Here is a 144,179-nt window from a genome sequence, read left to right as displayed (position 1 = left end):
AGCAAACATGGAACTCCTTGTTCATGTTTTAGATCTGTAATGATTTGCAGAATCCTTTCTATAAAATTCAGATTGGTTTGTTCTACTCAAATATTATGTGTTCAGGTCATTGTTGATCTGGTAAATAAAAAAGTGAAATTGATTACTCCTGTGAGAGTCTCTTCAAGCATTCAGCACTCTGGGGTGAGTGACTCCTCATCATTTTAGGGCTTAACTGAGGTCATGTTTTTAGTCGCTCAAGGATGTTGCCACAGAACTTGGCAAAACAAATCTGCAGCTCTTGGGCTTAGCTGCAAATTAAGGAATGTAGGCTAACCTGTCAAGTGTTTACTAATGCGATGCTGAACTGCTAAAACACAAAGACCCAATTATAATTGTGCACAATTAAAATACAATGGCTTGATGAGGTAATAAATATGGATTACTCACTGCAGTACAGCATGCAGATATTTCAACATTGAAGTATGCATTCTGTAGAGTTTGCAACATTTTTAACTTCATTTGAACCAGAAATTAGTCTTTCAATGATTTTTTTTCTTTAAAATATAAGTATATAACTATAAATATAACTACAGTTAGCAATATCTGCTCCATTTGAACTTTTCATATTGTTCACATTGGAGTTTACGGTAATAACGCAGTGAATGAACTCACACTACGTGTCTTTACAGCACATCCTCAGCAAACGCACCTGAAACTATGTGGCCAGCGAGATTAGACTCCCTGGAGAAAAACAAGACGAAAAGTTCTTTTAATAGTTTTGGGCGAACCGATCCTTTAACTTTGTGTGCAGAGCTCATTTTTACAGGTGGGGCCTTCCTCCCTGCACACATCTGCTCCTGCTAATGCCGTCTTCAAGCAGCATTCCTGATGCTCAGGTGAGTGCTGTTGTGCTGGTGTGAATTGCAGACCTTGTGCTGAACATTGATGCACTGCCTCCATTATCGCCCTGCCTCCTTCCATGGAGCCAAAGCTATTGTTTATGACACTGACACATGCAGTAATGGGTATTTCACTTCTGCGCCTATACTGAGCGTGCGTTGAAACTGGAAACATAGATAAATATGGTGCGCATCCACAACATCAGTAAATTTCTATTTCATCAACCGAGGCATTAGAGTGATCACCGGTGTGGTTGCGGGGCCGCTCATTGCGCACGCCCGCCGGTGGAAACCGAAATGATAATGTTGGTTTAAAAGAGCTGAAGAGATCCCATGGGTAAAACTGCAACAATCACAAATTCACTATCTCCTTGTGCTTGCTTTTGTTGTTTCTTGGACTTAAACGTTCGGGGAATTCGTGGTGAAAAACTTCTAAAAGAGACTCAGCCGAAACCTCTCTACAGGAATATCATCAAACATGTACAAATGCGTCTCGAGGGTGGAGGGGGAGCGAGGGGGAGATTCGGAGAAGTTCCGACCTACAGTAGAAGTCAGACGAATCCTTCAGTGGAGTGCGTCCCCGCAGACATCCGAACATGGCAGCTGTCACTAACAAGGAAAGTCACATGCCACTCTCCTCCTTTATGTTCAAATACAAACACAGACTCGGGAGTATTAGTGCCAGATATTTTCAATTATCTCGTGTCAACCTTTATCTCCTCACATTTACGGCGCTGCAGCTGGATTGATGCCTTCCTTCTTTCATATTCCGCGCACAGTTGTACTTCAGAAGGTGGGAAGACGGAGAAGAGGAAGATCACAACTGTTTCATCTAACTTTTATGTAAGTGTTTCAGATTGTGGTAGCCCCGGGGTACACGGTGCACGCAGTTAAATTCTTTAAGAATGCTTTTAACGGCACAATGAGTGTAAATAAAGACGAAGGCTCCCGGGAAATGTTTGTCTTGTTCGTTTCAAAAAAAGAAAAAGAGAGGGAGGATTATCAGTTCAGATAGGGGGATGATTGAGTTCAGGAGATATGGGGAAAATCTGCTGCCGTTGGATTGCTGAAGGTATGTGTTTGTATAATAGCGATTCACAGCGTGGTTCTACATCTCTTTGGTAGTTTTCTATTACAGTACAACAAAAAGCCTTTTTCTGTTTACATAGCGAGCTTGCATCAAGTGGAGGATTGTGCACATAAAATTACCATAATAGGCAGCCGTGGAGTTTGCTAATGTGCTTTTCTGGATGAGAGGGCATGCAGAGACTCGCTGAGGAACTGACAATGTAGTGTGAAAAAAAAAAGAAAACTAAGGAAAAAAAACAATAAACAAGCCCCAAAATGATCAGAATATATCCTCATTTTTTCAAGCCCTGTTTAGTACACGGACGTGCGTCCACCCCGGGAGCGCAGAGGTTACCCCACATCTGGAGAAATGAGTTTGACCCTCTCAAAGGGCACAGGGAGTTGCCCCCTTAAAGCTGCAAACAAAAGCAGCAGTGGCGAGCGGGAGCCCAGAGCGCCATTCATCGCGGCTAATGACTTGTTCATTAAGAGTGATGATGGATAAAGACTTCTCACGCTGAGATGAAATCAAGATTTATATGCGTTGTTTCCTCACCCAACTTGTGGGAAGATCATCATCATTTAATTCTATCTCTGCGGCCGGTGATGGGCATCCAGAGAGCGGGCTATCAAACGGTGCAGTCAGCTGGCAAAATCCAAAACGTGCCGTTGGCACATCTGGAGCTTGCCGTCGCAGCTGAGGGTGAGCAATGGCTGCTGGCGGGTGGCCAAATTACAGGCAGAGACGCTTCAGGACTCCGCAGCCTCCACCCTGGCTTCTCCTCGTTTAGATCATCATCATTATTTATTTGCTTATTTATTATTTTTTTTTCCAATATGTGCGCTGTGTTGCATTTCAATAGCACTTTTTCCCCCCTCAGCTTAAGCGTATTATCACACCGCGACCCACCTCTCTCTGTAGGCTCTTATCTCTAGCTGGAAATAGGCCTCAAGACACTTCATCAGTGTCCTTCACCCTGCTATCTGCTGCTCCCAACTTTTATTAAAACTTCAGCCTTTATCAGCTCCTGGGTAATTCAGGCATGACAAATTGGGCACCAGATGCCACCTCCATTTGAGGCCGCTGTACATCTCTTGCTCCCCTATCAAGACAATGGGAGGTGGCAGGCTGCAGCATTGTGGGAAACCCACCTTTAGCCCATCACATCAGGTTACCTCAACAAACTTCCTACATCCATCTGAATGCTAAATACTTTGACTCGGGGAAAGTTCCTCTCTATGTTTGCTTATAGATGTTTGCTTTATTTATTTATTTTATTTTTTTTTATCAGTGATATGAGAGAATTACTACACTTTATTGACTCTAAGCTGGAAAAAAAAGAACAATAAAGGAAAGAAAATGTCTCTTTCCAGATGCAGTTTGTGCTTCTGCATGCTGTTCTGCTTGCAGATGTGAGAAGAAAAGATCAACATTTATTTGTTTTTTATGATGCAGAACGAAAGTATTTGCCAAACTAAGAAAGTGCTGCTTTGAAAATAAGAATTTGTCTTGTGAGTGCAAATGTGGTATGGATAAAACTGCTGATGAACTGAACAATCAGCTTCCGATTTTCACTTTGCACACCAGTTGAGAATTAAAAAATCAAACCTCTTTTTAGATGCCCCACACTTTAAATGCTACCAGTTTGCACTACCCAAAACACTCTTCTGTGTGGAAGTTATTACTGACAAAGTAGTGGGAGCACAAATGTGAGCTCAGCAGATGCATCTGACCGTTTTATAATTTTTTTTCTCTTTTTTTGCCAGTTGTAAAATAAAAATATATTTTTCCTGAAAGGGCCACATGGATGGGAACGGCTGATCACATTTTTTTCCCCATATTTTTTAAATTATTCACAAATTTTTAATTTGTTGCACTTCCTTGTTTATGTGTCTTACACCTCCAATATGGACACACTCAGTATTATGATGTTACATGAAACCACCAAAGAATATGTTGTTATATCACAGCAAATTTAACTGTACTGATCGGTAACGCAACATCTTAAAGACAGTTCAAGATGTCAATTTGACATAATTGTTTGTTTTTGTCTTTTTCAAAAACTAAACATTAATGAAAGGATGGCCTAGCAGAAAGACACACCTCTGAAGAAGCTGAAAATGTCAGAGGTCCTACAACATCTGAAGTCTCCTTGGGGATAATAAAATATCTTCAAACTGAATTGAAATCAACATTTTGAAAGCTAGTTCTTGAAAATAATTAGCAGTCCAAATCGGTTAAGAAACATTATAGGACGGTCAAAGCTTTAGGGAGAAAGACCAGAAACCAGCAAAGCTGCATTTCAATGCAGTCATCTTGATGACACGGACAGCTCATACAGTATTTACCACCTCCTCTTCCCGTACATTTCGGTTTTGGGCATGTTTAAAGATAGGACATAATTTATGATGCATTTAAAAGGAGGGGGGGGGGTGGAATACGAAGCAGAGTTCCACGCTCAGTTTAATAAACCCACAGGAGGCCGATATAGAAAAGGAATTAGTCAATGTCATTAGTTCATTCATGACTGACTGGAACAGACAATACACATCTACTCACGTGTGAGATAACCTAATTCTGTGGTATAAAAGATTTTGAAGTTGACAGGCGTGCGCGCGGAGAAACCAGTTGGATCATTTACTCGAGCTCTTGGGATACAGACAGTATTCATGGGATATGGTCCCTGCCTTGACCTGCACATCATCTGCTCTTCAGGGGATTCAGTGAGGGTCCTGTCTGTAAATAAGAATCCATGATAGAGGGGCAGCAGGCGTGAAGCATGAGATTGGAAACCAAAGGCATCACACTGGGCTGTTGGATCTTAGTGATGTTTAGCAACACATAACTCTCATAACTCTGCACACAGACCCCGGCATTTGGCACGAGCCAGCACACAGCAGTGCTCACAGGATAAGACGGGCTTCTGAACACCCTCTCACACACTGCATTACATCGGCATCCGCATTTCACAAATGTGGCTTTCAAATGCGCTTATGATAATCAAAGCCTGCACTTGGAAAGACGTTCTGGATCCAGCAGAGGATGCAAAAAAACCAAACAAACAAACAAAAAAAAAACAGCATAATGTCAATCCACTCTGATTGTCAACAACTGTGCTGCATTTTATTTCTGACATCCCAACGTTTGGTCCAGCCATGCCCGGCGCTGCAGCGTTGGCCAAGATGCCAGCTGCGTTTCAAGGCTGAAATGTGTTTTAAGCGCTGCTGCAGGATGGTAATGTGTTGTGAAACCTGCCAGCCCATGAGCATCCCGAGGCAAATGGGAGAAGCAGTGGTTAAAAAGCAGGCTTTTTTTTATTGGGTCAGAGCCAAGGAGTAATCTACCACATAAAGGCATGGTGTAACCGGGGGCGATCATATGGGATACGCTTCCCAAAAGGCATCATTTTGTGAGGAAAGCCTCCATTATTTGGTGCCAGTGGAATTTGGCACTAAGGGTCTTTTGTGGTCAATTAACATTTGGAATTAAAAAGCGCTTTACAAAGCCATGTTAAATACATTAGCAAACAGATTAATTTGTCAGGAACATAGCATCATCAAAGTCACAGAGTTAAACAGAAAAAGCTGAGACTAATCTCTGAATGATAAAAGATGTTTTCTTTTTTTTTTTGTTCTTTTACCAACTGATTTCAACATTATACCGATTTACTCATTGGAAAGTTTTTTGTTTTTTTTTGCAGTTAAAATAGGTTTGCAGAGTGAACTGGACTTGGGTGCAGAAGTAAGTGATGAATTGAATCCATTAAGCAGGAATCTTAGAAACCGCAAAGTGAAAACATACCTAAAACAAGAGCATCATTAGGAAAATGAGCAAAGACCTGAACCTGGAGAGTTTCTGAACAGAGATGAATGATGGCATCACACCTCAGTCCATTATAGACTCTATTTATACACTGGGACACAAAGGAGCAACACTGGTTAGCGGCTTCTCTCCAATTAGGTTATTACTGGTCTGGGAGCCTTTTTACTGAAGAAAATTTCACAGTGAAAAATATGTCTTTAATCAAGCAGAAGAAAATCTATCCTGGAAAAGGTTATTCCTTGGTGTTTTAAGTTAAGTAGTTTAATGCTCTTTGCTTAGTTTAGGTGAATATCTCTTCTTTTTTTTTATTCGGCTGAGGAGGAAATATAAAAGGAATATTTACCGTAAATACAATAGTCATTAATGAATGCTTAGGTTCTTTGTTTTGGAATAGATAAAAAAAGTAAGAGGATAAGAAAGCAATGCTGGATGAAAAGGGATTATTTAGTCAAGATGAATTATTTGATAAGGGTTTATTTTTTTTGTTTGGTTTCAATAGGTGGAACAGTGTCTGATTTATTTAAGGAAATGCTGCTTCACTTGGTTTATGTCTGGTTCCAATAGCAGGAATGCAAGGGAAGGAGGTAAGTACTGTGCACTCGATGTGGGAGGCAGAAGATAGTGTCTTTTTGAAACTTTATGAAATAGACCAAATTCTTGTCACTAAATTACTCTTAACCTTTTTTCACTAATAACATCTAAGTCTACCATCTGAACCACTTCCCAAAAACATACCAAGCAGTAATGAAAAAAAAAATAAAGCTTTAAACATATGAGAAACCATTCATAATCTGTTACAGTACAGTTGTCATTATCATTTTTCAGATATTATTCAGATTTTCACCTGTTGAGCAGATAAACACAGTGGGTTGTCAATGTGTTCGGGCAGCATGCGACTATAAAGTTATAATAATTTTCAAATAAAACTGGCATAAAAGAGGCAGAGGCAGGAACATGTTCAGATATTCTTGCAGGGGAAAGTGAAATACCTTTTAACCAGAAAGCAGTGTTACTTCCAGGTACCACATAAGCAAAAGTTTTTGACACTTATCAAAACAATATTTTCATACACTTATAGTCTACCTTAATAACTTAATATTTTTAAATGTAAAGAAAAAAAAGAATTGATCCACTGTTTCCCCACTTACAAAGAATTGAGAAGTCTAGGCAAACCTCCACTATGAGGGACAAATCACATTGTATGATTTTTTAAATAATTATAAATAAAGCAACTGACAAGAACGCTGGCTCTGACAGACCTGAGTATTCATCTTTAAGTCCTCTTGTCCTTCATTCATTACCTCTGTTAATTACACCTGATTGAATACAATGTATAAAAAACACTATCTATCAGTGGTGGATGGTGAAAACAGCAATCAATCAATCAATCAATCAATCAATCAATCAATCAATCAATCAATCAATCAATCAATCAATCAATCAATCAATCAATCAAACTCATGCTCCCTGAACCACTCTTTCACGATGCGTGCCTGATGAAACTGAACAGACTGGGAGGAAACAGCCCTTATGTGATTACTTTGATGGAATAACTGTGATAGGATGGTCATGAAAGTAGAAGGTAAAAAAAAAAGATGGGGTCAGGACTGAGGGCAGCCCCTCAAGGCTCAGGATGTGAATTGTTAACGAGAAAGTTAAAGCTACAAAGATGAAAGCTAATCAAAAAACCCATTGACAACACTGTACTACTGTTTTATTAAACCTGTATTAATAAATCTTCCAGTATTCTCATTTCAACCCCCCTGAGTGCATCGCACCCCAGGGACAGTCCAACTCTTATCAACCCTGGTACACAGTATAGAACTACATCACCGAGATACCAAAATGTTACCAGTCTACCTTTCTACCACCTGCAGACTCTTGGTATTTAAACATAAAGCTAGAATGTATAATAACTTCTCCACTCTCTACAGCATTGCAATATTAAAACTGCTGCACATTTTTATAGAAACGCTATAAATGCTAATGCTAATACAGTTTTGCTTCCAATTCTATTGAGGCTATCCAGAACTACACCTGCTCCTTCCAAAACACTCACACCACTTTTATCGCAGAAAATGGGTCTCAACTCTTTCACGAAAACATTTGGTTCTATGTAGAGGGACACTGAGGGTTAAAAAGGCAATAAATGTTGTGCCACAATATGAGGTAATGTGTGTCTGCTCCCACGCAGCCTGAGTGACAGACAGGTCAGCGTACAGCCCTGGAATTCCCCCCGCGCTCCGCCTCGTCACTGGACATGGTGGCCTCACTTGAAGTCGAGCGAGGAATAAAGGATTGCCTTCTGTATTTTTTCATTAGACTTTTCTTTTGTTACGGAATACATAAATCCATTGTGGCAAGATGCAATATGTATCACGGCACTCCACCTGCGGACGTCTCATAATGGCTGCCATGTCCCTCCAGTCAGAGATGATAAGTGAACCCCCTGTGAATGTTAATGATAGTGATCATTCTGAACCAGCCCGCCTCTCCGTCTTCGCTCGCAGCCCGGGTGTCACACGCCGGGTGGCAAGGTTCAAGGGACCAAAATGAAAACAAACACTCATGGAGGTTTATAAATAAATAAAAGACATAAATGAATGAACGAGCCGCTGAATGAATGGGTGAAGCCGCGCCGCAGAAAAACACACCCAGATATATGGGAGATTTTTATTTTCTTTTTTTCTTTTTGCATTGTTCTTATGCAGAAACGTGCGATTCATAAGTGCTTTTGGGGTTTCACGGGCCTGACTAATTAGCGTGCCACTTTTAATGCAAAAGTCCACACTGCTGGAATATTTCTGAACAGAGAGACTTATTTCATTATTTACAAAGCCCAGTAAACACCGGGGAGCAGGTGGGTTCAAACAGATGTGGCTGTTTACATGACCACAATAGTCTGGGCTTCATATCTGGTCATTGCTCGTAAGTAGCTCTGACAACATGCACACTTGCTGGGCCAGAGGACGGCTTGATTCAGCTAATCGAAGCTGACAGTACTGAAATCACAATGAGCCTTTTTATATCAAGAGCTGCGAGTCAAATAGGAGGTGAGCCTTAAGGAGAGCAGTAATGCTGAACAGCAGCCCCACAACAAAACCGACCTGAGAAAGATCCTGCATGCACAGAAGTCAGTTTCATCTAAATCCGCCCCTCTATCCCCCCTCTCACACACAGCCTCATTAATGTAGCTTCCTCCGCAACATGTGTGTGTGTGTGTTTTTTTTTTTTTGTGCTTGGCGGATTATTTTGACCAACACAGAAACTCTCTAAGCAACACGCTGTGCTTGAGTATCAACCGAAAGGGAAGCAGGGGAAAAAAAAAGCCATTTCAGTTCATCCCCCTTTTCTCTGTGTCTCACTGCTTTCCTCCTTGTCTAACTTTGCCAGAGTCCTTGGAAGTTGCCAAATGCGGTCATGCCTGCTTAGCTTGCTGGACTGATTGTGCCAGAAAAGAAAATAAGACACAGATGTATACAAACTCTTGGTGGTGCCAGTGGAGAGACAGCTAATGGCTTCATCTTGACCCTCCCATTGTAGCCGGGCACAGGTGGGGATAATTAGAGCTCGCTCCCCTCCCCTCACAGGGGGATTCGACCCTGACAGCTCCAGCCCTGCCCGGTCTCCCTTACTGCTTTGTGACACCGGTGGGTTTGTGTTGGCAAAACTTGAGAAAACTGAGAGTTTTCCGAATAGACACCAAGAACTTTCCCACTAGGGGAAAAAAAGTCCCATAACAGAATGTCTCATTTCAGGACAGACAGCATCCCAGTCCTTTAGCGAGAGATGTTGGCAGTGTGTCATAGCAAGGTTAAATATCTCAGCACAAACAATGTGAGCTTAGTAGAGATTGAAATAAAGTAAGCAGATTATTTGTAAAGGTTTTATTTTCTGTTGGGATACGGTGAGTAAAATCAGCTTTTAGCTAGAATTAGCAGTCTGAACAAAAACAACCACTGAAACGCAACTCAAATCGCAAATCTGATCTTTTTACGACCAGTGAACACACCAGATCTTAGCTAACTTTCTATTAGCAAACTTTAATTCAATTTAATTTTTCAGGAAATATAGTAAACAGAGTAAGAAGAAGCAACACATGTAGAAAGAGGAAACTTTTATCCTCCATAAAAGTCAAGCATGTCTACAGTTCATTGAAGGATGCGAGGGAATACAACTACCACTTTGTTTTGAATAAATTACATGCAGTTGTGTGGAAAACTGTTTTCCTGCATTGTGCAACCGCTTTTTTTATTTGGAGTGAGATTTTGTGTGGGCAGAGTGAGACTGCGCTGCATTTGGCAACTGCTCTGACCCCTCTATCAGCTCCTTCTCAAGCATGCTGCTATTAACACATAGTGACTGTATCGGGTGATATTGGAAACTTTTGATGACTTTTTGGGAACAAGCAGCAGGTGGGCATTTGGGGCGATGCTATGTCATAAATGACGTAAGCCTGAAACTACTTCCGTCTACAGTAGGTTGGTTTTGTGAGTTACTGTAGTGAATCATAACGTTGAAAGCAAAACCTGATTTAAGAAACCTAACCCCTAAAATAACCCTTCAATTTCTTTTCTCTTTATGCTTTATATAAAATGCTTACTTTGTGCTCATTTCATTGTGTGGACAAAAAGTCAACGGAAGAAGAATCTGAAGCAACTGAGTCAGTGAAGTAGCTACATATGCTAGTGCGGGTTATTTGCGGCCATTTTTTCAAGTCGCCATCTCTCCCCGCATTAGCTGTAGGTAGCGGTAAAACAATATTGCCACATTTAAGCTGTGATAGTTGATGTTCCCACATATTTTATAGCCTAAATCCTCTGTGGAAAGCCAGTTAGCGAGTTGCTAACATGTAAACAAATGGCGGTTCCGGTTAGCAGCGGAAGTCACGCCCATAAAGCACGCAAAGCCTCATGGGGTCTAGGAATAAAGCGGACACCTGGAAAAATTGGGACTTTAGTAGAACCTCTTTCAGATGTTCATTAGGGATGAGTGAATATCAAGGTTTGTATAATTGTTATTGCATAAAGTAACAGGACAAGAACTAATTGAAGAATTATTCATGGCGATTCCAATATTAAAGTTTAATTTAAAAAAAAGAAAAAGAAAAAAATATGGCACAGAATGTAGATCAAAGAATCATTGAATGATCACATTTAAAACATAACTATTATGGAAAATGTAGATTTTTGTAAGACTTTGTAAGATAATTCAATTATCATTAAGACACTTTAGAGAAACTGTAAACAACACGTGTATAATAAAGACAATATCTGTAGATCAAAAACAGATCTTAAATTTTCGACAAAACTACATAGTAGAAGTCTAGTTTTCATCCTTTAAAAATGCTATGCTCTCTCTATAAACACAGTTAATATCTTAATCTAACTTAACCTAACCTCATTATGTTTCTTAAAAAAACTGCAGGTGTTTAAATAAGCTCCAGAGTGTGACCTTTGTCCTCTCTCCAGGAGTCTCATAATGAAATATTCCTCCCTACTGCAGAGGAGGAGTGCTATCATACAGTCCTGTGTGCTTCACAAAGCCTGAAAAGGACCCTTTTTCCACCGTTAGCCTGAGTGACAGCAGAGAGACATGTGTCTTCAGATGAGAGGAGGCGAGTCTCATTACGCCGTATTTGGCTGACACTGAGTGATTCAAGTGTTCCTGGACAATTCAGACACACTGATATAAAACACATTAAATGTCTTTCACAGCACTTTACCTGACACCGCTCATCTGCACTCATCTGTTATCCCCGAAGAGCCTGCTTTGGTCGCGGCTCAAAGTCTGGGCTCGGGATTGTGCTGAGCGGCGAATAAAGAGGAACTTGTAATGAAATACAGGAAGACAAAACATTAAAAGAAGCGAAATGTCAAATCTCATTTAGAAGCTGGTTGTTTTTCATCTTTCTCCAGGATTAAATATAGCGCTTGTTGTAAATATATTGTTAGTGTAGGACCGGATTGAGAATACACAGCAGGTAGCATCTACAGCGGGCTTTTTGTCAAAATTGATGGACCACCTGCAGATAAAAATCAAAAGCACCATAAACTTTGCTGACACATATGGGTGTCTGACAAAGTAAACTCTACTGTGGCATACAAATATTTGTTGCTGAACAGTAATCATACATGACACACCATAAAAATATGTTGTCTGACACTGAAACTGAATGTTGACGTTGAATATTTGGCTGCTGAAAGAAGAGACAGATAATACAATTTAAGATTTTTTTTATACAATATTGTGTATATATCAAGGAATTTCAAGTAGATGAAGGAAACACGGTGAAGAGAACTGAACAGAAAATAGAAACTTGAAGTAGGTCATGATAAAAATAAGATGCCACCTATTCCAAAAACTTCTCCAAAACAGCAGAAAGCCAAAAGGAAGTACATATAAATCACTGAGGCAGTTTTGCAAAATAGTTCCATGTAAATGAAGCATATGGCTTGAAGCTTTTTACATTTCTGTTGTGTAAAAAAAAAGATTATGAGTGTATTTTATTGGGATCAACACAATACAGTGCATAACTCTAAAATGGAAGGATAAGGATGTCATTTTTCAAAATGTTTTACAGTCCGAAAGGTATGCAGTGCATTTGTATACAGTCCCTTTGAGTTAATACTTTGTTGAGCCTTTGGCTGTAGGTCTTGTGGGTTAAGTCTCTTCCAGCTTTTTGCATCAAGAGACTGAAATTGTTGCCAGTTCTTCCCGAAATAGCTTAGTCTCCGTCTCTCTGATTGGATGGAGAACGTCTTAGAATGTGACGTCTTTACAGAGATTCTCAGCTGCGCTCATGTCTGGGTTCTGGTCCATTCTAACACATAAATGTGCTTTGAGCTAAACATGGGGTGTCCAAACGTTGTTCCATGCAGGCCGAAACTGCCAACGTGTAACTTTTAGAGAGTCATATAATTTAATTAAATCGCACAATAAAATGTACTAGTTTTTAAATATTTTTATTTTATCATATCAACTAGAAACTGAACATATTTAATGAAACAAAGGATGTGATGATTTTTGTAGAAAAGGAATCTGTCGCTGATTTTAAATTTTAAAAAATAGTCCCAGATGAAATAGTCCCAAATAAAATCATTTCAAGGGTCACAAGTGGCCACTTATGACCTAAATCATTTCTGTGTACCTTTGGCTTGTCCTGTGAAAGGTGAATCTTCACTCCACTTTCAAGGCTTTTTTTTTTCCTCTGACAGGTTGCCTTGTATTTAACTCCATCCATCTTCACATCAACTTAGCTTCTCGATGCCCGCTGAAGAAAAGCATCCCACACAGTATCATTTTTCTTGCACTTCACAATATATGTGATGCTATGTGTTGTTAAAATCCCAGTGATTCAACTAGGTGGGTTGTAAAATGACAACATGTGAAAATATTTGAGATGCATGGATGCTTGTCCAAGTAGTTGCAGACAATAATACCTCCTGTTAATATATGATGTGTGCAAGAAGGGACAGGGAAGAGGCAGAAATAGAAAACCAGCCAAAATCCCACCTTTCTTAAAGATTTGTAGTCAGGGATGCCTGATTGGACACACAGATATGAACTGAGGGTTCATCACCGTTGTCAGGCTGCAAAGAGTTTTCAAAAACCAACAAACCCAAGTCAGCAGCCAGAACCTTTCCTTGCAAGCATGCAGTCAGAAACCGTTAGCCTTCATTCCTCCTCTTTGACACAAAGGCCTTGATTCACGCTCCCGCTGCAAAGACGTTGAGGCGAGAATGAAGTGAGGATAGAGAGACGGTGATAGGGCAGGTGAGCGGAGAGGATGCCAAGCCCAGTGGTCAGCAGGTAACACAGAGAAGGCGGCTGTCACATCCTGCTGACTTAGCCAAGACAGATGAGACAATCAACAAGCCAAGGCCCGGACAGCGCTTCAACCCCGCCTGCATCCTGTGTTCCAGGGCAGGTTGTCCACACCATCTCCGAGCTGATCTCACCTTTCTCTCTGCTGCTGGCTGCTGCTTTGGATTGATAACAGACATGTGAAGTGTTTGCAGATATTTGATGCACTCCGCTAACCCTTAACGCTGCATATATATAGCAGGCAGTGCACTTTATTTTGACAAAATAAAAAAAAGGTAAGCAGTGAAAAACTACTGTCGACTACGGCAGTACAAAGATTTTTTTTGGGGGGTGAAAGTTTCAGTCTATAACTAACAAAGTACTCTGCCCAACATTTAAACCTTGGACCAGATGTGAGAAGGTTCTCATGGAGTATCTAGAGTCAACACTAACACTTATAAATGAGGCGTGAGGCGAGGGTAAACAATCACCTGGAGCTCATTTGTTGCTAATTGTTCTAAGCTCTGGTAATTGGTTAAAGAAGAATTTCATACTGGCACAAAAAAAAAAAAATGCAACCTGTGCAAAAGCTCCGAATGTGGATGTTTATCTCCAAACTTTTACTTTACTGAAACCATCATTTAGGAAAAGACAGGGAAGTTAAAAAAAAAAAAAACAGAAAGAAAGAAATGTGCTTGCGTGTGAATGTGTGTGTGTCAAAAATGTCCTAAAGACCAGGCAGCTTCCACCCTCTCTCCTAATTGCATTGATTTTTTAGCACAGTAAATCTAGCTGTGTCACAATCTGCACTCCCCAGGCATGATGTACTGCTCCAACACCAGCCTGCATGTCTGCTCCCAGAATTGCTGGCTTAAAGTTTGAACGGTGATGGCGTGATTAATGGTTGAATTAATTAATTGCTAAATATATGCTAATTGTTTAATCGGTCGCCTGATCTATATAAGATCATTTATAGAATAAATGAGTTGATTTAGAAAGTGTATTGATTAAATGTGACAATGAGTTATACGCCTGACTACCTGATTTGCTATTTTCCCAATTAAATTTGCAAAGCTCTTAAAAAGAGTGTGGTTTTGCAAAGTGTGGCCCATCCAAGTGATCTACACCACACCTGACACGGCTGTACTTATTTATGAAATCCGACAGCTGATAATGATGCATTAATATTAATGCAAACTGTAAATTTTCATATTGCTCTACAGAAACCAATCCAAACGCATTTGTCACCACAACTGCAGCCATATTTTACAATTTTTAATGGAAACTGAAGTGTAGGTTCTGAGTAAGGTCAAGTGAGAAGAACTAGATGTTTTTTTCTTGTTTCTTTTTTATTTATTTTGTCCTGTAAGTTACATGTAGATTATATTAAATAAAAAAAAAAACATTCAGGAAACATTACTGATATTCAATCTAAATTATGATAGATTTTTCAAACTAGACAAGATGTGGTGTAATTAAAAAAAAAACACTTAAGGGAGCTGAAATCATGACTCAGAAATTATAATGAGTTACAAATAAAGTTGTTGCAAGGTATATGAATCAGAAAGTTACTGATTTTTCTTCTATGCTGCTAGAAGAGATTCTACAAACTAAGAAAAACAAAATAAAACACAATTTCAACTGTTTGTTTGGTTGTTTGAAGCAGAGGATCTGTTAGCGGACCCCCAGTATTTGCAGGGTTAGGGGCCACCACAGGTACCCACGTATACTTGCGACCTGTTGTAAAAATGCTTAGAACTGGCTATTTTAATTAAACAAACACCAAATTAGCAGACACACTGAAAACTGCCCTAGCTTTACTGCAGAATCTAATGCCTACACTCTTCCTTATGTCCACTCCTGAGGGTACAGCAAGAAAACAAATTAAGCTCCTGGATTGGTCGCTTTACAAACGCCAGCCAACAGTGTGTCAAGTAGTATTGTGCCCAGTTGTTCCAGCTCCCCAAGGTGTATTTTCTTCTTAATGTTTTAGATATGCTCTAAATATAAAAAATAAATAAATTTTTAAAAATCTGTCCGTGGGTAGTTTTTCAGCGAATACTGAACCATGAATTGGAGGAGTCCAGGGTAGTCGGAAACAAGCTGTTAATTAGGTCAGTGATAAACAAATGTTATTCAATGTTCTCCAGATTCTTTGTTTAGAAATGTAAGTGTGTCTGTGAGTGTTTGTTATCATTGTTACAACATCTGCTGTCCCAAAGCTGTTGAGAATGGTCCTCCAGTCCAGCAGGGGGCCCCCAAGAGGACCTAACCTCTGACATGAGGTTAAAGTTACCATGAGTTCAACCTCTGAACTTCAGATTTGTAGTTCTGTTCATGAGGAGTTGTAAATATGCTTTAAGGGCTGCTGGATATCAGATTTGAAAGAATTTAAAAGTAGTTTTAAAGTTAAGATTATATTTAGTTGGTGATTGGTGTTATTTGAAGTGGTCACATAAATAACAATAAAAAATAAATTAAAAAAAACCTTTCCAGGCCCCAAAATACTTGAGAATGAATGGAGGCAATGCAAAGGGAAGATATACATGTAAAGCGTCCCACGATTCTTTTCCTCACTGAAGGTTGACATTCGAGCGACTAGTATTCCCAAATGACTAAGTTCAACTAAACAGTTATCAAAACGCCTTTACACAGCGACACCCGGTGAAAAACCACATGTGATAAACACACGCTTCGCGCATGTGCTGACACCCACAGAGAATAAAACTTGACTGAAGCTTTAAAAAAATATACATGTAAAATTCCTGAACTGGACATCTTATTCAAGCAAACACAGAGATTCCAACAATGAAATCCAGGTTTTCTCTGAAATCACAACTGCCAAGAAATCTACCTTTCAGACACATTCATCTTCCTCTCTGTCTTGTCTCCCACCTTCTGTTTATTCTGGCTCTCTTCAGCGCCATTACTGCCGTGCATGTCAGATCTCTTAGAGGGAAATGAAAAACAGCAGTCATTTTAAAGTGCAGGGTAGGTTATAAAGTCTGGCACATCACTCGCTGTATTTGTGTCTCCCTTGCTAGTATATTCTGTATTACATGCTGCATACCACTGCTAAATGTGAAACTTCATAAAATGTCTCCCAATTTAGTGTCTCTGTTTTAACCGAAGCTAAAATACAAACAGCGGCTCCAGTTTTGAGACTTCCAGCACGTTTACATCTGATCGCACAGAACTTATAAAAGCTTAATATGGTCTCCAGCTCATAGAAAGAAAGAAGAGTGACATTTTTTACAGCTATAAAACCCACATGCAATCAGCTCTCGGACAGAAATTCATCTCTGCAAAAATGTTCTTTGTGGAAAAATTCCTCTTTTGTAGCTCATATTTACATTTTGTCCATCCTTGTGAGTGAGTGAAAGCAATTAGCCTAGCGAAGCTCTCCACAATGTCATGACAGCACTGAAAAGGAATGATTACACAGGTGGGAAACATCGCAGTGTCTTCAGAAAAGAAATGCACATAAGCAAATGTTGGTGTTCTTGGTCCAGAGGTCACATGTGGCACTTGTAATGATTTTTTTTTTTTTTTAGATTTTTCGTAGTTCCTCTGAGGTGATGAATGAGAATGGGTAATGTGCCAGTAGCAATATCTCTACAAGTAGCTTATTTCATGTTGCCAAATATGATTTATGACAAAAAAAGCGGGGGAGGGAGGAATCTTGTGACTTCTCCATTTGCCCTCCTGCACTTTTATATTGCCCGAGAGGAGTTTAGGGGTACTGGATTGACACAGCAGCTGCACACATCTGGTTTGGCCATATACTCAAGCTTTTTTTTTTTAGTCCAGCGACTATCTGCAGAAAAAAAAGGTGAAATAAGGAAAAAATTCAAATATAATAAGGCAGAGGGGGGAATAGTATCCATGGAAAAGATAATTAAGTTACTCAGTTGTTTCTCAGACTTTGCTGTCCAACATTTTCTAAGTCCAAGTAGTAGTAATGTCCTCGCTGGCATTCTTTTAAATAAGTGCCATTAAAGTGACAAGAAATGTTTTTACGTGCAGGAATAACGTCTGCTGTGCAAAACGAGAATCCCTGATTGGAATAAAATTTACTGCTAAATGCTGTTTCTTTGTAAGGCTACCACATAAAAATTTTACTGCTAACAGAGAAAGAGAGAGACAGAGCAAGAGAGAGAGAGAGAGAGAGAGAGAAAGAGAGAGTTAGTTTTACGTAAGACGTAGCTAGATATTCGCCTTCCAAAAAGTGCCACTTTTGCCTCGTCTTTCTGCAGAATATTTTCACTTGAAGCCATTTTGGTAGGAAGGCTACACATGGGAAGATTCATCACTGTTCAATGGTTTCTATATTTGGAGATAATGGTGTTCATTGTGAGTCTCTAATTGTTAGAAATTGCTGTTCAATGAAAAGCAGAAGTCATTTTTGAAACCAGGTTATTTCAGCCCTTTTTTTTTTCTTTTTTTTTACACTGCTGTAGAGATTTGTTTATTTTAGAATAATCTGGACGGAATTACTGCAACACCAATTCAGAATGAATATTTCTACTGTGTCAACATATTATATATGTATGCAAATACATCAAAAATGTATATTTCTTAAAGATTAACATAAAATTAGAGGAAAAAATGTGCTCTGTGACATGGTAAGACACTTGTGGAGAAAGCAAGACTGTCTTTTTGTTATCTTTCATCAAATAATCTGTTTTCAGATTTGTAAAAAAGATAAAAAAAGGTCTCCATCCACTCTCATGCAAATGAATCTATTTGAAAACAGTAAGAGTAGTTTGTTTCTTTTAGAGTAAAACTCCGAATTTTACACAATGGAGTTCCTTACTAATCCATTTCCTGAAACTACTGAAAAATCCCCAAATTTTACTGTTCATAAGTGCCATTAGCATCTCTGTCATTCTAAATAATATTAATATAAAATCAATGTGGCTAAAATGTTCAAGACATTTAGAAAGTCTATTAATTCCAGCAGTGTGTGGCGTCATATTTAGATTTAATAGAACATTTTTAATGAAGCAGATTGGAAAAGGGATCTTTGCCTCCATTACTGGATGATAGATAACCGAGAAAGGTTAGCAGCCACTCATTAACACTCTCTTAAATTACGAAAGTACTTACTGCTTTTTTTCCCCTCCCCATCTTTCATTGCTTCCCTCTTAAATGAGATAAAATAATATTGAGAGGATAGAAGTTGAATCAAGCCAAACCATAATTAAACGCTCTGACGGGGTGAAAGTATCCTCTGGTGGTGGTGGTGTTTGTTAATGTAGCTGCATGTTCACACTTCAGTTTCAGTTCCCACCACTGTCTGTGGGAGTGTGATAGAAAAGTCTTAAAGTCTCTTGTTAGCATCAAACATGAATGTTAAGTACAATTATTTAAGCAATTAGCTGAGCTGCCTGAAATAGGAAGTGAGTTTTTACTATTTGTAGCTCTTTAGAGTAATGCTGGGTTACAGCAGACGTTAAGGAGAAAAATCTTTTGCATTTTTATGTCATCGCATCAAAAAAATAGGGTCTACTTTTTGGGTTCTGCTGAACGTAGAGACAGTGTAAAACAACCAGAAAGTACATTTAATGAGCAGTTTTTAAAGACTTTAAATTTCGTAGTGGATATGAAAAGCATCCCACGTGAAATATTACCAAAATTCTGTGCAGACAGGACTGCTTTGATGAGACCAACTGCAAGGCGTGAGTTGTTAGTATGTTGCATAAGTAAGAGTGAATTTTATGTGTGAATCACGCTAACAAAAAACAGTAATACTTGAAATTGAAAATATATCTCTATGTTCTGCAGCTACAGATCTTATGAAAAGAAACTTTTAGAAATGCTACACAGTATGTGGGGAAAAAAAACAAAATTCATATGAAGAAGGAAATATGGTGGAATCAATTTAAAACCCCATAGCTGACAACCCCAAAACTCTCATTGACATGCAAGTCATCGGTCCATGAAGGCACCAGAGTCATCATGACAGTTAAGGGGTTAAAAACACTTATCGAAGGACAAGAGACTGAGATATTTATAGATTTTATGATTAGCTGAAAAAGACTTAGATTTGTTCTGAAATGTTTAGCATTTTCCACCAAAAACCTAAAAGTCAAGTATTTTGGTTTAGCATATTTCAGCAACAATGCAGTTCAAAGAGCTTTACATAACAAAACACAGCCACAAACTATGAAACAAGCAACAAACATTGCATTATTCCATATTATGAGCATCATTTTTTACAGATCTGATTCAAATGCTACTCTGCTAATGTATCACAGACCCAATATTATTGTTTCTTAATCTCATATTGTGCCGTGCAGACACTCATTCTGTGCTGATGAAGACTCATTCACCTCTTAGAATATATATCCAAGTGACTTCATCTGACAGACCTTCTTCTTAAATCCTATTTTAAAGTTACATTCCACGCCCGTCTAAACATACACAAACTGCTTATATAATGTGTTTTATTGCTTCATAAAAAAACTAATTACTTAAACAAATTGCTAGTTATAGCAACATAGAGTAAGCTTCTTCATTGTGCTACAAAGTGAATTCGATACAAAGTTTATAAAATACTTTTTTGAGACCTGATGGTAGTAATGCGCGGAGTTTTAAGTTCACCTGCTAACCCCAATAAAAATTTATTTAATTCCAATTTATTTGCTACTCTCAGTTTCATCATCTGAGAACATTCTATTTTATATTTGATTAAATATAATGTCTGTTTCCATGAGGCTCATTTGTCAGGTGTATAATATATTTTGAAAATAACAACCGTTATGCAGGTATTGGACATATTTTCAATAAACCCACACCTCTATTTTTTTTTATTTATATATATTTTTTTGTTGGTTGGATGTAATATTTCAATTTTAGAGGTCAAATTGTCATTAGCTGTTGTTCAAAAATCATCATAATCAACAAAATAATGGCTTGAAATTTGACTCTTATTATGATCAAAGGTAAATTTCAAATGTATGTAATATGAGTGCACTCATTTTGACTTGTTTATGCACAATATTGAAATGTAAAAAAACGAGCAACATCAAATTACCAATGAGATTAGTAAGAAATAGCCAAAATTTTGAGATCTGCTACATACAACTAAGCTCAAACTGCTGAAAAAAAATGACTAAAAAGACGTAATGCAATTTAAATGTCTGATGCATAATATGCATTGATAGTTAATTTCCTCATAGAAAAGAACTACAGCAGAGACTGAACAGACAATCGGGAGGAAAAGTAGATTTTGATAAAAAAAAAATAGAGGTCATAAGGTATTCTCCATTTTGCTGAGTACCACAGAAGTGGAATCACTTGGGATGTCGCTATATAGGCCACGTGCTGCTAAAACACTGCCGCGCTGTTACATGATTATGGCTTGATCCATTCTCCGGCGAAAGCTCATGCTGGCGGAAATCAAGTACCCTGAGGCTTACAGCACGCAGCCCAAGGCCTAAAAGGTAATGGCATGAAATATAGATATAGAGGTGACAGATGTTTACAGTGCGTTGTGAGATGGCATTGAGACACAACGGTGTGGCTCCCTCCATTGGAGAGGAACCTGATGAGTGGTATAGGAAAGAGATGGAGTGATAAAGGAGGCGCTCTGGCAGTGTTTGCAGGCAGATCATTAGGACCCCTCTTTAACTCAACCCCCAGTGACAATCTATTGCTCTCCTCCCCTGTCAGCGAATCATTATGGTCTGATCATTAGTGACATCGCCACATGCCCATCACTCAGGCTGGTGCCATATTGGCAGATGAACAGCCTCTGCCCCGGGCCCACTAATCTGCAGAGTTCAGACAGGAAGGATGAAGAAAAGTCAGAAACGCTGGACTCTTTTCATTCGGCTAAAATGTGGAAATCTCGGCAGCAGTGGGAGTGAGAGGAACAAACTATATTTTTCAAAAGGAGTGTATAATTTTTGGCACAGATTAAAGGGGACATGTCATTAAGACAAGTAATCGCTCCCTTTCTGATTGCTGTTGTTTTTGGTTTTATGTCAAGCTTAAATGTTTCAAACAAATGCTTATATTTTACAAAGATAAGTTGGTTAATACAAAGCACAATTTTCAAGTTATGATTTCATTTATTAAGGGTAAGAAAATATCCAAATTAACCCAACCATGTGGAAAGGTATAATTGCCCCCCGTTTTAAATCACATAAACTGCTCTGATTAACCATATTTCGTTCGGTTCAGTTTCACCGGCCTCACACACGAGCAAGCCTGGTTACTGCCAGACTTATAGAGTTTGTACATTACTTATATAGTATCTGTTGTATAATATGAATTAAGCTAATCCTAAAAGCAACAAATCAACACTTCAGGACACTGCTGCTCAAAAACAAACAAATCTATTTCACATTTGTCAGAAATCAACTTCTTGGGAAATTATCACAGTGGCTTTATGATACAAAATATTCATGCTTTGTGTGACATGCATTCTCTTTCATGACATAAACCTAACACAACATTATTCTGACGTGATAATGACAATAGTGTGATGGTCCAGGGCTGACCCAGATGACTTACTGTGATCAATGGAGCCATGAATTCTGCTCTCTATCGGAAAGCTCTGATAGAAAGCCATCACTAGGTGACCTTAAGCTTAAGTGCCCTTGGGTTATGATCAGAACAATGATCCAAAGCAGATGAACAAGCCCATCCAAAACAAAGGTTTTAGAGTGGCCTAGTCAAAGTCCAGACTGATTGAAACTGTTTATCCTCAAACACCCTCCAAAGGACTGTTTCCATCATGGCAGAAGAAGTGGAGGTGGTCGATAAATATAAATACTTCAGTGTTCACCTGGACAACAGACTGCACTGGGGATGCAACAATAAAGCAGAATAGACTAAGCAACAGAGCAGAGTGTATTTCTTCAGGAATCTTAAGTCCTTCACTGTTTGCAGCAAGATGTTGCATGTCTTCTACAGAGTGGTGTCTTGTCTGCAAGCATCATCTTTATGACACTGTTAATCAACGACTCTTCAGTCAGAGCCTTCGTCAGATCACTGTAACACAGTCCGAGTTTTACATTTTTAACTTAAATTGTTGTTAACTTTTTGTTAACTTTGGATTAGTTTTTCGGTTAGCACTTTAAAAAAAACCCAAAACAAGAAAAAGACAGAAGTGGGAACTATTTCCCAGGGTGCTTAGCGGTGTGGTTTTATATCCTGTGTTGCATCGTGAGTAAGATGAAAGTATGTTACATTGATCTGACTCTTGTGTGATATTAAGGCAGAAGGTCATTTTAACGCAGGTGACAGTTTGCAAAGCTTGAGGATCATGTCCTGCTCACACCAAATGTTTTTGAGCAGAATTCATTATGATGTTTAAGAAAATTCATTATAAGACCAGAAATTGTGTTTATGCAATTTTAAACAAGAATTTAAATTATTCTAAAGTGAGATAAGTAGTTATTTTAACTTAATATTGTGAGTAAAAATAAGGGAGAGGGCAGGGTTGTTTTTTTTCCTCGCATATTGGGAAATAATTATTTGGTTTAAATTGCAGCATTAAGTTAAAACTCACACTCAAGATTAATAAACTTCAACTTGTCTCTTGTTAAATCAACTTCATGAACTTTAATTTCTGACTTTTCTTGTTGCATTTTCAAGGCAGAAGGTGGACTTTCATTTTCAAGTTAAACCACCTTCAGATGTTTTACAGTGTGTGGTAAAATTAAGCGTTGTATTTGTCAAAAATGTTCATGTGAAGTTGTGCCACTGATATAAAAGATTAATTTATTTCAAAGTCTTTTGCTGATCTCAATGAGTTGTGTCAATAAACGTGGTGCATTTAATCACCAGTTCAAACACACAAGTCATAATAACATGGAAAGAACCAAATTATCAATTTTTGTCTGGCATTTATATGTATATATAAATGCCAGACAATAAATATATATATATATATATAGCAGAACAAAGTATTCAATCTTAGCTATAATATGCACGAACTGAAAAAATTTCATTAATTTGAACTCTAGAGACTGTGTCAGCTCATTACTGTATGTTCTCAGATGATGATGCAATGAAAACCAGGAACGCATGGCCTCTGTTTTGTGACCTGTAAATAATTGATAAATCAATTTTCTTGACTGGAACGCCAAATAATTAAGCAATGCAATTCTTATCAGTTACATTTTTGTCTTAATTGTTGCCTTCGCAGAACAGCACAGCAGAACACCATGCCATTTTTCAATTAAAAGGTCCAGATGTTTTCGGAGGCTTCAGTAGACACAGGCAGTTGTGAGAAATGCTTTATCTGCATTGTAATAATCACTAGAACATCAGCTCCGGGCTGCATTTACATACTCATGTTTTATTCCAGGCCTCTTTCTAATGCACCGCTTAATTATACTGAGCCCAGACAATGTCAGACCCCCATAGCTCCAAATTTATTATTGCACCGTGTGAAGCAGAAACCATCAAACCTAGTGTACCTCATCACAGCTTATTGTACCAAACCCATCACAGCTCTCGCACGACGGCAAACACACCCTGATCTCTATAAAGAAGACATTACATTCTCATACCGTATTCATAGCAAACAAATAATAATAAAATTAATCAAGACAAGCCTCATCTCCTTTGCAAAAAGTACCATAACTTAATAAAGTCTTACAATTAACCTCCAATTACTGAAATCCCGGGACAGCTAAGAAATCCTACCAGCGTTGACGTGTGTTGTGAGCAGAACACGTCGGCGTTGGGGGTCAGTCTTCGCCGCGAGCGAAGGAGTTTATATATCCAGGTGTCTTGTTCATGAGTACGATGGAGTGAGAGATGAATAGACGGATTGGGGCTGCAGTAATGTGGGACCTCCTCCAGTCTTTTGAAGCAAGGAAAGAGCTGAACCACAAAGCAAAGATTCACCTGCCATTATCTGCTTCCTCTGTAAGGTGACTGGGCTCACACGCAGAGATAGGTGAGGAGATTTGTCATCTACCGGGGGGCCTCAGAGTATTCAGGCATTGCAAAGGGCCAGTTGAGATGGATCCCACCTGAATGCCTCCTTCTGGAAGTCTTCTGGGCACATCCCTCTGGGATGAGACCCCAGGACAGACTTAGACCTGGTGGGGGTGACATATCCCTTCTTGGGATCTCAAGGCCTCTCAGTTTCCCTCTTGGGCCTGTTATCCCCCCCATATGATATCAATAGATTGATGGATAGAATTATGTATTACTTAAAATTTACCTTAACGGGGGAGGTATTATGTATTTGCAGGCACAAGGTGCCATTTTATAGCACAAGTAACTCTGTTACCTTCAGTTGTTATAAAAATCTTGTACATATAGTGAAAGAAATTTGACTTTGCAATTTGACACCTTGAAATTGGCCTCTGTTTTCTGTCCGACACATATTTTTAAAAATGTGGCAGAAATTAATAGTTCATTCACTTGCTGCAAAGCTACTCCATGAAGTTAGCTTCTGATCATGAGATCTCTTTGGAGGACAGCACATGATGCAAATCCAGCTGACTGATGAGAGATCGGCAGGGAGAGAGAGAGAAAAACTGAATAAGATGTTTTGCTCGGCCAAGAACCAGGACTGATCACCCATCTTAAATTAGATTACAATAAATGATTTGTTTGCTTTGCACATTTTGTTGCATTTCTCTAATTTGACGTATAGATTTTAGTTTTATTTTTCCTTTGCACCTCAGATGTTTGTGATCTCCTATTGAGTCTTTGGATAGAAGTTTGAGAAATTAGGGACAAATTATTTATGTTTCTTAATATAACTTAATGCAACATTCAAGTGTTCATGTGCGTAATTCCATCTGATTGTCTATATAGCCTTTTATTGCGATAATTCCCACTTTGCGGGGGGGGAGGGCGGTAAAACAGACATCCAAACCACACAGTACATAAAAAAAAATCACTTCTTGAGGCAATTTAAACCGACATCTCCGGTTTGGTAAGGTCACATATTCCATTACAGTGAGCAGAGAGTCGAAGCTCAGTGTCCCCATCCTCCCCACCGCCCTGTTTCTCCCCCCTCCACCCCAGTCCAACATCTCAGCCCCGCTGCTCACCAATCCCTCTAAGAACAGCCAAGCATGGAAGAAATATTCTTATTTAGATGAGGGCTCGGCGAGGGGCACGGTATAGCATAACAGAAGACGAATACAATGTAGTGCGGCGAGCATTGTGAGCGACTCCAATACAACCTCCTGTACAGAAGGCAATCAAATCTGGCAGTCATGTGTAAAGATACTTATCTGCCTGGAGAGGATTTCAGCACCGTATTTCTGGGAGAAATGGAAATCAGGGTTGACAGCTGCTTGTCACTGGTATATATTCAGGACATTTGATCTTAATAGAGAAATTTCCCTGAGAAAAAAAAAAAGAAAACGGAAATAATAACAGAATACTTAGTAGAAAGATGCTGATCCTGATTTGAGGACATTGCTAAAACAACAGGAAGCTCCCTCCAGTAAGTAAGCATTGAGGACACATACATTTTCCCACTTTGCCCACAAAGCTAGTTTTGTAAGAAGTGTGGCGTATTATATTAATGCCCTATAACATCTGGACTATGTTATTGACAAATACCTCGCTTGTGATCCTTTTTATTCTGTTTTGTTTTTTGAGTCGTGGTGTCATAGTTTTCTCTTGACACACCTGTAAATTTGCACTCCTCCCGGCTCTTGTGAAATATGACAATGCGGCAGCAAAATAAGACTTTGACACGGACAAAAGCACTTTATGAACTGGCATCCCCGGCGAATGTGGAATTATCGCCCAACCACCGAAACGACTTCACAATTCCAGCAAGCGGCGTTAATCAGATTTTCCCCTCCAGAGCCGTAGTTCATTGTCATTGCTAATGGAGCCTCCTCTGCAGGTTGTTGCTCTTCACTAAATTAGTGTGAAGCCTTATCCCAAAAACATTGACTAATACTGCACTTAATCTTGGAAACTCTCAACTCCTGTGAAAAATCTCATCTGGAATGACACTGATGCATCGGAGCGTTGCCCCGCATCGCATTCATCATGTTCCTGACAAAATTAATCTTGATAGACTGAAACCAAATTACACCTGAGTTCACACCCATTGCTCACCACAAACACTGAATAAATATTTATTGATGATATGTGTAATTTTCTCCGGGACAGGAGTGGCTAGTGAGGAAAATAAAGACGAAATAGTAAAAGTTTTACAGTAAGATACCGAAGACCTTCCACAAGTGTTCGCTCCCATTGAAATGTTGTATTTTTATTCACATTGTTATATATATATATTTTTTCATTTGGATTGAAATGTGAAATGGAAGGAAAACAATACATATTTTTAAATAAATGAATGCAAATCTGAAAAGTGTGGCGTGCACATGTGCTCTGTCCTGTCAGAAGTGTGTCGAAGCACTTTTTGCTACAAGTCTTCATGGGTATGTCTCCACCAGCTTTGCACATCCCATTTTTCTTTGCAGAATAAGTAATGCTTCGCCGCAGCCTGATGCTGCCATCACAAAGCTTCACTGTGGAAATGGCAGAACATTTTACATGCTGAAAAAACAGCATGTAAAATATATATATATATGTGTGTGTTTTCAAAAAAACACACACACACACACACACATATGAGCACCGTATATATATATGCGTTTTTTTTTGCATACTTGTCTTGTTGGTGCCTAACCTTATTGTAGACTATCAAAGGTTGGAATAATGCGTTTGATTGTACGCTGATGTTCTCCAAGAAGTCGTTGAGGTCTTCATAGAACAGCTCAGGTTAAAATACCCACAGGTGAACTAATTTACTAATTAGATCAAATATGAAAATTGGTCTGGATTTAGAAAGTATCAAGAGTAAACAAGCTTTAATACAAAAGAATGCCACAGTTTTTAGCTTACAGTACAAGTTGGTCTTTGATTGTTATAAAAGCGTATTTTATGTCCTCACTTTTACTTTGACGATGGAAAAAAAAGAGTTTTGAATACATTTTTCAAAAGTCTCAAATCATTGACAGTCTTTTGTTCAGCTTTGTAAGCAGTAAACTGTATCATTTCTTTGTATAAACGAGGTAAAAAAAATAAAAAATCCCACCCTCAGCCTTGCTAACCAAACACATACACATCTCCCATCATTTGTCTTCCAAATGAACTCATTTTTCACTACTAATTAAAACAAGTTGAGATGAGGAAGAGCATGGGAGAAGGGACGCATTTGTCTGGGAACAGCACGGTGATTCATTTAGACATATATGTTTGGCTTCTGTTTTAAAGAAAGCAACGTGACGTACGAACACAGACTAATAGCGACGCCATTGACAGAGAGCTGCTGATACACCCAGCTGACTGACGGGGATGAAATGGACACTTTTTTTTTTTCTTGCCACCAGTTTAAAAAAAAAACTCATCTGTTGTCATACACAATAATCTGAAAGGCAACCAGCAGTTCAAAAGGAATATTTTAAACGATGTGGCTTTATGTTGGTGATTGATTGAATAGAAACGCTGCATTCCACAAATCATCCCTGTAATTAGCTGTAAGCAGCGCTATGACGATGCCACCTCTGTCTCAAAACACGAACAGTCAGGGTGGGGGCACCAGCTAGAGCTCCAGCAGAGTCTGGGGATTATGGGGGTGGGGGGGAGGATGTTACGGGGCTTTGAAAAGATGAGGGAGGGTTGGCAGTGAGTGGGGGGGTGGAAGCCCCAGGCAGCCTGTGCTGCACACCCAGGTGCTGCTGTCAGCTGGAGTCCTGCTCCAGCTGCTCGCCAAAGACTGATTTAATTATTTCACTTCCCTCTGTCCCTACATTTCTTTAATTCTTTGTCTTCTCCACCTTCAAAACCATGTGCCTTCTCTATGAAAGTAGTTCTAAAATGCATATTTAAGACCTGGCAATGCACCGACTGAACGGGGAGCGATGCTGAATGCCCGGTTCTACCTGGATTGTTACAAATTACATTTTCTGTTCATGTTTATTAAATGCATTAAAAACAAGAAACACACCCCATTTTGGAAATAAATAAAAATCATACAAAGCATATATGAATGTTTTGATGCATACATGGGGATATTGTTTTTCCTTTAAATTCTGCTAAATTCAAAACTGCTGATTTTGCCCTCATTTGACTTTATATTACTTCAAAAAAACAGGGTGAGCTAGATGATAGATGACATAAAAAGCTAATAATTGGTATCAGTCGACACCTTAATCGGGTGATCTTTATAAACTTTTTTAAGTTTTAAAATGACAAATTTAAGAAAAGTGTCAAAAAAATGGGCTTACATTTTCCAGAACCAAATTTTGACACAATTATAGCTTAATCCGTTTCCTTCCATTCGCTTCATTTTCATACATAGTGACAGAAATTCGTATTATAATTACAAATGTTCCGTATTGTTACACTCCGCGAGCGGTGAAGGAGATCCGGGCTCCAGTCGCACTGGGTTGGAGGTCGTAGGACTTGTGTTATCAATTCTCAATGATTTAAATTACTCGAGTTCTTTTTCTCTTATCTGATCTTTTAAAGGGCAATGAAAGGGCCCATCTTTACACTGAAACCTGTCCTCAATCACTGTTAATGCTAACTCCATGTACACGTAAGAGGGCTGATAAGGAATCATTAGTCTCGTTAATGGAATCACAGGTCCAATCCCTTCATCCTTTTCTATTGAAAAGTGCTCTTCATTTCAAAGTTGTTCTGCTTTATTAAAGCTCATTACCATTTCTCTTTTAATAAGCACTCTTTAAAGTCATTACCTGCAGTGGAGTTAAAGGCTCCGCTATTAAAAGGTTACTTTAATGTGAATAATGGCCTCCCGATATACTCAAGTTAATTACTATTGGATACTGGTTCCAGTTTAATCTAATGCCTAAACCTTAATGAAAGATATGTTGCAATACATTGAAAGGACAAAAATTGTTCCCAGTCAACACAAGCGTTCTTGTTCCGTCTCTGCTCACACACCATGTTCCTCCGTCTGCAGCCTGAATTTGAACGTGCGCTCCTTCGTCAGAGCGTCAGTGGACACACGGTCGGTGTGGTTAATTGCCACAGAACGAAGTCTTATTAAAGGTGGCGTCATCAATCAGTTTTTTTGTGAGACTGGGTTGAAGTCATCATCTACTCTGTTTTTTAGAGTCTCAGAAAAGAAACGCAGTGACTTTCTGACCTCACAAACATGCTTTCGCTTGTTTTGTTTTTTTGTTTTTTTTTTTAAACTCACTAAAAAGGGTGATGGTTTCTTTTTTTTCTTTTTACAAATTGTTTTAATTTCACCTTTACTTTAATCAAAGAAAATTTAATTAAAGTACATTTAATTTAATTACTTTAATTTGAATCTTGTTATTGAAGGAACGCATGTAAAGGGAAAACTACAAGATGTCGTATTTACTAGAATGACGACTTACATTTAATTAGCTTGTCACATCACATCACACCTTTAAGCTTAGCATGTAACTTGTCTTCTTGCTATAATATTTTCAGCTTTGTAAGAAATGTAATTATTTTGTAAACCTGACAACATGACAGTGCTTCCTTAGTTTTTAAAACACAGAGAGGGAAAAAAATCATCTCAAGATCCACTGGATATTTAAAGGGGAGTTGTATAATTTAGTAAAATAAAATAAAATTATATATATATATATATATATATATATATATATATATATATATATATAAAAATCTCGCAGCAAACACATTTGTTGCCTTTGCTTAACTCTCTTAATTTATCTTACGGAATTTATTTATTGTTTTTATTTTATGTTTTCATAAAAAATAAGAATTAACAGCAAGTACAAGTACACCACTTCGTCAAAGGTACCGGGTCACTCCTCTAAATCATCAAATTCCAAACTTCCTGCCAATCTCAAGGTCAAAGTTGCATAAAATCTTTTACTTAGGCAAAAAAAACTCCTTCCATAAACATTTTTGAAAGGATGCGTTGCTCTCAGGAGCTCAGGGAATACAATCCTGTGAAGAGATGCCAACTATGCGATAAGTTCAGCCATGAAATCTTCTCACAACTAAAAATAAATACCCTACAGTTAAATGTTAGTGGTGCTACATCAACATGGAGGCAATTGGGAACGAAAGCAACTCAGCCATTAAGTTATATGTGGTGTAAATTTGCAGAGTAGAGTCAGGAGGAGTGGAGTTACATAGATATTGGCAACTTTCTGCTGAGCCAGTAACGGCCAAACTTTAAACTTCTCGTGCCCTTCAGATTAGCTCCACATCAGTGCGTAGAGAACTTCATGGAATGAATGTCCATGGCTGAGAAGCTACACCGTACCAAGACAAGACCAAGACCGAGGAAAGTCAAGACCAAGACCAGAGCCCCACACTACATGACACGATAAAATGTGAAATATGATCACAATTGCTTCTCAAATAGATCTGAAAAATCCACATGCCCAAATAAACACCTAGATATTAAATACTTAGAGCTGAAATAAATGTAACCAATATTAACCAATACCATCTCTGTGCCACAATCTGCGGTGGTCTCATGCCATCCCTAAAAAGATAACCCTCTGGGCGTTTGCCCATATTGCTCATGTCAGAAACCACCACTCTCTGCACCATTAAACAGGTCAATTGAGGCAATGCCCTGACGGTAAATAATGCTCCACTATGAACACTGACGAAGGAGCAACAAGCAAGAAGTAACCAAGCACAAGGCACTCACCGTGACTGTTTTCAACCTCTCTCCCGCTACATGAAGCCAGGTAGTCTTGACACCGTGGCACACATTACAGCTGCCACTTTGAACGAAAACAATCAAAGAGGAATGTGCATGCTCTGCGTGCTCTTTCATTCTTGTGTTTTATTTATTGGTTATGTATTAAATATTTATGTAAATAATAAAATAAATAAAATAATGATAGCTACGGCAGTATATGCAGAGCATTAAAAGTACAAAAAATGGCACTCAGTGACACTCCAGTCCTATCTTGTTAGTAAAGAGCCGTTCAGAAGAATCGGATCATTCGTGAATGTCACGTCACTATTTTGCAGACTTTTGGACACAGTGTTGTCCCATATATGAGACAAGTCAGTCAACATCTCCGCACAATAATCCAGCACAGTGAGTGACAATTTTTTTTTTCATCACAAATGTTTATGTGTACAGCTAGCTTTGCTAACATCACGTCAACTGAGCTTACCTTTCTTTGAGCTTCTTTTCTAAGTGACAAAAAAAGTTAGACGTTGTCCCCACCTGTGATAGTGAAGCGCTGCTGAATTAGCTGTCGCCATCGGATTTCTTATGATTTATGCAGCACTATTCTATTACTGACATTAGACAGACATCTTCTATTGCTCAGAGGAAACCACTGCGCATGTCTCTGGAGAGTCGCGTGCGAGTAAAAAGTATGGAAGGGGAGGAGAGGAGGAAGTAACAGAAACACGTAATTGGTGAGTCACGTTGTTGCTTGGATTTTAATCGGTGCGTTTTGCATCCAGTGAAAACAAACATGCTAACAAATAAACTGGACAGTATGCTGTACGCTTAGTGATATTTCCACAGTTGCGGTCTTGACTGGTCTCGAAATAAAATACCGAGTCCTCAGCGCCCGAGACCGAGACCATCAAAAAAAAGACCGATCTCCAGTGACACTGGCAACAGAATCAGACACTTTTACGTATTTTCCTCATTCTGTTGATTCAGGCTTTTAACTTCTTATCTATCTGCCGTATTGGGTAAATAATTTAAACACAAAAACTAGAAAAAAAATGTATATAAGGGAGTATTGATTATTTGAGGTCTTGTAAATGATGTTTGTGTCAGATCTTTTGCTTTGAATTTATGGCCTTACGCCACCCTAAGCAGTGTTGAAATGTAGCTGCGTTTACGAAATAAAAATAGAACATCATCTAACTTGTTCTGGTTGCAATGAAAAGGCTGATTGAATCAACCAAGTACCAGATTCATGAGGTGAGCTTCAGCCAATAAGTGGTGTTTGAGGTAGACGCTGTTGCACACAAACCACACAACTCAAATCTTTCATTGTGCTTAAAGTAATATGCATAAATAATTTATTTGCGATTAGGTGCCACACTTCAGCAGCTGCAGAATAGAAACTAAATTGAACTGCCAAAAACTGTGCAGACCTTTTAAAGGGGAAAAAGAGCCAAAACTCAGAACACACACAGAATTAATCACAGCTCAGAGTTCACCGCTATCCCAGTCCTCCAACAAGACACATCTGACCTCGCTGCTATCTTTCTGTTTGAGGGCGTGGGGTCAAATAATGAAAGCTGACCCCCTCATTTCAAACTGTTTAAATTCACAAGTGAAAAGCCTAATTGCAGTGGTCTGCGCTGAAGGCCAGAGGGAAATTCTCCCGAGGAGCATTAACCTTGAGATTTCAGTGCGGCCCACTTTTCAGAAGAGTCACTGCTGCAGATGGGTAAAATAAATAAATAAATAAAAGTGCTGTAAATTGACCAAACTTTAGAAATTAGATGCTTTTATGCAGAGGTGAAAGTAAGGGGGTACGCCAGGGTACTACGTACCCCTAAAAGATTTAGCGGGGGTACGCAGCACCTGCAAGAGAGAGGAGTGGTTGTCAGCTGTAAAAAATAATTGGGTTCACTGTGCAGCCGCGACTGCGCCCACTAATCAGCTGTGACTGATTAGTTTTTCAAGAACAATCTAAAACACGACTTAATCAGTTAATAAATAACTTTTTTTTCCCATTTCATATCGTTTCTGAACTCTTCGTGCTTTAGAGCAGCGGTGCAATACGTCGATCGTGGAAGGTTTTGAGTCGATCTTGGCATTAGGTGACAAATTGAACAAAGCCAGTACGCTGAGACCAGCACGTCCTCCTCTGGCTCGCTTAAAACGTTCGTAACTTTATTAAATAACAACAACAAAAATCAACAAAACGTGTTCAAATTAATGACCCAATAATAATTACTGAGATAATAATCTCAGTAATTATTGTTTCAACAAGGTGTTGCGCAATTCTGTGCGTTTCAGTTCCATTACCAAAATAACTAGCAGAGCAGGAGTTTAAAATGAACTAATCAACCACCGCTGTGTTCAGGGAGGCTTATTAATAATCGCAAAATAAATATCAAGCCTGAAAACCTAATATTGTAACGGACTGAATGTTATGTTTTTAACGTAATCTCTGGTCGGCTTGTGGAGCGCAGGAGGTTGCCATGGCAACGGGTGTGCTTAAATGACAGAGAGAGACGGAGAGTAAAAATGTGCGACTGGTTTAGAGTTGATCACCTGTTCAGGTTGTTTTACCTTTTTTTACTTTGTCTTGGCGCATCACAGCTGCTGTAGTTTCTGAACATTTAATAAACAACAAACTTGGACTAATTACCTCGTTCTTTGTGAGTATACGTCATTTACAACAAACATCAAACACGGTTAATACCTTTGATTAAGTATTTATCAAACAAATGGCTTCTACCGCGATAATTGTGTGAAATTAAATTAATTGTTTAATATAAAAAATAGTTTGGTGCTGTCGGACTCAGAGTCTGAGAGGCTTTTCCTCTATCAAACATTTTTGTTTTTTGCCTCTTATTTAGTGGAAATATTGATGTTGATGATACTTTCTCCAATATGATAAGCTTTTTCAACCTTTATAGCTGCACTGTTGAAAATGAGAAGTTAACATTCACAAATGACATTGAAATAAATCCAGTCCAACATCTGGATTGAGGTGATTCCTCTGGAAAAACATCTCAACTTCAGAAGATGAGCTTTAACCTAACAAAGCTCTGTGGTTCCTCCTACCAGTATGAGAGTCGGGGTGAGGAGGCGCCATGTTAGGAAGAGAAGTGGAAGCTGCAGAATCTTCAAAACAAACAGGTCATGATGCTGGGCTACTGATTATCCCTCTGTCTGGACACAGGATCAATAGAACCAGTTTAAAAGCTAAAATGAATGGTTATATGCCAGACATGGAAAACTGGGATGCACTCCATGCCATGATGTTCAAGATTTAGGTCTCATGGCATCTCAAGTTGTCAACATTAAAGCCAGTGGGCTGAAGGAGGAAATACAGCTTTATTTTGTAGCAATTCAAGAGCTAACCAGCTTTTATATATATATATATATATATATATATATATATATATATATATATATATATATATATATATATATATATATATATATATATATATATATATATATATATATATATATATATATATATATATATATATATATATATATATATATATATATATGTATATATATATATATATATATATATATATATATATATATATATATATATATATATATTTTGTCATAGTACCCCCAAGAATTTAAAACTACTTTCACCCCTGCTTTTATGTCACACACACCTTCTTTAATTTACCACTACTGGCACACAAAATACTTACTTAGTCTCATTGCACTCTTCGCCTTTTCTGGAAACTTTCTAAATCAGCAGTTTTCTTCCATTCCAGTGTCTTCACAAGAAAAATAACTTGAACTCTGATGTTAACAATTAGGAAATTACTAATTGCTATGGAGCTTTTTTTTTCTTTTAAAGATTTATGAAAAAACTCATCACTCTAAAGCCACATTTTTATTTTTGCTGAAATGAAATATGCATCTGGTTCATGCACGGAATTAATGTGCACCAAGTGAACCACATTAGCATTTTCTAGTAATACGTTTTCTTCTCTCGTAAGGTCATGTGGCTTTAACTGGAGTCTGCTAAGACTCACATGTGTGTGTGCGTGTGTGTGTGTGTGTGTGACCCATTTCATAAATCCTGTTGCCTCCTCCGTGAGATGCTAAATGTCAAAAACTAGCGGGTCATCCAATCCTTATTTTCTCAACAAACCACACTAATACCACGTTAAGAAGTGAACAATGCTACATGAAATGCTAACAACACACGTGCTCCATCACATCCACAACAAACACTGCCTCCATGAAGAGGTTTTGTGGGCAGATGTAGTCGTAGCCGCTGGTTTCCGTGCTTCCATGACAGATTGTTTGCAGAACTTCAATGTTTCTTTGAAGCCAATGGGTCACTTCATGCCAGCCACTGTCAGGGAGAGGATGGACAGGCAACTTCCAGCAAAGAAAAGCATGATGAAAAGGTGCAGCGCTGCGTCTTGATCAAGAGCGGGCGGCTTCCATTCAGCACTGTCTGCTAAGATCAAATATTTCTGATGAAAATTGGCTGTAGCGCCTGCTATACGATGGTGCACTTCATAAACACTGCACCGTGCGCTTCACCTCCTCAACATGTTTGAAGAAATCTGACAATTTTAATCTCGCGACTTCATTGAAGCTAAAAATAAAGAAATTTTGCTTTTTGCATTTTGTTTTATAGTGCCTCCTAATTACTCAAACCAGGCTGACTGCTGTTTTCGTTTTTCTTTTAAATGTTCTCACCATACAGTACACTTAAGAGGGAAAAAAAGACAGTTAGTGGTCACAGTGATAACACTGCTTGTCACTTACCCTTCACAAATGAACTCGCTGTTGAGGATTATCTCCTGTCTGGCATGTTTTTATGAAGAATAAAGAACAAAAGCTCCAGAAAAAGATAAAAATAACTGCTTTAGATTGTGACATGTGTGTCAGTCTGGACAACAAGATAAACTAGAAGTTTAAAGTTTATTTTTAATGAAGTGTTGTCACAAAAATCTTTACTTGATTGTGATAATTGCTGTTCATTTGTCTGATGATGTAAAAAAAAAAACAATGAAGTACGTTTTTTAATTTTTAATTTTTCTTTTACATCATTTACTTTTATGAATGGACCATGCTATATAACTACATTTTGAAGAGTATTACATACCAGCCATTAAAGCCGATAAAATTATAATAAATTGTGTTGTAAATGTGAAGTTGGTTAAATTACAACATCAGCTACCTTAATTTAGGAACAAATCCTCCCTAAACCAAACTGATGTTGGTCAGTCGACTATTATTTTAATTTTTTGGAGCCAAGAGTGAACGGTAAGGCTGATAAGTTAACTCAGCAAAAGTGAAAACCATTGTAAGACTTTTAATTTCTATGTACTTGGAGCAAAAATAGAACTTTCTATGTAGCTTTAGCTTGTTATGTGAGCGTGCTAATGCTAAAGTCAAACTGGCTCGCTCCAAATGGTTTTGAGTTACTAATGACTAGCACACTTTAGCTGAGATGATCAGGAAATGTGTTAATATTCCTCCTTATTCAAACTGTTTACTACTATTTCATTTATATATACAGTATAATGTATATGTTTGTAGTCAATTCCAGATAATTAATTCTGCAAACGCATCCTTGCTATTGATTTTCTGAGGAGAAATATGTTTTCATGTTTAAAGTCAAGATATGTAACTCCCTCTTTTGTCAGCTCTGAAAAGTGTCAAACAACAAGTAAGGACATTTTGCATAGAAAACATTTTGATGCTGGTTTTCATGAGAGCCAAGCACAGCTCCATTGTCTCATAGTAAGAACGTATTATGTTTGGATTATGTTCCGGTCACTGTATGACCCACCTTGACCCACCAGATTTCAAATCAATAGATTTGAACAGATTTAACTTCAGACATTCAGAGAAACATTGGCTAATCTGTAACAAATGTTAAGATGTATTCACAGCAGAGTGACACAGGCTTTTGGCAGCGTGCATTAGGCATTTGACAAAGTTCTATGAATCAAAAAAGTTTGCTTACATTCTAGCATTTCCGAGCATTTTGGCTACATTGATGTGTATTTGTATCTTTAAAGTCAGCAGTTTAGAATATTGTAAATTTACTTTTAATTTCACGGTTCTCATTTCTGGCAAACATTGAATGAGTGAATTTTAATTCATCTTACAGAAAACACATAACGTGTGTACATTTCTATTATGGGACAAAGCCACGCTGACAGAGCGAGAAGCTCGGCCTGTAAGAACTACATCACTACTGCTACTGCACAGTCCTACAGAGGTGTAGCGTCTGTTGTTTTTAATAATGTTTAAGATGAAATAGAGCATATTATGTTATGTGTTGTGGGACGAATCAAAATATGTAACCCTTAATTTGATGATGGTGCTGTTTGTTTGCAGTAAAATGTTAAGGTGGGGTTCTATTGAGAGGTTATTAGAAATTAATAATTTACTTTCCCCAGATAACTTTTCTCTCATCCTCATTTTAGTATAAACCTGATTATTGTTTTCCGGGGACAAATGATACTGGGTATAGAGCAGTACCAGTATGAAAAATGACACATTGTTTAATGGGAACACAATTCTGCAAACCTTGTAACTGCCTTCACATTTCATTAGAGGGCTGTTAATGTAGAAGTATATATAGATCTTTGTGGTTATTTACTCAGAATGTCTGTTTCCATAAAATTCCAGTTGTTACTTGATATTACTTGACCCAAGATGTATATTTTATTCCAGTAACTTCTCAAATACAGTTTGCTTATTCATGTACTATGGAAAATATGAGCCATAGCTAAACTATGGCATTAATCTTTTTAAAGAATATTTACCAAAATTACAAAAGCAACCCATTAAAATAAAATAATTAAAAAAAAACAGATTTAGAGAGAGCATTTCTTCTCTTTTCAATTTATCACAGCATCAAAGATTTCATGTCAGCTTTTCCTCCAGTGATTTAATTAAAAATGTAACGATTTTTTTTTAAATAACATAAAATTTTTATCAAGATGAATCCCTTGTGAACATTACAGTCTACTCAAACCCCGTGACAACGAAGCAAAAGATAGATATGTCACACCTTTAGAAACACAGACACTGCTTCCTGCGACATGCATGTTGACAAAGCAACAAAGTCATCACCAGCAGCAGCTAGCGCTTGCATTATGCTGATGAATGGCAAGTCCTGCCAGATTACTTGATTTGATAAGCAGTACAACCCTTCGGTAACATAATACATCACAAATTGTTTTGTCAACAATTTATGATACCATTTATCAAATGACCATCGCAGTGGGTTGAGTTATGGTGTCATAGCTGGCATAATGTCAATACTCAAGCTGAGTTGAGGGCAGTCTGGCCGCAGTGATTTAGACACGCTCCGGTCTGACCTCTTCAGAGATTTTCTCGTCATTACCAGACAAACTGATATTCAAAGAAGAGAAATTGTGAAAGTGTATGCTTTAATCTGAGCAGCCGCACGCAGCAAGAGATGAATAGCACACGCGTTGAGAGAAATCTGCGGCCAGATGAAGAGTTTAGATTCAACAGAAGCGACAGTTTTACATATGGTTTCACAAAATGAAATTACTGCTGGGCCGGAGTGAAATTAAACAATTTCAATGAAACGACACGTACCAGATTATATTTACAAGAGAAGATCCACATCAGTGTCACGAGGGGAAGCCGCCCCTCCCTTCCCCCCCCACTGCCACCCTCACTTAACCTCCTTCAGCATTTCCGCAAATTAAAAGTTTAAGAAAGCCTTCAAACCGATTAGGATTTTTTGCAATAAATAGCGTGGCGATCGAGCTCCGATTGTATTCCGCTCTTGAGGATCAATGTTCAGCTGCAGCCTCAATGTCAATTAAACCGTGAGGCCTTAAAATGCCTCCCCTCGAGTCAATCTGTGGCTCTGGTATTGACCAGAATATATGGCCCATGTCCAAGCCACCGCCGGCCGTTGGCCACTCTTAAAGGTTACTGCAACCACTACATGTACCCACATTAGCAGGACACTCACCTCTCTGGGTTTATGGCCTGTGTAATAATTTTAAGCAAAGAGAGAAGCGCATTCACTGGAGACAGTAACAGCCAGAGAGTCGAGGGAGGACAAGTATAGTATGATTGATCGTGGCGAGCAGTATAGCTGTGTACCTCTCACCTTCCTCTCCTGATTACTGCCTGCCACTGATCCTCCACATCTGTCTTGACTTGCTAAAGACACAGAATCTTCACATAAGGCCCTCGGAATTAAAACCTTATTGAAACGTTGATATTGTAAGGAGACATCTTTATTTTCCGTCTTTTACTTCCTTGTGGTCGCAGAGAAAAATGAGCTGCCTCGTATAACCAGATAAAAAACGAGTGGCTACATACTGTAGAAGCACTCACACTTATTACAGTGCATATTTTCATTATTGTTGATTTTCATGGAATTGAAAACAGCTGCTTATTTATCTTCATCATTAAAAGCTTCAAATAAGCTGTAAAGCAAAGCTTTTTCCTTTCAAGAACAATTTTTTAAAATATCCGTTTCTTATTCATGGCGTTTTTAGAGCTTTTTTTTCACTCCCACATCTCCTGTGCCACGTTGGAACCATTTGAATAATTAATTACATATGAAATTTTAAGATTTCTCTTCAGAATTTTAAGATGGTACAAAATCTTCCAGGAATTTATACCCAGGCAGCTAACTTATGTGTAATAGTACAGTTTTATACTATTTGATAAAAGACACTATGACACCACTGACAACATAAATAACTCTTTGCACAGTTGCAGATTATATGTTCTATATTTATGTTAATACTCCCACATTATATTGTTGCTGTCAGGCAAAAAAAAAAAAGACAGCAAAGGAAAAAACTTGTATCTCCCCAAAGCACAACTTAAAAAAAATTGTTCCAGATGGAAATTCAAATTGAAGAGCAATCAATAGAGCTGATTTTCACAATAAAACAAAAATAAATATGGAGATATAAAGGGTTTCTGCCAGATGACAGCTATGTGTGTCAAAGGTGTATCACTGACATAATATACACCATCAGTTAAGTTTTAGCTAAATATGCATTGTTACACAAAACAGTGATTTTTTTGTTTTGTTTTTTGCTATTCCAGCTCAACTATAAAATCAAAAGAAGAAACAGCATTTTATTTTTAAGATTAATATTTCGTCCTGGTATTTCTATCAGTCTGACAACAAACAACAAGTTACAAATTCATTTAAAGATTAAGATTCAACATCTAAAATATGAAATTAGTTCAGAATATACAACATATTCTTTACTTATATAAAAACTTAGGGCCTACAGCTGGTGAAATAAACTTATTAATAACAAACTCCTGGGTTACTCATCGAGGTCATTAATACGACATGAACACATATGACGAGAGATCATGTTCATATTAAAAGTAACCTTTTTCTGGCAACACGGAAGTGTCCTTGTACTTATTCGTCTCACGTCACGTTAAATCAGCCTCGTATTTCCACTTCCTGCTGACCCGTGTAGTCCAGCTGTTGAAGCCGGTGCGTTTATAAAAAACAGTTCCCGCTAAACTTTGGGTCAAATTCAGCCACCACTCTTTCTACTTTGCTCTCTCCTCACACAGGTGCAGTTGTAATGGAGACAAAGTGCGTGCACAGCACCGACAAATATCAGGATATAAATAAAACGGAGTAACCAAAGCAGATGAAAGACCGCTGATAATTAGGTTAGCAATGTCTCCGGCACCGTCTGCTCGGTCATTTCCTTCAACTTCCCTGAGCAACGAGGAACGATGCAGGCGACGCTCAGACCGGGAGGGATCCGTGTGGCAGGCCGCCCCTCTACTGCTTCCCTCCCCTACCATCAGTGTGGCTCTGATACAGGGAGGCTGCGAGGAAACGCCAGCGCCGTCGTCAGATGTGATACATGCAGCTTTTCCCCCCCACAAACCTTTTTAATGATTTGTGACCCGTTTGTGGACAGAGAAATTGTGAACTCACGCACCCATAACTTCTCACTTAATCTGTATTACTCTCATCACAACAGAGCAAGCCACTCTATCAGTAAATGCTAATCTCCTAATTAACAAGCTAATTAGGCAATTACAGCTTTGCAGAAGGATGCCTAAATGAAATATGACAACACAGTCACTTTCTACAGCACCTGTGGGTCTTTTCAGATGTCACAATGAGAAGCATGATGACAAAGTGTTGTCTCTGCTACTTGTAGGTGCTTATTCCTTCGCCTCGCTGTGCTCGCTTTGCGAAAACAGTTTCTCCTAATTGAACCGAGAAGGAAACCAGAAAGTCAAATAAACTGTCTTTCAGGAAATGTTTTTTTTTTGAATATTTGTTTCCACCAATAAAGGAAAACCGCTTGTAGAAGTGTTATGTAAACACGTTTTTGAGAGAACCAGTGCCCCCTTCTCCTCCCTCCCTCGTCTCAACAATGTCTTACTGTTAGGAGCTGTCACATAAGGAAATGGATTATGTTGACATATGGCTGAAAACAACGGTGAATAGGCCTGCTATGCAATGCAATGAAGAATCATGCACTGCAAGAGAGGAGAGGAGCCGGAGCTGTACCTTTGAGCCTTTCCTGACAGGTATGCACTGTGACTTGACAGCTCAGTATTTCCATGATAAATGCAGTAGTCCTGGGACTCCCATTCACTAAACTTAAAGACTGCGTCGCTCCCCTCCTTCAAGGTCAAACGGATGAGTAGAGCAACGCAAAGCGGCAAGTCGCTCCGTAATGACTTTATTTACATATTAAAAATTTGACTGAGAATCAGGTTAGATTGAATCTGAAATACAGGACTTGTGAATAAAAGTACATTTTGGAATATGTTTTAATGCATCTTTCCAATGTTCTGACTTTTGCTTTAGTTCTATCTTTTATCATTCTGCCCATCAAGTTCTGCTTTTTTTTTTTTTTTTTTTTTTTAGCAAAATGAAATATTGAGATGCCTTCACTGAGATTTGAGTTTCTCTTTATGGTACATGGCTCCAGCCTGTACATCGCATCCCTATAACCGGATCTTCTGATTCATGTGAAGCACATCTGACTCATCCTCCTGTAGTTTGTGAAGTGCAGAATAGAGCAGTAATACGATGTCCTCCCCCTGCTGCTAAAGCAATCAAATGTCGAACTGTTGTTTTAAGTAATGAGTCACTGTACCATGGCTCCAAATTAAGTTTTTAAAGAAAGTCTTTCTGCCTTTACTGAAGATTTAGACTCATCACTCGGCTGTTATTCTTGACGATGAATCATTTGTGAATCGTTTTCTTTGTTTTTGACCAGCACGAACAAACCATACCTCAGGAACTCACTGATACATTTCTACACATTCAAATCGTTAATATAGAGAATTAAGTGTTTATCATAATGTCTAGCTGGTGGCTAAAGAATATAGTGGCTGTTTTATGACATGGGCGATATGAGTTTGTTGCACAGGACACAGGTGTGACAACAGGTTCTCAAAAAAAATGCAAACAAATAAAATTATCTGTAATCTGTTCCTTCAGAAGTTTTCTGTTGTTTATTGGGATGCGCAGTCAGTTAGGGAATCACCATCCCTCGTGTGCTAAAACATGGGTGTATACCATTGGATGCTAACGAAGCCAAAATAGTTTTTTTGATCTGAGAATATTAAATGCAGTGCTGAATTTAAGAGATTGGCATTTAATAAACTTTTCTTCAAAATATAAAAGAATAAAAACATCTTTTCTGGTCAAACCTGAAATGAAATATTCAAGAGCTTTGTAAAACACAGTTTGAGATTTACGAAATCTCTACCCGATTAATGAGAAAACAAACTGAACATTTTTCTGCACTCTTCTTGCATCAAGAAAATCACACACTGACACAAGCGTGAAAACTGTGACGTACAGAGAGGTCAAACCTGTACTGGTTAAAAATACTACTGCTAATCACAGATTCTTTAAAATTCAGTTTTGGTTTGTAGAACATATAGAGAAACTTAGTTTTTTTAACTTAAAAAAGAAAAGAAGCAAAATCCTTGTGGACAGTAGGAGGGACCCCACCCAGTGTGGCAATCATGTAAGAACTGCCACTGGCAGAAAGTGCTAAAAGATTTATTTTATAATCACGTTACTTGTTTCCTGCTGTCAAGTCTCAAGATTTAGCAAAAACACTAAGTGTGAGATCTCTGCACTAACTCGAGATGATCGTTATAAAGCAAATAAAATGAAATGCTGCCACAACCCATTCTTATTACTTTTTTTTGTCTTACTTTTACTGATGTTTATACAGATTGATTTGCATTTTTAATTTAATTAATTTTCTTTTTTTATAATTGAACTTACAGCTTTACAATATTGTGAGGTGATATAAAAAATTGCAATGCAATGAATATCCAGTAGTTCTAAATTTAACAACTACTTGAAACTATAGAAACGCATCATATTTTTGAAAACGCGTTCGCATCGTCTGTTTAAAATCTGCACATGCAAGACAAGAAAAATGACCAGGAATACTTAAGAGACACGTTAAAATATCCCATCCTGAAACTGCTAAAGCTTCACCACGTAGAGCCAGAGGCGGAATAATATGAGGCAAAAGAATCCTACACAACAAAATGAGTTTTAAATCTCCTGGATTCTTTGTTTTAAGATATAACTGGTTAAAGCTGTAGACAGATAGTGAGTCACAGAGCGTTCCATATGTCCACTTTTCTAATTTCTTAACCCCCAGACCCAAAAAAAAACAACAAAAAAAGAAAACTTAATGAGATAAAGATACAATGTGCTTTACAAACCAGTTTCATGTTCTGACACTTAGTTTTGGTGGAAATGAAACCTTTATTATATTTTGTATTTATTTTAGTGTCTTTGAACAAATAATGTAATGAAAACAATGCCATGGTTATTTTGCAATTATGTTATTTTTATACAATTCACTAGCCTGGTTCAGACTAATTAAACAAAATCTGGCAAAAAAACACAAAAACAAAACAAAAAAAAACAGTCTGTTAAAAGTTAGGCTGTGAAGGGCCGTGCATAACACCAAGCTTCTCTGTGGGGGTGGGAAAGCTCTTTCCACGAACTCTTGCTCGGTAAAACAAAAAGTAAAGACTTAAAACCGTCAGCCTTATTGCCCAATAACTTTCTGTACAGCCAGATAATGCGTGAAAACTGCCTCAAACCGAAAGCAGCCCTCTTGCTTTTCTCCTTCTTCCTTTCCCCCGGAATATAGATGCATGCTGTAGGAGCGCGCTGTATATTTGTTGCCTCGCATCCAGCAGCTTAACAACTTGTCTGCTGCCATAGCAACTGCGGAGGAGCACCGAGCAGCGCCGCCTGCTTGTGCAATGGATGTCACTCGTGGCAACGGCCAATCAGAAGTTCCCATCCTTCTGCACGAGCGGGCTCGAAGATGGAGGGATGGAGTGGGTGGGTTCTGGGCGTCATGCATCTGCCAGCAATAGGACGGACGGCTCGTCAGTCTTCGTCCTTCCGGGCCCGGATTGGCCCACGGAGCTTCACTTGCAATAATATAAACATGTCTGGCCGCTTCGCCTGGCTCGAACCGAGGCTCGCAAGCGGCTATGCAGTTCTTCATCAAACTGTGCAAAAACTCTCATTATGCATTTGCCCGCGGTGGTGCAGAGCTAAATCTCGATCATTGCTAGAGAATATGCACATAGCTGCGGCGTGCACGCGCGAGGAGAGAGGATACCCAGCCGCTGCAAGAAAGAGAGAGGGGACTCAGCCGTGCTTTCATCATTATAATCACCATCCTAAGTGCTCGCTCTTAACATTTTGTTTTTCGCTGTTCGGGCGAGAAGTGACAAGAGTATAGACCCCTCCTCTGCAGGGCGGAGCGTGCATTTTCATTTCGGTATTTTGTATTTATTTTTTTTATTTTTTTTATTTTTTCTCCTTCCTACCCCTGTACCCTGCTCTGACACGTCTGCACTGAGTGAGTGGCATTGGCACGCTGTCAATCGCTCACTAGCGCTGCCATCAAACAACATAAAACACACACAGGCAGAGGGCTGGAGCTCATAAATTTCAGCAGGGCAAGATATTTTTTGCGCATCGCCTTTTATACGGCGTTCTATCCTAATTAATTTCGTCTCGCCGTTGCTTTTTTTTCTCCCCTTTTGCAACCACAACAAAAATCGCAACTTTTTCTACATTTCATAATTTTTTTTATGTTAAGCTTTGGACACCTTGTGCTGCAGATTGTGATTTTTTTTATTTTTTTTTTAAATACAGGGAACATTACTCCACGTTTACCTGAGATTTAGCCTGAGATTTATTTTTATTTTTATTTTTATTTTTACCACTATTATTTGTTTACACATTTCCACGTTGGATAATTTTCGCAAAGGAGGATTTGGACATTTTCAAGAGGACATGCGCCGGGGATTCTGGTGAAGAGACCACCAAGGACCGTTTCTTGTCTCCACTACCGGTATTAAATCGCAGAGAGAGAGTGAGAGAGAGAGGGGGAGAAAAAAAAAGACTGATCGGTGCGAGGATTTGGAGCGGGGATATGATGGAGCGTCAATTTTGACGAAGAAGTTTTTAGAAGAAGAAGAAAGATTTTTCTTTCTTTCTTTTTTTTTTTTTTTTCTTCCCTACGCAAAACACTGCCACGCGTTTTTGGGCACTTTGGACCCGCGCGTAAAAAAAGAAAGCATCAAGAGGACTACTTCACACTAAAAAAAAAATATATATATATATATATATATACATACAAGATACATATACCTACTGTAGTTATTATTCAAGAAACACGCGTCTTTATTTCGCCGAACAAACCCTGCGTTTGCATCCATTCTAGTCTCTACGGCATATGCTCTAGCCGATTTCGTATATGAGTTTTTCAATTTGTGTGGCTCAGTGCACAGACTCTTTAGCGGCTACTATGGACGATCAAGCCCGGATCATGCAGTCCATCGGCGGCGTCAGTCTGGCCGGCCACTCGGTGCAGGGAGGCATGCCGCTGCCGCCTCCGCACGGACACGACGGGACGGACGGGGACGGGAGGAAGCAAGACATCGGTGACATTCTGCATCAGATCATGACCATAACCGATCAGAGTCTGGACGAGGCGCAAGCAAAGTTGGTTGATTTATATGTTTTGTTAAGTTCGCCCTCCCAGCAAATCGCTGGACGCGTCTTTTTTGTTGAGAGATGTTGTTGGCCCTGATTACCTGAAGTCCCAGTGTGTTAACAATAGACCGGATTGGCTGTAAGAATAGTAATGCCCAACGGCTGAGCCTCGCGACGCGTTTAGCACACGTGAAAGTTGTCACAATAGGGAGCAACGTAGTTTTTATTTAAACTACCTGTTTGAACCTGAGCGAGGGTGGTGGTGTTGCAAAAAAAAAAAAAAAGTTGGTGCACACATGTCAGATTTCAGCCAAGACTGTTATTAAAATTCAGCCCCATACAGATGCTACCACAAAAGCATCATTTAGAAAATAAGTCATTTTCATAATAGATGTTAAACTTCTGGTAACTTTTTAAAAAAATGTATATTTCTATATAAGAGTGTGTGAGGTGAAGTGCATAGAGGCTTAAACTTGTTCATGTCTAACATGTTTTTATCTGTGACCTTATTTGAGTGTTTTATTTTTTTCTTATACTGAAACAGGAAACATGGACTGAACTGTCACAGAATGAAACCAGCACTCTTCAGCGTTCTCTGTGAAATCAAAGAAAAGACAGGTAAGATTTTCCTGCTACAGATAAAACAATGGCCTGACATATAAAAAAAAATATATTTTAGGGAAAAAAAAAACCAAAACAATATAAGAATAGATCTGATGGCATTGTGCAGGTTAAGGTTGCAAGGGTTTTTGGAAGAGGAGAGAGAGAGAAAGGCAGGGTGGAGGGTGTGTGTGTGGGGGTGGAGGGGTAGACCTCTGCCCGAATGAATCAATCACCTTTTTAAATTTGTCACTGTGTGCCATGTGGAAACAGTAAGTGTTGTCACTTTCCACTGAAGATGCTCTCGTTCCTGCAGGAGCGTCTTGTCTTTTGAATTTGAGCAGAAAGCGTGCTTCCCTACCCCTGGCACAGAGCAGGACGGGGAAATCCCGCAGCATATGCTCTACACAGCTAAGATCACACGGAAATTCATGCTTTATAACATGAAAACAATCCCACACTTTCAAGCAGACTACAGTCTTGCGTGTCTATAATTAGAGTGCTACTCTGTGGAGTCTCCTTGATTTGGAGAAAACAGAAGCAAGAAAAACAAAAACAAAACAAGAAATAGTCACGTTATTTTTTGCTGATATGAATCAAAATTGATTTGCAGAAAATTTCTTAGAATTTGTGTGAATAATTCACATATTTTTATAGCAAAGATTTTGAAACGTTCTCCACGCCTGCGAGGTGACACACATAATTGAACTGAGCTGAATTTTAGATCCAAAGATCAAAACTTTTCAAGACATTAGAGCCTGCAGGACAGAGCTCGTTCTATGATGTCTTTATTTGAATAAAAATAGAGCGAATTAGATAAACTCCTCTTGTTCAGATTGCAAATGAAGTGATCGAAGATCCTTTTCTTTTTAAAGACCAGGGTAAAAAAACAACAAAAAAAACCACAAAAAACTATTTAAACACCTAATTCTTAAGGTTAAAAACAAAAAAAAAAGTGCAGGTGGTTTGTGGTGTGTTTCTGGCGGTGAAATAATTAGAAAAAAAGGGAAAAAAAGTCTAATGAGGAAACCTCCGTGCCAGATTTGTGACCTTTGTGCGCTTTATGAGGAAATTAGCTTTTAGGAGATCATAAAACTTTATGAACTTCCTCAACACAGGTGGCGTCCACAGGGACCGGCTCGGGCTCCTCGCTCTTGTGGAGGCTCTGTGGCTGTGCTGTCGCTGAATTTAGAGAATTTAAAGGTAGACAAATAAGACTAACGTACGTAAATGACACCGGTGGTGGATCTGATGCAGTGCTTAGCAGCACAAGAGCGCATCTCGTATGTGGATGGCACAGAAATAGATTAGTGGATTTATTTCTGAAATCACACTCCGCTTCCCTCTCTGAATTTACGACTGAGACATTGAATGTTTTCAAAAAACTTTTTTTTTTCTAACAGAATGGAAAATGTATTTAAGACGAAACAGTGAAAGTTTTACATGCACGCCGTTAGCGTGGGTGTGTGAGATTGAGAATAAATGTGTGTGAAAAAGATGAGATATTGGAGAGCAAGTTTTCTGTGTGCTTTAGTTCACGTGTGCATGCAGTGTGTGTGTGTGTGTGCGTGTGTGTGTGTGTGGTTAACCTGTGCTGTGGAGTCCCAGTCTGTCCCCCTCTGAGTCTGACAGAGCTCAGCTGGTCTGCTGGCCTTGTTGACCGGTCCGCTCCTCCAGCACACGCAGCAAGCCTTTCATTCGCTGGTGTCTCCTTCACACTTTACACTATCTGTTCAGATGACAACACGCTGCCGCTGCTTTTCAGCCATAGGGACCCGGTGCTTTCCTGAGCAACACTTTTTTAAATTTTTTATAACAACTCTTTGCTGTAATCGCTGTGATCAGAACTTATTGTCATGTCATGTCAAATAGCTTTTTTAAAAATTTTTTTTTTTAAAGTGGAGTGAGACATTTGAGTACTTGTCAGGGTGTTTGAAACTTTATGGCGCTCCTCTAACTGTTTTTGTAGAGCCACAGCATTTTTCCTGCATAGCTAATGCCCCTAGAAGTATTAATTCACTTTGATATGCTAATTAGAGAGCATTATGCAAGAAATGAGATTAAGTGGCAGCATGAAGTCATTTGCCTGTCACTAAATTGAGTGTTTTTAGCAGGAGCCCACCCCAACCTCTTTTTTTTCTTCTTCTTCTTAGTTTTGCATTTAGATAAGCTAAAAAGTGAAATTCAGCTCGCGTGTGTCGTTCTTTGTCCCTCGATTGGCCAGGGGGTTTTCTTTTTGGTTCCAAATATCAAACCTGAAAGCAAAATTCTGCCATGATTCAGGACAATAGGTAACATTCAAGCTGCGCGAGGTGACAATGGGCGCATTTGTGTGCGATTCAGATGAGTTTTGCAGTTATTCCCCTGAGCTGGGTTTGTATTATCCCACTGGTCTCCCCTCCTCATGCTTGGGAGAAGGAGCTCCCAGCAGCAGGGGCAGAGGCAGCAGTAGCAGCGGTGGGAGCAGCAAGAATAACAAAGGTGAAAGATTACCTCCATATGGTATTTCTGAGCAGGAAAAGAGAGGTTCTGTAGCAAGACTTCTCTTTGATGTGAGGTTTAATCAATAGCAAGAGATTACAGAAAACTATTACAGGCTAAATCACAGCGCGCTGCAGAGGGGCTTACCCCTCTCCACGGCTCTCTCTGAGCGGCGAGGCGCTTCTTCTTCTTCGTCCTGCTTGCGTATTGACTTGTTGTTTTCCTGACCTTTGACTCGTCAGGTTCGGAAAATGGGGGGAGGACGGAGAGGTGGTCTAAAGAGGTAACCGAGAGAGGGAGAGAATGTGGCAGATTCAGGCTGATAAATGCTGTGATCCAGTGTGTGAAGCTGTGGATTATGGAGAGAGCCTGCACTCGGAGGCCAAGGGAGCGTCGCCTGGATGTGTCCGACTTGGATTCTGAGAAAGAAAAAGAAAAAGAAGGAAGAAAAATATAAAGCAAGGAAGTCTTTTGGGTGTATTTAGGTGTCTGTCTGTATTACATGTTCTGCTGAGTTCTGAAAGAAAGTATTGTCTGGGAAAAAAAAAAACATTCAATATAGAGATATCGCGAACTTGCCAGGAGTAAAGAAAAAAAAAGGAGTTAGGACTGAGCATGTTAGCGTAAAAGAAAGGAAAAAAAAAAAATCAGTGTTTCCTGAACCAGATGTGATCTGCCGTGCATTTAATTTAATAAACTCAGTAATGCAACAGGGGTGGCGTTGGGGGCGGGGGGAGATGTGTGATTTAATACTCTTTTAAAGCAAGTTTCCCCAAACACTGTACAGCAACCAGACCCACCATGCTGCTTAGCATAAGTCACAAACAGAAGTTGAAGAAAGAAAAAAAAATTATTACTCCTAGACAAAGATAATGAGCCTACTTCATACAAAAAATGTTAATTTAAAGAATAATATTTTTTATAAATGTATATAAATATATATGTAGCTATATAGAAATAAATATTGGAAATTTTTTCTAAAATTTTAGTTTATTTTTGCACATTTAATTCATTGTATTTCTGTCCCTTTTCTTCATGCAGAAAAAAAAGCAAAAAAAAAAAAAAAGCCCTCGTAAATGCATGACAGAGAACAGAAAGCTATTCAGCAGCTGAGACAATTGACTTTGGCTGCTTTTTTGTCTCGTGGAGCCCCAGTGATGCGGCTGTACTCACTAGATAGCGGTTGTGCCGAATGGGTCGTGCACAGCTGGGTTCCTGGCTGGCTCAATGGCAGGGCCACTGCTTCCTCCTCTAAAGCACAAGGGGGACCGAGGAAGATGTGGCTATTATCTAAGTAGCTTCCAAATACCCTCCATTTCCCCATCAGCCGGGATGAAAAGAAGGAGAGCAAGACAAAGAGGACAGGGAGAGAAAGAGAGGGAGTAAAAAAAAACAAAAAAACAAGAGCATGCATATCAGTTTCATTTGGAAGGGTAAATGCTTTTGTGCTGTGGGGAGAGATGTTTCTGCAGCGGCGCTGCCTCGTGTAGCTGTGCACATGGCCTCTCAAATCTGTTTTTTATGTACAATGATCCGGCGCTGTCCCTCCATCTGCACACTCGAGCACACGTCTTCTCTCCCCCTCCGCCCCCTCTCCCCCCCGCTCCACCCATCCACCCCCCATCCACCCCGTCTCTTCCCACTCAATCGCTCCAAGCGTTTTCTGCAGGGCTCCTGTGCGATCAACAGCTCATAATTGTTTTTTGCACATACGTTATGCAAATGAGCCTTTATGGCAACTGGCATAACAATTAGCATCCTCCAACAATATTTTACTAGGTTAATTGCGAAATTTCTAAATTGTACATCTGAGTTGTTAATTAGGCATGACAGAGGTGGTGAAATAGTTATCTTCAGGCGGTGGCAGCCAGCAGAGGCTGCTTTGGATGCAAAAAGGAAGGATTGATTGAAATTAGTTTACAGCAGTGGGAGAGGGCCTGTCGGCGAGACGGCGGCCCCTCTTGCCTGTTTACATGAAAAAAACAACAAAAAAAACCCCCAAAAAACCCTCCAAACCTGGAGCAGACAGGGAGAAGGTGGAGCAAATTTAGGACTTCATTCAAAAAGCGTTTGCCCGGTCGTGTCGATTGCTAGTAGTGTTTTTTTGTAAACAGAATAAAACCGACATGAGTGATAGAGCTTGTCATACTGATGCAAGTTTGCAAAGACTCTACTTTCATACATCGCTGGAGTTGGATTGTTGTCAAAACTGTACAAAAAAAATAAAAAAAAACAAAAAATCTTTGACCTGCCATACATGCTGGAGCTGAAATTTCCACAAGCCCCCTTCTGTAGCTGTCACTGATTTTCCTGACAAGATTTAACCTTTGGAAATACTGCAATTTGCGCTTACTTATTTACTTAATTATTGACAGAATGATAGAGAAAGAGATGTCAACATGTTTTTCTGCAGCAATCATTTGCGAAAATAAACCAAGATTGAACAAACTTCAGAATATGTAAATGCATAACTTTTTTTTATTTTTTTATTCCAGCTCTAATTTAGCTGAACAGAATTTATTTTTGCAAAAACAAAAAAAAAAGAAAATATCTGGAGACTGTAGTCCCAGTGTCTGATGCTGTTTGTGTCTGTGTCACTTACAGAGCCTATGTGATGCCATGAAGCTGGTTATACGTGTAAACAGGGTTAGAGTGAAAAGGCTGGTGCAAACCAAGTCCTCCCTCAGTAATGACTGCTATTTGTAGGTCTCTATTTCATTAGTTCTAGTGTTTCAGGGAAGAGCTTTCCCTCGTGGGACAATGGGAGTCTATGATGTTCATTTACTCTGTACACATTACATGTGGACAACTCAAAGTCTTATCAGTGGCAAGTTCAGCAACGCTGATAAAAAACAGACGTTTGCTCATATTCCTGCTTTTCTACACATAATCTTGATTACATTATGTCATTCGCGGTAGAAAATATGTTTTTCTTTTCTTTTGAGTTTGTGTGTGAGTGTTTTCTTTTACACTGATAAAATAAGCTGGTAGAAGTAACCAATTAAATTAGTGTGGCAATTTGCATGCAGTTTATCTGGGCAGATTTGTATCATATTTCTGAATAGATATTATGTAAGTTTAAGAGCTAAAAGACACTTTGAGTTGAGTTTAAATAAACCTACTCAACAAAACTGACTGTTTATTATCTACAATAGAGAAATAAGCCTTTTAAATTTGTGTATATTTTATGTACATTTTGGATAACTACTCTTGTTAAACACTTAAGATAAAATAAGCTCAGCTTGAGAGTAAGTTCGACTTTTAGTATTGACTCTGTTGCTAAACTAATTAAGGGAAAAATGTTAATGAAATAGTAATAAATATTTTCAATCTGTTCTATCAATGTGGAATGTAAACACTTCCCTTTATAAGCTCAGTTATGATCATTAGTTATCATAAACTGTTTTGGGGTTAAGAGGCTCAACTGGTTGGCATGTTTAGCATTAGCGCTGTTGCTAAACTAGTTAGAGCTTAAACTTAAATAATTGCTGAAATTCATACAGGTTCTCAACTACAAGTCTTTGAACAGTTTTTTTCTTCAAAAATAAAGTAGGTATTGTTATTAGGCTTTAAGCTTCATTAAACTAATTTACTTAATTAAAATGTAAATACATTTATTAGCTAATATCTAATAACCTCCAAAGTTCCTTTTTACAGTGTGGACATGTTTTCCCAATATTTGGGGAAGTTTTGCAGCTTAGATATATTTTGACAAATATGTCTTAAATCTCACGTTCAACTCTTTGTCACTGTTGTACTTGGAAGCCTGTTGCCTCAAATTGCTCTTTTCTCTTTCATACGATTATTTTCCTGGAGAGTTGTCTTTTCTTCTTCTGCAAGCTTTAAATTTGAGCTCCTCTCTCGCCATTGTTCCAGATGCCATTGTTCTGCTTTTCGTACATTACAATGATATATCGGCGCCAGAAATGGGAAAAAGACTGCAATGCAATGAAATTTTAATCAGCGTCTTCTGCTGCTTTAATAAGGCAAATAATTCTTATTGGCTGCCGTGTTAAGATTTCTAATATTTAATTCATAGCAAACCTTGCATTATTCTGCTGTAGCCTTAAGACAAGCTCCACTGTGGTGCTTTCTAAAAGGCAACGCAGAAAGAAAGAGGGGATGTTAGAGCTTGTGCACTGCCAGAAAAGATGTCTTGATTTTGTTTGCGCATTCAAATACATTTATGGAATTATAAACCAGCCGTATAATAGTTTCATTGCAGCCCATGAGGTTGAGTCAGGTCTGCTACCGCCGGTGTTAAATGGACAAACTCTTAAACGCCTCTATAATTTTGTTTGGGAGTTTTACTCAAATAAAAGCCATTCGCTGAGCTGGCTATCGTTTTTGTTTTCTTAAGTCCCTTGAAGTTCATTTTTGTTTCTGAAGTAATGGAAAGATGGCGAGGGGCCAGCAGTTAGGTGCTGGCTCATGTTACAGCAAAACGGCGGGTCCCTATTTTTTTTTTTTTTTTTTTCCGTCTCTCGGTGAAACGGCTTAATTGGTGTCAGAGCCCCAGGGATAAAGGCCTCTCGCTCTGAAACGCCGCCACACAGGCCCCTGTCTTCCCTCAGACCAAGAGGAACGGCCCAACGTCTGCTGCTGAATGAGGACTGAGCCGTGGCATAACAATACCAAATGATGTTTGGGATGACAGAAATTAATATGCACTTGCTCCCAGAAAGCCGTGATTAATGACGGCGAGCGGGGGAATGCTGTCCCTCCTTTTGCTCCTCTTGATGGGGACTGAAAAACCTTAAAAAAAAAAGAAAAGCCTGGTTTCTCCTCTCTTTAGGAAGTGGAGGTCATCCAGCGTACGTTGCTGCTGTTCCTCTTTTGTTTTCTCCTCAAGAAGACTACGAGGAAGAGGTGACAGACTGTAATGAATTTCAGAATGAATAACTAACATAGCTGGCCAAGGTTTTTGTCCTGCTGCATCAACAATTGTAGAACGTTTCTCCAAATACCTCAGCGAAGCTGATTTGATATGATACAATTACGTGCAAATATAACCTGATAATTCTCCTTCATGTGGCTTGTTTTACCAAAAAAAAAAAAAAAAAAAAAAATTCAGTATCATTACCTTCTTCCTTCCTTGTTTGAAATTTAATACATACCCATTGATCTGGAGCCAAATGTGTGGACAAAATGGTGGTATGCTGTTGCCATGATAATGATCTGTATCTGTTGTGTCCTAGGAGGAGACACATGAATATTTAATTGTGTCTGCTAGAGAGATCCCCAGACCCTTCTGTTCATTTCTTACTTTCTCTAATGCGTTTCCACCCTCCCAGGTACTTCCTCTCTAAGTAATGGAGAATTAAAGCGCGCATTAAAACGACATAAATTGCGACGTAAGGGATTTCGGAGGACATTCGTCTCGGCGCGATGTGCTCGAAAAATTCAAATGGCAAGTTTTGACAACGGACATTCTGCTGACGCCGTGCATTTGCCTCACATCGGCTCCTTCAAATAAGCATTTCCTCTGTCAGGGTGATTGATATGTATTCAGCATGCACTTTTTACGTGGCGGTTTGCTCTGGAAGATGATGTGGGTGCAAGGATATGAGTTTTAAACAGTGAATGAGCTCCCCTCATATTGATCTATTTGTGTTGCCAGAGTGGCAGGTGCTATACGAACACTGTGTCAGCTTTGATTGTTTGTGTCAGTGATCCGAGCCGACACTGAGCTCTCTTACTGTTCGTCGCCATGCTGGCTTCCTGTTGATGAATGGCAGCATGCTGCTCACATCCTAAAAAAAAAAAAAGAAAAAATCATGTCAGTGTCAAAATTCACACTGGATTTTAGAGATTAGTCATCATTTGTGTAGACTTAGATTTTTTTTTTTTTTTTCCATTTGTTTTTATTCACCAATCAGGCGTTTGACTGGACAATATCAAGTTACATTTTTTTTAAAGTCAGACCTCTTTTTTAAGATTTCAACCAATTAAGATTTTTGTTTCAAAGGATCATAACCTCTACAATGCATTGATTTGAATCAAATAATACATGAAGGGATTATGCATCAGAGTATGTGTACATAATCTGATTATTGATCAAAAGAATCCACTCAATTCAGATAAATGTGGACAATTCTGATTGGTGCATCTCTGGTAACTGTGAGGTGACTGAAATCTTTATGAGGATTACAACATGGTGTAATTAAGGTTTGACAATATTTTTAAATATTATGTTACAGCTTTCAGTGTAAAATTTTAAGTAGGCCGTTGAAAGTGAGTAAGGCAATGTACCCCCCACCCCCACTTGTTGCTGGACACTGCCACTGAGCTGGCTGAAAGCAGGCAATGACAGAAACACTTAGAAGAAGGCTAAATTCTCCTAATTGGAAATATTTCTTATGACAAAAAACACTGACAAAAATACATTGTCAACACTACATCCATCCCTCTTAATAAGCTAACACAGTTTTCAAACTTTAGCTAGCTATGAACAGCATTTTTATCAAACAGCCAAATCTTTCCAAGCAGATATTCATAGTATTTAAATAGCGATCATCCGTTTGACATACTTGTTTTACTCCATAAAGAGCAGAACAGTAAAAAGTCAAGTTTATTGCATAGTAAGCACTCGTAAACTACATTTGTGTTCAAGTCTGTGTATCCAAGAAGCAACAACTAAATATTATTATAACTATAAAAACACTATGCGATATTTTAGCATCAGTAAGGAATTACTTTTGCCTTTCTTTACAATAAAGGCATTTAGATGTCATACATTTTTCATTACATGGTACTGTGACAGTATGACACAGAAACTTTATCATAATCTCATACGCTTTCTTCTGATGTTTTTGGTTTCTTAACATAATTATGTGAAAGCTTTTATCATGAATGGTAGCTCATTATTGAGGGACAGGAGGTGTGGTCCCTCTCCTTCTTTAGACATTCAAATTTCAGTCCTAACCTGTGTTTGTGTGTGAGTACACGTGCATGCGTGTGTGTGTGTGTGTGTGTGTGTGTGTGTGTGGGGGTGTGTGTGTGTGTGTGTGTGTGTGCTGGCAGGCACGCTCGGGTACGGCGTTGAAGGTGAGCCCCAGTAAGTATGCAGAGCACGGCGGGCTTCGCACGGGTGCTGAAGGAGAGCATGGAGTGGCAGAGTTAATTTATTTAATGACTGAGCGTCTTATATCTTCCCCAGCCCTGATTAGAATCCATGCTTGATGAAGGAAGCGATAGAGGAGGGGGTGCACTGCCCCCTGGGCCTCAGCATGATTTTCTTCCTCCAGCGACTGCTTTCCCGATGCTCTGTCAACCAGCTTTTGGAATAGCAGAAAAATTATACCAAAAATGTAAAAAACCCCACTAGTTTTTATCGTGGCACTCTTTGAAAATGGCCGTACGTGAGCATTGTGTTGCTGCACTTTGACAGCAAAAAACATTGCTCAGAGCTGATTAAATATGTGCATTTGCATGTGTGCGTGTGTGTGCGTGTGTGTGCGTGTGTGTTTGTGTGCTTCTTGATAAAGACGAAGCACCGTGGAGCTGTATGAACGTGGGAAAGCCAAACAGAGTGTGTCACTTTGGCAGCGCGGGCTGTCAGCATTGAGGAGCTGCAGTTGTAAAAACCATGACCTTCCTCTTTGCCAGCATGTCTCTCGCTGAGCCAAAGCGCTGCCCCGTAGATTTGGGCTGGCTGTGGGAGGGAATACAAACAGAGAGGAAAAGACAGACAGTGGAGAAAAAAAAAATAGAAATACTTAGAGCCATAATTGTAAAGAAGGGCTGGGAGGGGTGATTTGCTGGTTGGAGTAATGAAATACTTCTTGGAGCTATCATGACTGCGAAGCTGAGAGGAAGCAGGAGGACTAAGGAAGAGGGGAAAAAAATACTCCTCGGCTTCTAACATTTCCATGAGCCATCATCAGTAATGCCGCAGCAACCCCACAAACCAGAAATTATTTCTTCAGGCGTCGCTGTCAAGTGTTATTCAAATAACACCAGCCTCACATTTGAATAACAGCCGACATTTTGAATTAATTAATCAGACAAGATAGTCTGGGCCTTTTCTCATTAGTCTACAGGTCAGGCTGGGGAAGATATATGCGCTGGTGATGATATACTTGTCTTTAATAGTGATTTATGGAGATTTGGGATTGTACTCGATTTGTCAAAGGGCTCGGTTGTGGAAAAATAGACGAGTGTATATTTCATTACTTTATCTTTGATGCGTTCCACGATGTTAAAAGATACAGTGCTGCTGTTTAGATGCGCACAGAGCTCTTTTACATTCACCCTTCCTGACTGAAGAGACACACACACACACACACACGCACACACACGCACGCACACACACACATTTAATCTCTTCTCCTACTGTAGAGCTCTCCCATTTTACTTTTCCTATGCAATTAAGTGAGGGCTGTAAATTATAACTGCGCCGTACTTTAATTATCGCAGTGTAAAAATAGAGTTCCTGTCTTTGAGAGGATTTCATTAACTTCCTCAATATTCCATGGCATATCAGAGAATCACAAGATTGCAGGAGGGTTTGTGCTTGTCATGCTCCCAAAACAATAATATGTATATTATTTTATTACAATATACAACAAACACAAGTGGGATAACTTAAAGATGCACTGGTCTGTCGTCCGGTGATCAGACTCATCTGATTTCCTCTTGATCGGCTCTGTTGAGTCAAACAATTTAAAAATATTGATTTTTTTTCCCCTATTCATTAAATGCATCAAAATAATAAATTGCTGTCATCTTTGATCTATTAATGGGTCTACCAAAAATATCTACTTTGATGTTTCTTTTCTCTGATAATTTAAATAAAGCTTAGTGGCATTGTTAATCTGTGTTAGAAGCTATTTCCACAATTTATTTTATTCTTTATCATCCCAAAATAATAATAATAATAATAATAATAATAATAATAATAATAATAATAATAATAATAATAATAATAATAAAACAGACAGTTGTTAAAAACTGAAATTTGTATCAGCCAGTAAAAACAAACAAATAAACAACAGATTGGTTCGTCACTAATAATTATGATCCCCCCCAAAAAATAAATCCTTAGTTCAAAACTACGACCTCTATACACTGAGCCACAATGTGTGTTTTTCTCTTTTATATGTTATACTCCTTCAGAAAAACAACAACAGCAAAGCAAAGAAAAAAAATTGAAATAGGTCAAAACCCTCAAAGAAAAAAAGGAAAAGCGTGGTCGGTGCATCTCTGGCTGATTTGCCAATATATACACTAAATATTTTCATGGCTTCATTTCTGGATCCACCTCAGTGCCGCCTGTTTACCAGCTGGTGTGACATTTTATTTTGGGTTCATATACGTCGGTGTGTGTGGTTATGGAGGTGTAATTTTGTTTTTTTTTACAGGATATCCAGTGTTAATAATATAGTGTCACCTGTATTATGAGGTGTTAGATATAAATAACTGGTTAGTCTACAACTGATTTTTTTTTTCTTTACATACTCTGGTTTTAATTATAGGGCAGAAATAGTACAGTATGCATCTGGGATTTTATGCTAGATTCTGTGTGTGTGTGCTAGCACATGTGTATGCGTGTGTCTCTTCGTGTGTGTGCGTATGTGTGTGTGTGTGTGTGTGTGTGTGTGTGTAGGTGTGTGCGTGTGTGTGAGTGTGTTAGAGAGTGTCAGGAAGCTCTGAGCTGTTGCCATTCCGGTGAGCAGCCCACACAAAATGCACCAACACCAGTGTGACAAAACATTCAAATAAATTGCTGTCAGGCTGCCGAAACACCAAGTGCAGCGATTTTTATCTGACATGTGGAAGACCCAGACATGCAGTCCTGACAAGTAACGCCGGAGCACCTGTGAGAGACGAGCGATAAAAATCAGAATGCGCCTGATCCTCGGCATAACAATACCTATCATTACTTGATATTATTTCTCGTCTTTAAGAGAGAGCTCAAGATGGGGAGATAGGAAAGATGCGCTGGCTGCTCTAAAGTGAGACTATAGCAAAAAAATGATCTATGGGTGTGCATCAAAGTGAAAATGCTTTTTAATTTTAATGAGGATTTGTTTGCGTGAGTGCATCATCTGGAGAAAAACTTTAATTTCTGTAAATTATTTAAAATGTATTCATGCATTTTTTGTTTGTAAATATTACTGCAATTTGGATTTTTACATGATCCGAATATGTTCTTTGACATTTTTTGTGCTTAAAAAAAAAATTAAAACATACTGATGGGCTTTTGTATCACTATGCCTGTCAGCACACAGGCACAAATATGCACCAAGAGTGGCTCATTTCATCAATGGTATTCATTGAGTGTGGCAAAAATAACTCTGTAATTCTGAAATCCAATTGAGAAATACTAAAAATAAAAGAGGAAGTAGAAGAAGAAAAAGAAGAAAAAAGAAAACTAGGAGACAAAGAACTGACAGAGGAATATGCCATCCATTCTCTGCTGTATTGTTATTTTCTCCCTTATAGGTTACTAATGAGGAATCGGCCCTCATTATGATTTTAAGGATGAGAGAGGAAAGCTTTTAATTAATGATATGTAAATGGTTCTGAATTGATTATGTTAGAATATCAAGAGAGATGGGTAGAAGCTGTGGTGTAATATATTTTAATTAAGAATTAATTAAAAATGATGGCAATTTTATAGAGGCTCATGGAAAATAGAAGAATTTATTCTCTGTCACAAGTAAATCAGCCCTTGATTAAATAAACAGACACACACTGTATTCATGCAGGAGATATACGTATCCAGAATATATATATATATATATATATATATATATATATATATATATATATATATATATATATATATATATATGACTAGTAGTTTATTAATGGTGGACCACAAGCCACGTTTTTCTGGAGTTCATTTTAATTTATCTCATTCTTAATTCATGAGATCCTCCTGGTTTGTGTTAGGAGGATCAATAAAGCTGTGTTTCCTTTTTGCATTCAGTGTCTACAATTAGATTTGCAACAAGGAATGCAATTATGAGCAAGACATGAATGCGAGTTTTTATCTCTGGTGGCAAGTGTATGTACACCCCCTAAAGACACCAGTCTGTATACGAGGTAAAAAAAAAAAAAAAAAGAAAAAGATTTGTGTGAAAAAGATGAGTTGAGACGAGATGTGGACCCCGGTTAACCTTTTTAATTGCGATTTGCTTTCTTTCATTCATTCTTCGGGGCACAGGGAAGCAGGAGACATTAGGTGCGTTAATAGTGTGCGCCGCTATTAAAGGGAGAGAGGTCTTTGTTTTTCTGCTAACAGTGGCATACATGCTCTGTGCTAAACTCCGCGATCAATGGCAGAGAGGCTGCTATCACAGCACTCGGAGCAGGCGTTGCTCAGGGGGGAGGGAAGCGGGGGTCCCTGGTGGTTCATTTTGATTGGAGCACGGAGTTTTGTGTTGAAAGGCGAGGGAGAGACAGGCTGTTGGAAGCAAATCCCCCTGGATCAGTTAGAGCTTTGCAACAAAAACACCTTGATATTCCTGGGAACATTTGCTTAGGAAAAAAAAAGGATGAATTTAAATAAACAGGCAATGAGAGAATGAGATGATCTAAAGCAATTTTGAAGGTTTGGGTGTTCAGAAAAAGCTTTTGTACCCAAAGCTTGGAATTAATTTAGGACCTCTTTTCAAATTACAGTGGAAAGCTGCAATAGAAAACCATTGCTGCTTTGGTTTGTAATATTTTTTTTTTTAAGAAGCAAATTGTGTGAGTAATATTCTGGGAAGAGTCAAGGCGTGAGTGGAGAACGTTTATAACTTAATAAGTTAAGGGTGAGTTTAATGGAGGATGTGCTGCTGAGATAGAGGGAGTATTAAATCGATAAATAGTTCCCCCATACCATGCTACATGAATGGTCACATGTGCATGAAATATCTGGGAGAACACAAGGAGGATGCATGTTCAAGAAAAAAACAAAAAAAAACATGCAATGCCCAGATGTGAGCATGCATGCATATACAGTGTACGCGCACCAGTGGCTGGAGGAGCGTCTTCTTTTGGACACGTTCAACTAGTTGCAATACATCACTGTCAGGATCACTTTCTCCACCTATCCGAATTTGTGCATTAGTTATCCATGGAGGCCTTCATCAAAAAGTTGAGCAGTCTTGACATCAGCTCCCTAGCGGGAGCAGCAAAGGTGAAGTTGTGCTCAGGGTGCCGTGGCGGTTGTCATTGCAGGATGTACTCTCTGCACCCAGCTGCGTTAGAATGACAACTGAAGAGAGAGAAACGATGCTAAAACGTACAAATATTGTGCCACCATTAATTTAGCCGTCGACACGTGAGGGGGGGATTACGAGATGCGAAAGCAAACATGCTGGTGTCTCTTTATAGAGATTCACACAAACATGCTCTGCTGAGTGTTCTATGGTTATGAAATGAAAAGCCTGACATTGTAAAAAGCCACAGTGGTGATTGTTTTAAGGCCTTTAGTCTAGATTCAGAGAGAAATCAGCTGCTGACCAGAATCTGTTAATTGACTGACTGGAGACTGGTTGGTTGGGAACATAAATATCTTGTTTTGAGAATTGAATGCACCTGGATTGTCATTTACATAGAAGTGTGACAAAAACTGATTGTTCTGATTCGTCAGGAGTTTGTTGCTGTCTTTATGCAAAAATGCGCTAGGCAGCAATGTCAATATTTCTCTTTAATCAGCCTGCTTCCAATATCCAGTTTTTATATCCGCAGGAGACATGAATACTTCCAAGGAACGTTTAGCTGAGGGAATTCTGAAAATTTATATAATTCTTCACCGAATAACTACTATCTTATTAAATGGTTAATAACTCCTGGATGGAAGTTGTAACATTGCTGTGCACAAAGGAGACTGTCTGCATAAAAGTGTGGCGCTAGCTCCTTTTTGTAAAAGCCCCGGGTGGTCTGCGCCGTTGTATGAAAGCTGTATGCGAATACAAACTTATCGAAACGTCGTGACTGAGCGTCGACTGTTTGTCTTCAGCTGATGTATGTGGGAGCTTTTAGTGAGTCCATAAAAACCCTATTCGAAGTGGAAGATGTTACTGAGCTACTCAAAGTTAGCTCATTTGCGGATCAAGTTCAGTGCTCAAAAATACAACATGTGTAGATAGAGAGATTCAGATTCATTCAGGCTGTGAGGAAGCGGGAGAGAGCAAGACTTTCTGCAGACACTCCTAAGGCTGAACAATGTATACCAGAGTCGTTTTCTTTTACCTTTTCACAGTCTGTCATGATAGATTTTGAAACGTCACATTTTGTAAGGTAGAAGCTACAGTTCTCTTGATGCTAGCTGTACTATGCTTGTTAATTGCCGTCATAAGAATCTAAGCCCTGGTATTTTTGTGCTAACATTTTTTTTTAAAGTTTTTAAAAATCCTTTTGGTAGCTCTCTCCAACACACCAACAGTCACGTCTTTTCAGTTCCTAACCACTCACGGCAGGAAGTGTAGTAAAAGCATTGGAAACACAGATCTTATGTTTTCCTTTGAAACAGTATTTAGGAATAAATTGTAATCGACTAGAATCGGTGTGTTAGAGTATGTGTCGAAAACATTTTTGATCAGTGCATTTCGAGCCTCGAGTGTGTTGGTGTAATCTAACAGAGAGTTTGGCTGGTGATGGGGAGGTGAGGTCAGGGTTCCCCCTGTGTGCGCGCGCTGCAGAGATGAGGAGAACCTTCCAGTGGCACTGCTAGTGGTGAGCTCCGGCCACGGCAGAGAGGAGATTGGGAGTAGTGAGTGGTTTGGAAAGCATGAGGGGTGGCGGGGGGGTTGGTGGTGCTTCAGCATCTGAACTGGTTGATGGGAGCCAGAACATGAAACAATGCCGGGGGAACGTCTGGTGGGTTCGCTGCACAGAATTACAAGCAAGGGAGCAGGCCTGCTGAGGCAATTACAGCTTAATGGGGTCATTTGGAAGGCAATTGCCAGGGGTTAATGTAGTATGGAGAGATGAGGTGAGATTGAAGTGAAATTTTTGGCTAGAAAATGTGTTCAAATGAAAAGGGAGCAGGCAGACAAGTCGTGCACTGATGGGGTGGGAGGTTGACTGGGGGGAGCTGGTCTCTCACTGAGAGGTGAGAGGCCTGACCGCACACTCAGATGAACACTACTGCAGGCAAAATGCACATGTCCACACAGGTGCACTCCTTCTCCTGCTGCATGCCCTTGTTGTCCAAATCTGGGGGATTTTGATTGTCTTTAGTTACAGTTGTAGTAATCCCAGCTCTGAAAATATTACAAATCGACATTAAAAAAAGAAAAAAAATAGAGCCCGATGCTGTTTTCAAGTGATGCAAAGAGAGATGTGTCAGATGAGCTGCAAGAGGCACCTTAGAGAACAGGGATAAAAAGGATCATTATGGCTGTTATGTTAGCCAGTTCATTACCTTAATTACCCAACATAATCTGGTGTTGGAAAGGGTGCGCTGAAGCCTTGGGAAGGAGTCTTTGCCAGGACCTTCTTGCCCAGGTCTCATCTCCCTGATCCCCCTGATCTGCGGTAAGCAGCCTGATCATGCTAATGCTAAACTTTGATCAAAGCCAAACTTATTTAAGGTCAGTCATGTGAAATCTCCCGGGAGCCACCGTGTGCGGCCAAGTGGTCCGCGATGTAGGAAGTGGTACAGCACTGTGCCTTGCTGCTGCTGCTGCTGCTGCTACAGCCTCTGACCGTGCTGGATCACTGGACAGCAATAGCATTATCATCAGCGCTTTCAAGTCCTCAGCATTTTTACGCGATTATGCTCAACAGTGGAACTTAACATCGTCCACGGCTGGAGATTCCCGGAGACCGCGTTTTCCCCCATATTCTCTCTCTGTCTGTCATTCTGGCCCGCTCAGTTTCTGTCATCTCTGTGAAGTCTTTGCCCGCCCGCCCGCCTCCCTCCCTCCACCCCCAGCCTCCCCCCTCCACTCAGGGTTTTGGCTGAGAGCCGGGCACTTCACTGAGGCAGATTTTCCCAGGCTCCCCAAAGGCTATTTTACCAGGACTCCCATTAGGTCTTTACCCATTACCAGTGTTCCAAATCATTTACAGAAGAATCTATTTATTTTATGTAGTAATGGATTCATTTGACACAGTTCTCTGTAATGAAAGTCTTGCTTTTAACATGCACCATACTCCAGTGGATTTATTTACTGGTCTTTCTATGCCTGATTTATTTCAATCTGCTGGAGATCTTGTTGCCATTTTGTCACATTGCAAGCACAAACTTTGATGTTATTTATTGGGATTTTACGTGAGAAACAGAAGTAGTGCATAGATGGGTAGAAGCCAAAGGAAAACAGTTTTCACATTTCTTTATAAGTTCACATATTTGTATTCAACCCTATTTACTCTGTTGCCTCTAAACAAAATCTAGCTTAAATGTGTGGCAGACAACTAACATTGCATGTCAACCTGAACACACTCTGCTCACAAATAAACATGGTGGTGGCAGCGTCATCCTGTGGGGATGCAATTACTCTGTTGGGGAAGAAAATGCGGTGAGAAGAATGGACATGGTTCAAGCGTGTTCATTTGTTAGAATGGTCCAGTCAAAGCCCAGACCTTAAATCCAGTTGAGAATCTGCTGTATTGACTTAGGAGGTCTGATTACAAGACTTCTTAAACTTTTCAAATGTTTATTAGTAAAAAGAGTAACAGAATATAAAGCAACGTGTCCTCCTTGTCACATAAAACCTAGAAACACATTGAAGTTTTATTGTGACCAAAATCTGAAAACATTCGAGGGGAGTGAATACTTTTGCGAGGTATAGTTGGTGCCTGAATACTTTTGCGAGGTATCGTTGGTGCCTGACATCATCCTCACCCAAGTACAGTACCGCACAGTGGAGAGGTGGTTGGGCTTTGTGTCGGTGCTGCAGGAAAACAAGCATGATGCAGCTGTGTTGTCATTTCAGAGTGACAAATAGACAGTGGCAGACCGTCAGAAAAGGGGAGAGAGTGGAATAGTGTCACTGACATTCTGCTATGACCTTTGGGCCTTTGGGCCTCCACAGTGCAAGGCACATAAAATGTTTACCTCAGGTCAGCAACCGCTTAAACATGCTGGATGTGATGCATGTGTTTGTAACAAGGATTAAAAAAAAACAAACTGGGTTGCAGATTCTTTGTCTTCTCTTCTAAATCGCGAGTGTTTGCTCATGTGAAAAAGTATTTAATTCATAAATGGTCCATGAAGATTAAAGCCAATGCAGAAGAGAACTGTAGCGCCTAAAGCTAGTGCACTTCTCCTTCCCCTACCCCCTGTCACCCAAGCATCCCATCAAAGCCTGCCTCCTTCCTGTTGTAAGGTAGGGGGAAAAAAAAAATCAATGCCGCAATCTTTTCTTTTTGCCTCCTCCAATCCGTAATTGAAATGGAAAATCAAATGAACGGCAAGCAGATAATTGTTTTATCAATATTCCCTGCCTGCCCTACAAGGGTCAGTGCAGAATGATCATGAGTCGGGGATATGACGAGGACAAAATGTGAAATTGAACAGCTAGGAGGCAATAAATCAGCCCTGACAACTAAGAGTGACCAGCATGTAGCTGCAGCAGGCGGCTCTCCCCTCAGAATTTGTCCTAAAGCTGTCTACAATAAATGGGGAATATTCATCTCATTATTGTTGCACTTAATATTGCTATCAAATATTATTCCTGGAGTCCAGACAGGGAGTCAAGGTCACCCGTTCTATTATTGTTGTCATTGTTAGCGTGTGATATTGAGAATATAATGGAGGACAATGCCATGTGGTCTGCTGGAAATATGAAAAGGTGAAGACTACATTTAGTTATCAGAGTCGGAGAAAAAACCTTTGGTGTTCGGTTCAGGAAAGGTTGTGCGCAAGTTTCACCTGAGTTATAGCTCACATCATTCTGACACTGCATACATTTTTATTTTTGTACTTTTTTTTTCCAAACTGTGAAAGTTAGACTTTACCGATCGATAGCTAATTGTTTCAGCTCAGCAGAGATTCACACCGGCTTATTTCCGCGTCTCCTGCATAATACATGTTTAAATAAACTCGTCGCGCAATCCATGTCTTGTTAAAACTGGAGATAAAACCATTGCAAGGAAATCGACATCTTAAATCATACGACGTCCCTTCCCATCGGACCCATCCAGTTGCAAGACATCGACGAAAATATGAAATTGATTTGGTTGAAGGGTGTTAAAGAGCCGACAGGAGAATGTCACAAACAATGAATGGTCACAGCTTGGAGGAAAATCAATGGCGGAGGTTGAAGCCAGTCTAGAGTGCAACTTGGCAGCATTACAATGTTGCTTTGAAAGAAAGAGCTGTCTCTCAGTCTGGCTTGCCCTGGTCAAAAGAAGGGGTTTGATTGTTTTTGATGATGGGAAGATACGTTTGAATGGACGACGTACGGGCAAGATATATTTTTGCTTCAGCACGGATGACAGTTTTGGATGAATCTGAACAATCGCTTTTAATTTGAAGCTGCATGATATCGTTCTTTTAAAGTTTCTTTTCAAGCTCGTGTTTGTCCATTGGCAGTGTAACGATACATGTGCCTCACAAGACAAGATGATAATGGGTTGTGAGAATGAAACAAGATTTTTCAATATTTAAGGGAAAACTTAGATTCCCCCTTTTTTGTCGTTGTAAAGCGTGAACAAATCTGTGTGCTAGAGAGTCTGTACCCAGTATAAAATATCCCAGTGCAGTTTTGACTAGTATTGCTGATGATTATCCATACTGAATCCCTAAAAAGCGGTGAAATAGCCTCTTAGTTTAGTTCCACTAACAAGACTTCTTCAGTATCTTTTGACATGAATCGTTTAGGCCGGATCCACAAATTGTCCTTATTAGTTGACTTTATCAACACAAGAGGGCAACCCAGCAAAAACACTTCCTTTTTTGACTTCCAAATTTGAGTCTTGAACTTAAGTACAACAGGGTGTAAATCCTGAAACACTCATCTTCAACTCTGGGACATATAAGAATAGCTGACACTTACTTTATTAGACCAGAAATGTTGTGATGTTTCATTGTTGTCGTTTCATTGTTGCCATGAGATTTCATGAGATTTCATGGCAACCCCTAAATATTTTGTAGAGGTCTCCAGATCCTTGGAAGCCTCTGGACAGAAATACAATGATCAATGCCAATTTCCTTTATTTTTTTGGTCTGACTCAGCAATTCAAGTTTTGACACTTTAAAATGTTTGTCAACGTCTTTGAAAAAGGCAGGAGTTGTAAGTGGGACTGTGAATATATTGATTACTTAATTAACCCCTTAATTTACACATTACAGCATATATTCCTATCATTTATTGGATTTTATTCGCCTCACACAAGTACATCAAAGTACAAACTCTTGGTTGATGCATTAACACTCTTATCAATCAATGATGAAGTTGATCAAGGAAAGATCGGCACATTTCAGTCTCTGGCCAATTGATTGCTGGATCTCTATTTCAGGAACATTACTTTCCTCCCACCTAAAGAAAATTACTCTTTAAATTATTTTAACTGCATTACTCTCTGAATAATAGAGATTTGGAGTTGAATAATATATTATTTTTCTACTTGTAGATTAGAGTGGGGGGGAGGGGGGGGACAAAAAGACAAAAGAAAAGGCAGAATTGACAGGATGTCTTTCAAGTGGACACAGTGATGGAAATCCCCCCCTACTTTGTTGGGATTGCAGTTGTAAGCTTTGTACCATATGCTACTTTCCTCTTTAGCTGGGATTATGCCATCATTATTGCTGATAAAAGCTGTTTACTGCCTTGGCTCCAAATTGATGCTCGGGGCGCTCTGAAACTGGCATTCCCTCTCCAGAAGAGTTCATTCTATGCCAGCTGCTCGGGACGCAACCCCCCTTTTGTTTAAGATTTCACAGCTTTTGTAATGTTTATTTTTCATTTAGTCTCCTTTCTACCCCGTTAGCGTACAAGGTTTTTCTTGGGTTTCGCATGTGTTTGACATTTACACTTGATTTGCTTATAGCAGATTGAAGGTGTCTGGGAAGCAGCAGCGCACCGCTCAGGAGCTGCAGCTCTCGCTCACAGTCCACAATAACAGGGCGTGCTTGATGGTTTGCTACCGCATTTTGGAGCAATATCCTGAAGGGTCCCTTTTTACCATTTTACCAATCAATGGCATAATCAGTCAATGCAGATTCAGCTCGACAGCTGAGTTAAGATAACAACTGGTTCTCATGACTAAACCGGCCCCACTGACCTTGTGGGCCTCAAATTAATAATGTAAAATCAACACAAGACAACCACGCCGTGGTTCCCATGCAGACAATGATGAACTACCTTTTTTCTTCCCATCAAAGTTCACTCAGACGAAGTCATGTTTCAAGGGATACGCTAAAACGTCACATTTTTTTTCCTTTTCCTTTCCTTTTTTTTTCTTTTTGAAGTTAGGCTCCACGTCCCTTAAATAATGTCTCTCACTCTTCCTCTACAGCTCCCCGGTACCCAGGGAAATCATGCTGATCAATATTTCCCATTTTAGAGGAACTGCTGCAAACATTCACACAGGATTTACTGTAGCTCTCTGTTAGACTTTAATCAAGCTATAATTTAGATCCCACAAACAAAAGGTTTTCTTGGAAATAAAGGAGAAGTCTATTTGCTTTTGCCAGGGTTTTCCTCTTCTGTTAGGTTTGTTCCGTAATCTTTCTTCTGTTTGTTTTAATTCAGATCGTAATCCATCTATTTATCCTTTTTTTTACGTTGTGTTTTTGTTCATGGGTGTGCTTGCGTGCATTGATAATGTCTTCACAGGACATAAATCAGAACATGCTATCTCAGTACCTCTTTATATTGGTTAAGGGCCATTGAACAAAATAGCTTAATGCTCCTTTAACCATTTCATTCATGGCAGGAAGTGGAAAGGCAGCCGCAACACAGATCCTCTGCAGTTTGTTTAGTATATAACCGCAGTTTGCCAGAATCTCTGGAAAATACATATAATAACCAGTAATGAAGTATTTAAAGTGATGTGAGTGAACATCAAATGAAGCTAAATTAATTATATGTTTTATGAATATATGCCTTGGAACAGCTGCAGAAGCACTTTTGGCAGTGATTCTGGCACAAAGATAGGGTATACTTAGGTTTAGTGTCGCTCAAATCAATGTTTTTATTTGATAAAAGATTTCCCTGTTTTACTACTTAAGGTCATAACATAAAAATATCTAAAGTAGGAGCCTATTTAGCAGATACTATGCAGTGTCTATAAAGAGCATTCATCCACTTGGATGTTTTACCCCTTTTTTATTGCTTTTACAAACCCATAATAATCAACAAAATTGAACTTTTTTGACTAAATTTGCAAAAACAACCTTTTGATGTCAACACAAAATAAGTGACTGCACATATATCCTTCCCCTTCAGACTGACTGACCTGAACTGGTGCTAGTTATCTTAAAATGAATGGAGATCACGTCAGAGCCAGTCCAGTCCTTAATACAATAGAAACCTGAAAAGGGCTGTTCGCAGCCAATCCCCACAACCAAAGTGTGAATAGTTTTGCAAGGAAGAATTGAGTAAAATTGTGGAGTCCAGATGTGCAAGCCCGACTGAGATCTTTCCATCCAGACTCTGTGATTGCAGCCAGAGGTGCGTTTACTAAGGATTGACTGAAATAAGGCGAATATTTATGCTATAATTTATTTTATGTTACATATTTTGTTTGCCATCATTGTGTAGAAATCAGTTTTCACTTGACATAAAAAGGGTTTTTGTTGTTAAAAAAACAACAAAAAACCCCCCACAAAGTTTGTTGATTGCATTTACTGGTAAATGCAATAGGAAGAGTTAAATATCTGGAGGGGTGGATAAATTTATAGGCAAAAATAGCATAGGCTATGGACAAGCTACCGAATAACTGGGTTAATTAGTCTGTAGCCTGTGAGAAAACAAAACTTATCTGACAACACAAAAAGCTCAAAACTAGTCTTTACTAAAACCAACTCTACAGCAATGAAGCTGCTTCCTTTACTATTTCAAAATAAGAGCCTCAACCGTACATACAACAGTGTTCAGCTTTGTACGCCTTTACATTTGGATCTCATAACCTTAACAATACTTTACCAGACAACGTCACATGCTGCAAGGAACTGAATAAGGCATCCTGGGTTTTCTTTGCCATCTTTATTTGAACCTGCTCAGAGGAACTAAACCTCAGCAAAGACTTGTGTTGATGTTTGTCCATGTCAGGAGATGACAGCGCACATGTGGTCCCATCACAGGTGTGTGCAATTACCCTGAATTACAAAGAAATGAGACCCTGAACTGTTTTTGTCACAATACGTAGGCATTTTCTGTGTAGTTCCCAGAACATTTGAAAGTGTCGATTTCCCCGATAGTACATTTAACGAAGTAGCGCCATGGTGCAGCGTTGTTGGGTGATGTCACACAGCACAGTTTGCAGATCAAACACAGGCGATATTGTGATATTGGGGAAATCCTTGTGTCATTTACTCAGCCTGCTGTAATGGAAAATGGATTTGGAAGAGAAGAGAGGGTAATGTATTGGAAAATATCCCTTTCAGCACCTCAGCTTTACTTGTCATAGGTCAGGCTTAAAACGTATCTTGATACAGTTATTAACTCTAATCCAGGCATAAACACAAATCCTCAAGCACCAGCCCAATTAATAATTTGCATAATTAACATGCATTTTAAATAGAGGCTGCTCTTGTCGTTGCCAACGCAGGGATGTGGGTAATTAGGGCTAACGGAGTGGCGCCTAGGGCCTTTACCCGTGGACGTGCTGCAGTCATTTCCAGCAAAGGGATTGACAACTGCAAGACAAGCTCCCTCGGCTTAGAGCAAAACCCCCTTTGACAGAATTAATAGTTGACAAACTGCTCCTAAAGCCCTGGCATTGTTTCTGTCAGTTGTATGGTTTGATGTCACTGTTAGACATTATAAATCAATAGTGTCAGGATTTAGTAATGTTTATAGCCAGCCATGGTTTATTATTTCATGTGACTGTCATGGACAAATAGTATTTATCATAGCTGTCTATAAATTACCACAGACAGACTGTTGGTTTACTAAAACTCAGGTCGTTTCTTACAGGACCCGTTCCAACTTCCCCTTACATATTTAGAGTTATTTGTTTTCTCAGCCATAGGCTCACATTAACCCTTTGCATTCATAACTCCTCTCCTCTCCCAGAATTATCCTGGCTTGATTACTGTGCGTCTGCTGATGCATTAAAAGACAACCAAACAGCTGATCAACGCTTGCTGCCAGCTGTTTTCCGCATTCGTTCTCACTTATCTTTGAATTTGACTTTGATTGAAAAGTCTGATGGATGAGGCTCTATTTGTCTATTTATGTTCTTATTCCCTGAAAAAAGTATTTGGTCCCTTGAACAATTCTTCTGTCTCTTTTGTGTCACACCTATAGATGTTTCATCAGTTCCCCAATGATGGTTTCATTTATTAATAGGCAAAAAGCTAGCCAAAGCAACCAGGCCTTATGTACGAAGGTAACTGCACTCTAAACCCGTAACAACTGCAGACAGGTTTTTTATGTGGCAGTGGTCACTGTTATGTGCTGAATTGTTCTAATTCAACCATGTTGGAGGGTTTTCAAGCATGTTTTAGGCTATGTCACATCATCTCTGATTTAAGTTCAGACTTTGACTGGGCCACTCTAAAATTTTCATTTTGGTTTTGTCACGTAGAGTTACAGTGGAGTTACATTGATGTGTTGGATCATTGTCCTGCTTCACGGCCGGACATTCTCCTTCAGGATTTTCATTTTTCATCCGTTATGGCAAGTTCTTTGAAGAGCAAAGCATCTCCTTACCATTTCACTGCCACCACAAAGCTTCACTGTTGGTTTTATGTTCTTTAAACTGTGTTGGTTTTACACCAGCTGTAATGGGGTGCACAGCTGCCAAACAAGTTCAGCTTTTATTTCTCATCGATTCACAGAAAATATTTCCAAGAGTTTTGGGGTCACTAATATGTTTTTCTGGCAAATGTGAGAGGAGTCCTTTTTTTCTTTTGGTCATCAGTGACTTTTACCTTGGAGGACATTTTTACCTACTCCTTTAACTGCTTTACTTTCTTCACTTAAGAAATCAAATAATTATTTGAGAACTGCTCTTTGTGTTCACTCAGGTCATCCCTGTCTGAAATTAAAATTTATGTCATGATCAGAAATATTTATATCACAACAACAACAAAAAAAAAGCCAACACAGAAGAAATACATTTTCACGGCACTGCATTTGTGGTATTTTCTGTTGTCTTTTTGATGTATCTGAGGCTTATTATGAAGAAAGATAAAATAAAAAAGTCTTGAATGATGTTCGTTGGAGCTTCCTTAGTGTCAGATGTTAACCTGATAAAGTTAGGCTGTAATACGATTGTTTCAATCTTTTGCTTCAGTTCATCAAAACGGCTCAGTTTTTTAGGTCACGCTGTGTCAACACAAAACGCTGTTACTGTTGTTAGCGATTGATGATATTTGGCTGCTTTACTGGAACACACCAGCACATGGTTTTGTATTCTCCTCCCTAATGGATTGATAAAAATAAGCTGGCATTGACCAGTGTCTCTTATACTCAGCTGTCGTCCTACAGATGCATCACTGAGTATCGCTGATATTCAAACGCACTTTGGATTTCTTTTTTTTTCCACTTTCCATTTTAATAACTTGCATTAATTATCTTTTCTACGGCAGTGAAAGGCAACTGTTGAGCACTTAAAAGAGAGAAGACAATGTAAACTAAGCCGGAGCTGCCTTATTGATCAGCTGTGCCATCGACTATAAGGTCCACTTTCAGCGGGGAGGTCATTAGTTAGTCCCGTGTGCTAATTCATCCCCGAGTTGAGGCGTATCCGTTAGAATGCTAATTCACTGCTATGATCTGACAGCCAGGGTAAAGAAGGGGCCAAGCAGGCTGCTGCAGAGGGGAAAAAAAAGAGTGAGCTGCTGCAGAGTAGTGTGCTCGTATTGTGCTTGGGTATAGAAGAGGACTTCAGCTCATGGGATGTGGCAGAGTGTGCACAGGAAGAGGGGTGCAGAGCTGACCCCTGCTGTCTTTGTCCCCTGGCGGCAGTGATGTAAAAGGAAGATGACATTTGGTGTCCACATTTAACTTGCATTTGCAGTCCACTTGAGAGGTCCAGTATGCATGACCTACCTTGATTAAGCCCGGAGCTGCCTTGGTATGTACCCTTTAGACTGAAACAAAAAAGTGGAAGCTCACAGCCGAAAGCCGAGCCGTATAATTGGGCCAAGTAGAGCTGCAGGAGGCAGGCAGTCTCCGCTTCGCCTTTTGTATATTCATGACCCCCCCGACTTGATTGATGGAAGGATAGCATTTGGTGACACTGTCATTTGCAAGTTGAAAAGGTAGTGCAGTGGCTGGAGCGGCACTGTAGCTGTGCCTTAAAAGGGGCATCAGGAAGGCTCATTTCTATGCTGATGATATCCAGCCCCCTCTCATTTTCTTTGTCTCAGTTAGAAGGACATCTGCTGACAAGACTGAGCTAAAAAGAACCAAGTTGGAAATGAAAAGACGGCGGAGGGACATGCATCTGTGTGTTTGCATGTGAAAAGCACATTGTGCGATGCGACTTTAATCTGTGCGAGAGATAGCAATTTGGTTTGTGTCGACCTGCGTCTTACTTTTTTTATAGCAATTTAGCCTTTTGAACTTGCTGACGTGTGAAACGTAAAAACGTGGTCACGTGTGGGATTGCTGATGGTTTGGATTTGAATTTGGTGTCGGATGACGTCATCAGCCTCTAGTGTACGCATTTTGGAAATTGATCAAGGAGGAATGAAATATCATGAGATGAAATAGTATAAAATATTGGGTTCACCAGAAGAGATTTGTCTTATTTTTCATAACTAAATAGTTGAGTGATTCAAAAATATTTTTTTTAGCTATGTCAAATTATCCACTTGATCAGGCTATAGAAATTAAATCGTAGTTTAGCTCGGAAGCTTCAAAGCAGGCGCCAAGTTCAGCAGCATTAGGTGCAAACATCAAGATACAGTTCTTGTGAATTATTGGTTTGTTTGTGTAAGTTTCTTTTTCCAATGAACCTAAAACTTTACTCAATATTTTCTGTCATTAGGTGAAGTCTTCTGTTTTGTTCTAGCCTAATTTTTGCTGCAAAAGTGTCTTCAAGAAGAATTAATGGCATTTTTGAGTTTTTTTTTGGCAATATCTCAAATGATTTACCTTTTTAAACATATTAACTTTGACAAGATGGCTGTGGTGTAAAAATGCTCTATTTACATCAAAAATCCACTAATTAATTTAGGCTATCAGACTGCTGTCAGCAATTACATACACAATATTTTTATATATTTGATTAAGGTATTCATGTTCCAGGCAAATTCAGATTAAAATTACATTTTGATTTATTTTTGATAGAAAATTAGACTGGTATCTCTGAAAAAACCAATAAAACATTGAAATCAAAGCTTTTATTTACATTTTATTTTAAAAAAATTGGCATGTTAAAAATTATTTGCTTATAAATAATTCTTAAATAAACATTAATGGCATTACAGCCAGCCCTTCTGATAATTACTCGTGTGGTGTTTTGATTATTTCTAACCTTCAGGTGGTTTAGCTCAGCCTCCCTGACATCACCCTGATCTTTAGCTTCCCCCCAGATTCTCTAATTTCAAGTCAAGGTTCTGGTCAGCCCACTTCATATTGTTAACATTATTTGCATTCAGAAGAAAAGGTGATGGGAAAAATGAAAATTACTTTAGACCTACATTTGCCTGTCGAGTATGAACTGTTGTGGACGTAAGTGAACATCTATATATAGTTTTATGTATTGCATTTAATTAAATCTAAGTATTTGACAGAAGTGTAGTGTTGAATGTTACAGAGATGGAGAGCCACACATCTAAATATATTTCAAACTGGTGGAGAGTACCGTGTCCTCACAATTAAGCTGACAACTTGGGCCTTGAAATAATAAATGTGACATTTACCATGCGAAGGTAAATTAGACTTGCCAAGCCAGAAGATGCAAAGATATCTTAAGCTGTCAGGATATTATTCAATGCACGGAACACTCAGTGTGTAAAAAAATAAATAAAACTGACAGAAATATCAGTTTCTTAGAGACACTTCTGCTATCCCCTCAGCACCACAACCCACACTTTTCAGAGGCACAATTTATAGCTGCGGTGTGAAAGTGATTGCCTGCAACTCCCATCTTTGTATTTACACCAATTAGCACATAAACTCTAATTACTGAGATCATGGCAACCGGGAGTCCATAAATGCAAAGCGACACGGAGAGCCAAAGCAGCTGACAGGGAGGGAAGGTGACAATAAATAGGGAAGTATCAATTAGGCATCAATGGCGCGATGATGCATGCGCACGCTGGGAGGGGTCACGTCGAGGGAGGTGGGAGTGTGAAATGTGTGGGGGCAGCAGGGTGCACGGAAAGTTGCACAGGCTGTGGGGTCTTGTAACTCAGCCGCTGATGCACGGCGCAGTGACACGTTGACTGTAAAACATGCTTCCATATTAACACCGAGGCACAATCAGGCACTCCCATTGTGTCCCTGTGAAAAGTAGCATTTATCACAGCGATGCACTTCTTCTAAGGTAACAATTAGCATGTGCTAATTTAAGGAGCACGTCACAAAGTCGAAAGGTATAAAAGTTGGTGCAAAAATAAGAGGAAATTAATACGTTGCAGCAAAGGGTCATTAGAGGACCGTCACAACTGGAGGAGAGACTTGACAGCTTAAACTTGTGTGTAATTATAAGGACTAGGGACCCAATCACAGCTGGAGAGAGCGGAGGCTTCACATAATGACTCGAAATGGATCGTGGACCGTGCTTGAACCCCAGGTTAATCCCAATAAATTGAACTTGATCAAAGACCATGGCAGTAAAAAAAGTATGGCTCTGCACATTAATCTAACAAACGCATAAAACAGGACCAGCTCAGCTCTATAAATTAAACTCTGGCCGCGATAATGCTGATCAGGTGAAATTTTGCCAGCACCGGCTCAAACTGCCTCAGTATGTCTGGGCTCTTGTTACACCCTCAAACAGAAAACGGAGTTCACCGCTTTTCCTCTACCCGTGCAGGTTTTTGGGTTTTATTTTTTGCGCGGGATGGTCCGATGATGAATTTGCAAAGTGGCTGTTTACAAGAGAGCGTAAAGCATCTAAGAGCGGCCAGAAGGTCCATTACCATAAATGTTTAAATCAAACACACAAAGTTGCGCGCCCAAAATAAAGCTGTTTCCTGCATTAATCTGCCAGATATGCCTTCGGTCCAACAATTAGTCCCCTCCCATCCCATCTAGTTTTCTCAGACACTTACTAAACTGTCTGAGAAAAAGCACAAAGAGGCAAATATATGGTGTGTTCTCACTGCTGAGGCAGCAGCTTTGGCCGAATCCAGAAAAAATAATTTTCGCTCTTGTACATTACGATTAAGTTTACTGTGAGGTCTCACAGACCTGCTGTGACACACCAGACAGTTTACTTCTTCTTTCCCCCCCCCTCGCTCCCTCTCTCTATCAACACATGGCTCCAGTGCTGATTTAGAGCCTTGTAAAAATGTCTCATTTTAAAAACTGTTTGCATGCAGGTCCCTCGAACACATTTCATGTTCAGCAGATTTACATTACAGCTATTATTATGATTTTATGATGCCGAAGTCTTGAAAAGTATTTCCCTAAAAATGCTTGGGAATTGTCTGAGTGTAAATATTTGCCCGCGCTCCATCCGTGTTTTTCTCCCACGAGAAGCCAGAAACTCCCAGGCTTGCCATGATTCTCCCACGGGATCGTCACGGCATCCTTCTCCTTTTTCTCAAATTAGGTTTAAAATTTTGATTTTATTAAAAAATTACGTATTAAATTAACCGGAGCAGAGGCAATGTACTGATATAGGTGACAGAAAACAAGGGGTTTAATAGAAACTCTTACTATTTTCAAGCAAAGACACAGTTCAGAGTTATCAGTGCCAAACAGCAGCAGTATGTGTTCCTAGAGAATATAGACCCATTTCTTTCTGATTTCCAAAAAGCTGCCAACATTTCCAAATGCAGCATGTTTCATGATAAATGTTGACAGAGCAAATTTGCTGTAATGTCTTTAAACCTCCTGTTAACTCTGGCTTTCCCACAGCCTGAATTAACCACACCCATCTCAGCTCGTCATGAAATTTGTTCCCCTTAAAACAGCTAGCGTCTCCTGGCTCCGGTCCTTTTAAAAATCTCGGTGAGAATGAGAACTTTCTTCATTCTGACACAACATCCACAACGAAGAGCGTTGCTGTTATAAGTGCAACCTGGTAGCACGTAGGAATCTAATCTTTTTGACATCATTCAATGAGTTTTTTGGTATTTAATAATGATAGAGTTTTTGTACATCTACATATTTGTTGGGCAATCTATTGCGAACAAGATGGGGAAAAAAAATGTTTATTTGAAGGTCTGTTCACTGGTCCCAAAAGGACCAAATTTTCCATTTTTGACCGGCTGACCACTGGTCAAAGTTCAAGCGAATTTGGTCTCAATTTCTCTGTGCGTCTTTTTGGGCTTTTCTGGGTTATTTTATTCAGTTCAATAAAGTTTTACCATTTCCATTTCTTTACAGACAAAGTAGATCTGATAAAAGAAGTACTTCCTTACATTAGCTTGTCTATTAAAAACACCATGGCTTTTTTTTCTTTCTTTTATTGCGTGTGGTTGCCTAAGGCCTAGGTGGACGTGTCTGTGACCAAAATGTTGCTGAGGTGAAAGAAAAACAGAAAAAGAAGAAGATAAAAAAAAAGGCATCTGCATCGATTCCTCCATCACCTGGACGGACTGTTGATTTTTGGGGAAGACTTATCGCTGTTTCTCTAAGTGCGGCATGGGGATCTGTTGGAGGGCTGAGTGATCGATTCAGCCGCCTGTAGTATCCTAGTGTGTTTATACATGGCTTGTATGGCAGCTTTCATAAGACATTTACCCCATGATTTGCGATGAGCTTATGTGTGAATAATTAATGGCAATTAATCCTTAATTACAGTAATTAGGCAAGTCACAGGAAATTAGGCTGCAGCTGGAGAAGCCCGTGCCGAGGAAAGGGAGGAATGGGGCTGAGAGAACGTGCCATTTAGTGACAGTGGAGCCATGGTACAATGATCGTGTGGCAGGCCTGCACCACGGTGATCGCTTGCCAGCACAGATAAGAGTATAGGAAAACACAGATGCTGCTGGCTCGCGAGTCGGAGTCGGTAAAGCAATCACAGGCACAGAGCGCAGACACGCCCAATAAAAACCGCCCTATTAAAGTCCCAACGGCGTGACCTTTGACCCCAGCCGTGCGTATATTTCTTAGTTTGCACAGAATTACACGCTAAGAGGTGATGAACCTTCAACAGGTTGTGACTGATGGGCCAACAGTAGCCGGTTAATGACGAGACGACTCCTTTTTTTTTTCTTTATAAAACCAGATTTGCCCATTTATCGGGGGGCTGCCTCAGGCTGCAGACTTGTGCAGCCAATTTGTTCCTAACGCGGAGCTTATGAATCTGCCGGTGCAGGATAGAGAGGCAGACCTAGAAATATTTATTTCTACCTCCAATAAAACAATTAGCCGACTTAGAATTCTTAAAGGAAATTACAGCGAACGGAGTTGTTTGGTCGCTGATTTCATTGTTTGGTAATGGTGGGGAGAGATTAGGTGGAGGCCGTGCTGGAAAAAAACAAAACACTGAGCAGAAGAATAGAGGGCCGAAGCTCTCTGTGTCTCTCTCCGAGCTCATTTGTGCTTTTCCATGCTTGCCTTGATGAATTTCCGCTTCTTTCTGCTCCTGTTGCTTTCAATTACACTCTTATTCACGATCCTAATTGATATGCCAGTCTCAGAAGATGAGCCACGGACTTTTCGCAGTCCATTTTTCTATTCTTAGACCAACGTTTCCACACAACAAAACGAATGTGGGTGTCTGACTCTTTTGTTATCTCCAAATGCGTTGTTGTTATATTTAAAATGAATAGATAACGCTCATTTAACCGATCAAACAGATCCTCATAAAAGGATTCTTTGAGAGGCCGTTTTAAAAATTTTTTTTGGTGTAATTCTCAGGCTCTCTGCCACGCTCTCTCATCATGGGCATCTCCAATCGTCACCTCCTTTCATGCAGGGCAGACTGCCCCCCGCCCCCCTCCTTTTCTTTTTTTCACTGAAGGACTTTTAAGCTAACAGGGAATGTAAGTGAGTAGAGGAGGCATCCAACTGTGATATTACATTAACCCATAGTGCTTGGCCATGTCTGCCTGTGACTGAGGAATAAAAGAGGACATGCTCTGCTCTACTCCTCAGCCTTCAGAAGCGCTATTAGAAATAATGAGAATTTATAGTAAGATAAAAGATGTTTCTCCCAGCTCCTGAATTTTGAATATCTGGTCATATTCCACCACCTAAAGCTGAATCAGGCTTATTGATGATCCGTGCGCAGCTGCGGTGATGTAATTAGAGAACGCATTGCATTTCATATTGCATTTTTCTGTTATGAGGAAACAAGCTGCGTGTTCAAAACCAGATATTAGACTGTGCAGAGATATGCGCTTATGCTGAACATGTAATAAAATCTTTTAATCAGAGCTCAGCAGGCGTGTTGCGTTCTTTTCTGCCGTTCAATAAGCAAACGGTTTTCCAGGGCTTCATGTTTTTATTTTTTCCTGTCTCGTGGAATATGAGCGGGACACCTTTGAGTGCCCGGATAACAATACTTCAGCAGGCTCATCACTGGCGCCGGGAGATACAGCTAACAGTGACAAGGTCAGCATGTTAAGCGGATTCCGCACATGCATTCCTCACTGTAAGTAATATAAATGAGGCTGAGTTAGCCGTGAACTCGCAGCGTGTTGCTTGTAAGCTAAAGGGTAAGTGTGCAAAAGCAACATATCGAAATCTCCTCCTGAGCAGATCTGACGACACGTAGCAGTCTGTGTTGCGAAGGATAACAAGCTTGAGTTTATCTACTGTTGTGCCTTGCACGATATTCATGCTCTTTAAACTTCTGTCATATTTTGTCACAATGCATTCATGAAGGTCAAATTTACGGGGATTTTATGTGATAAACCAGCAAAACACTAATCTCTTTATAATTCCCATTGTTCTGTGAAGGCTTCAGAAGTTTGTTAGAGGAGATCAGTGAACAATCAGTATTGTGGAAACTAAAGAACACAGCTGACATGTCAGGGATGTGATTGTGGAGAAGCTCATAATGAAAGTAGGTTCTAAGCTTTGAACGTCCCATAGATCACTGATCAGCCCATCATCTAAAAATGGGAGTAAAAAAAAAAGTTTGCAAAAACTGCAAACCTACCAAGACATGGCCAAGACGGCACTTAGTGGACATAGTTGTAGCAGCATCTTTTTTCACCTTAGCAGAGAGGAAGCTGGTTAGAGTTGACAGTAGATGGATGAAGCCCAAAACTAGGAAATATTGTTAAACTCTGGTGGAAGTTCAACTTCCAGCAGGAAACCAACCCCAAACACAAACCCAGGGCTGTAATGGGAGCGATTAAATCGAGTCCTCTTTGTTTGTCAGACTGGCCTGATTGAAGCCCAGATGTGGTAGAATGTTGATATTTATTCATAAAACCTTTTAAAAGCTCATATTTTCAGTAGACTTTACCGATATGCACCACTTTTTGTTGGTCTGTCATAGAAATCTCATTAAAGGACACATAGATTTGGGACCATAGGAGTGAAATGAATACTTTTGCATGGTGGTGTAAAGAAATATGCTAAACGTGGCTCAACTCCTCATCCCGTGACACATACACACCACGTTACTGCAAGAATTTTCTCCCAGATGTGAACAAACGGTGCCACATCGCATCTTTTCAAACCCCAGCTAAATTTTGTCGAGCGCACGGCTTTAAGTGGGAGCAGCATGGTGGGTGTTGTTGGGGGCATTCTTGTATCTTCACTGGTGTTTACTCACATTGCCAATTAATTATTAATGCAGAAGCGCTGAGAGGTTACAACGATATGGCGCTCAGGCTTTCCAAGCACTGTCTTTATATGAGCAGTCAACAGAGTGAGAGCTTCAAAGGAGCCCTCTGAAAATGCTTCAGACTCTCGTGGAGAAAGCTTATTACAGTTGAAATGTTTTTCTAGGAGCCCCAGATATTCTTTGTGAATGCTATTGCCTGGAAAATATGGGGTATTTTTGTTTGTCTGTATCAAGAAACATGTAAACAAAGAGACAGCACTTGCGGCTTACTTGGCACAAGCACTGCAGTTCACAAGTATGAAACTTGTTTGGGCAAAAAGATGAAAAAGGAAAAAAAAACTGTGAAGATTTGAAAAAGGGAGAAATTAAAGATTTGGTTTCTCAATTTCGAAATGTATTGCAACTTATCCCACTTCCAATATGAAAGACTAATTAGTTTCTTCCATTAATTTCCTACAACCTTTATGTGAAAAACAAAATTCGGTTACAGTTAAAAACAGACACAAGACATTTCTTCTTTACTCTGTGACATTAAATCGAATTAAACTTTTCCTGTTTTAGGTCAGTTAGCATTAGCAAAAATAATTACCATATTCTAATTGCCAATATTACATTTTTTATATAAATTTCTTTTTTTCTTTCTAAAAACTTAAACGGTTGGCAGAATCACCGTAAAAACTGTATTACTACACAAACGTCTCATGAACAAAAACCTGAAATCAGAACTCTGTGATACCTAATTCTTAACATGAATTTTATTATCCTGAAGTAAATAATTTGGTGGGTAGCTTAAGGTCGTCGTCCATTTGTAGGATCTGTTTGTGTCCAAGCTCTTCTTGATTGATATCTTGAGATGTTGCTTTAGCATTTCTAGTTGATGTTCTGTCCTCTGAATTTGATGCGTTTCATGAACTGCACCACAACATGATGCTGCCACCGCTGTACTTCAAAATTGTCATGATCTTGTCTTCTTTCAACCTCTCCCTTTATTCCCCAAATGGTTGTGATGAATTTTAGTTTTCCAAACTGAAGAAAATGTCTTTGAAAAAGTGTAATCTTGGCTTTGTAGTAGTGGCTTGTTCCTGTATGAATGACTTTTCAGCCCGTTAATTGAATAACAAAACTCTCTCATTTGCTTACAAAGTCATGACATCATCGTTTGGCCTGACCCCAAGTTGTGGGAATTCAATTGTATCTAAACTTTTGACCTAAATAGAGTTAACGGGATTAATTAAAAATATACATTTTAGTCATTATTCAGACATTTAGCAACTATGCAAATAATTTTGGCATCCAGAATCGACCTAAAACACGAATAGCTACGTCAGGTTTAATGGCAGACCGCTTTTCGATGCAGCATATGTAAACATCTAGTTTGAGCTACAGAGGCAGAGATAAACATCAGTTCACAATCTGCTCTTTTCGAGGCACATTTTGTTGCCTGCAGAGCCCCCCTCCCCTCTCTCCCCCCTCGATGACACCTCTGTAGATCTGCTAATGGAGGAGGACCTGTAAGGCTATCCCCTGGCCTTTGTCTGACCTCTTTGTGGAGCTGAATTCTTCAGATGTTTGCAGGATCAAGTCACTTAATCTGTGGCATAGAGTGGAGGCCCAGAAAAAAAAAAAAACAACAAAAAAAAACAGGAGAGCAAGAGGAGGAGGAGGAAGAAGAGAAAGGACAGCAGACAAGCGCCTCGCTTTGTCTGAAGGAAGAGAATTCGGCGCACAGAGTAAAAAAAACCACAAAACTGCAAATGTCTGCCTGTTCTGTTATGCACCATTGTTTCACACAGAGCTGTAAATAGACAGAAACAGTGTAGCAGCAGAGCTCTGGCAGCCGGCGCATTTTATTACTGCTAGACCATAGACTCAGACATTAGTGAATATGGCTCATTAAATGGCATGGAATGTTACCATTTTACATAATTCCTCCTGTATCGTTGTTGTAAATGAAATCCTGTTCCTGTCTCTGACTGCACTCTCGTCACTCCACAGCCATTACAGCTTGCCCCAGCACTCCTTGAAAGCAGCTATCTGTAATTTCAGGTCTGTGTCACACAGGGAGAAAAAAAAAAAAGCAAAAGAAAAAAAAAGCATGCTTTACAAGCCTAATGGTTGAAGGAGGTTGATGTAGAAGGGGGATTTCGCACAAATAGGAGGAAATCTGAAGAAATATTTGAGAATTAGGACATGATGTATTCAGATGGCTGAATGGAGAGACTGGGGTGGGCAACAAATATAAATAATGCATGTGGCAAGGCCCCTTAACATAAGCTGGAATTTGCTGCTGCACTTTTTGTTCTCAATCACCTTGATGAAACAATCCAGAAGAAATGGCTGTGTGAATGAGACCACTGACAAGCTGATTTTCCACCCCTGGCATGAGGCTGTTTTCTCCACTTAATGTTCCCCGATAAAGTGTAGCACAGAAGTAAACTAGAAGAGCCTCCACTCCTGACACATGTGACAGTATTTGCATCAATTATGCAGTCTACGGCTGCAGCAGGAGGGAGAGGGGAGGGAGAGCGACGGAGAGAGAGAGAGAGGGAGAGGCAGAGGGAGAGGGAGAGGGAGAGGGGAGGAGATAGAAGAGAAAAGGGTTTGTGACAAGATGCAGAGGCAGAAATGGGAATTTCTCTTTAAAATGCATTCTTTAGAAAATAACATTCAGGATCATTTACATGAAAGCGGCTGCAGTGGTGAACCCGGCAAGGCGGCAGCAAAGTCTGTGCAGCGTTTTGACACTAAAGACTTTGGCAAACAGACTACAATATAATGGGAGAGTTCTTTGTCTCCTCTGCATTCGGTGTATGCTGAACTCTTGCTTTAAAGGATGAAGGAAGCAGCTGTGGAATGAGGAAAGATAGTGGATATTTGATAGTGATTGATTTTCAGGAAGACGCGCAGGGTCAAGTGAAGCAAATAAATGGTACTGCGCTATAGGTAGACTTTTAAAATCGACCTAACACTGAAATGTAATGTTCAGAATAAGGAAGACTGTTAAAGTCGTTTAACGTAGCCCTCATGTTTAAGTAAATATATTCAAAAAATTAACTTCACATAGACTTATAATACACAGTAATATATTCTAATCATTTATTACTATTTGTTTTGATGGTTATGATGTACAGCAAATGGAAATCCAAAGTTCAATAGAAAAACATGACTTACTTAGGTTAAATAGTTTCTCTGAATTGTCTGTGAGTGTGCATAACTTTATGCTACCTGTTCAGATTGTACCTTGTTTTTTTCACCCAATGGCTGCTGGACAAAGGCCCCAGCAATCCTGTAAGGACAAGTGGGTGTAGATAACAGATGGATGGATCAAATGTTTTTAGATTTATTGGAAGCAACAGTGAAATAAAAAAAAAGTCTTATCTAATTTTTTCTCATTTTTCAGTTTGCAAACATTATCAAGTTTATTGTTATCTTGAAAAGAATTATTTTCATATTTTTTCCCCAAATAATTAATGATGTAGCCACTGGCTATCCCTGTTTGGAGGTTCTTATGATCAATTAAAGGCCAAAGTCCAGATTCTCAGAAACTTAAAATGAAGTAATGACTCCAACACCTTGAGAGCCTTTCAGACTCCTGAATATGTGTTGCTTCACAATCCTTGTGTGGCTGCATTTATGCCTGTTAGTTGCACACCTTTCCTTCCACTCAACTATCCAGTTACATGCTTGGACACTGCACTGTGTGAAATGCCAGCTTATTTAGCAACCATCTTTTATGGTTGTCTCTTCTTGGGAAGAGTAGCGATGAGTGCTGGGCAACTGTCTTGCAACTGTGTCAGCCAAAACATAGAATTTTTGTTAAAAAAAAATAAAAAATTGTATTTGCTTTATGTATAATTCCTATTTTCTAAGAAAAATCTCCATCTGAAATCCCAATAATTCCCACTTGTACGTCAACTCACTTAGTTGCACCTGTGCGTGTGAACAGCATTTGATATTAGCAAACTCATGAGGCTGCAATTCCCCCGGAGCAGGAGAAGAAGAAGATGGCTTTTTATTAGCAGGGGGGGGGAGAATAACTTTTAAACCGTGTCCCAGTTTCAGCAGACTCCAGCACAGCATTTTATTTCACTGTGTCCAACCCTATTCCACATCCTTGTTAAGTACACATACAAATCTGCTGTGCCATGGTTTCCAACCTCTCATCCGCATGTGAACCCACACTCACAAACACAAACACGCTCTCGCGCGCACACACGGAGTCGCATCACCAGGCCTGTCACTGCCTTTTATCCATCGTCAACCTTCAGCTGTATGGTTTATCCGTAGTGACACTATAGCAAAGTGCTTGACTGCTTTTTGCCAACAGACTGCAACACTTTAACTGTACTTAGTCATGCATCATTATGGCAGACTCAAAGCGGTGTGTCTGGGAACGCCTGCAGATGGTGGAGGCTGAACCATTTGGAAGGGAAGGCTCTGTGACAATGATGCTTATTGCATGAGTAAGTGTGGCGCGGACACCGGAGTGTATCTGTGTGCAGATGCGGCGAATAGAAATTATGCATCCAAAGGGGAAAGGGAGAAAAAGGTGCAGTGCCGCTAATTCAACAGGCTTTTTGAGAGAACCTTCTCTGTGGAGCATGATATTCGAAAATCCACATGTAAGTCTTTGTTGGAAAGAGCCTTTTATGTGCGTATTGATCAGTCATTGTTTACTCCAATCGATGCTGACTTAGTGAAATGCAGCCCTCACTCTGCTCTTTATAGAGATTCAACCCTCTCTCTGCACTGCACTTTTTACGGCTTTGTTCTCTCTTCAAGCCTTCCTTCTGCAGAAAATGTGATAGCGTTTACTGTCACTTGTCACTTTCTCTTTATTTCAAGAGATGACAAAGCTCTTACATTCGGCATTCATCGCCACACACACACACACACACACACGCACACGCACACGTGGGTATATTCAACAGATCTTTTTTTTTTTTTTTCTGCCGTTGAAAGATAAGATGTTTGCCTCATTCGGCAGAAGCCACATTCCACGGTGCACACAAAGCGGGTCCCTTTTATTCTTTAAGAAATAAAGAAGCCATTTGCAAAAATATTCTTTCGTGGCGAAATAAAATCTTATCTTTATCCTCCATGACCATGAAGAGCAATATTACTTTTGACATCATTATGTAAAACCGATTCCTCTCTCGCATCATTTCCGCCGCGCCGCGTTGCCACGTCTGTACACTTGCAATTCTTTATTACAAAGTAGGTGGCCGAGAGGAAAATATATGCATTTGGTCCTGGTGGCATAAAATATGCATATAGGTGCCTCATTTCATCTCCAATCTGTGTTATTCCGTTAATAATTCACAACTGCCCGCAGTTCCTCTTTAATATTTAATTTGACAACTTTTTAATCTGTCTTTGTGTGATGATGAAGAAATCGTCAGCTGTCAGCGAAATGATTGAAGTGTACAATAGGGCTGAAGTGACTCATAGGTTGTAGGCTTCATTATTTGTTTTGCTTCATCTGCAGCGTAAGCTCGGGGGGAAGAATATACTTTTCACACACTAATTTATCTTCCATTCTTATTCATCTTTGTTTCAATGGCTCCCCCCTCCCCATGCGAAGCAGGGCCGCGTGTGACATTCATGCATCATTCATGCTTTGTTTACTAGCTTTTTAGTTGGAGGCAAATCAAAATACTAGAGCGAGAGCATTTTGATTGCGTATCCATTGTGAGTGCTGCTCCCAAGTCCTGCATTTATAAGCATAGCCATGGTGCGGCAGCTATTATTGTTTTTTTTTTTTTTTTCTTTGCTTCATCCTTATTTTACCCATGAGTGCAGCTAAATAATTAGAGGCAACAAGCAGGTGAACATGCAGTGCCTTGTTACAACCACATACATCGGGGTAGTTCGTTAGGATTTTTTTTGAAAGGCCAACATGCACAGCATTATCGTGATGCAGTGGAAGGAAAACAATTTGTGTGTGTTTTTTAAAATTTTGCACAATTAAACATCTGAAAAGTCTGCTTAGATTTCACCTAATTAGTGTGTGTTTAATTGAATCTCTGAGTTCATGTTCTCCACAGCGAAGCAAGGAGATGGCGGTATTATGCTGTGGGATTGCTTTATTTTTTAAAGCTGGTCAGAGTCAGAATTACGAAGGACTAAGCTATAAAGGCCTCTGTGGTTTGCTGAAGAACATTAGTGAACAAACAGCATCTTGATGATCAAAGAGCTCAGCAGAGAGGTCAGAGGTGAAGTTGTGGAGAAATTCAATTTAAAGCATGATTAGCTTTAAATCCCAGACTTTGAATATCCCAATAAGCACTGCTCAGTCCGCCATTCATAAATCCAAAACATGTAAGAGACCCATGGTAGCTCTGGATGAGCTGTAAAAGCCTGCATGGGAATCTATTGTCAGGACAAACCTTTGGTCAGACATCACACACTAGCCTGGGCTTTATGGAAGAATTGAAAGATAAAACGCAATTTTTACGAAAAAACATGAGAATTTTGCTATGTTTGTTCATCTGAACAAACATATGCTTTGTTCAGATGAGACCAAAATACAACCTGCTGGCCTAAACGCAACATGTGTGGTGGGAAAATTCAGCTTTGAAGCACCAAAGCCTACTGTTGAAACATGGTGATGGCAGCGTCCTGCTATGGGAATGTCTTTCTTAAGCAGGAGCAGTCAACTTATTAGAGTTGATAGGATGGTGGATGGAACTAAAAAACACACAAGAAAAATCCCAGAAGAAAACCAGTGTGAAGCTGTAAAATGCAAGCACTGGACATGTATTGATATCTTTTCTGTTTATAACAAAGAAACTAACCAAAAAAAATTAAATAAGTTAAATTTAAAACTAAAACTTGTGGCTCAACCTCAACCATGTTTCAGACACATTGAGACATCAATAGAAATCTAACTGAGGACGCCCCATGTCCAATTGGACCGAGCTTGAATTGTCTTCCAAAGAGAGAAATACATATGCACAACACTTTATGTGCAAATAAAAAATAAATAAATCACTTCTCATTTCACAATTCGGCACTATTTTGTGTTGGTCTGTTGCACCAAATTATACGAACACATACAATCAAGCTCAAAGTGGAAATGCATGACAGGATTTTGAAAAACTGAAAGGGTGTGAATACTTTTCCTTAAAGCGCTGCAGAAGTGATCCTTGTCCTCACAGAGCCTACCGGAACAAAAATGTTCTGCCGATCTGACGAGATAATAGAGCTATTTTACTAAATGTGGCAGCAGATGAATGATTAGCCCCTGCTAATTCTGTAGCACCACCTCTGCCGGCTTTTCTGGCAATCTGGCCAGAGCGGGCCCCCACTGTGGAACAGCATGGCACTGGGACTTGTGGTAGCCAGTCCCCCCCCCCATAGCCCTAGGCTGCCTCTACCTTTGGTGAGCTATTCAAGGTTAAAGGGATCCCAGTAGGGTGTTTAACAGCGTTGTGCTCTCATCTGAAATCTCTCCAAAAAACGTGTGGTGGATGATGCTGAAGAATCATCCAAAGCTGTTTATGTTGGGCGTTTTACATCTAAAAGGAAGACCTTGCTTCGCTGCTGCAGAGGTAATATTTCTCTGGCACACCTTTGAATCCACACGCCGCGGTAATACTCTAATAAAGTAGCAGGGGAAAGTGATCCGAACCATTTTATCTTGAGGATGTGCCGTTTGCTGTACACGCGCAGCTTTTGCTGACATTCATTTTGAAACCACTCGGAGCGCTTGCGACTCTCGGCAACAATACTGAGTGAGAGAGAGAGAGAAAAAAAAATGCCTGCTGAGCTCAACAGTGAATATACCTCTGACCCAGACCGAGGAAAGGGAGATTTATGAAATCCACATGTTTAATACATTTCATTTTGTCCAAGGGATTTGTATTGCTTACCACAGTATTTTAGGGTTGAAACATTCTGAATAGTCACAGCTTGTATTGTCTGAGGAGAATAAACCTTGTCCAGTTGTGGCTGCTAAAGATTTGTTTCACAACACCTCCTTTCCCTTTGCACACATCAGCCATGCACTGTCTGAGGTATTGCTTTCTGTTCTGCTGAGGTGTTAGGCATTTATATATATATATACCTTTAATCTTTAATGCATAATCCTCTGAAAATCCGCTGCATAAATGGAAAAGATAACCCTCATATCAGTGTGGTGACAGAAAATAAGATAGCTGGGTAATTTAATAAAGGATTGGCGCTGGCCCTGGTGTGATACGGTGTGTGACCTCTGTGTGTTCATTGTGCAGCTCGGAGCCGGTGAGTGCCGCTCGGATTCTGGAAACCCATCCTGGTAGTGGAACATCTGAGGTGACAAACAGAATGCACCATATGGATTAAAGCGCAGGGAGGGTAGTCACTGAAATATTTGCTTTCCCAAAGTGTTGACACAGTTAAAAAAAAAAAAAAAGGAGAGCTGTGGCCGTGCCTTCCTCCTTCCTGTAATCAGGTAGCTGCTATGGCGCTGAAGTGTTTACCTTCTTAATGGTGTTTCCATTTTGTGTGAGTCTGTGTCATTGGCTTCCCATTTGGCTCTGTCTCCTACCACAAGTGAGCTCCAGTCTGCAAAGGATTAGCATGTGGACTTTTTTTGTTCTCAATGGAAGAATCTGAAACATGTTTTGAGAAAGAGGATGTCTAAAATATTCAAACGAACATGCAAATTGGAAAGCTAAAATATCTGGGTGCATTTCGACTTGACATCCTATTGGTTGGCGTTTACAAAGCAGCCAATCTAAGAGTGATATTTATTTTCCTTAGTCCTGATTGGCTGTCCCCCCCCAAAAGGGGACATAAGGAAGGCCGTGGGTATTCTGATATAGGGTTAAGAAGGTTTCCACTGCATATTAATGCATATTATTTATACATTGTGTCTGAACTGTTAACATTTGCATTTTTAGAGGGGATCTCTTGCAAACCTTTGCTTTTTTTTCAGGCGGATGTTGTCCTTGACCCCTGTGAAAACCAGGGATTCACTGTAATTTATCAAACTGGACTTTGTTTAGGAGTATCAGCATTAGCATGTTGTAGTTGTTTTGCTCAAAGCTAAAGCTGGACCACAGTCTTAAGACTTCTGCACACTTTCACAGGTTATTCTGAGGAAGTAGGTTCCTCCTTCTTTCCATCTAAGCATCCCAACAGCATGATGCTGCCAACACCATGCTTTACTGTGGGGATTCTGAGATTAAACTAGGTTTTATGTAGGGATATCACAAATAACAGGCCATATTATTATTTGCAAAAAAAAAAAAGTCTTAAAACTCATGTTTCATTTTCCAGCCGCCTCATAATGACGCATTAGTTTGTGTTAATCTGTTTCCATTTTGTCCGAGTTTGTGCTATTCTTCCCATTTGGCTCTGTTCTCACAGTAGCTAAGCTGCCAGGCTGCGGAGGCTTAGCACATGAAATTTCTGTGTTTGTTCTATTTGGGAGAATCTAAAAAAACACAGCGGGTGACGAACCGGGTGAGAAAGAAAAGTATTTTTGAAGTGTTGCAAGTGCGGCTACCTACTGCTGTGGGAGGTACTTACTTCATTTAGCAGCTGACCACATAAAGCCATAAATACTCCTTTCGGGGGAGCGCTTGTTTTACATCTAAAATGCACTTGAGTGTAATGTTGACAGATATAGCTTGTGACGAGTGATAGTCAGAATGTATGAGCGCCCATAATGCCGCTGTCAACCACTGGTGCCAGATTGACAATAAGCAGTTCACCTCTGTTTTCATTCAGCAGAGTGCAGCAGACAGCACGGGCTCCTCCACTATATTTATTGACTTGTTTTACTAGCCTGAAACAGGGTGCTTTTATACGGGCCTGCTCGGTCTTAAGACTCTCCAGACATTTACATTATTCCTGAATGAGTTACACACACACATAAAGGAGCACGTCCGCAGGCAAGGTTAGATATATGCTCTTTTTTTCCCCCCCTTCTCTTCATACAGACTTGTACAACGTTTTATTACCGCACAATTTTAGATATTGTTACACCGTACCTTTCTGCAGTTGCCTTTGTGCTCCATTATTTAACATTTGTAGGCTAAATTAAATCTCTTATGTATAACATTTTTATAAAAAACCAGTAAAGCATTCTTCAGACTCCACAACCACACTTGTGAAAACCCCCTTTTTTTTTCTGTTTATGCCGAGGCGGATTCGGTCGTGTAAAAAAAAAAAAAAAAAAAAAAAAAAAAGCAGCGATTTTACAAAGCTCTAAAAACTCATCTTTCGCTGACTAATCTGCGCGACTGCAGTGGAAGATAATGAATGCCGGCACCAGAGCCGGAGCCGACACTGTGATCCACCCCACCCGGTCTAAAACTCCAGCAGTATTTACATGATATTTCATTTTTAGAATAAACCTCTTTTCTCTCCCACTGTGAAGATATTGAACTCTTCCGTGCAGATGTCATCTTAACCAAAGCTTATTAAAAAGATGGACATCAAAGTTGCAGGCGCCCATTTATCTTATCACACTCTAATTGGCCACCATAGGCTGGAGAACAACTAACTCCAAAATAGGAGGCACAGGGTGGTTGGGGTAAAGAAGAGGGTGTCTAAAGACCTCTCAGTGGATTTGTTGCCAATAAATCCCCCAGAATGAAACCGGGGCTTTTCGTTGGGGGATAAGGCTTCCATAAATATATTATAAAATTTGATTTGTTGAAATACCGGTACACTTGTGAACACAGGGTTTTTTATTTTTTGTTCTGATGGATTTTGCGGCGACGCTGTCCTGCGCCTGACCTGCAGCTTTGATGTTTGCTTGACATGCTTTGAGTTTTTAACATCACCGCTGACAACATGAGGCAATGCGCTCTGAAAAGGTCACACAGCTCGGTAGCCATGAGTGAACTCAGATTAGTTTTTACCGCTCCGTATAATATGTATTGTTTTGAGCTAAGCACTCACCACACAGTGAATGGAGCTGATGCTTTAGCCGAAGTCGCTGCAGCCAGACTACGCGCCGCACACAGACTTGAGGTCAGAAATTCATGGTGGGGCCTTGCAAACAGCCGTTCACGTCATCAAAATATGTTATTGGGATTTTGTGTGACTATCTGTTACACAAAAAAAGGAATATGATACGTGTTTTATAACATTTAAAAAAAAAAAATCTTGTCAGAGTTGATAGGAATGAAGGGGAAACAGAGGATGAGGCTAAATACTTCAGACACGTGGTCGATCCTACAGAAGACTCTGTCCTGTGTTTGCAGCAGTGGTAGAATTGCCGAATTGTATTGCTGTTGTGCTAAATACAAATACTTGTGTCACTTTTCAGATTTTTTATTGTTAAAGCAATTATGAAAGAATGTATTTTCCCTCCTTTTCACTTGTCAATGATGCATTTCATTGGGTTGGTCTTCTTGCACAAGATGTGGAAAAGTAACTTTTGCTTGGCACTGTGTGTTTTCCACACAACCACTGCCATTAAAAGAAAGAAAAAAAGCAAAACAAAACAAAAACAACAACACCAAAAGCATTAATTGCCCACATACAGTAACCAAATGCCATCAAGAGCTTGCACACTCATTAACCTGGCACCTAATTATCTGCCTCCAGTCTGAGTCCTGACAAGCCCCGCCGTCTGAACCCTCAGCTCGGCTTGTGTTTTGCCGTGTTGTGTCAGCGCACTCCAACCACAGCCAAGGCACCATCAGAGGAGACAAAGGCTTCTTGCAGCTAAAGGTTCCATCTGCACGCGCCACCACAATGTTCCTCCTGTTAATGCCTTCCCTTCCAATTAAATCTGCAACTGTTAATTATTGTAATTATGAGGGTGAGCTCTCAGTTTGCCCCCCCAAAGCCTCCCTTCTCTGAAGCCCCTCCCTCCACGGTGTGTGGAGACGCTACGGGAGCTGGTGTGCTGCTTCACTGGGGCCTCGTCTCTGCTCTGTTGAAGCTCTAGCAGGGAATTGGATGCGGGGGGGCAGGCTATAGGTGCACATGACAAGGGGTGATGTGAGGGAGATTGCACGGTTCATGCCGGATAACTGGAAGAAACAAGTCACAGCCAATGGCCACGCCTCCAGTCTAACTCATTTAATGGTGTGTAAAGTGCATGCTGGGAGTAATTAGCACCAAATAACCTTTTTTTTTTTTTTTTTTTGCTACCTTGTTTGCATGGTAGCACGCAACAACAAAATGTGATGTATTGTCTGTAGGTGTGCAATAAAACTATTCAGCTGCTCGATTGTTAATGGGAGACGTGATATTCCCAAAACAGTACTTCACCTGAAATCAAATGACTTTCTGTCGTGATTCTGGTCGATGATTGGCTGGTCGAAAAACTCTGAAATTTTATGTTTTTCTAGTCGGTTAATGCGGCAGTCCTTGGTTGTACCAGGTTGTGGTTACAACGACACTCTTTGGTGTTGACGCTTTGAAAGAGTCGAGAAAATCTATTTTCCGTATCAATGAACTGTCTAAATGAAGTCAGTGGAAGAACAGAGACATTGAAAGCCATTTCAAAAGAACTTCACCAGACATGTTGATGCATGTGACCAGTTCAATTTGGTTGGTTGTGAGAGCAAGACTTTCAGTAACTAACAGGAAGACAGAACATAATATAGAAAAGTTGCTCTGTTTTATCCTGTTTGGCTTTAAATCTCTGTTATAGAACATGCTACATTTAGAAATGTTTGTGGCCTTTTGGAAATCTCAGGGTTATGGAAAAGATTGAGTTTTCTCTACAAATACACACAGACAGTCATAATGACAATCTTGCTAATTGCTAATGTGGGATGCGAACAACTGTTTAATATGTCAATTCATTAGCAACAAGTCAATATGGAACATATCTTGTAATCAAAGAAAACCTTGAAATTTTATTATATTTTCTAAATATGGACTTACAAAGAACCTTCTCTATGCTTAAAATACCAGTATGGGTTAGTTAAGTTCCCAGTTTTTTTAGCTATGCTCCTAGTCTCAAACAATGTTTTACGTCGACTGCATAACACACACATAATGTGATGTTGCCTCTGCTCCTAAGGAAAGTAATTTGTGAGTGGTAACTTCACACATTTCATAAAAATATTCCCAATTTTTATCTCAACTTCACAGATAAGAACGGCTTTAAAAAAAATCGGCACATCTGAGACGGACCACAAAACCCTGATCGCTCGCATGTCTGTACATTTATCACACGGAGCGGGCAGTTGTGTTGCTCTTTTTATATGGCAACATGAAACAAAAATTCTTGCTGTGTTCCGCGGGAGACAGTTGCGATGAATCTGAAGTGATGTGTTGAGTATAAAGAGAGCTGAAAAAAAGTGGATGGCTGGCCGGCTGCCTGTTAAGTCTCTGCATATCTCCACATCCTCTTTGGCCTGCTTCTGTCACAAGTTGTTGTTTGGCTCGGACCTGATCTGCCCGGCTACTCCGTGCTCTGCGCTCTGCAGAACTAGCACTAACCTGCTCCTCAGAAACAGCAACTATATCTCTCAAACATCAGCGATATCTAAGATGATATACGGGCGTTTCTAAAGTCTTATCGCCGCTCTAAAAAAGAAAGCAGTGTGTCGAGAGCAGCGCCCGTAATGTGTTATTACCTCAGTTGCCTCGTCGTGGAGTCCTCACACGCACAGCTAGCAAAGAATTCTGGCTTTACAATTTGGAGCTGAATTCTTGTCTAAAAAGACACTGAAGCAAAGAGCAGCTCCTTCTGCTTCAGGCAAAGCAGCCCCTTTTTTTTGTGGATACACTGCAAAATCTAAATGATGGACTGTCAACTCTCATGCAGAAATGGCACTGCAAAGAATAATCTCTCTGGCAGTGGATCATGGTTGGATGTATGCTACCAATGGCGTTTCTTTGCTTATGCGGTCACGTTGCTTTCACGCAACTTGCATGCAGACAAGAAAGGGGGGGGGGAAGGCACACAAACACGACATACGTGCACTACAACGCTCCCAGCCTAAATCCCTCCTTCTGGAGCATACAGTGAAATATATGGGATTAATAACATGAATGACATTATTTCTTCACCTCCAGCCCTAAGAATAATGCATGCTTGGCTTGGTGTCTGGATGAAGTTTTGCCCTCGTCTTCGCCTGGTTATCGGTGTGTACGAGACCTGCTGTGTGACCTGGTTTCATGCAATCTCCAGCTTCTAATTAGGAGGCTGCAGAAAGGCTGGAACGAGAGGAGGAGTGATTAGTTGCCTTTGGGTATTTCATAAGTGGCTTTCAGTGCCACATTTGCATTATTTGCTTCGGGTCTGAATATCAAATCAGCCTACCTTTTTCAGCAAATTGAGGCTAGCAGCTAAAGACCATCAATACGTGAAATATAAAATGAACCAGAAGAAAAGGAATAAGCAAAACATGATAATTCAATATAAGTGGAATGAAATGAAATATTGAAACATGAGGTGCAATAACAGTCCCCAACTGAGTCTGCACAGAGCAGGGATGGTATTCTCTAACAGACTGAGCATGCTTTTAGTGCGTCCCTCAAAGATTTGGCATGTCCTGAAAAAGAAAAAATCCCCCAAAAAACCCCACCATGTTTTGTGGATCATTCTGTGACCATCAGACCATGTGAACCATGCGGACCCTATGATGGAGCCCCCATGCTGTACAAGTCCTGTAGGGTCAGTCAGTGTGCTGATCTGTAGCGGAGGTCTTGTCCACTTATTTGGCCAGCCTCCCCGACCGCTGCGTGCGGCCGCCGCAGTCAGGTCTGGTCAGCCATCACTACTCCACTTGGCCGTTTGCCCACGCCAAGTCTTGGAGGGCAGGAAACAAAGTGGGCACTCCACATACACACACACACGCACACAAGCAAATACACACATCACACACGATCACAGCGAGTGACAGTGGCTCTTGTTTACCCCAGCCCTCCCACCCTCCCTCAGCCTCCTTTCATCCTCTCCTTCTAGTCTGTCATGTTGCGTGTCACTTCCCACAAATGTCAGTGCCACCGTGGGACAGTGATTAATTTTGGTGTGCCTGGCAAAATGTCTTCAAGATGTTTGTTTGGGTTGTTTTTTCCCACCCCCTCGCACACCTCCTCCCCCCATTTCCATGCGTGTCTCGGCGTCGTGGGTCGAGAGTGGCAAGCACCCCTCCTCCGTCCTTTACGCCCCCTCGCCACCCCCCTGTCACATCCCTCCTCTGTAGTGGGGGGAAGGAGCGCCTCATCATCTTTGACGAGGGACAAAGGCTACCTGAACTGACAGAGATCTTCTTTTCTGACCAGAGCTGCTTTTTTGTCACTCGACCACTCCAGCACCACCAATGGCTCCACGACTGTCTGTTTAGCGTGTGCTGCTGGTGTATGATGGGAGAAGTCTTGACCTGGCACCGGGGGGGGCTGCAACACTTCACTGTCAGTGTGGCTGATTAGCTTATCACTCACTGCGCTAGGAGGAAATACATCACCATTCTAGACAGGGATTCCCCAGTTTCCGTCTTGCTGCCTGCCTTCTTTCATTCAGCTTCCAATCATCGAGAGAAAGAATCATTGTCCATGCCAGTCTTTCAGCCTCATTGCTCCAAGACCGAAAAAAAAAGAAAAAAAAGGCTTTCTTCTGTTTTTAATAACATCAGAACTGCCAGATTATTTGTATGAAATCGCTTCCTACGATGTTCGTTGTTCAGCCTTTTCAGCGTTTGACGAGTAAAGCAGTTCAAGCTATCACACCAATTCATTCCTTTCAACTGGCTCGACAAAGAAAGTGAAACACAAAGTGGCAAATGTGCTTTGGCTTCCCTACAGTGCGGTATCAGGTATGGTAATTACTCTGCGATTAACATTGGGAATAGTTAATGTGTATTAATGTGTTAATGGCATGTTAATTACTGTACATACCAGGGAGTGCCTGCAGGCATTCTTTCAGATTCTTTGTGCCATGTGGATGTAGGCCAATCTTTTTTCTGTTTCTATTAAAAAAGAAAAAAAAAAAACCTTTAAGAATGTCGATAAAAGAGGATCCTTATGTTTCATTTGTCAGAACAAAAGATTTTCAATGGTAATGTGAGCCAGTTCCCGACTTCTGCAGCTGAAGGTTACTGATCCAGGCGCCATGACAAAGGAGATGATATGAAGTCAAAGGAGACGCAGAGCGAGGCTGTAGTGACACTTGGCCTCTTTGTGAAACGGATACCCTGAGCCCTCTGTAGACTCTGGCGTGTTGCTTTGGCGGCGGGTCTTAATAACACGGTGGATTAGAAAGCTCAGACGCTCAGAGCCAAGCTGGAGTTGAAGCCTTACGTTGGACGAGTCTCAAAAACAGAAGGGGTCCTGTGCTTCTGTATGTCTTTCTCCTCTTCCTGGAATCCTCTCCACTCACCCTGTCCACTCCACAGCTTTAAGAGAGATGACCTTTGCAAATATTGGCAGAAAATAAATTCTGTTTCGACCAGTTAGCTTTCGGAGACCTTTGCGGATCAATGCAATTAGATGAACAGAGTGTCGATACGCGGTTGGAGCTGTTCATTTGAGGCACGTGGTCAGGGAGGAGCAGCAGGAGGTCAGGGTTATTGGTAATGAATAGAGGTGTGACGACATATCCAGCTCACAAGACGACAAATTACTTGTATTTGCTTTAGAAAAAAAAAATTATAAAATTTGATTTTAGGGAAATGAAAAATCTCAAATTTCTTGTTTCAAATGTAAAGGTTTCATAAATCACCAAAAAAAAAAAAAAATAATAATGTTTCTGAGAATTAGTGAAGGGTGTGGAAGTCTGCACTGGACTAGTCCAGGCTGTACGTCTAACCCTCAGGTGGTCCTAATGTAAAAAAGAAACGTAAGTTGTTATATAAACATCAAATTGTGCTCAATTAAGATTAGCGTAAATATTTTAGATGTATAAATAGATACCGTCAAAGTTCAGACTAATTAAAAAGCTGTGACATGGCCTTTTTACATTTGTTGATAAGCTATGAAGCTCGTCTCTGTCAGCATCGTTAGCGACTAACACTTGGCCCATCCTGGTTTTCTCACGGTGCTTAGAAATCTCCCGTATCTTCTCCGTGTCTCTCCCCTTGTCTTCCTCTCACCAAATCCCAAATGCGACTTCTACTTCACCACTTTTGAAAACAGCTAAATAAACAAAACACGACTTCGATAGGAAACCTGCATCAGTTGACTCCGAGACTCGTAATAAACTAAAAAACCTCTTTCTTTTTTCAAGTCAACATAAGAGCATGAAGACAGATATAATAACAGGTTTTCAAAAGCTAAGACTTCTTAACTGTAAATATTTCCTGTCAAACTGTTTCTACCATTTCAAATCCCTTTCATAAGACGCTGCAGAAAGTCTCAGAGCGACTGGAGTTTTCCTCTCCTCACGTGGAGTGAACGCTAATGCACCATTGCAACACCTCCATATTTTTCTGTGCACTGCCAGTCAGCTGGTGGAAAGAATCCTTCTACACTTTCACAACAAAGGAAGTAAACAAACCAGATAAAAATGGTGTGGAAACTAAAAGAACTCCACTCATCTCTCTTGGTAGAGCAACACCTTGTTAATAATACAGTGTGCTGCAACAAATTAACCATTAATGTCAGCTTGGCGCAGTGTTGCACTTATTCCAAATAAGAAGAAATGAATGCATATGTAGCTCTTACTGTAAAATATTTTATTGATGATATTCAGGTATTTTGTGCTAATCGTTTTTGCTTTAAATATTGATTCAAAAACCATGAAATCGGGTTATTCTTAGTGCAATTGATAAATGGTATGGCAAATATCACTCCTATTACTTACCATACAAACAATGTGTCAGAGCTTAAAGCACCGACATCCATATGTGAGAGTCGTAATTGTAGCTTTCGCTGATTCAGCTGCTAGTTTGTGCCTCACTTTGTGGAGAAATAGAAATCTTCGCATCGCAAAATCTCGAGGCATGAGGTTCTGTCTGCCACATGCCCAGTAACAGGCTGTTTTGGAAACAGAGGTAGAAACGCTGACAAAATCCTGTCACTTCTACAGAGAGACTCGAGGAAAAAAGGAAAAAAAAAAAAGAAGCGTTACGGTATCGAAAACAGGAACGTACCAAATAAATCTCGGGCTTTATTTGCAACAGCTCCCTCTCTTTCAGCGCGCTGTCTCGAGGCTTTGACAGTGCAGCAGAATGAGGTGGAGAAGCCCAGAGGAACCCCTTTCCTCTTCAGCAGGCCACATTAACCCAGCAGGGCTCTGCCTTTATGGCTCTCCTGCTCACACTTCAGTGATGAGAGTAAACAAGCAGCGGGCCAAAGGTCAGCTAAGCCCACAGAATAAAAGAGGGCACAAGGGGGGAAAAGGAGGTGGGAGGAAAGGAGAGCGGCCCGAGGCGCTGCTCATATCACTGTCAGGGCTTCAAGCAGGGAGTGATGTACGAGACAACAGCCCTGAACCGGAAATGATTATAAACAGAGAGCACTGGGGGTGGAAGAGGGAAAAAGAGCTGCGTTGTCTTTATCTGTCAAATTTAGCTCTTTCTTTGGATCAGATAGCTGCGGTTAAAAACCTGTGCAAAAATAAAATAAAGAAAAGAAGCGGGAACCAGCCCTGACAGATAGGCACGGATTGATCACGGTATTCTCTTTCTGAATGAGGGACAATCAGGCGTGCATGTGGGTTTCTCCCAGCGGCCCCACCTGCATTGTTGAAAGACGGATGAGGCCGATTAAGGACACGTGAAGTCATTATTAATATAACTTCTGATTTTCCTTTTTCCCTTTTACATCATTAAACGCAACTCTGGTAATTAAGTGAGCCGGCGTCGTCGTCGTCGTCGCGGCCCATGTGAAATCACATTGGCACGTATAGATTTTTCATTCTTAAGTTCTCGTCGCTCGCAGGCTTTAGCAAGGTGACTCTCCCTTTGCACCGAGATTAATCCCACTTTGACTGTGGAGGTGGATTAAAGCTCAAACTTGTTTTAATACCCATATCATCAGACACACACACACAAAAAAAAAAACTGGATAAAGATTTTGAGCAGAAAAGCAGCTCCGTGCAGCTAAACTACGACTGTTGAATCGCGAGTTAGCTCGCAGATTTGTCTGCCACACAGCAAATTAAAGATATTATCTTGCTGCAGGTTATATTGTGGAAGCTGTGTGCGATGATGTTCAGCTTAAGCAGCGAATCCCAAATCTTTTAGCTCCTCCAACAAAGGTTCACAGCAGGGGACAGAGATAGAGCTTCTTGTATCGTTTTTTAAAAAAAAAAAAATATATATATATATATATATTATTTAATTTTAATTTTCTTTTTTTTTTTTCCCGGCGCGTTCGTCCCTCCCAACACGTGTTATGAATGACCAGCCTGAGCTGCTGTGGCACAAACACACCCTTGGCGGACTCCTGCAGGGCCGTCTGCCTCTCGGAGCAGCGGAGGAGTAATCATTTTTATCCCGCTGATTCCCCAAATAGAAATGGACACATATGATAAAAGTGTCGCGGCCACTCCACATGTCTGTGAACTAACAGGATTACACGTCACTTTCCAATGTTTTGTCGCGAACGGCCGCGATATTGCGTGCAGGAACTTTTTTTTTTGGAGGGGGGTGGTAATATATGGCGAGAGACAAGTAGCTCTTTTGTGGTCTGTGATTATTTAGTTTGAATGAAACCAGTGATTTATGCCCATTTAGCTGAAAAGCCGTGTAAATTCCCCCCCCCCCATAGCTGCGTTTTCCCCTGGATGCAGAGTGAGCCGAGTGAAAGTGACAACTGGGTTTGGTGTGGAATAGCGCGCCGCGTCCCAGAGTTATATTTAATATACCTGACATGAAAAACGTGCCTACCTACTTACCACCACCCGCAGCACAAAGGAGAACCCCGTGGCCCGCTGAGCTCCGAGAGTGGGAGTAAATAGCAAATTAGGAAATATGAACTGTTATGGCAGATAAACCACCAGCTATTAGAGCATGTTGAGATATGTAGCCAGGCGTCTGGTCAATCAACATCTGAGCTGCGTGCCCATTTTTTTTTATTGTTTGCTTTGTTTCATGCTGCACAACAAGCTGGAGCAGAAAGCGGTGGAGTCAGGAGTGGTGTGTGCTGTGGACAGGGGGGGTTAGTGGAGCAGCGGCAGATTGTCCACTTGGATGGCTTGGCTCTGCAAGCATGATGGAGCTCTGTCCAGCATCTCAATGTCTCCAACACAAATAGGCACATTCATCCACTCCTCTCACACCATTACACCTAAAAGACTTGAAGCCAGCCCATCCATAAATAGAGGCAAATTTGTTTTTTTTTTTGTTTTGTTTTTTTTCTCGCTGGCGAGGAGGCCACAATATGTTTGCCTAGATTTTTCTGTTGCAGTTTTTTTAAATGTTATCCCAAGATTGTTTTTTTTAAGGACACAAAGGGGTTGTTTTATGTTGTGTATTTCCTCCTGTGGACAGTGGCAGTTCTTTCATGGATAGCATCTTAGACCACCCACCCTGAGTCCAAACTGTGTTTTAAACATCCTCTTTACAGCGTAAGACCAGTCTGTCTTCTATTCCACTACGTATGCCAAGATATTGATAAAAGCAACACAAGCTCGGCATAAAATCAAGAGGATTTTGTGCAACTTTGGGTTCTCTTATGTATTCGTAAATCATTTTTGGGGAATTTCTACATAATCCCAAACTATTCTCTATATAATCGCAGTTTTGTATAAAATGATCCAGCTCAGGTTTAACCGCAGTAGTTTGAATTAGAGCAGATAAATCACATTCCAGATTCCTTAATAAACTGTGAACTCATAATATTAGAGATACCTTGTTTAGCATTGTTAGCCAGCCTCACTATATCACCACTTTATATATGAGTTTACACTTGTTTGGGCAGAAACTATGAAATTCTTTTCGGTGCCCTCGGACGGAGGTGGTTAGCAACTAAATACATATACGAAGGCAACGTTTTTTGAAAAAGAAAAAAAAAACCTTAAGAGTAGTTTTACTCTACCATGCTTTTACTTTTGCGTCATTAGACTCATGATGAAATATGACTTAGTAAAATTTCTGAGTACTCTACCCGCTGCAAGTAAGTTCACCGATTGAAGAACAAATGTGTTTTAAACAAAAACCTACAGTTTAAGTTAAAGTATGATTTCTTGTTTCTTCGTAAGCTTTGTTCTAATTTTACTTTCTACTTGTGGAGCCTTGTGGGTCATTTGGATGACTTTTTATTTTTTTTATTACTTTGGCTTGACTTCAAATTTTGGGTACTCGACCCACCTCTGTTAGTCAGTGAGTCATAGCAACCATATAAAACCCCCACCAGGGCCTGCGCATGGAGGGGTCAGTCGGTTAAAGATTGGTGTTAGTGGTTCTCTGATTTCGTTCCCACCGGCTGACACAATAGAGCCTCTAATCTTCTTACTCAGAATCCAGAGGCTGCCCGTATCTTAATGAAGCTGTAATGAGCTGTTGAAAATCTCTGAATTGCGAGAGGGATTATTGAATCGAAACAACTCTGGCAATCATAACGTTTGAGTGGCCACTCAGTATTTACCGCCTATTGAGCCACCTTTTTATCCACTTACCCAAACTGGATTGGCTGGTGCTTGTTTGTTTTTCTTTCTTTCTTTCTTTTTGCTGTAATTTTGACCCGCAGTGTTTTTGTGTTTGTTTACTCTCTGGAAAGCCCTGGCGTTGTGGCTGCAATGCCAGTGCACCCAGGTGTGAATGTGTGCTATCTGCTGTGTGATTACGAAGTGCTGAGAGGCCGACGAGACGGACAGCCAATGGAAACAAACAGCAGGATCTGTGAGCGAGAACAGATTCCTCAAATAGGCACTTTGCATATGACTGACTAAGTGCGCATCTTGCTGTATGAAGATTTTATTCCATCCGCTTTGTTTTCATTTACGTCTTCTCCCACTGTTAAAATAATAATAATATAATAATCTTGTGAAATTAAAACAAGAAAGCATACTGACGAGCTTTAGGGGATCCCTTCAGTCGGGTTTGTGGGAGACAGAGACACTTACAGTAGGTATAGCTTCCTGTTTAGCATCCTTTCACAGAGTAGAAGTGCCACTTCGCTATTGAGCATTTGTCAGTTTATGGATGTTGCTGTCATGTCAGCTTTCCTGTACACCCAGTGTGCAGCGCAGTGTGTAAATAAAAGAGAACAGACACAGATGCGGGCGACAGGAACACAACACATACACAGGAGGCGCTCGGTTCATACCTGCAAGGGAGGAATCACAGCATGGGAGACCACAGACAGAATGCATTTAATTGCACTTGACTGTTCAGTCATTGTTTTGCATATTTTTTCTTGCAGTGTTTTTTATTTTGTTGTTGTTTGTTTTCCTCTGAATGTCATTTGCTGAAGGTTTGCTCTTTCCTTATGTGCTGCTGCAGGTCTCAGCATCCGAGGTGCCCAGGAGGAGGACCCTCCGGACCCCCAGCTCATGCGCTTAGACAACATGCTGCTGGCGGAGGGAGTGGCAGGGCCAGAGAAGGGCGGCGGATCCGCGGCAGCTGCGGCGGCGGCCGCAGCCTCGGGAGGGGCGGCCGACAACTCCATCGAACATTCTGACTACAGAGCCAAACTCACACAGATCAGACAGATCTACCACACAGAGCTCGAGAAATACGAGCAGGTAAGAGGGGGATCTTTGCAAATTCCAGGGTCATTTTCCCTAGAGTCTGAGTCGGGAATAGGCTTTTGCTTCCCGCGATCATTTATGCTTCTGAATTCGTCAAAGCGGGATGGGGAAACAAACATCTTTTTTAAAATTGTTTTTACAAAGCTGAAAAAAATGTTTAAGCTTCTCTACAGCTTTCTCTGTGTCGTTTGCTTTCATGACGCTCTCAAAATGTCCTCTATTTACTTATTAAGAGACTTTTACAAGCAGTTGGCTCACTAAATTTGAAAAGATTTTCAAAACCACAATTTTGCTTTACTTGTTACTGGTGAATAGGATAAAATCCCAATAAAACATACTGAGCTTTGCAGATGCAGCCCGACAAAACGTGGAAACGTTTTAATAGCAGGCAAGCTACTGTGGCTCCTAGTCATTGTTTTGTTTTTCATTTCATTCAGCTAAAGAACATTTTCAGCCATGTTTTTTTTTTTTTTTCAATTGCAAAAACTTTTACATGATTTCCTGATGGGAATGTTGCGATATATTTTTGAGCTTAGCCTGCTGCACCGAGAGCAGCTTTTATGCCCTCCATTACCGAGAACATTCCTGGCATTGTGATGAGAGAGAACAGCTCCGGAAAATAAATTGCAGTATTATGCACTGTGTTGTAGATGATTATAGAGATCCCAAGGATTGTACTCGTCATCTTAGTTCAATAAAAAAAAGGTATGATCAGCTCCTTCACCTAGCACTCTGAGCCTCCCATTAAGCGCTGAAGCATTATGGGTTTAAAGAAAAGGTGTAGCAGTGATGCCTCAGCAAGCCACTGAGCTAAATTAGACTAATTTACTCTGTGCTTTGCGAGAGGAGGTGCGGGGGCACGCAACACTTTGCCCGGAGTAAATGCATCTTTCTTAAGGGTGTTTCCGTGTTTTAATTATCTAAATGTAAATACTTAACGAATTTTACTTAGAGTAATGAGCTAAAGTGTGCACTGCGTAAATGAGTTATTCTAATTAATCTTGTATGAACTACTGGTTTATCAGAAGCCTGTTTGAATTCACTCTGTGTTATGGGCAAGCAAAAACTGCAAATGTGCACTTATTGAAAGATGACTTCATCTACTGTGTCATCAGAGTCACATGAGCGCTAAAGCACTCTGCCAAAGTTAATTTGATGAATGAAAAATTGAAATAATTGTTGGAAAATCAATCTGTGTCTTTCTTTCTTTCTTTCTTTCTTTCTTTCTTTCTTTCTTTCTTTCTTTCTTTCTTTCTTTCTTTCTTTCTTTCTTTCTTTCTTTCTTTCTTTCTTTCTTTCTTTCTTTCTTTCTTTCTCACGTCTTTTTTTGTGAGTGCAGATGACTCACTTTGGTCGGTTATGCTCTTCTGTTCCCTTTCAGGCATGCAACGAGTTCACCACCCATGTGATGAACCTGCTGAGGGAACAGTCTCGCACGCGGCCCATCTCGCCCAAAGAGATCGAGCGCATGGTGGGAATAATCCACCGCAAGTTCAGCTCCATCCAGATGCAGCTGAAGCAAAGCACCTGTGAGGCTGTCATGATCCTGCGCTCCAGATTCCTTGATGCCAGGTCTGTGGATTGCGTGTGTTTAGCATACATGTGTGCACTGTGGATATAAAAAGACTCCATGCGGCTGTTGAAATACCACGTTTTTGTGACGCAAAAGAAAACAAAAAAATAGACCATGAGAAATCGCTTTAGAACATTTTTCCTCATGTACCGTGATCTCTATTGTTTATTAATCAACTGAAAAATACACCAATTTAAAATGAAAGCCTGATTGCATAAGTGTGCACACCCTTAAAATAGCACCAGGTGAAGCTCCTTTTGATCCAGTTTCAGCAATTATTGATCGTAGCATATCTGCAATCAATATAAGAGAATTAACTTTTAATAAAGTTCAGCTGTTCTCGTTGAAAACAATGACGTTGTTTGCAAAGAGATTACAAAAGGTATCACAAAGGTATCAGTCAGGAGAAGAGTACAAAAAAAATCCACAGCAATGGTTTCAGAAAATATGAAACCATGACATCATTGAAAATGGATGTTTCTCCATAACTGATTGAAAGGAAATTGTCAGAGAGGCCGACAGTAACAAAGAAGTACCTGGAAGAATTTGTTTTTTTTAGATGTTTTATCCTACATGGGACAACAGTCTTTTGTATTCTCCATAGAGCTAAACTAAGACTTGCCAAAATTTCCCAAAACCCTAAAATAATAATGTGTTATGGTCAAATTAAAGTCAAATTAGAGCTTTTAGTCTCAGTTCTATATTTGACACAAAAAGAAAACACCACATCATCAAGAAAACACAAGTGAAGCATGGTTATGGCAGCCATCATGCTTCAAGGTTACTTGAACTAGACTTTTTTCTTACGTTGTATACTTGTGACAAAATACAGTCAGTTTTTGATGCAGAACTCTCAGGCTTCTCCAGGGAACGTGAAGAAGAGGGGTTTAATTTTTCCGCATTGCAATAAGTTCAAGCACCGCAAGAAAAGAAGGAGAAGAAAAAAAAAGTTTGGGAATGGTCTATGCAGAGTCCAGAACAAAATCTGACAGGAAATCTTTGAGGACGCCTGAAGAGGGCTGTGCACAAGAGACATCCTCACAACGTGATAGATACGGAGAACGTTTGGAAGCAAACATTGTCAAGTCAGAACGTTAGATGCCGATAGACGCCTACACATTAAGACGGAGCGCATAAATCGAATCAAAATGTATTTACTGTAAAGGTGTACACACTTAGGCAACCAGATTGTTGCAACTTTTTTGTCATAATTCCCCCTAACAGATTTGCTTGATCTTCAGTACAATTACACAGGGTCACGTGTCACATTAAATATGGATCGATTTCAGAAATTATTTATCTTGGTCCTTTTTTTGAAAATGTATTTATTCTTTTTGCGTTATAAAATCCTGGGATCTGAGAAGGAGCGTGTACAAGGATCTGTGTACGTGTGCATTAGGTACTCAAAAACTTCCTCTATGCTTCTGTGTGACCCACATAAGCACAAACCCAGCGGGCGGGCGGGGGGGGGACTTCTCGCAGACTTTTTGTGCAGGTCTGAAGTTACTCTCGCTTTTCTAGCACAGCACACAGTATGAGCACCGCAGAGATGCATGAATTTAATTACATCCATGTTCCGTGCATTATCCATTTCGAAGACAATCACGGCCCCACACCTGAAAGCAGTTAAGACCAAGTGAAATGCGGGCCGAGTCATGCGTAATGGATGGAAGGGGAGGTCATCGGCAGGTGTTGTGGATTACTCTAATCACTAACAGCAACCGTGCGGTGTGGAGCTACGCCGAGAGCGGCACAAGTTCTTCTGGCCAAACAAGCCGAGTGGAAGCACATTTGCTGCCCGCTGCCCGCTGCCTGTGTGGAGCGCGGTAAACAAGGCAAAATAAGCAAATGCTCAACAACATGATAAGTAGTGCCCTTGGGAGGGAAGGGGACCCAGATCTAGTTAAGAGTTTTCCTTGTTTCTGCCGCAGAACCCAGGGCTGTGGCACTTCAGGAGCAATGCTCAACTGTGCATGCCGTGATTTCTATAATGCACCGAGATGCTCTGCGACCGGGCTTTGGCGCTCCATCACGAAGCCCACCCATCCGCTGCACTAAACTCTCCACATTACACGCTTGGGCTGGGGTTTGGAGACCAACAGACCAAATTAAACATTGTATGTGTTTTGAGACCGCGCGCGTTTTGTGTGCGTGTCAGCTTATTGAAGTCCGAGTTCGCTGGCGTTTTTTTTTTTTTTTTTTATGCGCGTGACACGATATTACTCTCCCGGAGGCCCTTAAAAACAATTCCTCATTATTTTCACCATTTATGTGTGAGACTGATTGTGCAGTCCAAAAAAAAACAACAACAAATGGACTGGTTCACGCTGGTCTCACTAACGGGCCCTTTTTTCTCTGCGTTTCTTTCTTCCTCTTCTCTCCACTCAGGCGAAAAAGGAGAAACTTCAGCAAGCAGGCGACGGAAATTTTGAACGAATATTTCTACTCGCACCTCAGCAACCCGTACCCGAGTGAGGAGGCTAAGGAGGAATTGGCCAAGAAGTGCAGCATCACCGTTTCCCAGGTGGGTAGCGCTCCTCTTAACAGTGGGCTGCTGGGCAAAAAACGAGGTGGGGGAGCCTAGAGGGATCGTTACAGTGGGTCACACCAGCGAGACACAATGTCCTCTGCTAACCTTGACATTGTGACTGCCTAATGATGCTTCAGTCAAGGCCAGTCCCAGTCAGTCAGAGCAGGGCCACGGGGAAGGGAGGCCTATATCATCTTAGCCTCAATCATAGCAGTATGCTGTCCTTCCTTACTGTGGGTCCCCTGACATTTTTCCTTCCCATTCCCATCCACCATGTTTCCTCTCTCTCTCTCTCTCTCTCTCTCTCTGTCTCTCTTTCTCTTTCTCTCTCTCTCTGTTGCCCAGTCAGTCGTTCAGGTTATAAGCTGGGGAGATAAAAATGGCATCATCCATTACTTTAAGAAAAGCAGTTAAAGGCTGGTGCTTCAAAACTCTGGGTGAAATTGGGTATTTATCCGTATGTTTTCCCTTCAAGTGGCCTGGCAGGAGTCTGCTAATTCACTGTTATACTTTACACTTAAAGATGAGGCTTTCCCTCGTTCTATATATCACAGCCTCCTCATTGGGTGCACCTGAAGGCAATATCCCTCACATCTAACACCCCTCAAACCCTTACACATCCAAAGTATTATTATCCTGTGCTCTCCTTTTCTTTTTTCTTTCTTTCTTGTTTTTTTTTCTTTCTTTTTTTTTGTTCTGCTGTGATTGTACTATAAAGATTTTTATCCTCTGTTGTTCTGTGGCTGTCCTCGTGAGACACAGTAACATGGAAACATGAATCTATACAATTATCTGCAGTGTTTTGTGTGTGTGGGGAGGGGGTATATTGAGTGTAGTCGTGAAGAGTCAGATACTGTAAAAGCCCATTCTTTTTTGCCTTCAGGGGGTGGGAAGCACCATCACAGTATCACAGGTATGTCATAACCTCTCCTGATCAAATGTTTTCATGTTCTTTCAACCTCCTTTTGTTTTTTTTTGTTTTTTTCTTTCTTTTTGAATGTCGTAGGCTTCCAGTTTTCTCCACTGCACAGAACCTTTCCCCTCCCCCCTCTCACACATGGACCAATGCTAATGTTAGAGAAATCAAAAAAAAAGAAAAGAATGTGAAGTTTGACTTTACATTTTGAAAAGTGAATGACGATATTCAGTATTTGCCTTACAATGTACCTGCAAGTCTCACAGATCTATAATTGCATCACACCCACGTAATCACTGTGTGTAACAATGTGTCACATTCCTCTATAGTCATTTATTATCATGATTTATTATTTTTATGTTTTTCCTTTTTTTTATTTTAATTAGTGCTCCAATTTATTTTTGGTTTGTGTTTTTCTCCGTGTTTCTCCACACAGGGCTCTGTTTCTTTGCACTTGAGTGCATTTTCTAATATATATATATATATATATATATATTATTTTATTTTTTTTTTAAAGAACCTGAACTCAGATAATATTTATAGGGTTCTTTCTTGATTAATGCATACCAGACAATCCTATTGACTCATTTTGGTTGGGGAATAATAATAATAATAATTCACCTAGAGTTTAGCAACACTTTTCAGAAAACAGTTTTAAACTGTATAAGAATGAACTGATTGGAAGCTATGTTGCATAAAATGGGTGTCTCAAAGGGCAAAATTGTTATTATTATGTTAGTAATGTGTAAATAGGTGTACAGTCAATTGTGAGAATGTGAGTTTTAAGTTTCATTTAATGTGGGGAGACTTTAAAGGTTTAGATCTGCTTAGATCGTATGAGAGGAGCAGGAAATCATAAGATATTTTATCTTCTACCTGCTTCTTTTTCAACAATTTGTGTACAATTGCATGTCAATTGGCATGAAGATTATTATTTTTTTTTTCTATTTTTTTAATTTACTTTTTGTCTGTTTGAAATAAATAAAAACTCAAATTATAATAAAGGTTTTTCACATATTACAAACAATATTTTGAACAATCATTGATTAGGGTAAAATAATCCATCTTAGCTTTGACAAGTATACACACGACTTGCTTTTATGCTATCTTAATTCTGAGGTGGTACTGATAGTGAAGCAAAGGTTTGAAGAACCTTCAATTATCCTACTGATAGAAATATTAAGCTAAGGTCTTAACATTGTATTTAGTTTGACCTAGAGGAAATCACTCCAGTCTGATCAACAAATCTGTTGAATATCCCTTTAATTTACCACCAATAATTCTGGCATTATTAGAGGCAAACTTTAGCGGCAGTTTCATCAACCAGCCACAGAGAACGACCTCATTTTCCTAAAGCGTTTATACTGCATGCAACGACGTGCAAATAAGAAATGGAAAACACAGTGATGCCCTGGCAGAGATGCGCCCCGGACCCGGAGCCAGAACACAATGCCATCCTACATTCTGGCTGGAATTAAGTCAAAAACCTAAAATCTCGATGTAATGTAGAAAATCCCTCACAGTGACTGAACCTTTTCAGAGTCACAAACTCACTGTGGTCACGTAGAAGCCATGGCTGAGTCATTTTTCAAACTCCCCATAGCTCTTTTTTCTTTTTTTTGTCCTGCTTTGTTGATTGCGCACATAGTTCATTAAGTAAACACCATCCGTTGTGTACGGTATGCCAATATCACTCTGCGGCTTTGCTCGATGCATCATCGCTGATGAAACACCCGGCATCAGTTTAGCAGTGATCATTTAAAATGCCTGTAATGTGCAGAAGTCGTCCCTGAGAGAGATCCTTGGTTTCAAATGCCAAGTTAAAACGCGTCTCGCTTCATGGACTCTTAAAACGCCTCAGTCTTCAAAATCGCTGAAGTTCAGTCAGAGCTTGACACCTCGGTGGTTCTGTACTTGCATACTTACTTGTGTGTTGCAACAATACACAAGGCATTAGACTATTTCCATCCAACGCGTTAGAGACCACAGTTGATACCGGTTTGTGACTGGATGGATCTCTAGATTCGATTCCTAAACTTTTTTTTTTTTTTTTCCAGTTCAAACATCAGTTATTAATGTTTAAAGAGGCATGTCTTTTCTAATCTTGTGTGACAATTAATTTTGGAGAGAGCGCTCTGACAACTTTTTGTCTGATTAAAAAAAAAAAGATTATAAAATTTACAATAGAGGTTTCTTTTATTGCTGAAGATTACCCAGAGAATTCAGGTGCCAACTTAATTAGGCAACAATAGTTTTTAATTATATACAACAGCTTCCCAGTCTGTAAAATTGTTATAATTATACAACGTTATTATGTCTTTGCAACATATATGTATTGCCTTGTTTATGCCTTCTAGGAAGCTCATGTTAGGCACTGCAGTCTCATAGTCTTACTTTTTTTTCTTTTTTTTTTTTTTTTTCCAAACACAGAAGTGAAGTGCATGCACTGCCTCTCATGAGACTGAAGGGAATTAGTTCTGCAGATTGGGTTTTGCTCCACACCTTACACTGCAGTGCATTTGCTCATTGTTTAGCTAAACTGGAGGATACCTTGAAGCCGGAGTAACGGCGCGCAGGACGGAGAAATGTGGAGGAAAAAAGAAAAAATGAAAACCAAATTGGCATTGAAGTGAATTTGGTGACTGTTTCCTATATTACTGTGGTAGCATGTTCTAAAATAGTGGCTGGATTTTATAAGTATATGCATATGAATATATATTTTCCTTTTCATTCATGTTGATTTGTTAAATTCACTGCATTTTGTTAAATTACGCAGACTCATGAGCATTAGAAGAAAATCTGTATGATTTTGGTTGGTTTGTGGCCACAATGTGAGCTATCTAAATGAGCCAGAATATTGCTCGGTGTTTGGCCCTACAATCTACTGTAAGCAGGTTAAGTAAAAAGGATGATGGCCAGGGCTTTCATTGCTTCCAATTAAACCTTGCTTGTTAGTTTAACCTCTAGGTAAACCCATCAAACAATTGATGTCAAGGAAGCCCTGCCAACTGTGGGCCTCGCCTGAATGGTCATTAATTTTAATTGCCTAGATATTAAAGATTTAGAGCGCAGAGACGTGCAGGATAGAAATGATCCGATGTCCTGCAAATCCAGTCAGTTTTTACACCACGGCATTGGCGGACTGCTAGGGATATTAAAATTTAAGCACATGGGTGGAAATTAAATAAAGCGTCATTAGGGGCAGCTGCTCTTTGGCTGGTCCAGCCGTGGGCTGCAAGGGCCTGAGAGGGGGGCTGCAGCACAGCGACAAGACACTCTAATTTATAGGGCCATTAAAAACAAGCATCATCTCATTATTATTCCGCTGTTATTGCAGAGCCAGCATTTGCACATAAGGTTCACTCCTCGTGCAACTTTTCAGTGTATGATTGTGGATGTCATCGTTCCAATGAAATTAACGCTTATAAGCCTGAACTAGATGTGGACCTAGCCGAATAGTAACATTAATGTGACCGAAGGTTTTTGTTTGTTTGTGTTTTCCTTGTGAAATTTGGGTTCTGCTTTAAAACATGCTGAATTAATGAAGAAATGCACCACCTGGATTTCACTAGTGGAAAATATATAGGAGCCTCTCATTGAAAATGTAGAGCACGGATTATTGTGGTTCAGCTGGTAGGAAGTTATTTAACCCGAACTCGTTCTCATAAAGAAACAAATCAAAATGAGTAAATAAAGCAGGCAAGTTTGGCAAAAACAAACTGTTGCAGCATTTGCTGTCTATGAGACAACCGAAGAAGTCTCAGCTGGTGGGTCGGAAATCCTCACCGTGTGATAATATTGACTAAAAAAAACATATATATATATTACAATTTTTCTAAGAATTCTAAGCAAAAATGTATAGCTAATGTATAACATTTGTTGTTTAAATAAACTGTTCTTCATTTAAATAAACACGCACCTTATTGCCTTCTCAATCTTTATAGAGTAAGAAATGTGTAGAAACGAGGAAATCCTGGAAGTGTGCAGGGGTAGCACTATGTTACCCTGTTTTTCTTAAAGTTGGAGAAAACTTAAGTCACTCTGGGACTTTCTTTGAAAACTTATCAAAGTAAAGTAGCAGCAACATGGCTGAAGATCTTAGTTGGTTTGAAACTGTGTTTTTAAACCTTCATATCGGTTACCATGACGAGCCACAGCCAATGTGTACATTTGTAAAAACTTTGAATGTTCTGACAAAATCTTACCGCCACTTTTTTTATTTATGTATTTATTTATTTTTTATTGATCATTGTATGTAACTGCTATTTATAGCTGCACGTCTTTACTCTCCTGCACATGTTTGTGCATTTTATCATGAGGCAATCCTCCAAGTCACCAGTTACGCATGCATACAAACGCACAAAATTGTTCTGTTGTTTTAATGTCATGCCATATTACATATAAAATATAATTAGTTTGGAACAAGACTCTTCATTAAAGCTTCAATAATATTTTCAGACAAGTTGATCAGTTTTTAACTCCCTCTCCCCCTCTTCCTTTTTTGGTACTCATGCAAAATCTGACATGTTGCCGTAAAGCTAAATATCTCACAGCTTTATTTGCCAACTCGCTTTATTACATTTACTCTGTGAAGACATTTTTTTTTATTTGCATAAGGTGTCAATCAACAAGTCACCGAAACGGGATCAGGAAGCATTCGTCAGTGAACAAAAAATCTGAACGTTCCTAACTTTTCAGCAGCCTCTGGAAACCAGTGCAGTTAGAGAAACTCTGCCACACCGACTTTAATGTTGGCGCAATCGGAGCCTCCTGTGTTTTCATTTTGTCAGGAGACAGATGTGGGAGTGTGTCATGCTCCTATCCACGAGAAGACACAAGTGGCTCCTGATTACGGCTTAATTAGCTTGTGTACCCGGCGGACATCACCGCAGAGGCTGGGAATTGGGTACTTGACGGACCCAAACATGACATCTTGAAACAATCACACTGCTGAATGCACGCTGCTGTGGCTGCTTGACGTCTGACTCCTCTTGCTCCTCCTCCCTCTGCTGTCTCCCGCACACAGGTATCCAACTGGTTCGGCAACAAGCGGATCCGGTACAAGAAGAACATCGGCAAGTTTCAGGAAGAGGCCAACCTGTACGCCGCCAAGACGGCCGTGAACGCGGCGCACGCCGCGGCCGCTGCGGTGCAGAACAGCCAGGCCAACTCCCCCACCACTCCCAACTCCGGTAGGCATTCCGACATCTAAAAAAAAGAAAAAAAAATGAAATCAAATGAAAGATCTGCCCTCAGCCTCAGTCCTAAACCTGCTGCCTTTCTACCACACTCACTCATGCACCATTCACACTGGCAAGAGTGACAGGCTCTGCTCCCAGCTTGGGGATCACAGTGTCTCCTGTCTATAAGACAGTTGATGCCAAGCAAACTCATGCATAAAGAGAGCGTTCCTGACTTGTGAACCGAGAACACATGTTTTTTGGGGGAAAGAAAGAAAGGAAAAAAAAAAGTGAGTGTATTCAGAATGATGCCATGGGATTTGTTTTCCCTTGACTTTGTCAACTTCTTGTCATTTGTAAGGTAATGGTATGCAGTTCCACTGAATAGTTTGAGATTTTTCCAAAAAAAAAAAAAAAAAAAGGAAACATAATTGCTGGGGGCATCTTATCAAGAGTAATAAGAAACTATGTGGAGTTTACAGTGCAGGAAAAAAGTATTTCTTCTGTTTTTGCTTTTGTGCTACACTTAAATGTTTGAGATCATCAGAATCGTTTTTACTAGTGAATGCAAAAGAAGTTTTCAAATGGTGATTTCATTTATTAACATGAAAAAGACTGTGACATGAATGTAAAGAAATGAAACTACTCATCAGAAATAAAATCACAGACATCTGTCAGCAAGGAAATTGATACCAAACCATTTCTGAGGATTTGGAAATCCAGCAAACCAGAGGGGGAGTTACTATTAACTATAGATGGAGGAAACCTGGAACAGTGATAAACCTTCCTAAAAGTGTCCAGTGTACCCAAAATACCCAAAGAGTGCATTGATAACTGATCACAAATGAACTCGGAACCCAGATTGGACAAAAAAAAAAAAATGGCTTCAGTAGAAAAGTTCCAATGCAAAAAGCGCTGCTGACCAAAAGAACACAAAGGAACCATCTGGTTTCTGGTTTTTAATTTTTTTCTTTGCTGTTTCTTTCTATGAGCATCTTGATTGATGTAAAATTATACAAAAGTGTAATTGTTTTAGAAGGTGTATGTCCTGTTACATCTGGTGTAAAGCTAAGATATAATTTCATCAGTTTGTCACCTTAAAGTGATGAATGTATGAAAGGCCCAGAAGTAAACAAGATCAGATTTGAAGTTGCCTTTTTAAGGACCAGACGTTAATCAGAGTTAGACGTCGTGGCATCACGTTAAGCAGACCAGAAATCCACAACGACGTAAACATGGCTAGCACAACTATTATACATTTATTAAATGAAATGATCATCTGAAACAATATTTTGTGTTTCTAGTTATCTTTCTTCCTTTTTTCTAGAAACACAGATTCTCCCTTACGCGTAAATCTGAAAGGGAGAAATACTTTTTTCACAGCACTGTATGTTTATAAGAAATATCAAAAATAGAGCCTGGATGCTTTTGTCCATGTTAATAAGCAATGTTTGATTGAAATTGGACTTGGCTGACCGGGCGTGGGGATGTGGCGAGCTTATGAAGTGGTCCCTTTTTCTTGCACCCAGGATTCCAGATGAAAGACGAAGAGTTTCAGCTGGATTCTGCAGAGAGCAAAAACACTCTTTTAAGCAACATGTTTACTGGTACTGCTCTTTTCATAAGCTTCTTATTGTCTTTGTCATGTACCGTATACGATGCCTCCCTGTCAGATTTTAGCCTGGAAGTAGCTGATGTGGAACAATTGGGAGCTTAGGCGACCCAACCACATGTAGAGCCGGTCCCCCTGTGTGTCGTGTGATCCTCATCCCCCCCATTTGTGTTCACCACATTCGTCATGAGACATTTGGCCCCGCTGCATTCCGTACCTCCTCCGTTTGGCTCCTCTGCTTTCCCCTTCCTTTGCCCCCGTAGTTGCTTGCTCTGTGGAGACTCTCTTCTGTGTACTCGTCTGCCTGAGTCGGGTTTTGTTTACACAGACGCACGCGTGCTGTGAGTCTGTGTCGCTGCATAGTGCGTGGGCGGTGTGTGTGTGTGCGTGTGTGTGTGTGTGTGTGCGTGTGTTGTCTTGTGTTTCTCCCGTTATAGACCTCTCATGTTTTCAGCCACTTACATCTTCCCTTTCCAGGTTCTTCGGGTTCTTTTAGCCTCCCAAACACTGGGGACATGTTCTTGAGCATGCAGAGTCTGAATGGGGATTCTTACCAAGGGGCACAAGTCGGAGCCAATGTACAGTCACAGGTAGGATCAACAACCAGGGACAGTTCCTGAGATGCCGCCACAGAGAGCTGTCCTTGTCTTGCCTGTGTACTGAGCCATCCACAGTGCAGTCTGAAGCACGTTAAAACAACAACAGCAAAAAAAAAAGAAAATAAGGGAAAAAAAACCCATGCTGCTCCTGCGAGGAGCAGTTCCAATGCTATCCGACTGTATGAAGTGTTTACTGACTATTTCGCTTTGGATGGAATATTTTGGCAATCAAAATATAATCCCACCCCACTGCTGCCATGCCAGGAAACAGTTTCCTGGTTCCGAACGTTTTGTGAATGCATTTGGCTTTGACTTGGGCTCTTGGGTTTGGTATTGGGTTTCTTTGGTACAATGTTTCCCCTTTATTTCCTGTGCCGTGTTGCTGTCCTCCTGTCTCATTGTGTTATCGTTTATTGTCAATGTCTTCCATCCTGTGAGTTTTTTTTTATCAACCTAGAAAGTACTGATTCCTTTAAAGCAGCCGTTACGTATGTGCTTTGTTGCTTTCTTTAATGCTTTGATTATATATATTTTTTCTTGTTTATCAACCCAAAAGCAATAGCCCAGAACAGAACATCTGAGCATGCTTGTTACATTGGTATGCTTTATTTCTTAAGATAATATGTTAGCTGTGTTAGCTAGTTAGACCTCTGGCTGTCTTGGGAACCTGTTTTTTTTGGGTTTTTTTCAAAAGCTTTTGATTAGCACCTCTTGCTTCACCTAGCATGTTTGCAGCCATGTCCGAACTGCAGAAAGACGTACATCTGACCAGTTTCTGCACCTTTTCTGCCCCTCTAGGTGGATACCCTGCGCCATGTTATCAGTCAGACGGCAGGATACAATGATGCTCTAGCAGGAAACACCATGTTTAGCCCTCATGGCCTAAATGTAAGTTTAAACTCCAGTGGCTAGTGATTAAACTGAATCAACCTTCTGTAGTACTGCTTTTCTCATCAAATACTCTGCGAAAAAGTTGGATGACAATATGAAGTTGTTCATCATGGATCATAACCGTTAGCTTCAGTCTCCAAAACTAACTGATGTGAGTTAATATTACATGAAGACGTCAAGAGAGGGAAAATACGACATGCTTACAGGGTTTTAACAAAATCTCACTTTAAAAATATTGAGCTACATCTTTAATATGACATTTTACGTCTCTTCGATAAAACTGGAATTGCGAAATTTCATTTGTTTCCCCTTTCGAAAAACGATCTGTTTAACGTTAGCCTCGTCACTTCATCACCTGGAATTATTGTACTCGGCATCACTTTGTCTCAAAATACGAGTTAGATGGAAAAAAAAAAAAGTATCCTGCTGCATATTCCTCTGCATTTCAGCTGTTTTGAAATGCTTCAGAGAATTTTCCATGGACTTCTCCTCATTATAAAAAGTGAACACGTGATGGCCCGAAGCCTTTTCCAGACATGAATTCCATCTTTCCTGATGAGGTTTGATATGGCGCCTTTTTGTAAAGCAACGCATAATCTGAAGCCATTAGAGTAAAGATTAATTTTCTTGATGAGGGAGGAAGAAGAGTGAGGGAGAAAAAGAGAGAGAGGAAGAGAGAGAGAGAAATGGTATCCGACAGCTTTCTCTCTGCAGTATATCAGAGCCGCTCCCTTTACATTGTTACTGTATGCCTGCTGGGTAAAATGCACACGCGCACACACCCCTACGCACACACACACACACTCAAATACCACTTGGAGTTGAGGCATCAAAATAAAATAACACATTTACCTCTTACTGAAATTTACAGGAGGATTTCTGTGAAAAAGAATTAGCATGTTTTATGTAAACGAATAGTGGTAGTTGTTTTTTTTTTTTTTTTTTTTTTTTTTGAGAGTTCAGGGTTTTTAGTGTTGTTTTGGCTTTACTGCTGCTGTATCGCTGTAAGCCATGTCGGCATGTCAGCTCTGAACAAGATCAAGTGTTTTTCACGTTCTCCCAAGGTTTCTCACTTCCATGTGCCGTGTGGACCTCGCGGTTCACCAGAGTAGGCTGATGCTCCGAATAAACACTATTTAATATCTGAAAATAATATGAATATTAAAAAAAGAGAGAGAGAAAAAGGTGAAAACTCTTGTAGCAAAGCTCCTTTTTTCTTCCCCCTGTTTTTTTTCTTTATCAGCAACAATCCGCTTGTTCTTACATGCATTTGCAGAGACTAACCTTTAGCTTTGTTGATGGTGACGTAGAGAGATCCAGTAAAGGCTAGGTCACGCCTGGAGCAAAGCATAGTCAGGCTGGCTAGGGCCGGCTCTCTTGGAGAGGCCCTGCCTTGTCACTTTCGCTCAGCTCTCCCCACCTCACCCGGCCGAGCCCTCCCTCTTCTTGACTGACAGGAGAATATGTAGCGACAAGCTGTCGGCCGCTGCTGAAATCTGCTTAGACACTGATTTCAGGGCCCGCTCCCATTGGTTCGGACAAGAGACAAATTTGTTTCCGGGATGTCTCTTTGCTGATGCCGCTGTATTGCGATGACTGGGCTCCTCACATGGCATCAACATGTCCGGAGATGCAATTCGGCAAATGCGTTTGCCACCTTTAGTATGTCTTCTTGAAGTCAAGACTTCTTGCTTATTTTTGTCTTATTTTAATATCAGATATAGGAGTAAATATTGAATGTTGTTTTACAAAGATATTCTCATTTATGAAGGGAATAAAGCTTTTACATTTCTGGAAGGGTTTTGGCCCACTCTTCTTCATGCAATTGTTCCTATTCATCCACATTGGAGAGTTTTTATGCTTTAACCGTTCGTATCACAGCATCTCGGACAGATTAGGTTTGAACTTTGACTTGGCCATTCAAAAAACTCTTTTTTTTCTTCTTAAGCCTTTCAGAGGTGGACTTGTTGATGGTCTTTATATCATTATCCTGCTACATAACCCGAGTGAACTTGAGGCTAAGATTACAATCCGATGCCCAAACAGTCTCCTTCGCAATCAGTAGAGAGGAGAATTTAATGTAATCCTGAACAGAAACCTTAACTGAGACAAGAGAGAAAATGTACAACACTGTTCCATGTTGTTTTTTTTTTTTTCCCCACTGAGTCGCAAAACCTTAAAAAATGGTTTTGTAACTCTTTTCAAATTGAAAAGCCCATTTATCATTTATTATTTAATTTCTTTAGAAAATCCTGATGTGTAACTTTCATGTTGTCAGAATGGTTCTGTTTAACTGATTTCTTGATTTTTTTATTTTATTTTTTTACCTGTGAGGCAGTAATCAGGCCTGAACTCTGTCTACTGAAAACACAAGAAAATGTGCTTAGTCACACTTATGTAAACGTTAGTTCATGTTGGTTTAAAAACCTTGTTCCGATTAATTCGTGAAATCATCATTTGAAAACTGAAATGTGTATTTTCACCTAATGTTGTATGTTCAAGATTGTTTCAGTGTGACCGGATGCATTAGTGAGAATAATGTGTATGCAGCTGTACTCTCTCTCTTCCGTCTCTGAAGCCGACCTGCTCTCTTATTGCAGCAGGTCTAACTGAAATCTCAACGTTTTTTTTTGTTTTTTTTCCATTTGTGTCCCAGGCTAATGGAGGATGGCAAGATGCAAGGACTCCATCTTCTGTGATCTCTCCTACAGAAGGGCCTGGAAGTGTGCACTCGGACACCTCAAACTGATTAATGCATCTTCCCCTGCAGCGCAGCATGGACTTCTTCATTTCCTGTAAAACAGACAAGGACTTAAAAAAAAAAAAAAAAAAAAAAAAAAAAGCAAAAGAGTTTTCCTTAAGATTTCCGGTGACTGCGGCGCACACGTTGCACATGGCATCCTCCATTATGGACACTAAGTGTTTCCTGATCGCTCAGACTTTCTCTTTCATGAATCGACTGTAATCACCATGCTTTTGTTGTAGTGGTAAAACACACAGGCGTACAAATACACAAACAGTCTCTCCCCAAGCCAAACATAATCCTCCAAACTTTCAGGACGAATATCTCCAGCTCTGCCACCAAAACAACCGGATGACATTTCATGACATTTTAAACGCCCGTTCGTCCGATTCTTGATTTGATAGCCGCTCTCCATTTTGATAATTGAGCGCTCTTTCGTCTCCCTCAATTAACGCAGCTGTTTCTTTGACTCTAATGTGCTCGCAGCCTTGTCCGGCGACTCGACAATGCTCGACGCCGACAGCTCGGTGGCAGCTTCGCGGCTACTTCTCAAGATTTATTTTTGTCTCACAGCTGTGTACATGAGCGCGAGAAGACGACTATTCAGAGCGTTGGAACATAAAGAAGCGTAATTGATTGCTTGGCTAAAAACGCGACACGGTTCCATATTTTATAATTTGACGTTTTGTTGTGTACATATGTAAACATTTCTTTTGTACTGCTTATGGAATCAACAAATCTCCCCTACAGTAGATCATTCTGACACGGCCTGCAGGAGCCCGCCCCGTTACGCTGGAAAAGTTGTACATAATATAGCTTAAGAGTAATTAAAACATCCAACCAATCAATACGCCACTTTCTTACCTCATTCATAAAAAAACACAGTCATTTGCAACATTTCCGTAGCTTAGAGTGCTCACTTACTACCTCTAAACAATATCACCATAACACCTTCTTTCTTTTCTTTTCTACTTTTCTGGTCCTTATTTAATGGTTTAATCTACTTATTTTTGATTACATCTCTCAACAGTGTAAACTCTTCATTCCCTATGTAATCTAATGTATATTTTAATCTTTTAATAAAATTACGTTGCTGTACTGCAACTTAAAATGAAACAAAAAATAAAAATAACAATATTAACACAATGGGAGGGGAGGGAGGGGGGAAACAGACGGGGAGAGGGTGAAGAAATTGTTGGTTTAATGGCTTTTATCGAGGGCGGGGGGTGATAAACACCAAACAGTAAAACTGTTGTAAATACTGAAGAAGAAAAGAAGAAAAAAAAAACATTTTGAATGTTGTTCATCTTGTTACTAAATCATTCAGAAAAAAAGAAAAAAAAATCACTATAAAAACTGTAATGCATAGAGGTTTCAGTATTCAGAACTGTACATTTCCAGCTCTGTTCAACAGGGTGCAAGACTTCTTTTTCTCTTTTTTTTCTATTGTATGTGATTCTGAAACTGAAAAAAAAAAGTCATGACAAAATGATTTGTGGCAGTGATTCTAATGTATTAAAGATGTTTAGTGTTACTTTCTAACCAGACTACACCCTGGACAGAAAAGTCTTCCTTGTGGTAGTTGTGTAATTTCAAACATGAATAAACCTTTTTGCTTTCATGACACCAAGGACTTTCTCCGTCTGTTTGTTGCATAAGCGGGAAACCATGATGTATTTTTTTTTTTACCTATACCAACCTGCAGAAAAACAAAAAAGAAAAATGTACGGATTGATACTGAAAGTGCACAAAGTTAACAAGTTCCTTCATTTGATCAACAACAAAACAGTGCATTATGTTTGATTATTTTATTTTAGAAGAAACTTTGATGTCGAACATCACCTATCATGTAGTTTCATGATGGTATTATTTTTACTTCTTTAGGCTTTTCACATTTTGTTATGCTAAAGCCATATTTTATTGGGATTTTTGTCATAGTCCAACTCAAAGTTGTAGTATACTGAAAGACAATATTTAATTTTTTTTTTCACAAATGAAATCTGAAAAGTATGACATATGAATGTAGTCTACCCCCTTCAATCTGATTCCCCTAAATAAAATCCAGTGAAGTAAACCTTTCCATAGCCTCAGTTGACACTGAAGTCATGTTTGCAGTTCATCACAAGCCAATTGGAGGACACAACAAATAGGTGGAAGACAATGCAATATGTAATGCATGGAAAAACCAATGCTCACACTCTGTATACGCCATATGATTGGCAGCAGCGTGTCATGGGTAGGCTTTTCATCAGCAGGAAAAAAAAAAAAGGCTAAATACAGTCAGTCAAATACAGACAAAGTCCAGCTCCAAAGATTTGATTAAGAATTACATAATTTACAAAACGCAGCAGGAGGCGGTTCTGCAAAGTACACTGCTCAAAAAAATAAAGGGAACACTTCAGTGTTCACTTAAATGTTAAAGTGTTCCCTTTATTTTTTTTTTAGCAGTATATTTACGCGGGGAAGCCGAATCCAAACGTACGTCGCACTTTTCATATTTTATATTTGCGGGGAAAACAAATGCCATTTTATTCCACTTCACGCTTGCGTGCTGTCACGTGCTGCGGTTTTAACAGGACAAAGGGCAGAGAATCCCACGCGGTGTGAATACTTTCGCCGTGTGAGGATGCTTCTGTGTGGATGGAGGACGAGGATCTGGTAGGAAGCTACTGTTAGCTGACATAGTTAGTGCAATTAACTTAAATGTCAGACGCTTCTAATTCAGGCTATTTTGTTCGTCTGTTGTGAAAAGGCTGGCTTAATGGATCATTGGTTAGCAATTCCACATGGAAATTGACATCCATTTATTCTCATTTTCACAGCGGCGTTCTCCATTCCCGTCTCTTTCCCTTCTCAGCTTGTGTCCCGCGTTTGTGTCACTCATTCCTGGATTTTTGTCAAAAAAAAAAATAAAAAAAAAATGAAAAAAAAATCCACTCCTGCAAAATAGAACCTCGTCTCGCGACGAGCAACATGCAAATGCACACATGTGGCTTCGTCTTAAAATGTGACGGCGGGGGGAAAAGCAGAAAGAGAGATGTAACAGCACAAGTTTAATTCAAGCGCAATGCACAGACGGTTTCCCGGGAGAGCACATTTGTCCACTCAACCAGTGCAGAACTTCATTGAACACCTTTCTCTTGAAATCATATCTTTATCCTGAATGTTACACATCCGTGCTTCAGATCTCCAGCTGTATTTTTCACAAGGCAGGAATACTCTGCTGCTTTTGAAATACTCTAAAAAAAAAACATTGGGGTTTTTTTTTGTTTTCCCCTCCTTTTGTATAACTTTTACAGTCAATGTGCTTTTAATGCATGTATTAATATATTCTGCAAGAGATCAGGTTGTATATTTTCCTACATAGGCGATTCGGGAATAAAAAAAAAATTAAGAAAAAGTACATTTAAACCGAGCTGCCTGCACCGCTGCCTGTTTGCTTATTCTGCTTTTCCTAATAAATACATTTGCCTCCCAACAACCTCGGCTGCTGGATTTAAAGCGGTGCGCTCTGCAGAACTGCTCTCAGAACCTTTTCGAATAGAGAAGTTACATTTTCTTAGATTACGCCTATTAGAGGTTTTTCCAAGCTTCATTAAGGACGACATTTTCTAAGTAAAATTCACAGTGAAAAGCATGCATCATTAAATATGGAAATTCAGAATTATATTAGCAATATGCACCAAGCTAGTGCCAATTAAATTAGAGAAAGATATCATTTATATTATTAAGGTAGGGTTCATATTAGATTAAATATAATGTAATTTTTGTCACGGTATGATTTATTGCTCATAGTGTATTGTTCACAGACCCATGTTACGCCACTTCTCAATAGAGTGATTGTTTATATTAAAATGTAAAATGTTGTAATTGCCTCCCACTAATAGAAGATTAGACTGCTGTGAGGTTTAAACTAAAAGTTCACAGTCATACATTGTTTATTTTTTCTTCTTCTTCTTCTTTTTTTTCTTGTAGAATGTGATTCCATTTGCAAACGCTCCAACAACTGCACCAAACCACAGGCAACGCTCGAAAGCCATGGAACCATTAATACATTCTGTAACACTTAAGTAATGTGATCTCAGAGAGGGGAATAAATAAGTCTGGGTGGAGTCTGTGACAAAACGCTGCGGCTTTGATGCGTGATCAAAGATTGCAGCATCACAAGGATAAGCACAAATCACAGACTGTACTTTTTTATCTTTTAAGACAAAAATATTCCAGGAATAGTGATTGTACAGATGCTTATTTCTGTAACTAACTAGCTAACTAACTAACCAACTAACTAACTAACTAACTAACTAACTAACTAAAGCCACTGTTCTCTTGTGGGTTTTCAGTGTCATCAAAAAGTTTTTTTTATTTTAAGAATTTATGGTAAGAGGCAAAACATAAGTGATGCAGATTCATAACTCGCAGAGTGACATCTCTCAACCACTAATTTTTGATTGTTTTGTTGACTACGACTTCTAGCTAACATAAACTCCAAATCCTGTTTCTAAGAAAGCTAAAAGGTTAGATAATACCTGCAAACAAAATGCCGAAGTACAGAAATAATTTGTAATTTTCACACTATGTCCTGCATAATATTAGAGAAGATTTTCCCGATAAGTCTTTGACACCCACCACAAAAAGAGTAAATCAGCAAAGGTTATATGGGAAGAAGCTGGGTGTTCACCAAGTGCTATATCTAAGTATGTTAATGGAAAGTTCAGTGGAAGAAATCAATAGGTGAGAAAAGGTGCACAAGCAACAAGACAAATCTAACATTGTCTTAGTTTCTGGAGAGGCTTAACACAAGGAACGCCACATCGTTCACACCTCAAAACTCTCAAACGGGAAATGCTTCACACACCGTTAAAGCTGTGCTTTCCTACGTTCCTTGTACATGTTTTGGTGCCACACTTTTTGCTTCCACTCAACTTTCCTTTGATATGCTTGCATGCAGGACTCTGTGAACAAACACAATCTCTAGCAATAAGTTTTGTGGTTTATGCTTTTGGTTTATGCTAAGATGGCAGAGCAGTGTTTCCTATGATTGAGTGCAACACATCACGTTTTAACAATACTTTTTATTGCTCTAATGTGATTCTGTTGAAAAATCTCCCCGAGATTTTTTACTTTCATTGGCTGTATACTATTGCAATTAAAGTTAGCATAAATAGAGGCTTGATAAATATCACCATTTGTGAAATAAATCTTTAAAATGCATGTTAATTTAAATACATTAAATTAAGTTTTTCATAAAATCGCAAGTATTCTGGTTCACATGTAAGGAAATTAATCAAGTTAACTAACTAATTCCAGGTTCTTTGTATAGCTTTTTCTTTGTTTAAAGAACCAACATGTAAAAGGAAATTTAAACACAAAGAAGTGTGGAAAACATGTAAGCTGTAAAACCTGAAACCTGTAGGTTTGTCCATTTCCGGGGAACTGCAGCTGCTTGTCAAAAGTCAGTAGATCGCTATTAAACTTTTTGTTAGACATCTGGCCCTGGTCCCTTCTGATTAAAAAAGTGAATATTTCTTAAGAGAAAGGAAAAGAAAGAGATTTTTTTTACCATATACCAATAAAATTACATTATCATTGTATTTGAAAAGCATCTTACCGTTTCTTTTTTTCTTTTTGCCAAAATGTCCCATTACAGCAATAGGAGATTCCTGAAGAATTACCTGTGGAATATTTCATTAACTTGCCAGTGCCCATCCATTGAAAACGATAGCTTCCCATCACAGATTGATTAGCGGGACGCAACCAGGGACAGGAAGATGAGAAAACAGTTTGATTTACGGAGCAGATGTACGACGGACCACGGACTGCCTTGCACTGATCTGTCCAGCTGCACTGACTTTCACGGAAAGAGATGAGGTCCTGGGTGGCCTCTGAGCTGAAAACAGTAGAGTTAAACAGAGTTAATTAACATTTGATCCCAACTCCCTCTACATCTCCAGAAGTTCATTTTCAATTCCACTTCAAGCCATTCACTCATGTTGGTGCTGGGAGATGGAAAGTGGCGTCATCTCTGAACTGAGAGGTGGGTTTCCCATCGCTGATGCTTGGGCAGAAAACAGGCATGTTGAAATGCTTGTGACAGGGAGCAGATGTTTGCCTTACCTCTTAGCAGACACATGTCAACAAACGCTGCCTTTGTGCTGCTCAAATTTCCTGACACCAACCAGGAAAAGACGGAATATTGAGGAAAGCAGGAGAGCTACGGTTCCTTCGCTGTCTCCTTCTTCTCTCTGCAGATCAGATGTTTATACATGCTCTTATTAATTAAGCCAGGAGATGCTTTTTATTTAGATCATTATAAGCCTCCTAGTAAAATTTTATATAGTTTTCGTAAACAAGCCAAGTTCATCATCTCTAACTAAACTGCACAGCAGAAAGTGCCTGCCAGGTTGTTTTTTTTTAACTCGTGTCATATTTGATTAGGCATGCTAATCTGTAAATGTAATCATTTTTAAGATTCAACAATGTTAACTAGTCATTTAAAAATTAGTACTCTGCTTAAGCATTTTATTGAAATTTAAGTAAAGATTCAGTGTTACTGTTATTCTATGAGACGTGTTCCATGCAGCAGCAAGGCTAACATGTGTTGATGTGTCGTATTATGAATGAATACGTCTCTCATCAAAAAAATAGCACAGGACTTGAGGTTGGAAGGTTTCTGATTTGGACCACGAAACTTAAATCCAACTTTAGCTAATTTAGCATCTATGCTAATGCTTAAGTCAAACTTGCTTGCGAGCTGAACTTCATAAAGGCTTCCATGCAACATGCTACGTAGATTTAAACATTTTACTAGTTTAGCAACTATTTTATGCCTGTTCTTTTGCACCAGATAATCAAATTGATGTAATTAATAAGAATGTAGTTAATTTAGTTCAGAGTTTCTAGTTGTAAAACTTGGATTTCTTTCCACTTAAGAGTTAAAAAATGCAACAACAAAAAAAAAAATCTGATGAAAGAGGGTGTGCTTTTATGTTGAAATGAATGTAAAATTAATGAAAACAGGAATGTGAAAATGAATTTATTGATTTTTCATATAAATATATACAGCGTGCGTAAAAAGCTATCCATATGTACTGTATTGGAATTTCATTTCATTTTCATGTCTTCCTCGCCTTTGCTTAGATCTGACATCTTAACACAAACAAACATACAAACAAAATCTGTTTTCAGCCGAACTTATTTGTGTTTCCATGTTGACCAAGTGGGTCACTGCAAGGGAAAAATCCAGGAAGATGATTGACTTAATTTGCAAACTCTGAAGAAGGTAAAAAAAAGTGAGAGATCTAAAGTAACAGCATGTTTCTGACTACATGATATTATTATTTGTTGTTTTTCTAAAACAGAAATGGCCTGCCAGATGTCATTTGTCACATTTTTTCAGCGGTAATTCAAACACGGGATGGCAACATGCTGAGAACGGTTATCAAAAGACTCTTGAAATACCATGGATGTGGTATTACAGGAGACGTGTTTTAAGTTTGCAACCTGGATGATCCTTACTGGGGGATCTTGTCAGCGATGCTACTTCAAAAGAGTTATTCCACCGATACTTTAAGGTCTCGATGAGTTTATGCAGAGGTTGGAGAGCTGACATAGAGCATCAGGAGTCAGCAGTTTGCTCAGTGTGTCTTTTAATGTTTCTGTTCACACCATCCAGAGATCACAGAGTATTTCCTGTGTTTTAATATATATTAAGGAGCCACGCAGTTCTTTAATGATAATGTTAGAACCACAAAGAAACAGAACTGCACAGAGAAAGCGGTTGCTGCCTGAAAATGAATGACTTGTATTTTGAAACTTCACATTTCATTTTTCTTTTTGGTCACTGAGCGCAGACTGTTGAGTGCCACCAGGCATCCGTCCTCAAATTAGTCTTTTAAATCACTGAGGAATTTTGTCCACTTTTTGTTGCAGAATCCTTTTAATTCAATGTGATTAGAGAGGTTTAAACCAAGAACATTTAGAGTTTTCTTCTTCTTTTTTTTATTTCAACAACTTGTTCAAGATCAGATTGCAGCTTCTCACTGGGATCTAAGTCCACTTAAATGTGCAACCCGAATAGTTGCATTTATTCAGGTTACTTTTGTCTGATTTGAAAATTAGTTGTAAGATCTGAAACATTTTAGTTTGAGAAAATAAAAAACAAGCAAACAAAAACTAAAGCAGACTCAGTTTGTGAGTGGAAAAAAAAAACATCTGTTTTCCTCGCAGAGCATTTGTAAGATAATTTCATCAACTTTCAGGCCTTGATGAGACGCTGTTGTGTAAATTAGCTTTATGCACAGAACACAAAATTATTGTGATACCGATTCAGGCCTAAAATTTATGACCCAGCTGCCTTGATCCTGGGAGTTATTTGAAATCCCGACTAATTTCACAGAATATTTTCCCGTCCTCCAGAGCAGCATGGCTATAGGCTACGTGGTGTAATGGGAAGTCATTAGCTTTCGGTCTGATGCAGTTTGTTCTCGGTCCCTCGCCGCTGCATTTATATTTCATATCTCATGTTTCACACTGTATTAACAGCTGTGGCTTGTTTTTGCCATCTGCAGACGCTTACTTTAGTTTACCCGGCTTTGTAATAATAACATGTTTTCTTCTTGCAGCTCTCTCAATAGACAACGCACTGCATATTTTTGACAGGTGCTGAGGCATTTGCTCCGGAGACATGATGAGGAGGGTTATTACTGCATTATTTAGTTCCTTCGCAAATAAACAAACACATCCCCTTTCCTGGTATTATGTGTGTCTCGCTAGTCAGGGCTCTGTTTTGCATAGCTCCAACTCTGAGCGTCAAATTATGATTTACGCCGTCTAGCAGGAACCTCAGTGCCCCTTCTTACCTCCAACACGGCCCACTTAGTGTCAAATATTTTCCCTTCCCTACCCTCTCATTTGCTCAGTATCTATCTCCTTTTATGACCTTTTTACATTCACCTTGCCTTGTTTCACCTTCTTGCTATCACCACAGTGGCTCAGGTTCCGCTCCACAGTCTAGTTTCGGTATAATAACTTGACACTTCACATTGCATTAGTCTTAGTCCTGACAACAAGGTTATGTGACCTATAGTGTCAGAGAGCATACAGCATAGTTGCCCGCAGTAGCTATTTATCAAGACAGCTTTGGGCCACCTATGATTCAGAGCATAACAAATACAGATGTGAGCCAGTTAAACTGAGGACATGTATGTCTGGCGACTTGAGGTGTAGTCAGCCAGACATCGTCACAGTTTCTTTAATTTCTCACAATGAGTTCATTTTTATTTATTTATTTAGTCTTGAGGTTATATTTTAACTTGCATTGAAAAATAATGTTGGTATAAAGATTATAATTAATCAAAAGTCATTAAAACTGGTCCCAATGACAGGAGTTATTTTGTAGGAACCAGAATGTATTGTTTTACTAAGACCATGTTTCGTCGCATATAATTAACATGTTTTCACGCGTTCTTTATTTGTTCTGTTTCTGACCTCAACTATCGACTGAGTCGATGTGATGTAAAAAAAAGCCTAAAGCTGGGCAGAAGAAGTCTGGCTTTGAGCCCTAAGGAAGCCGTTAGGAAGCCAGTGATCTCAGTGGTGAACAACCCCGAAAAGCTGCTGCCGACTGGCATTGATGTCATTTTTTCATTGATGTCATTAGTCATTGTACCAGCTTTGGCCATGAAGCCACATAAGAATACTGTAATTGACTATCATTGCATATCGTCATGAGAAACCATTACCTCATACGGCCCAAACTTTTGTGACTTTCACAGAGGGATAGTGAACGGTAAATGGCCTGTTCTTGCATATGGCGCCTTGTCGAGTCCAGAGAACTCCGAAGCGCTTTACGCTACATACATTCAGTCGTTTACCCGTTCACGTACATTTTCACATGCTGACACGAGATCGGAAAATGTGATCCATAAGCCGTTCCCACTGAGAAAAACGTAATGGGAAAAACACAGAAAATACAACAACGGCTCCCTTCTAACCAATGTAAAAATGTATTAAATGTGAAAGGAGAAAATATGCACAGTGTAGCGTCAACATTAGTCGTTTGGCCTATTTTATGAAGAGAAAACCTAAACTGACATCCATCCATCCATCCATCCATCCATCCATCCATCCATCCATCCATCCATCCATCCATCCATCCATCCATCCATCCATCCATCCATCCATCCATCCATCCATCCATCCATCCATCCATCCATCCATCCATCCAAAGTTGGCTAAAATTGGACTTTGGAGAAGTTTCAGTGGAAAAGTATTATGGAGTCTTAACATAAAAAAATGAAGATACACTGATCATAGGTCATAACCTCATACATGTGCTGTTGCAACAAATGTGCTTTTTATCAGTTTTAACTGATAAGATAAATATTCACAAGTTTACCAGTAAAAGTACACCAGCTACACAGTAGGCATTAGTGTTCAGCCTCCACCCTTCAGCCCTGTGCTCTTTATGTTTCTCCCTCATACGTTCCGGCATATATATATAAAAAATGTCTCACAGGACTGTACAACCACTGGAACCATTGTGGCCACTATGCATCACTGTGCCGCATAATTTATTTTATTGCACAAGAAGTAAACCTCTATCACTCTTCCACACAATCACAGCTTTACTGAACATGTTTATCTTGTTTATCCTCCCCCGTCTTTCTCTCTCTCTCTGCTGGGGTCTCCTGGGTCCGAGCGGCCCCTGTCTGCTTCCTGGTGGTGTCTGGGAGCCCACGTCTGCGAGGCACCAGGATTATTTTCCCTCTCCAGCAGTTGTCACCAGCGTGGACCCAGATAATTCATCTTGCTAATGGCAGGTAGGTCAGTTGAGCACCATAATTGTGATTTCCGTCTTGCTGTTGCCCCTCAGTATCTCAACGATACAGAAAACACCAAAAGCAGATCTGTTAAACAACAGGTCTGCATGTTCAGCCTTTCAGAGGATTTGCATGTTAGCTTCAGTCTCAAAAGAGAAATGTAGATTTAAAAAAAATATATATTATTAGTTGAAGATAAAAATCAAAATAAGTAAAAAATTGAGGTACCGTATATGCAAGAGAGAGAAATTACACTAAAAATAGGTTCTGAAAACACTTCCTTGAATTTCTTTAAGAATTCTGTTTGCAAATATTTGAAGTTTGCTAATACCACATACGACTGGCATTGTGTTTTAGATGTGATGTTCAGTGCTTTTCTTGATATCCAAAGATTTCAGCTTTTGGTCTGATTTGGACTTCTTTGCCTGAAATCTTGCAGGGATCATATGGCAGTTCAAGGTTTAGGGTGAATTTACAGTTGTTCTTGCAATGGATTACGGCCCCAATAATGCCCCCAAGAACATTCAGAAGCTTGCATACATCTATCGCCACTGACATCAGTACGATTTGCAGTAAAAAGATTAGACATGTTTAAAAATGTATCATATTTTGTTTGACGGGGTGCACATTTTAGCTGCTTTCTTAGCTAGAATGTGCACCCCTCTCTGTTCTTTAGCTGTTCAACGCATTCCCTAAACTGTTTGCATTTGTTTACATGTGTGCATTATATGCATTGTTAATGTCATCTGAAGTCAGTTCTATGTCAATACGTATTACAAATACAATTACCAAACAAATAGGTTGACATCCTGACACTGTATATTGTTTTTAAAGTTGGGAGTCGCTAAAGGATTTTAAATTATTTAAGCCCTCAAGTGGCTCTTAGTGTGCTTCCGCACTGTATGCAGCCAGCTGCCGGTCATGAGGTAGATAATAAAAGACATTTTCCAAATGTATATAATGAGCTCTTTGCTTTTTAAACAGTTAACAGATTTTCTTCAGAGTTACAAGAATGAAATCAGCAGTCAGTCGGAGTCACTGGGCCATGAATCTCCAGAGGAAAGTGTACATGAAATGAGCCCGGGCTGATTTCAGTCGGGGAGGAAGGTCGTCACCACACAAATGAAAAACATGAGAAGTGGTTCAAGGTCTAATCAAGTCCTCAGACTGCACTCACTGGGAGCAATTAAGTTCCTCCCTCTCAGTGAACATAGGTAACCAGATCCCGCTATTGACATTCTCAATAAAAGGTCATTTACTGTATGGATAAAATGATCAGCCTCCATTGCCTGAGAACCTTATAGCATAAAATGGACCTGAAAATTGTGGTCAAAGCTGTGACCAAATATAGCGAGGTATTTACAAAATTGCCAATGACACAAAATCGAAGGACGGATCCACATGAAAGAGCAAAAGGAATACGTTTGAGAGGTGCGCCGGCGGCACGTGACGCACGGCGTATCTGGAATCTCCATGCAGCATCTTGGCTGCGTGAATTTCAAGATCTTGGCTCTGTGTCCAACTCAACCGCAGGAATTCATTACCATCACTGCTGGTCTGACACAAATTAAGTCCTGGTACTTTCTGCCGTGCCTCTCCGACCACAATTCTTCATCGTAAGTCATCCCTAATTTGTATGGTTGTCACAGGCAGTTGTTGTCAAGTCTGTTAGCTGGCTGCTTCCTTTGTCGAAGCCTGGCAGGACTCGACGGACTGAAGCGAGAGAGCAACGCCGCCTTCACACGCTCATCCAACCTGCATTGTTTTTACAGCCAAGTCTGGCTTTGAGCCGAAACACAAAGTATAGTCCTGGACATGTAGAGTTGCATTTTCTCTCATTAAATACATTTTTTTTTTAAAACAAAAGAGTCGACACAAAGCGTAGAAGTTCAAATCTAAAGACGATTCTGTGCAACATTATTAAAAGCAGGAAACGTCTGTCCTCGCTTTTTACGCCTTGAAGTAAGCCATGTCTTTTTTTTAAATCATCTGACTTTTAAATTATATTCGTGGTTTAATTAAAGGTAACTTTAAGATGGAAACAAAGGAAGTTTGATAAAGAGCGCTAACACCAAACGGTCCTATATCTACAACAAAAACAGATTTCTAGATTACCAATGAGTCAGCCTGTTATCAATTTGATTTTCAGCATAAATAAGCAATAAATCAATTCCTTCCAGAGTTTTCAGATCATCTTAAACATCCAGTCAAGCTTGAATAATGTTAACAGGCTGAGGGTTCAGGCCAAGGGAAAAAGCCAAAGTTTGATGTGACTTAAAGGAAATATTGAGAATAAATTCCACAGGTTCAGCACTACATGAAAAGTTTGAGAAATTAGCAGGGAGAGAGGAGGGGGGCGGGGAGCAACTTAATTTATGATCGTCAGGAATCAGCTGTCATCTTACTATAAATGATTTTTCTGCCACCCTACCATCGCCGTTAATTAGTTCCACAGCAACACATAAATCCCCTGGGCTCTTTACGAAACCCCCTCCAAAAAAACAAAAAAACAGTATCACTCACTGACTGGAAGGGGGGAAAAAAAAGAACTACACTTTATGTATTGCGATGTTTCAGAACAGGATTTTAAAGGCTTTAGCTGTACGTACACCTCTCCCAACCAGAAGTGTAAATCACACTTGAACTTATTTCATTTCTGCAATTTGTTGCCACTACAGCCACAAACTTCAATATGTTTCATTGTGACGAAAAAAGCAAAACAAAGTAATGCACAGCTGTCAAGTAGGAGTAGATTACCACAGCTTTTTTCACCTTACCTTCAAGAGATAAAAAGACTCTATTAGGTTTAGTTCTGGACTTTGTGCTGAAGATGCCCTCTGCTAAATCCATACTGAGATCAAACTACATACAGGGGGACAGATTGACTACTCTATTGTAAAATGAAAATCTCAGAGTGATGAATGTGGATGCTGAGTTAGAAATCTTGAAAATGTTGTCATGTTTTATTACTACAGGTATTATTATTATTATTACACTGAAAATGAAGATGGAACCATGAATGATCTTAAGCTGTGAAACAAACAATGAGGACCGAACATGTGAATCAGTTCTGCTTCGAATAAAGGCTGAAAACTAAAATAATAATGTGACTTAAGGGAACGTTATTTTAGTTATTTTTACAACGACTTGTTTTCCGGTTGGGTAACTACAAAAACAGCAAACATTTTACAGGTTCTGCTCTCTGTATGTGTTTCATACCGAGAGATCATTGGTGATGCACCACACCCAACCTACATTTATTATGTAAGACAAGCTTCAGCTTTCTTTAAATACACCGTTGATGATGTTTGCCAGATTCGAAAAGCATGAGGATTTCTAAAGTTTAGTTCAGTTAAATGTCATTAAAGCGATAGACACCAGCTGCAGTTCTGAAGATGAATCTATAATCTCCGCTGTTTGCTTCAGCCTCTGCCTCCATGTTGGCGTCTTTCGTGGCTCACACGACTCACATCCAACTTCTGTCCCAGCAACTCTCTCTTAAATCACTGGTGCAGAAGTTCACTATGCAGAAATGCTTTTCCAGAACTTTGCATTTCAATAAAATCCTACATTGAAAATTCATAGTATTTTATTCTGGTGCTTTTTTTTAATAGTAAATGTAGAGTTCAAATAAAGTGTACATCTGTTAATGCACTCAAAATTGTAACTCATCTTCTCTGGTTCAAAATCTAAAACACTTATAATTAGTCAGACTTGACTGGTTTATAATATATTGAACACAAAGGTTTTAAACACAAACTAAGATTTCTGAAATATGAAAAAAAAAGCTTTATTTGTGAAAACACCAAAAGGGCAATTTCAGCATCTTTTTAACATCAGGGCATCCTAATAATATACGAGGTAGTCACACCTGAATGTCATTATTCAACACTAATTGAATGTCTTAAAAAATAATTTACTGAAATCTTTACTATATTTGTGAAAACAAAACTTTCTTAGCTTCCCTCCCAAGCTCCCCCAAAAATTGCTCAAATCTCATCTTGTCTCATGAGCTGGTGTGTTGTTGCACCCTCATCACTAACCTTTGCTTATTAATGACAAAAACAACAGATATTATGTTACTTATATTTTTTTTCTTCAAGAAAAACAATTTTAAAATGGTAGTGAGTCATGGATAAAGAGTGTATTTATCTCAAAGTCGCCCAAAAAGGAGGGTTATGATTAGATTCACACTTCCACTGAGTCCCTCTGAAGTGAGATCCAGCACACAGTATAAGGTGTAAGAGAGCAAACAGAAATAGCAAGAAATGTTTACCAAAAACTACTAAGCTGGTATTGTTTCTGGAGTGTAATATGCATAGTGAAAACAAAAGTCCCTCTGTAAAATTAAGACAGCCCCCGACTTGGACGCGGTTCCAAGTTCTTCCAAGTTCACGTCAACCGCTCTGTTCCCACCGGGTTCAGCACATTGTCACACCCCGCGCGTCTTTTCTCGCTTGTACTTGCTTACTTGCAAACTGACATTCCTATTCACGTCTAAGCGGGCGTAAGCAGACACAAAGGACACCTCGCGCAGAACGGGGTTCCAGTCGCCGTGATCCCCGCACGGTAAACAGAGGCGCTGATGCATTGACGTGACATCGAAGCAAACCTCTGCATCAACATACAGTTGGCTATCTTCGGAAAGTGATGATGATCACAGCGGCGCCGCTCATCAACAGTGAGAAAGATTGCAACGAACAGCCGTCTGTGCACTACATCCCGTCTGACAAGTTGAGCAGCGCGGGCCCTTAAAAGTGCACTTGTCAGGAAGTCGGGACTAATAGTGCAATGTCTAACTCCAGAAGATTAACCAGGCAATGACACAAGCGGTGGCTGCTCTCTGGTGTTTGGAAGTCGCTTTTTTGAAAAATGTCTGTGGCACCCGTACGTGAGGCGAGAGAAATGAAGGCGCCGCAGGAGTGGAAAATAAGTGAAATGCAAGTCACAGGTAGCGATATTTTGATAAAGTAATCATGCTCCAGGAGCAAAGCTTGGACTCCGATATCAGCCCTCGGTGATTCCGCAGAGCTGCTCCGAACGTCGGCGGCATCAGATTTACAAATTGAAAATCATTAATAATTCTAACCAGGATGTGATAAATCTGGAATCACTCCCGATGAACCTGGACACACTTCCATAAATCAAAAAGATTACTTGGGAATTTTTTAAAATTTGACGTCAAAGTGTCAGCCTTACTAATGGTTTTTGTAGATTCCTTACCGTGATATATCATTAATCTGAGATACATTTGAAGTGTGTCACCGGGGCAATATGTGATCCCTTTAATATTAAGAATATGCAGGTCTGTGTCAATACTAGAGATGAGAGGGATAAAATAGGTGGAGGGGGAGAGCAGGGGGGGGAATTCTTTTGGTTGCATTTTGACAAGGTGGTTCAATGAATATTTAAGTAAATCACATCAAGACTGAAATATTCTTATGTAGTGCTGCAAAGAAGAAGTGTTAACTGCAATTATTGGCATTTCTTAGAAAGCTGAGATTACTTTCACCAGCCTGTTTATTAAAACCGATCTCAGAAAATGAAGTAGGGTAAGAAGAAATTTAACAGCAATACAAAGTCAGTTCTTTAGGAATACGTTGATCCGCAAGTGAGAGTCATTGTTCATCAACGACGAAACATGGAACAGCGGCAAACATTACAGGAGGCTGACCAAAGGGTCTCCAAGAGCACATCTACAACTTATCCAGGAAGTGAGAGGCCACCTTTGCTTCAAGTAAGGTCAAAGTTTATGACTCAACACGGAATAAGAGCTGGGGAAAGATGGCATCCAGAAAGGCCTTTCTCAAACTAACTGATCAACAGTTTGATGATCCCCAACACTATGAGGAAAATGTGGATTGATGAAACAAAAGTTGTTGAAAGGTGCATGTCCTGATGCATCTGATATAAAACTGACAAAGCATCTTACAGAGATGTAATACTGACGGTCAAAAATGGTTGACATGGTTTGACTGTCTGCCACTGCTTGACCATTTCAGGACCTGGAATACTTGCTGTTGCTGATGGAACCATAAATTCAGATCTCAGTCAAATGATCCTAAAGGACCTGACCTAAAGCTCAAGTATATTTGGATTAGGACAACGATCCAAAACACGTCAGCGAGTGAACTTCTGAAAAGATGAGAGAAATTCCTAAAATGATTGTTTTGAAGCTGCCTAGTCAAAGTCCAGGCTTTCCTCTGCCGTTAACCTGGCTATTCTTCCTTGAAAACCCTTCAGTGAAACATTTAAGTGTGGCCAAAAAAAGGCCAAGACATAAAAATACTTTTCCACAGCGCCAGCCTTTGATAGTAGCCGATGAAAGCGCGTCACGTGATAATAAACACGATCAACCGCTCATCGTGTTTATTATGACCTACAGTAGAAGTAATAACAAAGCTCTACCACCTCTGTTTCTCTCCAAATATCCACAGAGAAGCCACAACATCCCTAAAATGCACATCACCCCTGAAATACTTTCTTTATTCCGAGAGCGGCATTGCTTAGACTCAGAGTGCTATTGTGAAGAAGGAGGTATTGAACGTGATGGCAAACAGGGCAACTCTGTAATCTAAATGTCATTCACTGAAAAGCATCTCCCACACAGCCAAGGGCTTTCATCTGAATGTGCCTCCAAAAGATTCAATTACTTTTTCTCTCCCTCTCCTTCTTTCACCCTCTGATCCCCACCGTTCCCATGCACTCACTAGTTGCTTATCTGCTGTGATTATAGTCATTATGAAGCAGCCGTGTCCGCAGTGAGATTTCATCACGGGAAGACATGCTCTGCCAGCTGCCTCTGCAACCAGGTCCCGTTTAGTAAAATGAGCTGTGCAAAGAGCCAGAACTGGAGAAGTAATACTGAATAATACAAAGCCTTTGCTTTGCATTAGGGGGAGCTAAGAAAATATATATATATATATATAGAGAGAGATTTTGTGTCGTATAATGCACAAGTGGCCCCCTTCGAAAAGCATAAAGGTGTGGAAATGCACGGCTCTGACTAGTTCTTATTCTGCAAAAGTATGGCAGCCCGAGGATACAGGGATGAATCAGACAACACAGCTGCTCTTTTCATGTTCAAAATCTGTTCCTCACACGTCTCCGTCTAGGTTTCGGCAGAGGGGAGGAGTTTAAGTGCGACGGAACAAAACTCATTTTTTGACAATGACATCAAAGGAGATGGCTGCTTTTGTGTTTGAAGTGGAGCATGTTTGAAGTGCTCTGAAGACAGTGGAGTGGTGGGGCAAGTTCATTGTTGCTTCGCTCTGGGGATGATTATCAGCTGCTATCGGCACGAATCTCTGAAACAACTGTCAGCGTGACATGTGAATAATGATCTCCCTTTTTCACCTGCTGATGCCAAACCAGCTCTGACACCTAAATATCTACCAGAGCTTCGAGACTTTCATTTCTTCCTCCGGCTGCAGTATTAGCCTGCTGCTGGAAATTATGCGAATATCTTTTTTTATTTTATTTTTTTACGCCCGACCTTTCGCTTTGTTCGTCTGAGCTCTACAGAGACAGTTAATGTATAGTAAAAATACACATATTCCATTACCACAAAGCGATACTCAAGTGATGCTAAAACATTTGCTCTGAAGCAATTTTTAAATATTTACAGTATTTTTAGTGTATTAGCATAGATTTGCTACTGGATTGGACAAAATTACTATCATATATTCAATATATATGCCAAAGAAATTGTGGAATGCGGTAAGTACTGTGATAAAATCTGCATCAGGAATGAAGATACTTTAACACATTTTATCACATTACTATCACAAACCTTATATGATGAACCAACATAAACTTCCTTGTACTGTGAGTGCAGCTACAGGTATGTCTCTAGCATCTTTGCACACAGAGTGACAGAAAGTTGCATGGCATTGAATGAAGGTTGTCCATAGCTCCCAGTTTACCAATTAGATTTAGGTTTGGACTTGGACTGGGCCATTCTAAAGCATGCACGTGGTTCGACCGAAGCCATTCCATACCCTTGCTGCTCGAAGGGGAAATTGCAGCATATCTAGGTTTTATTTCAAAGTTAAATTATATTTAGGTGCTGTGGTGGTGCAGGGGCAAAGCACAACCCATGTATTGAGGCCTTAGTCCTCATGCCAGTGGTCACAGGTTCAATTCCCAGCCTGGTGACATTTGCTGCATGTCTTCCCCCTCTCTCATAACCCTCTTTCCTGTCAAACTACCTTCACATAAAGGCCTTTAGAGCCAACAAAACCTTTAAAAAAAGAGTTTAATTATATTTTATTATATTATAAATTATATGCAGAGAAACTCCAGGTGTACCTGTTCTTATTTTGCATAGCAACACAGAACAGGAACATTTAGTTTTATCCTTCACTCAACCCAGAGGAGGAATTAGAATAAGCTTAGAATCCAGACAAACTATTTTTCTCTTCTATTAGTTTATCCAGAGAAACTCCTATTACTTTATAAATTGTGGAGTACTTTTTGTTTCTCTTGCTTTACTTTTGTTATTTTTTTCTTTTTGTATTTCCTCTAACTCATGTAAAGCACTTTGAATTGCCTTGTTGCTGAAAATGGGCAATATAAATAAAATCACCTCACCTCACCTCACCTCACCTCACCTCACCTCACCTCACCTCACCTCACCTCACCTCACCTCACCTCACCTCACCTCACCTCACCTCACCTCACCTCACCTCACCTCACCTCACCTCACCTCACCTTACCTTACCTTATCTTATCTTATCTTACCTTACTTGTCCCTGCTGAAATAAGAATGCCCACATCACGATGCTGCTATTATCATGATTCGCAGTAATGTTAGTGTGATCAGTGTGATGTGCAGTGTTAGCTTTCCATAGTTTTAATTTTGCATTTGGACCACAAAACAATAAATTTCTCCTTCCTGACTACAACATTGGTATGGTATTAGGATTAAAAAGGATGAATACAAATGGTGGTCACCCTTTAGACGTTTTCACTCGTAAAAGTCGTCACTCTTCACAACCGTAGCTTCTACCTACATGAAATCTCACAATAAAACACCAGAGCTGAGGGTTGAAACATGACAAACTGTGGAAATGTTCAAGGGGGTATGAATATTTTTGTAAGACACTGTATAGGAAACACAAGTAAATCTCTCAAACACCTCTGCAGTTGATGCCCACACTTTTATGTGAGTCGCAGTTTTTGTTGTCCATAAATTGTAAGTGCTCTGCTGGAAAATTTCAGTTTTCCTCTTTAAAAAATTATGTGAGTCAAAGAGCAATGGCTGACACTGCCCTTAAGTATTAACCACTCATTCATATTAGCTACTCTCACATAACTGCACAGCCCTAATGGTTACATTAACCTAGTAAAATAGACAAGTTAACAGTCTTTCCGATATGAGTAGAAAGCTCTAAATTTAGTCGAGCCTCTAAAATCCTCCTCTGCTAACTATTATTGTACATGGGTTGGCAGTCCATAGTCCAGCCTGTAAAATCTTTAAGGAAGGGTCATTAAGGATATTTCATTATCTCCATATTGCCAAGGTCAGGTTGTCCATATATCCACTTTAAAGCTGCTAGGGGAATATGCTGCGACTGTAGTATAATAGACCAGAAAATGTCCACACCAGGAATGATGGGAAATCAATATTGGGCCCAGCTCATCAATACAAACCCCATTTTCACAAGCAGGAAGAAGGTTCTCTTGAAAAAAAAAAATGTTGAGGGAAATAGATTGAATCAGGGCGCGAGAATAAAATAAAACAATGTTTTATTGTTAATAAAATGTTTGCTTTTCTGCTCTGCAATGAGCTGAGAGACTCGCCGCCGAAGAGGTTTAAATCGGTTTTGGCTTGATTTTGCTTTAATCTGCCAGCACTGGATTAGACAGTCCATAAATGTCCCGGCACAGTCATGTAACCACGTTAAAGGAGAAAGAAACATGGGTTGTGACAATGATTTGCCACATTTGTTACAGCAGTGGCAGCCAAGAGCCTCAGTCTGCCTTTGGACTGTTAGAGGGAATGTTGATGCCTTTAGTTTATTGCAGGGCGATGGCAAGAGGAAACATTCAGCCGGAGTACCAGCAAACAAAGAAAAGCTCATATCATAACAGCATTCAATCACTCTTGCTCTCTTCTCTCATATTGTGCTCATATATTTTTTTTATTTTTTTTTAAGTTGGCAATTTTTTAATTAAGCAGAGCTGGAACATTATGATGTTTATAATACTTGTCCAAGGCATAACTATTGTAAGGTGAAACAGCCGGTGCATGTAGGCTATTTGTTCAATAAACAAAGCAGAGCGCGTAGTGGTCCTACGTGGAATTTACAATGTGCTATGGTGGAGAAAAGAGAAAACAGCCCGTGGTTGTTTAACCAGCCAGTGGTAGCCTTGGGCGCTGTTTGTTTATGCAGCGCAGCTTCCAACAAATGAATATCACACTGGCAAACTGATGTTGGAAGAAAAGAAGTCTGAATACAAAAGCAACCTCCTTCCCCCTCCTCCTCTCCTGCCAAACGACCACCAGCATCAACATAGTCCCCACGTACTTCAGCTGATGGTTAGTGCATGGTTTCTGTAGGATCATAAAATACTCTTACTTTTTATGATTTCTATGTTGGGCCTTAAAAAACGTCATAAAATATGTCCAGATTTTCCATGCTGGGTATGAAATGACATTTACTTATGTTTTTAATATGTGTGCTTGTTTTAGCTTCTTCCCTGTATTTTTATTTATTTTCATGAGGAAGAGATTTCCATTTATTCATAGTTTTAGTTCTCAAAGTTCTGCTCAGGAAGTTAGAGTATGAACCCATAGGCCTCAAATGTTACTCAAAAAAAAAGGCTTAAATGTAGCTTTCTGGAATTTAAAATTTGAAATGTGTCTCTACTTTTTGACATTAAGACATTTATAAATAGGTCTGGACTGCATTTAATTATTTCATGTTCAAAATCTAAAATAAAGTTTTTCATAGCCTTTTGCAATTCTACTGCTCTGTCACACCGTTCATGCCACACATATGCAACACTGTTACAGAATTCAAACAACTCCAAAAAAGTATTGCAGAGATCATGAAAAAATAACTTGATCTTGCACAATGGAAAGTAGATGCTTCACTCACATCAGCATGCTTGGTGCTTGAAAGGGAAACTGATGGTGTGATTTACTTTCTGACCACTTGGAACACCTGTGGAGCACTGATTTTAATTTCCAGACTGTCAACTCTTAAAAATAGAAACCTCCCCAACCCCAAACAATCCAAACAAAAAAAAAAGTAAACAAAAAATGATGATGACAAAAAAAGTGAAATACCACAGTCTGATACGGCAAAATCACACCATTGACCCCAATACATATGTACTATTTAGAGAGTGACACAGGACCCTGATGTTTGGAAACATCATCTTGTCACCTTTGCATTTAGAGCCCCATTGACACATTTTTTAAAACTAAGAGCACACAAGAAAACAGTATGAAGGCTCCACCAGAATGACCAAATCCGAACCAGATAATTCTAAACTGCATAGAAATTCTTTAAAGCTGCACAATCCATAAATGTTTATTCTAACTGGAACAACAAATAAAAGGAAGAGTTTGTTGCATTAGGGCAACCTTAGAGTCCCAATATGGAGTCTAGTTAAATCTAATCAATTATAAATTAGGTCTTTGATTCATGAAATCTTAATTTGTGATTCTTTTCAAAAATATTTCTGGAAGATTATCCCATCTGCTGAAGTACATTGTGCATCACAGACTCACTTCTCTTCCTACAGTACAGTACAGTAGATACATTTTCTTTGTGTGAAGATTACGCATTGTCTGCTGCATGTTAATGGCTTATTGACCATGCATGGTGTAATGAGAGCTTGGGCGCAGGGGCCACCATGATATATGAGTGTGAAAATTGGCCTCTGCCTCACTGATGACCTAATTTCAATATTCGGGGACTTGGGGATGGAAATGACACTTTTCACATTTAAGTGCTTTGTATTAGCCCCTGGCTTACTGTACCTACGTCTAATCCCAGTTCACAGACTGGACCGCACACACTAGACACTGGCATGGCTGTAGAGAAGAGGATTGTCTGAATTACAGCCATTCATTGCGAACACAGCAAGGTTTCCACGCTACCAGGCAGAGCGCACAAAGAGACAGCATTCGACTCCTTCAAGGAGTCACCTTCATCTTTTTTTTTTTTTTCTTACCATTCAGCTGACTTGATGCATGCATCCAAGAAAATAAAGCAGAAGGCAGATTCCAAAAGGGCTCTGTCTTCAGAGATAACCTTGAGGATGTATGGCATTTAGCATTCCGCTCAACCCCGGTCATGGCTTCCTGAAAGCGGTCATGGTTTCCCTAAAGCATATATTTTGATCCCCAGCCCTACACTGGAAAAATATTACCACCTCCTCGTACGAAATGGGAAAGTTTCTTACGTTTCCCTCTGCTTCCTGCTTCAAATTTAAAAGACTGTCATTGCGTGTTAGGATAAAAGGGGGTGAAGCTCAATGACCTATTTGCATTTCTGTCTAGAGGAGGAGAAGAACAGGAGGGCGCGGTGTATAGCTGAAGGTTGTGCAAAAAAAAAAAGGCAGACTTATTTATCATTCATCCTTTATTTTCTCTGGTATTAGTGAGTGGAGGTGTCATGTTTGGCACATCTAAACTCTGTGTTCTGCCAAAGAGATGTGACGCCAAGAGAAATAGGTGTTGTTTTAACCTTGAGCCTGATTTAAGCAAACATGAATATATTACATTCAGTATCCACACCCCCCCCCCACACCCCCAACACTCACACTGTATTCTTACAATGCTTCTGTATATTAGGTGCACTCTTTACTGCAGACGGTAATGTGAGCTGTCAGGCTCTGCACAAAAAGGACAGGTAAGGTGCAACACAGCAGCTTTCTATTCCGACAAGTGAAAAAAACAAAACAAAAAGATGTTCCACCGACTATATATCTATATAGCTATCAGATGAGCTGGATTTTCCTCACTCACCTGAGATGCCTTACAATGGCAGGTGGGACTGTGCGACTACACTGCCATCCCTCTCCGCTGGGGAGAGGGGGTTTGTTGGGCATGCGTGTAGGTTGGTGTTTTGTGTTTTTCCCTGTGCCATGGGGACGGTGCAGTAGCTCAGGGTGCTCCGACAGGTCCGCTGTGTGTGGCGTTCTGCAGCATCAGCAGCCGGACAGCGGCCAGACGGTGGATTTATGATGCCAGGGAGCGGAAATGACCTGCTTCTGTCATTGGGTGTGTGCCCCATCACGAGAGGCCCTAAACTATATTGGCACAGCGCTGACAGACATGTTTGTCATCCAGTCAGTTTTGAAGATACCAAGCAAGGAGTATTACTGCTTTGACAAGCACCTAAACTCCCTATGTGTGTGTGTGAGTGTGTGTGTTAGTTTTGTGAGTGGGTCTGCCTTTCCTCTCCACAACCCATCCAGTTTTGTTCTTTTTTTATGTGTGCGTTGAGGTTTTGTTTCCCTTGAGTGGCAGCTCTTTTTGAAAGGCCAAAATCTAAACTA

At 39.8% G+C, this 144,179-nt stretch overlaps 1 protein-coding gene across 5 annotated transcripts; it reads left to right on the top strand.

Moving 5' to 3' along the window:
• The first annotated feature begins 44,424 nt into the window (after positions 1-44,424).
• On the top strand, positions 44,425-121,467 carry pbx3b (pre-B-cell leukemia homeobox 3b). 5 transcript variants are annotated; one of them, XM_008419208.3, is made up of 11 exons: positions 44,425-46,253; positions 46,789-46,862; positions 103,550-103,791; positions 105,179-105,369; positions 107,759-107,894; positions 108,784-108,813; positions 113,843-114,008; positions 115,526-115,603; positions 116,086-116,198; positions 117,006-117,095; positions 119,755-121,467. In XM_008419208.3, the coding sequence occupies exons 1-11, from the start codon at positions 46,006-46,008 to the stop codon at positions 119,845-119,847; spliced, it is 1,461 nt and encodes a 486-aa protein (XP_008417430.1). In that variant the 5' UTR covers positions 44,425-46,005; the 3' UTR covers positions 119,848-121,467. The 5 variants fall into 5 exon arrangements, with proteins under 5 accessions (XP_008417430.1, XP_008417432.1, XP_008417439.1 ...); XM_008419210.3 differs by lacking the exon at positions 108,784-108,813 and having other exon boundaries at positions 44,434-46,253; XM_008419212.3 differs by lacking the exon at positions 116,086-116,198 and having other exon boundaries at positions 44,445-46,253.
• The last annotated feature ends 22,712 nt before the right edge of the window (positions 121,468-144,179 follow it).

This window comes from Poecilia reticulata, chromosome 9 (assembly GCF_904066995.2).
Source record: "Poecilia reticulata chromosome 9, P_reticulata-male-v2, whole genome shotgun sequence".
Classification (NCBI taxonomy): domain Eukaryota; kingdom Metazoa; phylum Chordata; class Actinopteri; order Cyprinodontiformes; family Poeciliidae; genus Poecilia; species Poecilia reticulata.
The sequence above is the reverse complement of the archived record's forward strand: the minus strand, read 5'-3'. Positions and strand labels throughout refer to the sequence as shown.

Coding starts and splice junctions, on each gene's coding strand:
- pbx3b (XM_008419208.3), top strand. CDS start 46,006: ATGAGTTTTTCAATTTGTGTGGCTCAGTGCACAGACTCTTTAGCGGCT. Junction 108,814..113,842: donor GCACCATCACAGTATCACAG/GTATGTCATAAC, acceptor TCCCGCACACAG/GTATCCAACTGGTTCGGCAA. Junction 115,604..116,085: donor TTTAAGCAACATGTTTACTG/GTACTGCTCTTT, acceptor TTCCCTTTCCAG/GTTCTTCGGGTTCTTTTAGC.